Source organism: Mustela lutreola, chromosome 12 (genome assembly GCF_030435805.1).
Source record: "Mustela lutreola isolate mMusLut2 chromosome 12, mMusLut2.pri, whole genome shotgun sequence".
Classification (NCBI taxonomy): Eukaryota; Metazoa; Chordata; class Mammalia; order Carnivora; family Mustelidae; genus Mustela; species Mustela lutreola.
The window spans coordinates 46,018,367-46,162,545 of record NC_081301.1 but is presented as its reverse complement, the minus strand read 5'-3'; the positions used below and the strand labels follow the sequence as shown (position 1 = coordinate 46,162,545).

General features: G+C 40.3%; 1 long non-coding RNA gene and 1 other non-coding gene across 2 annotated transcripts; both read right to left on the bottom strand.

Moving 5' to 3' along the window:
- Positions 1–34,303: 34,303 nt before the first annotated feature.
- On the bottom strand, positions 34,304–34,407 carry LOC131813291 (U6 spliceosomal RNA). The gene has a single exon (XR_009346716.1). It is a non-coding gene; the product is annotated as a U6 spliceosomal RNA (small nuclear RNA).
- Positions 34,408–44,105: 9,698 nt separating this feature from the next.
- LOC131813096 (uncharacterized) lies at positions 44,106–103,776 on the bottom strand. Its single transcript, XR_009346598.1, has 4 exons — positions 103,688–103,776; positions 91,968–92,231; positions 81,733–81,864; positions 44,106–44,737 (listed from the first exon to the last, which is right to left on the bottom strand). It is a non-coding gene; the product is annotated as an uncharacterized LOC131813096 (long non-coding RNA).
- Between the last annotated feature and the right edge of the window lie 40,403 nt (positions 103,777–144,179).

The window sequence follows — 144,179 nt, the reverse complement described above, 5'->3', positions numbered from 1 at the left end:
TTCGGCTCAGGTCATGATCCCAGGGTCCTGGGATCGAGTCCCACATCAGGCTCCTTGCTCGGCAGAGAGCCTGCTTCTCCCTCTGCCTCTGCCTCTGCCTGCCTCTCTGTCTGCCTGTGCTCGCTCGCTCTCTCTCCCTCTGTCTCTGACAAATAAATAAAATCTTTAAAAAAAAAAAAAAAAAAGAATAAAGGGTGACTTTTTGGAACTCCCTTCAAACAGTCAGAAATTTTGCCCAAAATCTTTGGCCTTGTCCCACTCTCAGTTAGATTCGAGCTTGAATCTTTTTAAAACCTATTTATTGTCTTTACAATTACTGAACAGTAATAGGACCTCCGGGAGGAAAGACAGTGTTGTTTCCATCTTTGACTCTGACAGAACTAATAGTGTCCTTGTGTATTATGTTCCATGCACATTTACTGACAAAATAAAACACATGATATATCTCATTACCACTTTTATGGTTGAGCAGTGCCATAGATATTTATGTTGCTAAGTGTAATGCAGACATTCTGATAAATACTATTAACTGGAAGAGAACACCAACAAAGACTAAACTAAACTCAATTATTTTTTCTTTACTATTTCAAATGTATTTTTGTCTGTGGGCATTTAGCATAACTTATTCAGTATGTATTATATCACTTAAGAGTTTATTAAATTACTTAGGCTTTCCTTATGTATTCATGGCATTTTAACCCAGAATGGGGTATTGTCAAAACATTCTTTTTCTTTGTACTAAAAATTGTCAGATTTAAATGACTTGATTGCCAAAATTACTTGCCTAAGTATTTTAAATTATTTGGAGACGTTAAATATAAATTAGTCAAGTAAATAAAATTAGCTATTACATTACAAAGGCAGTTTTTGCAAATCCCCAGGTGGAATATGTCTGACTTGTAGAAACTGATATTTATAAAATAACTCTCTGATCCACTGAAATATACATAATTGAATTAGATAGATTGAAGGGTCAGTTGTGAAAGCAGAGGAATTTCTCTAGGCATTTCAAAGAAGAAGGAATTTAATACAGGGAAATAATGCTTATAGAACTGATGGAAGGGCTGAGGGGAAAAGACTGCTGGGTTTTAGGAAATTAGGAAGCTGTGGACAATTAAGGGTATTGCCATGAATGAATTCAGCTGACAGTAGCAGTGAAGATGAGATTTGCCACCTGCCCACCATCGTCAGGTACTAAAAATGGCCTCTTTTCCAATTTCCAAATATCATGCACATGCTTCATTGTCAGAATCCAATCTAGAACCCTGTGACACAGGACTTACTATTTTTATTTTATTAAGATTTTATTTATCTATTTGACAGAGAGAGAGATCACAAGTAGGCAGAGAGGCAGGCAGAGAGAGAGGGGGAAGCAGGCTCCCCGCTGAGCAGAGAGCCCGATGTGGGCTCAATCCCAGGACCCTGGGACCATGACCTGAGCCGAAGGCAGAGGCTTTAACCCACTGAGCCATCCGGGCACCCCAAGACTTACTATTATTCATGGCAAAAGCACCAGAAACAAATGCATAACTTGTCCTCTGAGCAAGTCTGAGATAGCGTTGACTAAAAAAATACCTTTTTTGTTGTTGTTGTGTTTGCTCTTTAATGTACAGGCACAGCTGGGGTGTTTTTGTTTTTGTTTTATGGCTACAAATTCTTTGATACTTCTCTCATCAAGAGATGTGGTCTGCCTCCCCTAGATTCTGATAGCACTTAAAGCTGCTCAGAAGACAGAATATAAAAGAAGTAAATATATGTGACTTGTGTGGCTGGGTAGTAAAGCCAGGAGCTTCTGCATGGTTCTCTCGGAATGCTGGGCCTCAAGGCTCTCCCTCTAAGAACTCAGCCACAGCGCTGAGAGAAGTGATAAAGACAGTCCCGGCCAGGCGCAGCTTTGAGTCACCCCTGCCTAAATATCAGGTAACAACAAGTAACAAACCCTCTAGATGCCTGTCCCCATGGTTCCAATAAACCCCGGTGAACATGAAGACTGACATACTGCACAGCAGAGATGGGCCATCCTGTGTTATCTTGTCTGAATTTCTGGCCCACAGAATCTGTAAGCTTTATAAAATAGCTGCTTTACACTACTAAGTTTGGGGTAATTTATTGCTCAGCAGTAGTTACTTGAACAACTTGTGAAAACATGAGAAGAAAGGAAAGCTAATGAAGTGGATGGAGACTTAGAGACAGTGGTATGCAACTTGAGTATGCTAATCTGAAAAGTTGCCCCAGTAGACTACCAGGTGAGATCTATCCACAAAGCCATGCAATTTGGCTTGCAATCATCTGCTATAAACCTGGAGGCTTTTTCTTCTTCCATTTTATTCCTTCTCAGTTATGTGATCTTAAGTCTGGAGTCTGAAACTTCAGAGGGAAAACATCTGGTAGGCTTGGGTCCTCTTTACCATCCCCATACCGTCATGCAAATCACACAGATGAAGTGCAATGGGTCTTTCAGAAGTTGAAATTTTCAAAGACACTGTGCAATTTTACCACATTCATTAACTTTCATCCACACACTCCCAGAGGAAAAGAAGGAACAAAAATTCCAATTACCAAATCCATTTGCTAAGGAAACTAAGATTCCTGTAAGTGGAGCCTATCATATTTTTCTAAACCTTTCCCTTGAGTTTGGCAATCCACAGTTACAGAACATTCTTATGGCTAAGTTTCTCTTCTGTTGCTCCCTCTCACTTTTTATCCAGATGTTCTCTTTGATTTTTATCTTTTTGTTCATTTTGCTCTGCTATCAGGAGTGATAGTTGTTGTAAGCTCTTCTGTGGCACTGTATGTTATCAAGCACCTCGGGGATTAGATCTATTCATTATTCTGTTCTGAACTCATTATCACCACTTTCTCTATATTTTTGAGTGTGCAGTGTGTATATAACCATAGCTCAGTCCTAGGGCAAGTGAAAAAAGTACTGAAAGATATAGCTCCTTGTTGGAAAGAACTTATTTTCTGATGAAGACAGGAATGGTGCACATAAAACAGAATAGGTTTCTTAATGAAAAATAAGAAAGAAAACCAAATTTGCTGTTATTTGGAAATAATAAGAATAGTTTTATAACTTGGCCAGGCTCAGTTGCAGGCCTTGGTTAGAACTGAGATGTCAATGATTGGCCCAAGAAGGATTGTGCTTGGATTCCCCATGTCTTTTTTCGCCATCTTACTAAGCAACTAATGCATGCCAAGTAGTATGTTAATCCGTTTACAGTTTTATTAGAGATTAGATTTCCACTTATAATGTTGGGCATTGATTCAAAAGATCAAATTAAGACAATAAATTTGAGAATTTGTTCAAGACAAGAGAGGTTCAAAGCCGACCAAATGTGGAGTGGCAGTGCCAAAGTTATAGGCGATCAATCCACCAAAAGCAGAATCCTCGTCAAGTCTTTCATATACTGGCCATTTCCCATGTAATAGGAACTGTGCTAAACCTGGAGATAAAGATGGTTAAGCCCTCGTCTCTGCCTGCAACCATGTACGTATCACAGAAGTATACATAAGGCCAAGTGGCGGCACAGGGAAAAGTCTGGCCCCAGAGGGGACGTAAATAAGTAAGGCAGGCATAGAAGATATCCAAGGACCTGGGCAACTGGGTTACAGTTTAGGATGGACCTTTATTCCCCAAAAGTAAACTAGCCAATCTAAAAACAAAAGACATACTGACACAAACAACATAGATGAGTATCAAAACAGTATGTTTGACAAAATAAGAAAGACGTAAATGAGTACATGCTCTATGATTCCACCATAAGAAGTTTGAGAATAGGCAAATCTAATCTGTGGTGAAGGAAATCGTAACAGTAGTAGCTTCTTCAGGGTACTGACTGGAACAAAGCACAAGGGAATTTCCTGGGGTGATGAGATATTCTATATCCTGTTTGAGTGTTGGTTATAAGGTAGTATGCATTTGTCAAAACTTATTAAATTGCGAACCCAAGGTCTTCTCAGTATTTTAGTCTGTGTTATGCTGAGTTTCTCAGCTTCTCAGCCCCCAGTCCTGGGTACTTCTACCCCAGAAGATTCCTCAAGGGCAAGAAGGGCAGAGAACATCTGGTTCATCTCAGTACACTTCCCTGCTTTCCAGTAACTGGGACCCTTGCGTCCCAAGTTACATGTCCCAAGGACATGACAGCTCAGCGGTACCTGCAAACAATTCATTTTGTACAATTATCATTTTTATTTTATTGTTTCTACTTTGTCTTATCAATACACAAGCTAGTCCATTCTATCCAGAAGTCAGGGTCTACTGTAAATTTTTTAATAGTGTTTTGCCGACTGAGAAGCCATATGGAGTAAGAGAAAACTGAATCTGTTCCTCTTCACACTGCGCACCTGTAAGAATATCAAGTGGATCAGAACAAGAAACCACAAACATAGCAGGAAAAAACACAGCTGTGTTCTTTTATAAGCCACGTGTGGATAAAAATTCCTCTAATTCAAAATCTTGAAGCAGGTCAGAAACAACTTGACATTTTTTACTACATAAAAATTAAAGACAAAAAATTTTGCATCACAAAATACTATATACAAAGTAAAAAAAAAAAAAAAAAAAGAATCAATGAGCTTTCTCCTCATGCTGAATTCTGTAGACTTAATTTTAGTACTAACACTTCCACAAAACATGGTGGATCTTCTCAAAACTTGTTGGACCGTCTATAAAAGGATAGCAAGCACCAGCATCACAAAGTAACACAGGGCATGAAAGGCAAGAATTCTCTCCATGCCCGAGAAAAATGCCATGATGACAGGGAACAGAGTGGTTATTATGGTGGACAGACTAAGCCAGTTTTTTGGGAGGAAGCTGAAACTACAAAGAAGATGGTGTTGAGGCTTGAAGGTATTGAGCCCAAACACAGATGGAAGAGAAGCCATTAAAGGATGTTTAAACTGGGAGAAGTTAAGAGATCCAATTCTAAGCTTCATCTTCTATTTTATTATGAGGACAATAAAATCTTGAGGTTACATTCATTTCTAAAAATAAGCAAGTAAGTGACAAACTGAGGAAGATGTTTGCAACTTACAGCACAGGGTTTGGATATCCCTAGTATTTAAAACACTCCCCATAATTGAGAAGAAAATGATCAAATATCTAATACAAAAACTGGCAAAAGACAGGAAGAGAGAGCACAGAAAAATAAATAAATAAAGATGCATCTGAGGTGTGTGTTTGTAATGCTTTCTCATTCGTAATTAGGGAAGCAGAAATCTTAAACTATATTCTGTAGACTTAATTTTAGTAGTAACACTAGTATTTCTATTTTTAAACCATTACCAGTATATTGTAGGATAAAGTGAGCAAGTAATTCTGTTAATGTCAGCAGGAACAAGGATTTTTGGGCTTCAGGGGGAAAAAAAAAGTTCAAGAAGTAAAACAAACACACACACACAAACTTACATCTTAAAATTGCATTAGAAATATTAATGTAAAATTCTTTTATCTCCCTTGTTTAAAAATACATATTGACTATTTCTACCTACTGTGTGCCTGGAAGTGGTGGCAAGTCTGGAGCCCTGAGCACCCCTAGAACCCAGAATGCAATCTCTGATTCCCATTCCCTTTGAAAACGAAGGGGAGTTCTTAGGGAAAACAGCTGAACTCAAGTCCACCACAGATGATAACTTTTTTGACCTAGCCAGTGACTTGCAATTTTTCTGTCCTGAGTAATTATACTTCACAAATGCATGAAGAATGTTAGAATTAGAAATTCATCATTTTACAAGGTCTAATGAAAAAATTTTTTGAAGCTACTGTCACAAATGTACACGAACAGTATTGGGAAAAAAGCTGAAGCGGTCAGTGATCATTCAGCATTACCAAACGTGAGGAAAACAGACATTCTATGCCTCCAACTGAGACTCAAATACACATCTATGAAGTTTAGAGAAAAAAAAATTTACTGTGGTCTAGCAAGTCTTAGAGAGAGTCCCTTCTTCAGGAATGTAGAGCACGAGGGAATGAGGAAGATTATGCCACAAGAAGCAAGTCCAGCATATAGGAGATTCTACAGGACAACTGGGCTGATTTCTCCAAGTCAATAGCACATGAGAAAGAAAAGAAAGGAAGGAAGGACTATTCCAGACTAAATATTTAAGAAGATGCTTAAGAGACACAGTAACCATAGGCAATGAGTGGACCTTATATAGTAAGAGCAACTCTAAATACACATTTTTTATACCACTGAGGAAATTTTAACATGAAGTGAATATTATATTAGAGAATTATCATTAACTTTGTTAGGTATATTAATGGTATTGTGGCTCTGTGAGAGAACAGATTTTATTTTATTTTATTTGAAGATTTTATTTATTTATTTGACAGAACGAGATCACAAGTAGGCAGAGAGGCAGGCAGAGAAAGAGGAGGAAGCAGGTTCCCCGCCGAGCAGAGCGCCTGATGCGGAGCTCGATCCCAGGACCCTGAGATCATGACCTGAGCTGAAGGCAGAGGCTCAACCCACTGAGCCGCCCAGGTGCCCCGAGAGAACAGATTTTAAAAAATAAAGATATACAGAAATGGATTAAAACAATAGGTTCTAGTTATCGTCAGTGCTAAATATTGTCAGTCTCATCACATTGTTTTGAATGAATTAAAATTTTAAAATGTTTTAAATTATGTGCTAATGACTAATATAAATATAATTCTTTTATGATGTATTTATTTACACTGACTCAATTTCTAGCTAATCTTGAGGTGGGGTACTTTATAGTTCTGAATAATTAGTTTACAGGAGGCAGGAAACAGGTTTACAAGTAACTCTTGTTAGGATGTGATGCATGATCCTTTTTTGTATCATATTCCCATTAAATAATTCACCTCTAGTAACTCTTAAATTCATAAATCATTGTATAAGAATGAAAAACATTGCCCCTCTAAAAAAAAGGGGCTGTGGGGTATGCTCGTCTTTAAACCAAAGCACACCAAAACAAAACAACCAAAAAACCAACCAAAAAATCCTGACAGTTTCCAATGGATGGCATCAGAACCTTGGGATAAATGGAATAGTCCCCAAGAATGGTCAAACATGGTCTCTGCAGATGGCTGCACAGGATGGCACTTCATGAAACATCATTTCTCTGCTAAGCTGCCCAGCACCTCTGGTGCTTCAAACATATTGTCTATCTCATCAAGAGGAGCTGGTTCTAAAGGTAAGAACTGAACAAGGGTCATTGCTGAGGAAACAGAGCAGATGGCCCATCTAGGACAGTCTGTCTTCACTTGAGGAGAGACCGCTCCAATCCCAAGCAGACTGGTTGCTAATTAAAAGAGGTCCTGGCTAAGAGACACCTGTCCTTTCCCGCGACACAGAATCAGTGTGGCCTTTTTTCTCAGACTCTGCCCACTGCCCTGCTCCATCGTCACCCTCTCCAGAAAGGAAGAGGTCCCTCACGGCCAGTTCTGTGGGACAGTCCACAGATACTGTGAGGCCTGGATTTCTCCCAAACATTTCATCCCGGTTCCAGGCTACACTGTATTTTCAGACCCTTTCTAGCTTCATCACTGACAAAGAAATGTGTCCATGCTTTGTAAAGAACTTCAAAGACACGAGTTAAACATAAGAGAACTGTTTGGACTTCCTTCTTCTACAGAAATGGGCTTTATTAACTATTCTTTCTAAACACATTTTAGGTGAATATAATCCATTTAAGTTTTCACAAAAACAGATGTAACAGATACGATGAACAGGCATGTTTTAACTTTCAAGAAAGTTCAGGTTCCTGAGCCCTGGCGTTGTTTAAGGAAAGCAATAATAGGAGTCTGAAGACAACCGTCAAGATCAAATGTCTAGAAATCTCGGGGGAATCAAAGTTTTCTCTTGTAAAGGAAGTTAAAATATTCTGATCCTCTGTATAAAAAATTTTTAACTTGGTATTAAGAATTAGGTCTTTAACTTCTTTTCCCCATACTTCGTGACAGCTTTCAACATGATCTCCGTGCCTCCAGCCTTGATTCCCTGCATCTCAAATTCCACACACCTCCAGCATATCCTTGCTAAAACTCAGATCTGATTAGGTCACTGACTCTTCTGTTCCAGAATCCCTTCGTGGCTTGGGACTCATGCCTTCCAGTGGAATTCAAACACTGTTCCTTCATCTGCATCTCCTTTACCCCCATATCCCATCTGTGTACCATCATCCTGCCATTCTGCAGGGTTCCCCAGTCCCGAACCCTTGCATACCTTTGCTCTTACTCTTTCTTCAGTTGTATACACTCCTTTCTTCCTTTCCATCCTGGCAGGATCCAACTCCTGTCAAAATCTAGTTTAAATGCCACCTTATCTGTGAAGCTTTTCTTGACTCATCCAGATAGAATTAAATCACACTTTCTGGGTTCTTATACCTTAATGTAGAGTGAACAGATGGAAGGGAAAGCTTTAGAGCCAGAAAGATCTCATTTCCATTCCTGGTTCCTCTGCCCGCTGTGACCTTGGGCAAAACACTGAAGATCTCTGAGCCTCATATTTCTCATCTATGAAGTGGGTATAATAGTATTAACATATCAGGGTCCCTATAAAAACGAACTGTGATTACATGTACAAAATGCTGTGCATAGGTCTTGGCTCCATTATAGTAAAAACTCGAAGGAAGGTATTTACTTTTATCATCACTTGCTCATTTACCACAATCTGACTGATATTATAGGTCATGGAATGCCTGCCTAACCCATGAGGTTTTCAGTCCCTAAAGGCAGCCAAGTGAGCTTCACATCGCTGTCCATGGTGCTGAGCACAAAACCTGACTCACCAACGCTGCCCGTGTACTGCTCATTGAGTAGAAGTCCACCGGCATCTGATGCAATGATTTCCTGAGCTTTGCTGAGAATGTCCACTGTATCACAACTGTTGACTCAAAGACACCAAAACATGAGTTACTTTAACCATATAAATATATATGGTGCTATAAATTGTTCTTTTTAGAACTTTGCACATAATAATCCTTGAAAGAAGGTAGCAGGACAGGGACTATCTCTTGTCGCCTTCCTTACATCCATAAGTGTAAAATTAAAATGACTTTGTAAGGCTTATAGAAAATAATATATCAATTCACCTCTAACCTGTATTTCCACCAACATAGCTGCTGTAGGTAGTCTGGGCTGAAATTGCACTAAAACTCCTGAATGATTCAGTTCACTCAGTTCAATTACTATTTCAGCATGTGCTATGCCCCAGTTCATTGGGAAGGCAGCATGCAACAAGACAACACGAAAGGCTTTCTTTCTAGTTCAATTAAAGTAAACAATGACATGTGCCCTCTTGAAATCACAACTGAACAATAGCATTAAATCCACTCCAGATACCCAAATGGGAAAAGAATGCGTAATACAATTGTCCTAGCCTGACCAGATCGTGTCTGTCCCTGGCCTTCAGTCCCCAGGAAAGGAACGCCTATGCTGCCACCAGAGTGAGCCTTCGGCCGTGTCACTGCCCAGCTAAAATTCTTCCACAGTTGCCCATTTCTGGCCTGCAGCAAATAGTCCAAACCTTGAACCTGGCACAAAAGACTTTGGAAAGTGAGACCAGACCTATTTCCCCAGTCTCGCTTCCTTTCCCCCCTTCATACTTCCTATGTGCGAGGGACAGGAAAATTATCTCCTTGGACTTCCAATTTCAACCCCTAACAGAGTGAAGAGTCTTAAAGTCACCATTCTAGTCCTTATAACAAGTAAAACCTGAAAAAAACTGAAAATTATTTTTCTTGGAATCATCAGAGAACTGAGGTACTACTCAGGGCAAGCTATAATGTGGAAAGGTGGAGAAACAGAAAAACATGACCAAGATCTTACCTGGAACAGAAGCCCACTGGAGCCATAAACCAGTAGGAATACTTAAATGGCAAGAGTTAAATGGTAATTTTGATGAGCTGCTAGAGAGTGGGCTAGCTGGAGAGGGAGAAATTCCTGAAGGCTGTAGTCTTAGGAGTTAGGGGACACACTTTCATGGGTTTTACCACTAAGAAACTCACCAGGTTCTCACGGTGAAGATCTAAGAAAGATCCCCTCAAGGGCCCTGGTTGGGGGAGGGAAAGAGTAATTATCATGAAATATGAGCAGAGACCTTCATAAAAAAGGTCTGCACTCCAGGGGAAAAGGGTTTTTCAGAACTTTTCCCTACTGGGAAAGGGCATTCTCCCACTACAGCTTCCTCTAGCCTTCTGGTCTCATCTAAGAAGATGAAAACATAGTGAACAGGGGTCCAGATCTCAAGGAAATAGACTGGGAACACTGCAGCCAGGCAAAGAAGTAGAAGGTGGAGGCCTGGGGGAAAGCTATACTACTGGAAAGACACCAAAGTTACACCCCCAAGACTCAGGCTGTATAAAACAGAGATTTAATCAAAGAATTATATAGAGTGTTCCTCCTCCCCATAACGTATCACCAGACCAAGACTCCAGGATAGTAACAATGGACTGCAGCTGAAAGAGCAGGAACTCCACAGGGAAAAGTACTTAGGGAAGTCCAAGGTCAAATAAGAAGACAAAAACACAGATACTAGAGAGATTTGAAATCTCTAGCACCTATAGCTAAAGCAAATATTAAACCCAACCAAATTCCTAGCCAGCTTACATAAATACCTATATACTATTTCTGATAAAATACATTTGGCTTTCAACAACAACACAACAGCAGCAAAAAATTAAGGCATCCAAGAGAAAAAAACAGTCTGAAGAAATTAAAAAAAAATCATTGGTTTTAATATGATATGCCTAGGGATGTTTATGCGTGCATGCACACACGCACATATAGGGGGATGTGGTTTGCAATTATTTTGCTTTGTGTTTTTTGAACTTCCTGGACCTGTATATGTAAACTCTAGGGCAATAAACTATTATTTATTTAGATTTTATGCATTTATTTGACAGAAAGAGAGAGAGAGTGAGAGAGCGAACACAAGCATGGGGAGCTGGAGATGGAGAAGCAGACTGCCTGCAGAGCAGATAGCCTAATGTGGGGCTAGATCCCAGGATGTTGGGATCATGACCTGAATCAAAGGCAGATGCTTCAGGACTGAGCCACCCAGGAATCCCTAGGGCAAAAAACAATTTAAAAACAAGAAGAGGGATGCCTAGGTGGCTCAGTTGGTTAAGCGTCTAACTTAGGCTCAGGTCATGATCCCAGGGTCCTGGGATCAAGTCTTGCATCTGGCTCCTTGCTCAACGGGGAGTCTGCTTCTCCTTCTGCCTTTCTGTGCTCTTTCTCTCTGACAAATAAATAAATAAAATCTTTAAAAAACAAAAAAGAAGGGTAATTGTAATGCTGAGAGAAGATAGAATGGAATCATTAAAATTGCTCAGTTAAGACCAGAGAAAAAAGGGAACAAAGGGAAAAAATGGTAAGGGTAATGAAGAGAAGACCAAAATAAACACAGTAGATATTAATATGACTATATCAATGATCAACTTAAATGTGAATGATCTAAATACACCAATTAAAAACCAAGATTGTCAAAGTGAATAAACAACACAAAACCCAACTTTATGTTGCCTAAAGAAACCCACATAAAATATAAAGACAGAGAGGGGCGCCTGGGTGGCTCAGTGAGTTGAGCCTCTGCCTTCAGCTCAGGTCGTGATCTCAGGGTCCTGGGATTGAGCCCGGCATCAGGTTCTCTGCTCAGCAGAGAGCCTGCTTCCTCTTCTCTCTCTGCCTGCCTCTCTGCCTATTTGTGATTGCTCTCTCTGTGTCAAATAAATAAATAAAATCTTTAGAAATATATATATATAAAGACAGAGATGAGTTACAAGTAAAAATGATTGAGAAAGACATACCATGCTAACACTAATTGAAAAAGTTGGAGTAGGTATAGTAACAATCTGACAAATCTAAATTCAGAAAAAAAGATTATCAGGGATAAAGAAAATGCATTATGTAATGATAGAGTCATCAGTTCTCTAAGAAGATACAACAATCTTAACCATGTATGCATCTAACAAGAAAGCATCAAAATGTACGAGGCAAAAATCAATAGAATTGCAATGAGAAATAGATAAATCCACTATTATAGTCAGAGACTTCAACACACTTTTGTAGGCAATAGATAGATCAAGCTGCCAGAATATCAGTAAGCATATAGTTGACCTTAACATCACTATCATTTGACTTGCTCTAATTGACATTTATAGAATATTCCATCCAACAACAAGAGAATACACACTCTTCTCCACTCATACCTGTAAGTACAGACCACACTCTGGGCCATAAAACACTCCACAAAAAGAGTACAGAAACCATACAAAATATAATCTCAGACCACAACGGAATTAAACTAGAAATTAATAATAGAAAGATAGCAGGAAAATACCTCAAATATTTGGAAATTAAACAACAGAACTCTAGATAATACATGACTCAAAAAATTCTTGAGAGAAATTTTTAAATATTTGAACTAGATGAAAATAAAAATAAAATTTATCAAAATATGTGGGATGTAGCAAAAGCAGTGCTTAAAAAGAAATTTATAACATTGAATATTAGAATAGAATAAAGGTACAAAACCAATAATATAATCTTCCTTTTTAGGAAATCAGAGTAATTTAAGCATAAAGCAAGCTGAAAAAAAAATTAGAGCAGAAATCAATGAAATTTAAAACAGGCAAACAATATAGAAAAGCTGTTTTTTAAAGACAAAGAAAAAAAAGAAGACACAAATTAACAAAATAAGAAAGGAGTTTTCTTTACTCTTGATCTCAAAGACATAAAAGAATAATGAAAGAATATCATGAACAACTTTGTGTCCACAAATGGGATAATTTCGATGAAATGGACCAATTTCTTGGAAGATACAAACTACTAAAACTCTGGTGTAGAAATAAATAACTTGAAAAAATTCTATTAAAGATATTGTCTCAATTAATAAACTTCCCCAAAAGGAAAGTACCAAGCCCAAATGGTTTTACTGGTGAATTCTACAAAACATTTGAGGAAGAAATAATACTGATTCCTCATAATCAGGTTCAGAAAATAAAAGCAGAGGGAAGACTTCCTAACTCATCCTATAAAGACTGTCCTATTAACAAAATTGTCCTATTAACAAAATCAGGTAAAAGCATTACCAAAAAAATAATAATAACAACTACAGAGAATAATTCACATAAGAATAGATATAAAATCCTCAATTAAAATATTATTGGATTCTGTTTGCTACTGTTTAAAAACAATTAAATGCTACAACCAATGAAATTCATTCTAAGTATGCAAGAAAGACTCAACATTCAAAAATCAGTTAATGTAATCCATCATGTCAACAGGTTAAAGAAAAATTATATGGTATTATCAATCAACACCCAAACAGCATTTGACAAAATCTAACATACATTTATGATTAAAAAAAAAAAAAACCCACCAGGAATAGAAGAGAACTTTCTCAATTCGACAATGAACAACTAACAAAAACCTACATTCTACATCATTTTTAATGGAGAGAAGCTGAATGTTTCTTCCCTAAGATCAGTAAGAAATCAAGGATGTCTTCTCTCATCATTCCTATTCAATACCTAATGGAAGCCCTAGCTAGTACCACATAACCTGAATATAAAAGCTATACATGGTGAAAAGGAAGAAATGCAACGATTACTTGACATAACTACCATGTCTAAAATCCCAAAGAATCTGCAAGGGAAGAAATCTAGAATGATTCATGGTATAATGGCACTGAAGTTGGCCATCTGAGTACAAAGTCATGTTTAGCTCAATATTGATACAAGTTGTTATATATGCATCTATACTGTCTAGTTTATACATACATATTTCCTTTCTCCATCAAGCCTGCAAGCAATGACACTGCAGCAGAAACAAGTACACCTAGCCTCCAGATCTTGATTTCTAATACCATTCTCCAAAACAAGGAACCAGGAATCTTTGGAGAAAGGACAGATTCTGGGACAAAATAAAAAAGACAAAATATACAGGATGGGGGCACCTGGGTGGCTCAGTGGGTTAAAGACTCTGCCTTCGGCTCAGGTCATGATCCCAGGGTCCTGGGCTCTCTGCTCAGTGGGGAGCCTGCTTCCCCCCACCCTGCCTGTCTCTCTGTCTGCTTGTAATCTCTGTCAAATAAACAAATTTTTAAAAATATTAAAACAAACAAACAAACAAACAAACAAACAAAAAACCAGGATGAACCTGAAGCATTCAGTGTGCGAGAAAGTAAGGGGGAGGGGAAATAATAATGAAAGGAGTAAGTCAAAGGGACAGACGAATCAACCGAAGAAGCTTTCAGTGGCCAAGGCTGGAATAATTTAAGCAACAGAACAAAGGAGTACTGGGTTATAATACGAAGTATAAAATAAAGATCCATGGGTCCATACCGATATATATATAAATAATTGAATAAAAAATGGTGACAATAAACAAATTGCTCATGCAGGAGAATTGCACTTATTTATGTAGCTACCTTATGCTCAAGGAGTTGGAGTATAACTCCCTACTCTTTGACGAGGTCTGTGAATGGCCACTTTCTTACAAAAACATCCAAAACAGGATGAAAAGAAGGGGAAAAACAGTAGCAGTATAGTAGAGAAATCTGACAAACATTGTCTAAGCCAGGTGATAAAGGTTAACATCAAAAGTGATAGATATATCATCAAACATCTATTGAAGAAAACAGACCAACTCTACACAAGGGACATTCTACAGATTACCTGACAAGTATGCTTCAAAACTTTTAAGGTCATCCAAAACAAAGAAAAACACTGTCACAGCCAAAAGGAACCTAAGGAGGCATTATGACTGAATGCAAAGTAGTAACCTGTATTGGTTCCCAGACCAGAAAAGACATAAGGTAAAAATTATGGAAACTGGAATAAAGGGTTGACTTCAGTTAATAAGGTGTCAATACTGCTTCATTAACTGCAGTGTTTTTATCATACTAATGTAAGATAATAATCTGAGGAATCTGGGAATCTGGGTATGGAGTCCATGTGGAATCTCTGTACTATTTTTTTTTTTAAGTGGTTGACATATTTATTGCTTTGAAGGTGGGGAGGGCAGGCAGGAGCTCCAGAGCCTTTGGTGGGGCTGGGCCTCACTTCACTTCACAGGCTTCTGGCTGCACGGATGGCACTGGCTCTGTAAACTGCAGCCACGCACAGGTCTGGGCTGTAATTGTTCTTGTAGATCACGTGTCCGATGTTGCTGAGGGTGGCCCGAGCAGTCTTGTTAATGGCGGTTTGCATGTAGGAGGTGGCAGGATTTCCCTGGAGGGATCTGCACTACAAGATCACCACTACACATTTCCCTCTGCCCACCAGGCTCCATACCCACAGTCTTGCAGTGAATCAGCCCCTTAGAGAAGAAGGAGATGTGAGACTTCGGGTTACTGGGCTCAGTATGTCTGTCGGCTTCTCTCGGTCAGGAAGCTAGAGCAGTTCCTCAAAACCATCCATTGCTGGGCAGACATGGCCCCAGCGCCTCTCACTGCACTAGCGTGAGACAGGCTTTCTATATTATTTTCACAATTCTTCTCTAAGTCTAAAATAAAAAACCTGTTTAAAAATATACTTTAGTTGAATCATTATGTGGTACACCTGAAACTAATATAACACTGTCTGTTAACTATACTTCAATGCAATATATATATATACATATATATATGCATCACTCTTATGCTAACATTATGTTGCTTTTATCTCTCCTTCTCGTTATGATGTTTTCTTGGCCAGACATAAGCCTACTTCTCCATCTGTCAAAACGCTAAGATTTCCTCTATAAAGTCATCTTCAACCTCTCCAGACAGTGTTCTAGTTTCTGCGCTTGATGCCAGGGCAATTACCACAATGCAATCATGTGCTTACTTACCTCTTCCCAGCCGAAGCGGAGTTCTCCGTGGCCTGCACCACATCTCATCATTCTAAAGCTGCGCTAGCAAGTGCTGACCACAATGGAGGCACTCAACTCACGTGGATTGCCTAAATCAAAGATCATGTTACTAATGCTTCTGCATTTTTAAACAAGTTCACATACATTATTCTGTATGTGCCTCCAACCACTGTATGGATTTAGAGGCCACTATTTTTTCCACTTAAAATGAGTAAACTGAGACTCAGAGTCAAAAAGGTTTGTCCTAGCTTACACTGCTCAGAAGTGCTGGAAAAGGTATTCATCTCCTTTTTATGCCTCCACGTTGACTTTCCCCTCCCACTGTAGAGATAAGCTGAGGCTCTCCACCTGATTTAAGTGCTGGCTCTGTCCACTGCTCTCCTCTCTGACCTTGGGCAAGTCACAAAATCTAGGTGCACTTCAAAACCCTTGCACATTTTAATGGAAACGAATGCTAATTTTTACCTCAGAGTTTTGTGAAGATTCATGATACAATGCTTATAAATTTAGTGACTGACACTTGGTAAGAGCTCTATAAATTGCAACTGCTTTTACTATTTTTTCTCTAATATTACTAATAGTATAACCATTTTAGAATCAACCCATCAGCTTTGCTGAAATGCAAAAAAAGAAGATTCTATTTGTTCTTTTTGAGCCAACACACAGGTCCTTTTTTTTTTTTTAAGTTATACTCCCATTTAAAAAACAAGCCCAATGGCAAAGAACCAAGTCGTCTATTTGAGATAAGCATTTGTACTGTATGACCTCCAAGTTCCTTTCTGCACATACCCTTCCATAGTCTTTATTTCCTTTGCAGTCCCCCAAGTACTGTAGCCTATAATATCAGAGGTTCAATAAAGGTTGGCTGACTGAGGCTTTCCAACTCCCAACACAATCACTTTCATGATGCCAACTTTGATTCAATTTGTGATTTATGGGCATATGGAGTGTTTCGCATCCCAGAGTTTCCTCTTTTGAGTCATGATTTGCAAATGGATATAATAACCCATAAACTGATATCAGCATCCAAACAGAGCTATCCAACTCCAGTAATGAATGGCCTTTGGAGTGAAAAGACACCAGCCCATTAGGAAGGGCTCAAACGGCAAGCGAGTGTGAACAGCCGCCTTCATAAAGTCAGAGTTTCTCAGTTCATTCCCCACATTCTGTCCATTCGAAGACATTGTGTGTGATGAGTGCCTGATGCAATCGGACTCTCACTCTCCTTTGGCAAGCAGGCCCGCAACAATAGACTAAACCTCGGCCCTGCCAACCCCAAACAGGCATGCCAGTCTGTCTCGTTCCAGATTTGTGGCTTGTCTCCACAAAGTCATAGTGATTCTCTTGTCTATACCAATTGCAGGCTGCAGATGGGTAGCCTAATGTTGTAATGTCGGACTAAATTCTACACAGATGAACTGGAAAATTTCCTCACTCATTCAGAAATCTGCCAGCCAGCTGTCAGGTCTCCAGGACTCCCTCACTTGCCCAGATCACCAGTGAACAGACGGTGTTCACCACAATGATTAGGCTGTGTTTTTAGTTCAAGCTCTTTGCCCCTACCGCATGATTTAATTCATTCTTCTTTCTTTAAAGACTCTAGGAAATGGTCAGTGGTATTTTCTTAAGCAGGGAGATTCTTCAAGAAGACAACTGAGAAAACAGCCAAAACCACCTTAGAGTAATCAAGCTCTTCATTGGCCATCACCCCACTCCATGGCTGATCACTATTCCAAGGTGCCCCATGGAAGACACCATTGTGTGCCAACAGAGATGGGGAACTGGGAAGCAGGTGCCAGTTCCTATGTACTGGACTGTCACCATCAATAAAGGACACAACATAATTTTAGGGGAACTCCAAAAGCCAAGACACGACACTTAAAAAGAAAAAGAAACAAGTGACAAGTGGACTACAAAGAAGTAAGAAAGGAGGGAAGAATCTATTTCATTTGCATTTCTAAAATATGAGAACACTGCACAGTCCAAAAAAATGTCCTTTTTGCCTTCACATATTTAAATAAATAAAGAGACCTTAAATGGATCTTCTGTGTATGGACTTTTTGAAGGGTTTTTAGTTTTTGTTTTGTTTTGTTTTTTATATAGAGTTTGTTCTTCCTTTAGCATTTGATCTGGGTGCAGCCAGTTCCAAAACATCTAAGAGTGTCCATTTATGGGGTCCTTCTCTAGGGAGTGGGAATTGTGAAAAATCCCAAAGTTCTTTCTGAACAGTTTTCTCTCAGGGCACTTCCTTGTCAATTATTAGTCTAAGTGACTCACTCACATATAACTTCCCAATGAGCAGGAGCTTTGTGGTTAAGTAAGCTTAGGTTCAAAAGCTGTCTCTGTTGTTTACAAAACGACATTTAGAGACCTATTTTATTTTTCATAGCCTCCATTTCCTCATCTTTCAGTTACTGTGAGGTCTCTATGCATTTTGTCAAGCCACCTGTCAACAACTCCCCAAACACTCCCCCCTCTAAACTATACAGAGTCGACCAATCCTGCTAAATCTGGTCCCTGCCTTCCTCTTTAGTTCTATCTCAAGCTACTCTCTTCCGTTAACACACCATGCTCAGGGACTCTGACCTAATTTCTGTTCCCTAAATATACCAAGGACTGTCTCCTCTCAAGGTCTTCCCACGTCTTGTCTTTTCCACCTGAATCACCTTGCTCCCTGCTCTTTCCATAGCTGATTTTTTCCACATTCTTCAGATTTCATCTGGACTGTTACTTCCTCAAGGAGGTCTTCACAGACCCCTTTATCAAATAGGTCCTCTAGTCAAGGGTCCGTTGGTTCTTTATAGCTCTTTTCAGTTTGTACTTAGGTATTTATGTGTCTTGTTACCTCTTTCCTTCACGGAGGTGGAGGATATGCCTACCTGGACACACAACTCCACTGCTCCCTTACCCCCTCACAACTCCATTATTTTGACTAATTAGCATTCATCCTTTTTGTAGTGACACCATCCAGAATTCATAGATGAGGCTAAATTCCCTCTGTATGTATTTTCTTAGCACCCTGTACTTTTCTTCCAAAACTCTCTAATTATAATTACTTGGCCATTGTCTCTCTTTCTTAATATCCTCATGAGGAGGACAGGGTCCAAGTCTGTTTTCTCCTAAGTCCATACAGCTCAGTATAGTGCCTGACATCTAGAAGATGCTCAATACATGTTAATTCTTGTGTGTCTCCATGTTACTAGTCATTCTAAACCCCACAAACACCTTAATTTTCCCCAAGTCTTCATGTTGATGCCCTCTTTACATGTGGATTCAACACATTTCTCTTCAGTTTCTCTTTCTTCACGCCATAAGTCTCTTCTACTTCAAAACTATGTGTGAAAACCTAGAATTACTTATTTAGACAAATTTCCAGGGGATTCAATTCAAAGAAAGTGTAAAATCGGAACAAAGCATAATGTATACAAAGAGGGGTGAAAACACTCACTTAATTTGCTTTGGGGGTTTAGGGTGAGTGAACAATTATACACATAAGCAATTACTTAACAAATAAGACCCAAATAGTTTGTGGTAGCTTCTGATTATCTCTTTCCTGATTTTACAGAAATGTCTCATCTTTTGCATTTCGACTTTTCTTCTTTCTTCTGCCTCTCCATGGCAAGCTAGTTTTCACCTTCTGTATCTCCTAGCAGTGAGTATTTTTCTCCCACACTGAAGCCAAGATGGCTACATGGGTTTGCACTTCTCTGTGGAATCCTCTGCTCTCAAAATTCCTAATTGGTAAAACTCATACCTCAGGGGATAGTTGTCATATGGCCAAATCCAAAACAAGCTGTCAAATAAATAAGACCGTCAAGTGTTCTGGATATGCCAAAAGTAAATACAGAGACATCCATCGACTACTAATAAAGGTTTTGATCCCTGTTCTGGAGGGCTTCTCATACTCAAAGTCACCCTCATTGTAAAACTCTGAGCTTTGCAATTAAATAATAAAGTTATATTCTTTTTCCTCATTTTATTATAGTAATTAATAAGAATATTGCACTACATCCACATCTAGAGTTTTCTCAAAAACATTTTCTCCTATTTAGTCCCAAGCAAAATTAAATCAACCTAAAGTTTGGGAGACCGTATGACAATAAATCACAGAAATGCTATCCAGAGAACAGTAGCAGTCTTATCGTGGCAGGAATTAATTATCTAAACATTTGCAGAATTTTAAGAAGTCAGGAAAATAGGCCAAATTTATTAAAATGCAGCTGAGCCATGAAATGTTTAAGATGTCTCAGAAACATAAAAAAAAAAAAAAAAATCTAGGTCTTAGCAACCTTTTAATACACTATCTCTTTAAGAATTAACAATGTACAAATGGGGAAATAACAACATTCTTAGCTACACTGGGAAGCATCTAAGAGGTTGGCAGTAGGAAAATATGCAGACCCCACTGATGTGGGACAGTATAGTTTTCATTGCCAACTATAGCAATGAACAAGTATAGTTCTTTGAAATATAGGTATTATTTAGATTACAAAGAATTAGATGATAATGCAAAGTTAACTTAATATTTGAAATCTAAAAGACCTATTTGCCCTCCCTTTGCTTTCTGTCCTTTACATCTATCACTTCCATATGGCAAACCGTGCCCTTTGGGTCAGAGGCTCAATTTTAATCCTGACAATGTAACATTGTGCAAGAGACTTAAAACTCTCTGAACTTGAACTCCTCCTCATCACAATAGGGTTAATAGCTGTCTCATAAGGTTTGGGGATTCAGCAAGGGAAAGTATGTAGAATTCTTGGCATAAAGGCTGGCAGACATTCAGTGCTCAATATCTATACTCACACATCCACCTTTCACTTGAGGAAAATAGAAAATAAGCATCTCTTGTTCTTATGACTTGAAATGTGCCCTCTGGGTCAATCTTCACAGGACTCAGTTGCATAGATCCCAAATTCCATTATACCAACTCCAAAATGTTTTACAGCAGTGGTTCTCAAAACCAAGAAATACTCCTCCACCATTTAAAAGAGGGGGGTGGGGAAAACCATTGGTGAACTGAAATACATCAGTGGCCACCTGAGCACTTAAGTTAAAAAAACAACAACACAGTACTAAAAGTAGAACGCTGTCTCTTTAGGCAATCACAATAGACATTGCAAAGACAATTGCAAATCGGGTCACAGATCAAGTGGAAGGTGAAAAAAAAAGAGCCATCAAATAAGCCAGGATATATTTTACTAATTTTTAAAATGATTTTGAAAATGTAATTATAAAACTTTCAGTCCTCAAAGCCTTGGTGTACTCCTGGGAAAGAAGTCTCCCTAGGGTCACTTAGGTGGTTCAGTCATTAAGCGTCTGCATTTGGGCTCAGGTCATGATCCCGAGATGCTAGGATGGAGCCCCACATTGGGCTCCCTGCTCAGCAGGAAGCCTGCTTCTCCCTCTCCGAATCCCCTGCTTGTATTCCCTTTCTCGTTGTCTCTCATTCTCTCTGTCAAATAAATTAATAAAAATCTTAAACAACAACAACAAAAAAAAAAAAAAAAAACAACAAAAAAAGAATTCACCCTACATGCCAGTTTGAAAAACAAAGTTTCATAATAATAGAATGGTGTGTTTTTCTAAAAAGCAGATTTCAGGCTTCAGAGGCTAGGAGTGAAACTGAGGTGTGTCACAGTTTGCAATGTGTCTTCCTCCCTATTTAAAATGCACTTTAATCCAAGTAAACCTCAGTGCTTTAACAAAGCGGGGAAAGGGGAATTATGAAAACACAACTTCATACTTCTTCCTATTTTTGAATCTGTTTTGCTGTCTTTTCTCAATCATTGTCTGGGAATTTGGGTATCCCAGGGTCATACTCAAATCTATGCAGCTGGGGTGCCTGGGTGGCTCAGTGCATTGAATATCTGCTTGGGTCATGATCCTGCGGTCCTGGGATCAAGTCCCAGGTGGGGCTCCCTGCTCAGTGGGGAGCCTGCTTCTCCCTCCTCTTCTCCCCCTATGGCTCCCCCATTTGTGCTGTCTCACTCTCTCTCTCAAATAAATAAATAAAATTCTTAAAACAAAACAAAACAAAACCTAGGCAGCTAAGCCAGGACTATGATGGAACACAGCCAGCCGAATGTAAGGAGATATAGGGAATACTCCCTCTCTCTGATCCCTGGTCGAGGCTCCTTGTGGGAACTCCCCTAGTACTTTGTGCTTACCATTCAGGGTATTTATATTAAGAACAAGAGCTAACCTTTGTTTCAGAATCCTGGCACAGGGCTTAAAGGGTCAATAAGTATTCAAAAAATGAAAGAACAATAAGTGGCTTATTTATATTTAATAAAAAGCAGCTATCAATTCAGTTTATCTTTTCTAATGCCTTATCATTTATCTTCTAACAAAGAGTGATGAAAAAAGCAGAAACAGACCCATAAATAAAGAGAACAAACTGACGGTTGCCAGAGAGGGGGTGGTGGTGGCGAGACGGGCAAAATGGATGAAGGGGAGTGGGAGGTACAAGCTTCCAGGTATGGACTGACCGAGTCAGGGGGATGAAAGGCACAGCATAGAGAATGCAGTCGATGATATTGTAACAGTGTTGTATTGTAACAGTGTTGTATAGTCACAGATGGGAGCTACCCTCACGATGAGCACAGCATAATGTATAGACTTGTCCAATCACTAAGTTTTATGCCTGAAACTAATGTAACATTGTGCGTCCACTAAACTCAAATAAAAAACAGAATATTTACTCCCCCCACCCACCACACACTGCTGATATACCCTGTCTCTTCACCTTGTCGGGACAAACAAAACCAAACTGGCTCAGAGAACTTCTGTCTCACCACATAGGTTGAAAAATTTAAGATTCTGAGTTCCATTGCCCTATCACAGCAGCATCAACATATATGATCACAGTAGTACCATCTAGCTATTTATTTTGACCAAGGGTTATCTACTCTAAATTGGATGAGGGTTAGGATTAATTACAGACATCTTATAGTTGAGTGGCTCAGTGATCACTGCCTGGAATGATCCTTATGTCTTGATGTCTATCAATATATGCAAACCAACCATCAAGTCACTAATTGGCATGATCTGCAGAAGTCTCCGGAGAAAAGCTAAGAAACTGAGCACTTTCTAGCTTCAGTATACTCTTGAAGCATGCTTTCCCTGGAGATCAGAGCTGTCAACGGGCACTTTGATCATGGGAGACCATTAAGGCTCCTCCTCGCTTTCGAGATGTCAAGATTTTAACAGAAACATAATATTGCACTAAATCCAATGTCATCTTCTTGATACTTATAAGGAAGCAAAATAAAATGGGCAATTAAAAATCTATGAAGGTCGATTGATTTTTCTCTACTAGCAATTATGCCTTATAATTGTTTGCTAAAAGAGGAATTGGCATTTTACAAAGCCAATGATTGGCTGGAGTTTTGTGCTTACTGAACCTTTGTGGGCTTAGAGTTTGGGTTTGGATAAAAACCTAGGGTTGAGCAGCATTTGAGAAGCTTTCTCCCATGCCTTTCATCTAGAGGCTGGCTGGTGAGCTCACGAGGTTTCTGACATTTCCCCCATTCCAACCAGGCTGGAACCCCACTGTAATCAAAATTCACAATGTTCCAGAACCCAGACTTTGGTCCTCATTAAAAACCCAACAGACAAAAAAGTCCAGGAGGCCCGCTAGCCAAACCTTTTCACACAGCAGGGAAGGTTTGCATTCGGTTTTATTTTTAAGTTAGCAGACTAGGTCAGGACTCATTTTGAAGGCTGATGAAAGACCTAGAGCCCGTGTTTCATCTTCTGATTAATCCAAAATTAAACAATTCAGAGATTTTGATCACTCAGTCTCTTTTTTTAAACATATGTGACAGATAATAAATAGCCATCTCTAGTACACATAGCAGGACACATTGTGTCTGCCTGCAGGCTCTTGATGGACCATTCTTAGGCTTATTCCAAGATCAGATAGTAAATCACAATTTCCTTTTAAAGTACTGTTACAATTTTCACCTCTTATTGAAACCGAAATATGTGTATTCTGCTACTTAGACATGACTTACCTGCTGCTCATATTCCCAGTCATAATCTATCTTACTTTTTAGAAATACTTTTGATGAAGCCGGCATGTGATTTATGTAACCGTATAGTACATGAAAGGGGGAAGGGTAGTACATGAAAGGGGGAAGGAATTAGACACATATTGTGAGGCTCATTAGTTATATTTGAGTTAAACATAAATCTTTGGAGAATAACAAAGTATTTTGCATTTTCTAAGTTTTTTTTTTTTTTCCCCTAAATCAAGGCGTGAAAATTAACAGACTTTAAAAATAATAAATAATCCATCCCACAGGACATGAATGGGAACTCCCAACATATCAAGCAAGATCATGGATGTTTCAGAGAGATAAATAACCAGCCCTCCATGTTGGGTGCCTGTTGCCATTCTAGTGGGAGATTTTTAACAACCCCACCTTTTGTGAGCACCTCGGCCCTTGTGCTTCTGGTCTCTCTGACCAGTTTCTGTCCCCTTCTCTGAGCTCAGTAAGGAACACAGCAGGTCTCCAGAGGACTTTGCCTACATCTTCTTTATAACTCAGCACAATGCACTGCGATTATTTGCTTCCTTGAATGTCTTCCTCACAGATAGAGATCTCCTCAAGGACTGAGCCTTAATTGTCTTTTCTTCCCAGCATAAAGTAGAGGATGTAGCATATTTATTTGCAGATGCATTTTTTTTAAAATTTACAGTTTGACTCTTTGCTAAAAAATATTTTGAGGTGCTTTATAGAACAGAGGGGTTTATCTCAGAGGAATAAAAGATAAATCCCTAAATAAAATAGGGCACAATAAAAATAAGAGGTGATTAGCTGGTACCCAGCAGTTGCTAGAGTCTATCAGTCAGGGTCTCAGCAGGAATCTGTGGCACATTCAAATGGAATCCATTAAGGAGAGTTTAATAAAGGGACTATTTGTAAAAGTGCTGGAAGGATTTAAGAGAAGAAAAAGGTGGGAAAGTGGAGTGCCTCTGGGAAAATAACCAAAAAACCTCTGCCAGGAATTTTTTTACTAATCTAGACCTGAAGGGCAAGGTGAGGGAGTGGTTACCAGTACCCAGAGAAAGAGCTCTGCAGGGAGGGGATGCTCCACAGGACTGTGGACCTACAAAAGGAAGGAGCCAACCCGCGGTGCTGGGCTGCAGAGAGCTCAGGGAATAAGTACCGAGCTTCATTCTCTCCTTGCCTTTAGATCTCCTTCTGACACTTCTCATGGCCCAAATCCAATGGAAGCCTGAGGGCAGAGAATCCCCTTGATACAGTCCATATGGATCAGGTTCCAGAGCCCTGAGCCACGTGCAGAAAGTAGGGGTAAGAAGACATTCAACACAGAGCATCAGCTTGTATATTCCACTATAGACACATTAGCCACCAGCCAGAACAAACTTAGAAACATAATTAGTTCCAAACCTCAGAGCATTTATCATTAATAGTGTTATCAGGGGTTTCTGAAAAGGCACAGAGGCTTGAGATAAAAATCTCTCACAGTAATGGCAGAGAGTGACTTTCAGGGACTTCCTTCTGGTGACATGCCTGGAGGTGCACCCAGGGCTCAGGACACAGAGCTGTGGAGAACAATTCTACAAGGCCACAAGTAATGGGGTCTACCTACCAGTCTCCCAGCCTGACGATCTAGGGGTCAATTTTAAGGAACTTGAAGGAAATGTCAAACGGGTTATCTTTTATGTAATTCTCCAAGAATATCAGTCACTTCTTTTTCACAAAGGTTTTGAGAAAAGTTCAGCAGCAGACAATTAATATTCCCTGGCAAAAATAAGGATTACAAGTGAACGAGGAAGCTGCAGACTTCATTAATCAAATGAATGGAAGAGAGGGCCAGTCCCTTTTGTGAAATTTAAGGGGCCTACCCAATTCACACCTGAATAGATGCCCAACAAATACAGGCACAGAGTCAAGCTGATTCTAGACTCTCTCAGAAAGACCCAATAAACATTTGCTTTAAAAAGCAAAAGTGGGGAAAAAAAAAAGAAGAAAAAAAAAAAAGCTGATGTGGAGGGGTGTCTAGGTATATATAAAATATATATATATAATATATATATATGTATATATATATATATATATATATACACACAATCTTCTAGTTCTGTTTCTCTGGAGAATACTAATTCAAGTGAGTTACTTAAGTGCTCTGTGACTCAGTTTCCTTACCTATTAAATGTAGATGGTGACAGTTATGCAAAATTAAAAGAGTTAATGTGTATAAAGTATTTAGAAGTCTAACACTTAGGAGCAATTTAAAACCATTAATGATGATGGTTAGAATATCAGAAGAGCCATTAGCTCTTCTTACTGTAACGAGGAATGAAATAACTAGTTTCTTGGCCCTTTTTTGCATTTTTGTTCCATTTGGGCCCTTAATCAATTGAATGGTGCCTGCCCACATTGGTGAGAGCAAACCTTCCTCAGTCAGTCTCCTGATTCAAATGCTAATTTCTACTGGAAGCACCCAAAATAATGTTCTACCAGCTATCAGGGCATCCCTTAGCTCAGTCAAGTGGGCACATAAAATTAAGGATCACATTGCTCAAGTTCACCCAGTATGCTAGAGGTTTTAAACTTTAGATGTCTAGCTTCAGACATCTCTCTCTTAATCACCACAAAATTCTAGCACTCTAGTCTAATATTAGATGAGGAAAGTAGATAAAAATCCATCCCCTGTGAAATGAGAAACTGGGCAGGATCATGAATTGTCACCCAAATAATACTTCTAGTGTAACATTTCCCAAACTGGGATTCCATAGGACATCCTGTCATATTAGATGCACCAGAAAAAAAGAAGGGTTCCAAGGACCATGAAGTCTAAAAACTTACATACGAATATTGCACTTTGTGAAAGTCATGATACATCATATATTACAGGCTCTGAGAATGTACTCATTAAAGAAAACTTTCTCTTTTTCATTATCCAGATTCTACTAAATTTATTCCATCAGTGAATTCATTCATTGCTTCACCCTTGCTAAGGTCAGCAGTGACCTCTGGGTCACTAAATCCCAAGGATTTCTTAGCAGTTCTAGACAGGATAGACTTTGCCCTCCTTTTGAAACATGCTCTTCGAGGGGCTTCTGCATTATAAAGCTTTTCGTCGCCCTCCTTCTGTGTGTTTCTCATTACTCTTTACCAGTTAATCAACCATCTGCCAGTCCACAACTCTCGGGACTTGTTAGGACTCGTTCCCTAGCTCCTTCTTCATCTTCCTTGAGAGTTTCTACCTAGGTGATTGCATTTACATCCACTGCTTCACTATCCACCTATTTGCTGACGATGCCTAGATTTAGGTCAATTTCCCAGACTTCATCTCTAAGTTCCAGAACTGTTTTTCCAACTTCCTATTTGAAATCCTATCTACAGGGTTCCAAAGTCTTCTTAAGTTCAACATGTCCAAAGAAAAGCTTGCTATCTTCCTCCCAAACGTCATCATTTTCATAGAGTCTGCTTCCAGAAGATGGTAGAAAGAAACCATACATTTGCTTACCAATACCAGGACCTCATTTTGTGACTCCCTCTTCCTTAGCACCCATAACCAATCATCATCAGATCCTGCTGACTTTGGAGCTAAATGCCTCTCATACCCATGCATTTTTTTTCTCTATTTAAACTACAAGCTTAGTTCCACGTCACCAAAGTCTTTCTCTTAGACTCTTGGCAGCAACATAGAACTTGGTTTTATGAACTTCTCCTCTCCATCAGCGATGCTCATCTCATCTCTTCTCCCCCTTAGAAACAACATGTCCAGATGAGTGGTATTTTATAAATGCCAACAGAATCACGTCCCCTTTCCACTTAAAACATATCAGTGGTTTCTCATTAAACTTGTGATAGAGAAAACCCTCTTAAGGTTGTTTCCAATGTTTTCCATGCATCATCCTGATCTACTTCTCTGGCTTCATGTAGCAATTCTTTTTGTCCTCAATGTCTTCACTTGGAAGATGTGAACATTTTGCAATTCACCCACTTGCGGGGTTCATATCTTGGACACTGGCACAAGCCATTTGCTCTGACTGGAATGTGTTTCTCTCCCTTTCTCTTCTACTGAGTAGCCACTCATCCCTAAGATTGTATCCAAGTATTATTCCTTCAGAGAGATCTATTTTAGACCACCATGAAATGATATATCTATCTTCTATAGTATGCCTTACTTGTAATTTTATATTTTCTACATAATTATTGGCTCAGTATCTATCCTCCCTACTAGAGTGTAAGCTACATGAGGGGGAGCTCAATATCTATCCTCCCTACTAGACTGTAAGCTACATGAGGGGGAGCAATGTTCTTTCTGTTCCCTACTCCATCTTTTGCAGCTAACACAGCACCTTGAATCATGTGGGTGCCCCTGGACAGGGAGCCCTTTTACCAGCGGTGTGCTAGGTACTGTTGATAGAACCTTAAAGAAGATGGATAGTGTCTCTTTGCTGATAGAGCTTCTAGCCTAGTGTAAGAGAAAGGCAATCCATCAGTAGGTACAAAGAAATGTGCAGTCGGGGTGAAAACAGGAGACGTTCCAGGGAAAACCAATCTGTGGAGGGTTAAAGGCTTCCCAGAACAAAAGGCCTAAATAATAGTGATAGCTATGTAGGCACTTTACGTATTAGTGTTTGTGTTAGTGTATCATGTTACGCATTAATGTATTATGTATTAACTCATACTGATCTCCACCTAAGAGGAAGTAAAGAAGGAAGCTGAGGAGCAAAGAACATATGTGACTTGCCAAGTGTGCTCGGCTAGTTAGAAGGGGAGCTGGATTCAAACCTAGACAGTCTGGCTCCTACTTCCGTGTTCTTAACTCACACTGTACTGTTTCTGAGTTGCTTCAGCAAAAGAGACTCAAGAGACAGGCAGAATTCCGGACAAAAGGTAGAGCAAAAACAAAGACTGAGCAGAAAAGAACTCTAGACTTTTCAGAAACTAATAGATCAGATTGCATTTTTAGAAAGAAGGAAAGGAAAATACCACTCTCTGTAAGATGGAGACGGGATTTGGAACAAGGCAAGGCTGAAAGCACATTACCCTTTCCACACATCCACCATTACAATCCTCTGGGACACAAGCTCCTTGGAAGACCATAAGCCAATACCGCTCTCTACAAACCTGAGACGGAATGAAGGTTTGCTCCCTGTGTGGGTCACCACTGCTTTTCAAGACAGCAAACAGAGAAGTACATTGAATTAAGCATTTTACAAATATACACGCTTTGGCCCAACAAGGGAAGCTGACAGGGTTCAGAACAAATTCATTTCCAGAAAGTTCAGACAATCTCAATGCTTCAGAACTTGAAAAAACTTTTATCTGATCAAGTCTATGTGTGACAATGAGGAAAATAAAAGGACAATTACTACTAACCACTTCCCTGGGGGAAAAAAAATTCAAAAGGGATATAGCTTAAAAAAACAGTAAGCTGGTTTTTCATCCTCACATCTTTGAAGGGGTGTATAGGGAAAGAGGGTGGCAATGCTAGATCAGGCATTTTTGCACATATTATCCACAGGGAAATCTAAATCTATAACCATCATCATAAAATGAAACAAGAAGCAAATCAGAAAGGAATGAATGAAGGGCAAGTGATAGCCAAGGGGTTTACAATAATCAATTATTAAAATGCCTTAAAAGAGCAAAGAAAATGCTTATCAGATCAGCAAAGCACCTTTAAATAAATAATATGATTTGGGTTTAATTAATGGCCTAATTACAGTTTTACCCAATAGGCTTAAATGCTCCAAAGGAACAGTTTGAGTCTCTTTGGTAGATAATCTGTGTTTTAAAAAATGTTCTAATTACATATTTGCTTGAGTAAATAATGTGAATTTTACAAAACTGCCTAATGATATATTTATGTGACTATATTTACCCAAATGGCCTCTCATTCTGTGCTAATGGAGCGGGGATTACCGCTCCGGGGAGACATGGGAAAGTGGGAGGGCTCAGCCTTCACCCGAACACCCCTGTTCTTCTCACCCTGTTCTCACTCTCTCTCACCCCAAAACACACCGCCACAAGTGTATGACCCACTTAGTCATCATCAGTTTAAATAGGGAAAAAAAATGTCTTCCTCAGCCTTTTGCGTAAACACATTTTACAGAAAGGATACAGACTCAAAAAATGAGTATTAATACTGTATAATGCTCCATGAAAAGTAGATAATGAGACTGTAACCAAGACAGGTCACTCAAGGTTTAAAAAGCTGCATAATTTATTCTGTTCTTTATAGAATGTCTTACAATGCCTTATGAAAATCCAACTCTATGTGTTGGAATCAGAGTGCTATGACATAAGGCCACATAAGGGTGTATGTTATGGAACAGAGAAGTCCTACGAAAACTGAGTTCGAATCTCCCAGTTTTGCAGTGACCGGTGTCCGTTCATGAGCTGTAAATCATTTTCACATGTTTAAAGACATACATCTAGAAAAACAAGCACATACCTACTCACGAAATTAGATGAAGAAAAAAAGTCCCATCTCAGAGTTTACTCATAAAATCTTACTTTTAGCAGATATTTACTGTTTAAAACTAGGTGATACTCCATTCCCTATGTAATTAATCATGACCCAGGAAAGGGAAAACAGCATTTCTATTTCCAATCATTCTCCAAACAAGAGAAACATCAAACCAAAATACATACAAAAAAAAAAAAAAAAAAGATAAAAGAAATGGTTTGGGGAATAAGTACAAATAGCTAAAAGAATAAACTCAAGGATTAGGATTAGCATCCCATCTCAAGCATGCAATAATAGCTCAGAGTCCATAAGCTTCCAAGAGGCCAAAGCAAAGCAAGAAACATGACGATTTACACAAGTTAATTAAGTCAGATAATCAGCAAGATCTAAAACAATTTCTCCTATAATCCTCATAACCAGGGTTCCTTGTAACACAGGAGGATTCCTTCAACCATACCTCGACAGAAGGGTTTCACTGGATTGTGAGTTACCATTTAGGTTGGGGACAGAACCCTATGCTTTAAAAAATGGAATGCATAATAAAAGTCACACTAACTGTGCTGATTAACAGTGGCATCCCTCTTGGAAGGTTCAGAAGGCATTCCAATAATTGCAGGGACTCAGGGCCCTCATTATAGGCACTAATTGTATTTTACTATAATTGGGCAAAATTGCTACTTAATTGAGAGTTCAGTGGATAGAGTGCCAGATTAACTAATTTTCACCTTAATAAATGTGTAATTATTCATTAAAATTTTGAATTCCACTGTTGACGCCCTTAAACATTACTTCTGGGCGCTTGCTCTCACAGAGCTCAGCTAGATGCTCCCATTGCCCAGACCGTAAGACTTTCGATTCTGAACTGTGGAGGAAGAGATGTCTACAGCATGGAGCCCGAAGCCCAGTCCGTGCCTGTCTTTGTCCAGCGGCCTCTGGGGCCTCTTGCCTGCCTGAATGAGGTGGTACCATCTGTTTACCCTGGCCCCGTCTGCTTGGATCAAGTAGGAAATTGAAGGCACTAATCTGAATTTTTCAGAAACTTTATCGTAATTGAAAAGAGAAGGTGATAAAGAGGCGGGGGGAGCTGTTTGGCAACTTAATTATACTGGTCACTCCGTGGGCTGAATAATAAAGCAAAGGCGTATTTTTGAAATAGGACCAAGCTAAGAGCAAAACCATAACTCCAAGCACTTTGTAGAGGAGCCCATCCACTCAAGTAGGCATTTATAATTAGGATGTGAAACTCAGCCCTGCAGTTATTTATTATTGAAATTGCCTTAAGGTGATCTCCAAAACAACTTCCTCTCTTGATTTACCTCCTCCTCCTCCCCTTTCTAAAAGCAGCAAATGGAATACAAGGGATTAGCCTCTTAGGAGCAAATAGGCAGAGATGAAATGCAGCCAGGAGCGAATGCTTGGCAGGACCCAGAAGGGAGGTGCCAAGAGGACATGGGTAGATCATTGGAGAATTGATTGGAAAGATCTTCTGTTCCCAGAAGAGAGCAGGCTTCAATGGTTTCTCTCAAGTTTTATTGCACATTAGCAGAACCATATGGTCTGCTCGTGTGGGCAGCACCTGGGGGGGGGGGGGCGACGGGTGAATACAACAGCTTCAGACTAAAATGCAGATTTGGGAAGTTTCTGCTTAGAAAATGAGATCTAGAATGACTGCAGAAGCTGCACCTGTCCTCGGCCTCCACAGAATATATTTCTTCATGTGAAGTCTATTCAAGTTGGGTTTTTTCCATTCCATGTCCACCAACAGGAGAAGAAGAAGAAGAAAAAAAAAAAAATACAACTTTCTATTACTCTGAAACACACAGGAGAAAAGATTCTATCTTTTTAAGAGGATGGCAGGTAGTTGGAGGGAGGGGAGAAAGGCAAGAAGAAAATGTTCTTTTCAAGACTTGAAATCAATGTCTTATCAAACCCAAATCAAATTGTATACGCCAAAGTCATTAGACCCAGAGTCTACTTGTTAGGAATAAATATTTTGCCCTAGGATTAAATCCCATTATGTCGCAGAGGCTGAGTTTCTTCAGCCAACCAGAAAAACCGAGACAGGTAAAACTTGATAGCATCTCTGTACACTGGGAGATGCAGGAACATAGAATCTGCAAGTTTAAGTGAGAAACCCTGCAGTTTTTGGTGTCCTCAGAACTACGCCATTTGCAGTGGCCCCGGATGGTAGAACTCCATTTGGGATATAAGCCCTATTTGTCCCTAGTGTTCATCCTGGCCCCCGCTCTTCACGCGGTGCCTCCCCACTGCTTCCCTTGCGATGTCTCAACGCTGCTCCCAGATCACCCGCTCTGTAGCCCATCCTCTCAAACTGCTTTTCCTGGCATTATCCCACACTCCTTGTCTTTCCTGGCTCCTTTCTCACCAAACCTTGCTGTTTCGTTGGCTACTTTCTCAGGAAATCGGTGATAAATGAGAGAGCTTTACTCAATACTGAGATAAAATGTGAATGTGTTACACCCTCCAAAAAGCAGAATTATAGTTAACAGAGACCTCAATGGTTTTACTCACAGAAGAACCTGTTGGTAGAATTTTAGGAAAAACGGCTGTATGGGAAGAAAATGAGCTGTAAAGTCATGTCTTTCAGGCTAACTCCAACAAACCACACTTTATCAGAGAGGGTGGGTTTGACTACCAGTAATTTAATCTCTGATTTGAATGGTCAAGACAATAGGCGTATTTATTATCTCACATAAGAAGTCTCAAGCACTAAGTAGGCACAAGGCTGTCCTGTCTCTACATGTCCAACTCAGCCTGTCCCCCAACTTGTTCCAGCTAACCTTTCTTATGTTGCCAAGATGCCAACCCTAGTTAGAGGCATCCCACGAAGACACAACTATGTCCAGAAGAAAAGCAAATATTGTGTCCCAGATAGACAGATCTATATATATGTGTGTCCTATATTTATATATATAGCAAATATATATACAGCAAATATTGTGTCATATATATGTCATAATGTATGTATTATATATAATCAGAGACAAAACATTCGATAATTTTTGCCAGCAATCTTCTCAACTGTCACTGGCCAGAATAAGTTCATACACTCCTTCCTAACCCAGTAATTGTCAAAGGCAATTGTGTAAATGATGCCTGGCTTAGACAACAGACACTATCTTTTAGTCACTTAGGAGAAGGCAGGACCTCCCAAACAAAAATGAAGATTTTCTTATAGTTTGAACCCAATAAAACTTAAATGTCAGTCTGACCTTGTATCCTTAATGTACTTTGGTTCAAATTCAGTCATGGTGTCCTTCTTTCTGCAAAAGATTTTGCCGCTTTGAGCTGCAAGGATCTCAATATAAGAAAAAGAAGAGAGGGAAAAGGGGAATTAGAAAGACAAGGTAAACAGAGGCATCTGAATTTTGTTGGGTCTAAAAGGTTTTATCATATGACTGCCAGTTTCCCATACATCGGCCTTCATGGTAACTGAAAACTCAGAAGCAATTGAGTGTGTCAGACCACAAAAATGAAACTAGGAACAGGGGAGGACAAACTTGGGAGAGGTTGCCATGGTCTACTGGGTGGGTGATGTAGGCACTAGAAATGATATTTTATAGTGCTGACAAGTCAAAAGCACCAATCACAAGTAAGACAATATTTTTCTGGAAGTTGAGAAAACTAGAAAAATATGCCGTAGGCCTTTGTTTTATTGACCCAAAGTGAGGAAAATCAGTTATGTTCATTGCTCCAAATGTCATGTCTATCTCTAAGAGAATCCCAGAGATTAAAAAGTGAACTAAGACCTAAAGTTTTCACTGAAAAGTAAGTTCAACAGGCCAACAGGCGAGAGGCAGGGTAGGTCTCTGTCCCACCTCTCTTCATCTGCTAACAAACCTCCTAGGAGCATGACCTCTATGATGTGGCTTTTCACAGACTGGCCTGTACTATGAAGAATAGGGTCTAAACTTATTTTATTTTATTGATTAACATATAATGTATTATTTGTTTCAGGGGTATAAGTCTGTGACTCATAAATCTTACACAATTCACAAAAATAGGGAACGCTTCATGAATTTGCGTGTCATCCTTGCACGGGGGCCATGCTAATCTCTGTATCATTCCAATTTGAGTCTATGTGCTGCTGAAGAGAGCACAGTCAAAACAGATCTTAAAAAAGGATAAGATCTCCTTATTGTCCCAGCATTCCCTAGGGCTTGGAATAGTGCTAATAGGTATAAATTTTGATTTATTGAAAAACAATTGCTTGGTTTGAAAAACGGTCGAATACACTCAAATTATTTATCGTGTGCTCTACTGAACAATATAGAGAAGAAAGAAAGAAAGAAAGAAAAAAGTTTCTTTGAAATATGTTAAAGCAGAAGTTTTAACTCCTTAATGTTTCATCCTTTGCCCACTGAAAAACCAGGACTGCCAGAGTAAAGGTTGTGAAATAGTCATGTATTTATTACAGTGAAAAATCAAGACACATTAGCATTGTAGCAATTCTGGCAGAAAGGGTCACTTCCAGAAATCAAGTTTCGTATATGAGTGTACTGAGACCTACCTGTGTAAGTCAAGCAGGGTCTCCCTCAAGAGCCAACACTGGAGCTCTGGCTTGACAGCTCTTTACTCTCACAATGGCCAAGAGCCCAAAGAACAAATCAGAACTCCTATGCTATCCCCACAGCATCACTGCTTGTCCTGGTAACACCAAATGACATAAAGAAAAAGCTGTGGTAGAAGAGCACAGTGTTTTACTCCGTGAATTTCTGAACAATTACATCCTAGTGGTTGGGGAAGTATTCATCTTTCCCTACTCATTTTGACAGACAATTTTGTCTCCTACAACCTACAGATAGAAGATGGATGTTTAAGGATATTGCTGAGTGAGGATCACCAAACCAACCTAAAACTTGACTTTAACTTTCCTTGAGGAACTGCCTTACTTAACTAATGGCTGCCCTTCCTGCTAGCCACGTTTGGCATTCAACTATATTAAATAACGTGAGGTAAAAAATGTCTCCTTTTGCTTCAGCCTGCCATAGTACCTGAACTTCTAGCCATTAATATGACTCAAATTATTCAAGTAAAAAACTATGAGCAACTCACTATATAAGGAAAATACATTGATTAATTGAGAAAGTAAGAAAGAAAAATAGACACAATCTCTATTTTATAGGGCATATAACCCACTGTGGGAAAGGATACATATGGAAATTACTCTAATTCAGTATGTGCCCACAGAAGAGAGCAAGCAATATACTAGGGAGGATCAAAGCTGAAAAAGATATAACCCAAATGGGAAAATCAATTGGAAAAGCAACTGGGAAAAATCTTAGACAAAAGTATATGTGCAAAGAATATTACAAGATAGATTTTTAACGGAGGAAATAGTGACAGAGCATACAAATCAGACAGACACAGACATGCAAGTAGAGACCTCTCCTTTGTTTATACATTTCTTTCAAAACGGGCAGTCCAAAATGGATTCAACTTCACCTAACAACAGTGCTGCAAACAGCCGCCAGACAACAGGATTCAGAGGAAATCAGGTAATTGACAGGGAGGTTTCAATGGTCAGGAGAAGCCTTTAAATGATCCAGAACATGTGGTAACAGCAAGCAGATCCTGGAGCTTCTAGGGGCAGCATGAGATCACTGGTCAGTGAGGTGGAAGGTGTCCCCCAAACTGAGTTTTGTCTGTTTACCGTTTATTCTTGGGCAGCCTCTAACCTCAATGTGCATTAATCCGCCTTGACAAAGCAAAAAGAAAATAAATCTAATGCTGCACTTTGCTGGAGAACGTAGAATCTATATTGAGGCCAACCTCAGGGAAACAGGAAATCAGAGTGAAGGTTACAGCTCTGACAGTGACCTGGGTTGGCTGAGCTTTCATTCCTTTCTAGGTCACACTGACATGAAGCCCAGAGACAGCTTTGAAATCTGCCAAAAAAGTCAGCACATGCCAGGATGGAATGGAATTCCACACCCCTTTGCTTCTAGTAGCAAAAAACTCTCGTCCGAAATAGTCTAGTGCTTTAAACAAAGCATTGCTTAGCTTAGTCATTCTAAAAAGCCTCTCGATAGCCACAAATGGGCAAGGAAACAATAAAAGGACAACAGAACAAACATGCTCAGGATGGAAATATACTAAATTCAAAGGAAAAAAGTAAAACTAGACATGTTCTACTCACTAATAATCAAGGACAAATTAAAAAACTGGATACCATTTTTCAGTTATCAAATCAGCCATTTTAAAGTTAGAATATTCTATGTGATAAAGGTATACGAAAGCCTATTCTCACAGAGCAGAAGCATAAAGTATTAGCAGGAGGCTTTGGCTCGGTAATTCAACCTTTGGGAATTTATTCTAAGAAAATATATTCTATCTATTTATAGATCATCTTTTCACATCATAATTTTTTTTTTAAGATTTTATTTATTTATTTGACAGAAAGAGATCACAAGCAGGCAGAGAGGAAGGCAGAGAGAGAGGAGGAAGCAGGCTCCCCGCTGAGCAGAGAGCCCGATGCGGGCCTCGATCCCAGGACCCTGAGATCATGACCTGAGCCGAAGGCAGCGGCTTAACCCAGGCGCCCATAATTATTTTTAATAATGCAAAATTACACACAACTTTATTGCAAACCAGAGAATCATCGGATGCTCTGTTTTATAACCCTATGAAACAGTGACACGAAAACGACATGGGACTCAGAAAATGCTTATGAAATAAATCAAGGTACAAAACTAGCTGCATATCAGGACCACAAGAAAGTATAAAGTAACAGTGCTTATTCTCTCTAGATACTGAAATTCCAAATTACTTTTCTGTTTCTCTTATCCTTACATATTCTCCAGTAATAATATATCGCTCCAATAATTTGAAGAACCTATGCATTTTTTTAAGCTCTCACACTCGTTCATGAATTTCTAACTGCCGTTTGATTTCAATAAAACTATTTCATCACAATATAACTTTGTTATTTGGTCATATTCAGTGTTGCCCAATAAAGAAGCTGTCGCATAAGAAATAGCACTGGGGAAGGAATCCTAGTTCCTGAGCCTCATGGAGAAGGATTCAGAAGTTATCATGCCTATTCCACTCTTAATCACACACCTTCAGATCCCAGACACTGCTCCTTGTGATCATATTCACCCATCTGCTCTACAAATAAGATTTGCAAATCTTAGGCTTTATAGAACATCTATTCTTAACTTAAAACAAAACAAAACAAAAACCACAGGATTCTGTGGCATCTCAATTCTGCAACTCATCCACTTAATTAACTCACTTAATTCCTGGTCCGTCATCTACAAGAAAAATGTAAAAGATTGCTTCATGTTAAGTAACATGTGTAATGTGATCAAAACTGTATTACAGTAATACCAGGCATTAGAATCCTTCTTTGCTTTATAAAAAGTACTTCATTGTGGTAGAAAAGGAGACCTTAACAGTATTAGAGGTAAAGTGCTCTCTGTAAGAAAAGTCGAGTTTTCATTCTTGTTTCTGTGCATGTGAGTTACAAGGCAAGGGAAGAAAGGAAGGGAAGAGGAGGAACAGGCAATCAGCACGGCGGCAAGAGGCTCCGGGATTAACGGAGAGGAAAAGCAGTGCCCAGGAGAGATCGCCGGTGATGCTGCAGTGGCCAGGCATAGTTGTGGGTAGCTATGTGGGATATGATGGACAGAGAGGCAAAGGATATGCAATCTGCACCAGCCTTGCGTCTGTGACCGCTGTGAGGGGCCCTCATTTAGTTGGGCATAAAAGATTGAGCAAAGAAAACACACATTCAGCGGCAGCAGAAAATTGGGGCGAAGGTGACCAAAGTATTGGCTCCTAGGGAAATGAAGGAAATCTTGGGAAGGGCTCCAGGACTCCAGCCTTCTGCAATTCTGCAGTTCTTGGAACAAGGCTTCAGTCAATCTGAAAATTCTATGGACTCCCAGCTGACTTCCACGGGAAACAGCTAATGTCAGAGAAAAACCCCAAATCCCATGCTTTAGACCCTAGGTCAGTTTTTGCACCACGATTTCATGCTACCTCTCAATTCTATTTCCTATTTATATCCATTCTAACAGGCTATATAAAACATAACTGTCAAAGAACAAAAGAGATGGATAGGATAGGGAAAAGAGGAAGGAACGCCCTTTAAACTGAAACTTGCTTTTAAAGTACCTAAGACACCTTCAAACACCTGTTATAGAATAGACTATTGCATAGCAATTGAAATGGCAAAGATAAATGATAAATAAGCTTTTTCTGTTACTTTTGTTCTTTCTTCCTTCCTTTTCCCTTTCCTCACTTTCCTCCTCTCTTTCTTGTCAGTAAACATTCACTGCTCCATGGGAGATGCTCAGTTTCCCAAGCCCCCAAGACCATTATCGGGAGACCATGGGAAATCTTAGCTGTGCCACTACTTCCTGATCCATAAGGAAACAGCCAGCACATATCAGTAAGCATTTGGGAGAGTCAGAAGCTGTGCGATTCTCTGGGCCATCTCTCGCATCCATTTTTCTTTGGGGTTCCACTCTAGCCCCGAGACTGTTAAGATTCCCCAGTCTCTCTCATATTCTGAATGGGGAAGAAAAACTTCGGGAGAAGGGAGGCCATCATCTCATCTCTTCCGCCTCTAACTCACCAGAGTCTTGTGTTGAGGAAAAGCTTTGACAAAAGACTACATCTCCGGTAACAACCACAATGAAAGGAAAATTTAAATGTCCTTCTTCTCACAGACCCAGCTAACTCAGTGAACCTGCATTGAGGAATGAACCCAGCGTGCCACAGGCAGTTACTGCTGATGGGAGATATGACAGACAAATCTTCATTTTATTTCTATTCTGTTCTTCTTCCACGGTGTCATCAATCTCCCCTTCACCTGTAAGCCAGCCTGTCTTAAGGAGCAGCACCAAGCATGACAAGCTTCCGACATTCACTCCCACAGCAACTTTCCCTCCACCTACGGTTCGGCACTGGTGGCTGTCTGGGTATAGTTTGTACCCTATTTCCCCTCTCACGGTGGAGATTCACGTCGGCGTTGAAGTGTGGGCCAAGGGCCAGCAGTGTTGCCATCACCTGGAAACTTGTTAAAAATGTGGAAAAGCAGTCCTCACACTGACTCAAAAGCTGCATTTTAATAAGAACCCCAAGTGAGTTTGATGTACATTAAAGTTTGAGAAGTGCTCTAGGGAAATCTGGAAAAGGGTTGGGAATGTCACCTGGGAATGTCATTACTTAGAGAGGCATCATAAAGCATGGGCTTCGGCCAGCTGCTCCTGGGCTCACCACCCAGCAGCTGTGTGTCACTGGGCAAATTATATAACATCTCTGGCTCTCATTTCCTCCCAGGTTTAATAAAATAATAATAAAACCTTTATCACAAAACTTTGAGGACTAACTGAGACAATGGATCTAAAACATGTAACCTAAAACTGGGCCGCAGTAGGTAGGTATTTGAAGTCATAGATTCAAAGTGTGAGAAGAGGCTTTGAAAGCTCCTTTTTTTGTCAAATGCCCACCGAGCTCAGCTTTAGCCAATACCTGAAGCTGATGAAGGCAACTTTGTGTCACGTACAGTCTTTAACTTAAGAGCTGGCTTTCCTTTAGATGAAGGACCAACTACCTCAAAATGTTTCTCCTATCAGACTTTATGGAATTTGAGGTTCACTCCTTAGGGTTTTGCTATTTTGTTTTGTTTTGCTCTGCTTGCTTTGCTCTTTTTTTAGGCAAGAATTCTCAAGAACAAAATCTCTGTAACACTGGAATGGGGATGTCCCAAACGAACAAACCGTTCAGTGGTGGTGTATAGTCAAGACCCTACAAAAGTTAAACCATATCATTTTAATAACCCTTCAGCAGAGAAGAAATTCTTAATCAGAAAGCATGTGCTGAACACTGATTTTTGGCTGAGTGTTGTAGGAAAGGAGATAATATAAAAAATAAGAGTCTACGCCCCTGAAAAACTTTGTCTTTAAAAAGGTCATGCAATAAATGCTATGGAAAAAAAGAAAAAAAAGATAACATTTCAGGAGTTTATAGGGGGGGCATCTAGACTGTAATTTTAGGGCTGGGGAGGAGGTATTCTTTGAAGACCTCCCAGGTAAAGTCTCATTTAATGTGTGAAATTACAAGCAAATTGTTTACAAGTCTATCAGCCCACGAAGTCTCATTTAATGTGTGAAATTATAAGCAAATTGTTTACAAGTCTATCAGCTCACTCAGGAATAAACAACTGACTGGGTTCAAATCCTAACTCAGAGGTTGAGTAAATTATTAACCTTTCAAAGCCTCCCTTTACATAAAAGCATAACAGAAAAAACATTAGTACATCTATCATAAATTCATGGCAAGAATGAAAAAAAATGTATCTATAGCTGGTGCTCAGGAAATACTTACTAGTTTAGTTCTTTCCTTTCGCATACATTGGTGTGAGAATAGCTATCTTATCTCTTACCAGAATTTCTGGTCATAATAGATTGCTAGTAGTAGTAGGTGTGTTTGGTGTACACACACATCTACCTTTGTACATACACATATTTATGTATACATACACACATACATATATTTACTTACATGGAAAATGGTTATAGTAAATTAAGAGTAAGGCATGTTTACGTAGGTAGGTAGTGAGCAAAAGCCTCGGGGACAGACCCCAAAGATGTCTCAGAGTCAGCCCCTCCAATATCAAATTACAAGCTCACCAAAACTACTTCTTCCAGCATTGTTCATCTCCATGAGTGATAACACCCTCTAGCTATTGTCAAGTCAGAAACACAGGAGTCATCTTTGAGATATTTCTCCCTCGTGTGTCCAAATCACACCCACTACTAAATCTTGAGGACTTTGTCCCCTAAATCTCCCAAACAATTCCCACTCTGAAATTCCTTCACAATGTACCTCAAGTCACATGGCTCTCAGTGCTCGACACAATACTTGGCATCTGGTACATTCACAATGAACACTCGTTGTATTATTGAGTGCATAATGGAACAGGAGATGCAAGAGGGCAGAGCCAAAAGAAAAGGAACGTTTTTAAATGCATCCAGGCAGTACCAAATTGCAATGCACTGCATTTCTGTGCAAATGTCTTAGCTTGGCAGTAGGAAAAAAAACAAATAAGTGGTTGGTACTATCTCTAAGAGCAAAGAAGACTAAAGTAAAACATCAAAACTTCAAATTTAGAGGTAGAAATAATAAAAGAGATGCAGAGAGGTTTTTGGAGCAAGCTGAGGCCAGTGTGCCAAATCTGGTTTTGATTTTACTAGAACACGGCACACTCATTCTTTGACTATTGGCCCTGCCTGCCCTACGCTCTGGGGCAGAGAAGAAGAGTTGCAATGGAAACCGGAGGGCGCACCAGCCTTGAAGGCTTGCAGAAAGAGCTTACCTACCCCACTTTAGAAAAATAAAATACGGCACCTGGGTGGCTCAGTCGTTAAGCATCTGCCTTAGGCTCAGGTCATGATCCTATGGTCCTTGAATTGAGCCGTGCGTCAGGCTCTCTCCTTCGTGGGAAGCCTGCTTTCCCTCTCCCACTCCCCCTGATTGTGTTCCCTCTTTCCCTGTGTCTCTCTCTGTCAAGTAAATAAATAAAATCTTAAAAAAAAAAAAAAAGAAAAAGCCTATGTAAGTTTTAAAAGGTACATATTTATGTAAATAAGGTGAATTGCGATAGACTATAATGTACTACATGTTTTTAAAACTTGTGAAGAGATGAGAAGACAGCACTGAAGTAGAGGCTGGCAGTGGGCTGAGTAACAGCCCCCAGAGAATAAGGCCCTCATCCCAGGGACCTGTAAATGCTACCTCGTCTGGAAAAAGGGTGTCTGAAGACGTGATTAAATTGAGGGCTTTGTGACATAAGCAGATGATCCTAAAAGATCTGGGTGGGCCCTAAATGCAGTCACAAGTATCTATAAGAGGTAGGTAGGGGGAGATTACACACACACACACACACACATACACACACACGAGATAGAGGCAGAGTTTGGAGTTTGGACTGTGTCACAAACCGGTGAACAGCACAGGTTGCCAGCAGCCACGAGAAGCTGAAGAGGCCAAGTTACAGATTCTCCCCCACAGCCTCCAGACTGCCCCCCAGTCCTGATGACACCTGGGGTGCAGAATACTGACTTCTGAACCTTTGAGAGGATAAATTATCATTGTTTTATGCAATCGAAGCTGATGTAATTTTTTACAGAAACCACAAGAAAAAGCAGGTCCATCTGTGCACAAAGCAGACAGGAGTGTGAAGTGATTTTATCACAATATGTAACATACCTGAAAATTTGTATTTGGTCCCATTCAATTTTGCCAAATGAGAAGTGTTGCATAAAAGAAATAGCACTTAGGGGCACCTGGGTGTCTCAGTCAGTTAAGCATTTGCCTTCAGCTCCTGTCATGATCCGGGAGTCCTACATCAGGCTCATTGCTCAGCGGGGATCTGCTTCTCCCTCTGCCTGCTGCTCCCCTTACTTGTGCATGCGCTCCCCACCCCCCACCTCTCTCTTTCTCTCATAAATAAAATCCTTTAAAAAAAAAAAAAAGAAGAAGATAGCACTTAGAAGTGAGTCCCATGTCCCAACATGCAGTATCTAGTAATTAAAGTCTCCATGTCTCTTTCCATCCCAGCAGCACACCTTCAGACTGCCAACATTTCCTGTCTTAATTTTAGAATAACCTGACTGTGCCCCACAAAGGAGACTTACAGATCTTCAACGTTGTAGATAACCTATTCTAATAAAGAAAGAACATGAATGGAAAAAGGACTTTTATCATCTCAACTCTGCTACTAAATGATTTTATGAACTTAGTTAAGACTCTTAATTTCTGAGTCATCACTTAACCCCTCACCAAACACGCGCACGCACACACACACAAGAAAAGAAGAGATTACTTAGGTGACAGATGTAATAAGATTATAAAAACTTTGTGACAATGAATAATATGATAATGCCTGGCACCAGAATTCTTTTTTTGTGAGGAAACTATCTTTGCTTAAGAAAAATACCAACTTCCAAAGAAGTAGGGCTTCAGAGGTATTCAAGAGAATTAATGTGCTTAAGATGAGACAATTAGAAAGGTTTGCGTTTTTTGTGATTTTGTTGTTGTTGTTGTTTTTGTTTTTTTACCTGGTGAGTGAAAAGAAAGAAAGAAGACAGAAGAAGGGAAAGGAGTGTGGGGGGTGGAGATGTAAACAGGTTGAAGGGAAAGGTCCAGAGAGCAACGAACATCTAGCCTCAAATTGGCCTTGTCCAGGTCCCCTTCCTAAAACACAGGGCACCCCTAGGCTCACCCTTCTAACCCTTCTCCCAAGACACCACACAGACACTATCAGGAGTGCTTCCAGGTTCACCTATGGAGCAGCTATTGTGACTTGAGGGTCCAAACTTAAAAGATAAGATGTATTTGTTGATAAAATGCAGAACAGTTGGGCTCTAAGACCCTCCTTTCCTGCTAGTGATGCCTAAAGTTTCTCAAAAAGGAAAGAGCACACGTTTTATATTAATTCAAGTAGTAAAGGCTGAAAATTCCAATGAATTTCGAGACACAATCCTTCAATAAGTGCTGTTGTTTGGTATGAAAGGAAGTGCAAGGGGCCGTGGAGTGCTAAGAAGAGAGGCAGGGTCTCTGCACAGGGTCTCTGATACGCAGTATCAGGGAGGAGTCTGGTCATAGAAGTGACTGGTGATTCCACAATGTGTTGAAATTTGTCCCTCCCTACACCCAGGCAAGGCAGAAAGCAGCCACCAGACAAATAAAACAAATAGGTAAATATTTAGAATGTTGGGTGGTGATAGGTGTGAAGGAGTTAAGGAGGCTGATTTCTATATATTTTTTAAAGATTTTATTTATTTGAGAGAGAGTGAGCATGAGTAGGGAGAGAGGGATAAGCAGGCTTCCTGCCTGACAAGGAGCCTGATGCGACACTTGATCTCAGGACCCAGGGATCATGACCTCAGCTCAAGGCAGATGCTTAACCAACTGAGCCACCCAGGTGCCCCTGATTTCTATTCTTTTAAAGAACTGTATGAGATACTGTCATAAAAGGGCTTAGAAAAGTACAAGGCAAAGGCTGAAAACTCTATACCATTTAAAGAGTTGCATTTTTCTGATGTTTTTGATTTTACTCAAAGCAAGTTTTGCTGTGTCATATGCCTCTCACAAACTACCTGTGTAAGTGACTCACACTGCAAATCCATAGACAGCGTTGTCCTTCCTCTGGGCAGATGGTGCATGCTCACCAGCGAGAGGCAGCAAATGGGACCTCACGTGCACTCAATGACCCCCATCCTCTCCAGTGATCCCCTGACGGTGGCAAAGTATAGAGGAAGCGTGGCAGAATGGCTGACTTCCACCAATGTTTCAGCCACTCCTGTGGCATTTCACGCTCTTAGTAAGCAGTGCAGTTCCAAAAAGCTTTACCCCTGCGAAAGCATCATTTAGTTGCAGAATCCGTGCCAATTGATTTCATCTTCTTTAGGCTCCCTGGAAAGAAATGATAAATGCTATCAGCAGAAAATCAGTTGTGGGAGCACTGGGCTTATCATGTATACCTTCCAACCCACTCAAACCTCTTCCCAAGTTATTTGCTGGCTCAAGTCCATCCCCTTACTTCAGAATTCACCAAGATTCCTGTTCAATGACTTTCTTTGGCCAATCGAAGTGAACAAAAGTGACACGTATCATTTCCCAGGGAATGCATCTAAGAGCTGTATTTACTTGTTCTCTTCCCTGCTGTTGCAAACCCCAAATGTCATGGGGAGATGGAGGCATCCTAATGCTGAAGTCTCTTTCAGCTTGAGCTTCTAAATAACTACACTGATACTATTTATCTTTAGACATGGAGTATAAGCAAAAAATGTTTTCAGAAACTAGATTTTAGGGCTGCTTGTTACCATAGCACGATGTATTTTATCTGGAGTAAAGCCACAATAAATCCCATTTTCAGCACCTAGTAGTTTCCCTCCCCTGCCCCACCCCGGCCTGGAAAAATAGTACGAGGGCATCTGTTGTGTCTAATGAGAAATTAAGACATTTTTAAACGATGAAGGGATTTACGCTGATATGAAAGAGCTGAAGTGCACGGTAACTACCCCAGGACCCCGATTACTAAAGAAGATCCCTTCGAAGTGCTACACATAATGCCTCCACATAAACTTGAATTTATTTCAAGTTTCTCCAAAAAGTGGGACACTAACCTAACAGTTCAATTAAAAAAAAAAAAATAGTCATAACACTAGAGGCCCTCTGAGTAGGGGAGAAGAAAAGGAGAGCAGAACAGTATTACTGCTGCATCCTGTGTGACTTCGGCAGTTCCTAAAGTGACTGTGGAAGCAACAGCGGAGACCGGGGCACACAGAAGGTCTGATACCCACAGCAAGACGAAGAGCAGTGGTTCTCACGTGCACAGAAGTGACATCTTTATGAAATGAGCAGCAGGAAGGTGTCAGCTGTTAACACCTTCTACGGCCAGAGTAGAGATTAACCCCAGAGCCCACAGAAGAATTTTATTTCCCCAGGAAGACCTGATGGAACTGTGCCAGGTCTGCACATGGGATACTGCATGGGAGGAAGGAGAAAGGGGCCTCACGTCCCTGACACTCCAGCAGGGAGGCTCAGGCCCAAGATGGGATTTTATCGTCCTGCGATTGCTACCCACATTCTTGACAGTCCTCCCCTAGACTGGTCTGAGAAATTACGAATTCATGCAAAAATGGATAAATGTTTATAGAACCATCCAGAAGGATCTGGAATCTGTTGCAGTAACCAGGCACAAACGTTGAAATAAAACAACGTATTCACTGGATCTTGATGAAACAATGGATACACTGGGTCTCTAAACCTTAACCTTTTATGAGAACTATTTGGAAGCCAAACCCATTTTACCCCAAATGGGAGAGATTGACAGCCATAAAATAGCATAAAGATTGAAGCCACGAGATGCTACACCAAAAACACATACTTTTAAGGACATCTTTATTTATATTTTCACAGTATTTTCTCTGAAGTTTATATAATAGCACATGGAGATTTTCATCCAAATACCAACCACACACTACCGACAGCTTTAGACTTCTCAACCCCCTCAGCCTGTAAGTTGCTCCAGGGTGGAAATGGGTGCAATGTCTAGAACAGTCATTCCAGGAATTGTCTCTGAGCTATGGCTCCCATCACAGCTCACAGGCAGCAGCCTGAATCTGCTTCACTTTCATCAGAAAAGATAGATGGAATGGAGCCCACTTAGTTCATGGCTGCCAGCCCTCTTCGTCTCCCTCCCACAGACACGCATACAGGAAACCTGGCAGCTTCCTTCTCCCTTCCTGTCATTCTCACTAGGCTAAGGAGCAGGCAGATGCAGGAGGGAGGGGGAAAGCAGAGGCGGCTAGAGCACTTGCCACATTCAGACTTGCCACTACAGGGCCCCCCAGTGCCTGGCGTTCCTCGGGATCTCTTGGCGGGTTCAAGACCGAGAAATAGGGCTAAGTACCCAAGCAAAATGTCCCAGCGGAAAGGAAGGCCCCCAAAACCCAGGGCTTTATTTGAAGCAAGAAATAAATGAGAGGACTTTGCCCTGATTAAATTCTATTACCTTTGAAAAAAGAGAATTGGGAGGTAGGCAACATTTTCTACCAGCCACAGAAAATCTGCCAGAAGGAGTTCTGAGATGATCAAGGAAGAGTTAGACAAAGAGGGATAAAAGCAAAGGAAACAATAAGTTTAACACTGATGGGCTTTCCCAGTGTCCCCGGTGGGAGGAATCCCATGGTGGGGACATGACACATGCCCAGGCAGGCAGTTTTAATTGGCAAGACAACAGACAAACTTGGGATCATGGTCTACTTCCCTTGCTAATAAATGTCCCAAGTGCTCCCAGCACAAACTGTCAGAACAAATCTAGCTTTCCTCTGACTTTTGCAGATAGGAGGTAACACTCAACTCAACCAAACAAATTGTAAGGCTGCTGTATCAACGTAACCTCTCCTTGCCCAACGATAAAAAATGTCAGGAAAAATCTAGAGCAGGATCCTCAGCCACTAACGCACACTCTAAACAGAGTGAGGGACACAGTCCTTTGGTGAAGTGACAGAAGGCAGGCTAGATGAGCAGTTCAAAGTTCTCACCTAGAGCTACAGAGCTGCCTTCTTTAATTTATTCACTCACATGTTTCTTACATGGGTGTGCTATGTTTGATATAATGGCTAACAAGACAAATATGCTTCGTACATGCAGAGTGTACAGAATGGCAGGGGAAAGAGACAATATAATAGTAATACATCATCATTATAAAATAATGTGACACATACTAGGAAACACACCATCACCCAGTGCAGCCTAAACCCATGAAGATATAGCAGCCTGATTCAAAACAGACAAAAAGTGGAAACAACTCAAGTATCCATCAACTGATGAATCAAGGAAAAAAAGTGTGGTATATCCATACAAGGGAATATTATTTAGTCATGAAAAGGAATGGAATGTGGATATAGTCTACCACATGGATGAACTTTGAAAACATTATGCTAAATAAAAGAAGTCAAACACAAAAAGCCACTCAATCTAGATAAATGCCCATAATAGGCAAATCCCATAGAGACAGAAAGCAAATCAAGGACAGCCAGGGGCTGGAGGATGGGGGGGTGGCTGGGTTGTAGAATGAACGGCTCGTGGGTCCCAGATTTCTTTTTGGGGACAATAAAAATGTTCTCAAATTAGGTAACAGTATTAACTGCACAACCTTACAAAGATAATAAAAACCACCAAATTAGACACTTTAACAGGGTAAATTTTATGGTATGTGAACTATATTCAATTTTTTAAATAGTTAAAGGAGAAAAATCCTTTAGTGGAGAAAGATGAGCCTGACCTGCATAGAATTAGTGTTCCTTGTGAGAGTGCAAAGACATAGGAGGAACAGCATTGGTTTCAACATAAAACATGCTATCACTTAGCCTTACATGCCCACTGTTACCTAACATGAAAATCTGGATTCCTTCAATGACATGAAGTTTAGAAATAACACATAAATCATCTATTGTAGATCCTCAAAAAAACTGCTGAAGAATATTACAGAATTTACACTAGAGAGGTTCCCAGCGAGGATGAGATTTCCCTAATCCTCGAGGCCAGCAAATCACCTCCCTGGTGTCCAGGGGCATAATGACCATCAAGGCAAAATGAAAAGAACTGTGGTAGCAGAAGAAAGTGCATGGAACTTGTCAGTCAAGGTACTGCTTCTTCCCTATCACATGGCAGTACGGAAAGTTCATTCCCCCCCTAATTTATGACTATCTATCTCTGGGACTCCTAACTTGAATACCACTGTGATTTAAGGTCTTCCATCTTTCCTTCGGCATTTTGGAGAATCTATGCTTTGGCCAATTCATTAAAAAGCAGAACTACAAGAACTCAATACAAGACACTGATGAGTTTCAATAAAGCCCTCAGATGTATTTTAATTGATTCATCAATAGATTTTGCTTAAAAGTATAAAGCATGTAATTAGGAAAAGGATGTTTTATACTTTACCAGTTAGAGTTTCCTAAATTTTGTATTACAGGTGAAAAACCAAGCTCAGGTAATAATTTCATCTAGAAAGCAGACATATTCATCACAGAGCAGAGTGCAATTCTAGACATACAGTGGGAGCACAGTAAATGTTTGTTGCAATGGGAAAGCATTACCTAACAGACTAGCACCTGATCAAGAGACTGAAATACATGTATATGAACAATTCTTCTCCTCTAAGGAAGAGATGGCTGAAGTCCCTTACAATCTGACCTTTGCCTCTCTCTAACACCATCTCCTCCATCCCTCCATCATACACTAGTCTGCAATCACACTAAACATGCCCTACACACATGAGTGTATAGTCACAATAATATCTGGAGTTCTCTAAATATATCATGCCCTTTCCTGCTTCTATGCTTCTGATGCTATTATTCCCTTGCTTGCATCTCACCTTTCTCTGTGTCTCTACCTCATCAAATATGACATGTTACTTGGTACCAGTATAATCTAATTCAGTAAGTCTCCCTGACTGCTCCCTAGTCTTGCCCCTCAGTGTGGATAAGGGGCCCCTCATATATCCTTATCTGAAAATCTGTCACATCATGTTAAAGACAATTGTCTGCTCACTTGTCTGCCATCCTAAATGGTGAATTCCTAGATGGTGGAGCCACGGCTTTCATTCTCCTAATACAGTATTAGTCATTGGATAAAATGTTAACTGAATGCATGAATAAGTGAATGGATGAATAAATGAATTCATACTTTAGTCATAATTGTATTCAGCATGCAACAATTTTATTACCAACTTCAGAAATTTCCTTAAAATTTTAAAACTTAAAGTCAAATAATTACATTGATGAGAAACACCATTAACTTCATTTAAATAAAACTCAGCACCATTATCACATGTAATTTATAACAAAGCTAATCCAACTCATACTTAATGAGATGAATAATTATTACAGTGTTGTAAGTTCATTGGGCATAAAAGTCAGACAGTTAACATAAACAAATGTAAGTAATACTACTTTTATTTAAGCCAAGCAAACCATTCTTCAGACCCACTGAGGGAAAAGAGAAAAGGCTGAGCAAAGAAGGAAGGTACTCTGCCTGACTCCTTAATCAAGAGCTGAAGTTTTTCAGAGGCGAGTACATCTAATATCCTGCACTCTCAGGAGCAGGAGAGTGTGACAGGAGCAGTGTCACAAAATGTCCCCCTTATCCATTTGCTGGTTCACTCATTAACCCTATCACTTGCCCCAAAAAATAATGGGAAGAAGTTGGTCATTGTTTTAACTGTCTCTCACCAATCAATCTCTGCAATGGACTTCCTTTTGGAAGCCCAAATCTGGGTGCCAAATGCCCACACCTGGGTGGCATTCAATGGTTGAAGAAAGGACAGGCAAGTCCATTGCAGCATCAAGAATTGGAAAGGTACCTGGATACGTTAACTTTCCCAGAGGTAGATTAAACTCTTGGTTAGAGAATTCTAGAGGAACTAAGCCTTGAAATCCTGCACTAAAAGAAAACCTTATCTAACTGCCCAAGTAAGACACCTAGGAATCATGAGAGAAACCAACACATCATTTTGCTCTGTCCTGGTTCTCTCCTCTTTCCCTTCCAGATAAAGATTGCAATTGTATGGTGGCTTCAGTTCTATGCATCCCCAAAGTCAGTTTTTGCCATGGAGAATCTGTAGAACAGCATCCATGCCGATATGATCAATTTTACACTCCGAGTACCAGCTCCCTTGGGAGGAGTAAAAAGTCATACTGGATGACAGCACCCATGGATCAAATAAGAGAAGAGGGTGGAAGTCAGAGCAAAAGAATGGCTCATAGAGCTCCTAGAAGGCACCAGAGAGCTTTAAAGGTTGGGAGAGAAGCAGATTAGGGAGAGAGAAAATAAAAAGAAAACTGGACATTCTCTTTCTGCATTTAAATTTAATAAATAGAAGGTGCCAACCCACAATTTTGTAGATAGATGGTCCCTACAGAATTCTATGTGTACATACATACTACTTGGGGGAAAAAAAGTACTTCAAAAGCATACTGGTCATCAAAATGAACAAAACCAACACTTTATTCTCTGTTTAGTAATACTTATACTACATATATTTCAAAGCAGATACAGAGAACTCATTTTTTTCATACTTCAAGTTGATTTTAATTTCAAGGTTCCTTGTTGAAATACAAGTTTAATAATTATGGTGTGAGGTGAATAAAATTTTTTTCAGTACCTTCATTGTAATTTTTTGCATTCTTTGTATTAGCATGAGACAATCGTTCTATTTCATTAATTTAAATTATTTTTAAATTGGCTTTATGCAAACTTGGTATTTGGGATATAATTTGGACTCCCACACATCTTAATTCATTTGGGATCCAATTAAATTATTTTGATATTCCAAAATGCTTAGCTCCCACTCACTCACTTTTCCCACTCCAACAGAGTTAATCATTATATCTACTATGTAGGAGAGGAAGTCACATCAATTAAATAAGGTGCTGATAAGTGTAGTCAGATGAATCTGTTCTGTTCCCAACTGATATTCCACGTTGCATGACTTTGGACTCATGACATCAACCTGTGTGTGTGTTCTTAGCTGATAAATGACTCATATCTGTAGTTTTATTACTCCCTTGGGTCACAAGGAAGACACGTGATACAGATCTTATTAGACTGGAAACTCCTTGAAGATCACACTAATTCTTCAACACTGTGAACACCAGTGCATCCTCCCCTGTTCATTTCACCTAGTCCAATACTCTAGGGGGCAGAAGAGAGTTGATTAATTTTTTGGCTTAATTGGTTTGCTTTCTAAGGCAAGTTAAGTGTAAAGTGCTATAAAGAGAACGATTGATACAAGTCAGTCTAACCCAGTACATTTCTGAAGGAAACTGTGCCCAACCAGGCACATATAACCCTGACTATGAGAGCAGAAATGACAAGAAGTTCACTGAACAACAGAGTTCACTGACACATTGCTTACGAGGGGCTCCTGGAAGATAATATGCTAGATTCTACCTTCTCCTGTTGGAACTTCCCTATTCACACATGTATATTAAAAGTTCCAAGAAATCTTACATTAAAAAAAGTCATACTAACTTTCTCTTATGCGTTTTCCAAATTTAATGGACCAAAAAAACTTTCTACAAGGAATAATAAATGACATCTTAAGAAACAAACTTTGGGAACCCTTATTATAAAACATATAGTTAAAGACTGACTATTCTGGGGCACCTGGGTGGCTCATCAGTTAGGCGTTCCACTTTTCATTTTGGCTCAGGTCATGATATCAGGCTCTGAGCTCAGCAGGGAGTCTGCTTCAGGATTCTCTTTCTCTCTCTCTGCTCCTCCCCTGCTCCTCCTCTGTCTCCCTCTAAAATAAATAAATAAATAAATCTTAAAAAAAAAAAAAAAAAGACTGACTATACTACTAAAACTTTGGTTCTCTTCTGCTAGCTTGGGAGGAATAATGTAAATTTTACATGTTATTTCTCTCCCCAAAAAAGCATTTTACTCTGCAAAAGTATTAAAACCTCTTTAAACTGCAATGAGGGGGGAGCACCTGGATGGTTCAGTGGGTTAAGAGTCTGCCTTCGGCTCAGGTCAAGATCACAGGGTCCCGGGATTAAGCCCTGTATCAGGCTCTCTGCTCAGCGGGGAGCCTGCCTGTAGCTTTCCTTCTGCTCTCTCTCTCTCTCTCTGTCAAATAAATAAAATCTTAAAAAGATAATAAAAAAAAAAGTTAAAATAAATTGCAATAGGGGGAGGGGACTAAAAATCACTAAAACCCCACTTCATAGGAAAAGAATCACACTAAATAATAGTCTGTGAACACAGCCACATATGTTGTGTATGTAAATTTTTAATCTGACAAAGGACAGCAACTATCCATCAAAAATCTACAGCAAATATAGTATAAGGGTAAACCACTGAAGCATTTGTTTTAAAATCAGGGATAAGACATCCCCTGCTGTTATAGATACAGTTAGAAACTGTACTGTAAGGAAAGAAAAAGATATAAAAGAAAATTTAGTAGACAAGAGACAAAACTCATTGCTGAGAAATGATGACTGTCTTTATAAATATCAGTTAAACTGCTGATATATTTTAAAAATTAGATAACTAAGAAAAGAGACAGTATCAAAATCAGTATCCAAAAACCAAAGTAGGTACACACTGATTAAATAACAAAATATAGTAGGAAAGAAACCCATTCATATAAAAATAAAAATCATAAAATATTTGGGAATAAAAAATTAGAAATATTTACATAATAATGAAAAAGGTAAGATGTTATTAAATGACATAAACAAAAAAAACCTTGAGGAGTGCCTGGGTGGCTCATTCGGTTAAGCCTCTGCCTTCGTTCGGCCTGGGTCATGATCCCAGAGTTCTGGGATCAAGCCCTGCATTGGGCTCCCTGCTGAGGGAGGAAGCCTTCTTCTACCTCTCCCACTCCCCCTGCTTGTATTCCCTCTCTGTCTCCCTCTCATTGTCAAATAAATAAATAAAATCTTTTAAATAAGTAAAAAATAAAAATAAAATAAAACTTGAATATTGAAATATGTCACATTCCTGGATAGGAAGACTCAACAGTGTCTAGCTGTCAAATTTGTAAAAATTAATCTTTAAATTCATGCAAATTAAATCATATCTCAATAAGATCTTTCAGGGATAATTTCACATGTCTATTCTAAAATTCATATGGAAAATAAAATTTGTAAAAATAGTCAAAAAATTTAAAAAGAGAGAGGAGGAGCAAGATGGTGGAGGAGTAGGACACATAATTTCATCTGGTCCCAGGAATTCAGCTAGATAGTTATCAAACCATTCTAAACACCTACAAATGCCACAGGAGATAGAAGAACAGCAATTCTAGGAATAGAAAGTGACCACTTTCTAGAAAGTGGGACATGTGGAGAAGTGAATCTGAGGCAAAAAATGGGACGATAGACCTGGGGGGAGGAGCCGGCTCCTGGCAAGCAGTGGAGCAGCAGAGCACAAAATCAGAACTTTTAGAAGTTTGCGCCACTGAGGGACATCGCTCCACAGGCTAAACAGGGATGTAGCGCTTGTGGGGACAGGTCTCAGGGACTCTGGGGTCACAGAAAGACCGGTGCTGCCTGAGTGTGGCAGAGCGTCCAGGAATCAGAGCAGAGAAGCCAGCTGCAAAGACAGAGCTGAGGAGTTGGCTCTGGTTACCTTAAACTGTGATCCGTGGCACAGTTGGACTGCCACTCTTCAAGCATGGACCCAATGGCATATTCAGAGAGACACCCTCCTCCCTCCTCCAGGAAGAGCGGCGCTGAAGTGTGCTGAAGGAATCTGCTGGGTTTGGAAACGTCAAACACTGCTGTGCACCAGAGACAAAAACACTTGGTCACAGGCCGGGTGAGCTCGGAGTGTGGCTGAAGACCAGGGAGGTGGGAGGGACTGACTGCTTATCTCTGAGGGCCCATTGAAGAGGGGGCCCCTGAATCTCCGCTCCTATGGGCTGGAGATAGGGAAGCAGCCATCTTCATTTCCCTCCTCCAAAGCTACAGGGAAAGCCTTCAGGGAACAAAAGCTTCTGAAAGCAAAACCAAGCAGATTGCTCAGCAGGCCCCTGGCAAGGGTGGTGCAATTCTGCTTCAGGCAAAAACACTTAACAAACACTACAACAGGTCCCTCCCCCATAAGATCAAAAAGAACATCCAGCCAAGACCAAGTTTACCAGTCAATGAGAACTGTAAAAGGTAAGAGCCACAGGAATAGAGCACATAGAATTCATGGCTTTTTTCTCATGATTCTTAGTCTTTCAAAGTTGAATTTTTAAATTTTATTTTTTCTTATTCTATTTTTTAAATTTTTTCCTCTTTCTTATTTTATTTTTTTTTATTTTATTTATTTTTTTTAATTTTTTATTTTTTATAAACATATATTTTTATCCCCAGGGGTACAGGACTGTGAATCACTAGGTTTACACACTTCACAGCACTCACCATAGCACATACCCTCCCCAATGTCCATAATCCCACCCCCTTCTCCCAAAACCCCTCCCCCCAGCAACCCTCAGTTTGTTTTGTGAGATTAAGAGTCACTTATGGTTTGTCTCCCTCCCAATCCCATCTTGTTTCATTGATTCTTCTCCTACCCACTTAAGCCCCCATGTTGCATCACCACTTCCTCATATCAGGGAGATCATATGATAGTTGTCTTTCTCTGCTTGACTTATTTCGCTAAGCATGATACGCTCTAGTTCCATCCATGTTGTTGCAAATGGCAAGATTTCATTTCTTTTGATGGCTGCAGAGTATTCCATTGTGTATATATACCACATCTTCTTGATCCATTCCTCTGTTGATGGACATCTAGGTTCTTTCCATAGTTTGGCTATTGTGGACATTGCTGCTATAAACATTCGGGTGCACGTGCCCCTTTGGATCACTACGTTTGTATCTTTAGGGTAAATACCCAATAGTGCAATTGCTGGATCATAGGGCAGTTCTATTTTCAACATTTTGAGGAACCTCCATGCTGTTTTCCAGAGTGGCTGCACCAGCTTGCATTCCCACCAACAGTGTAGGAGGGTTCCCCTTTCTCCGCATCCTCGCCAGCATCTGTCATTTCCTGACTTGTTGATTTTAGCCATTCTGACTGGTGTGAGGTGATATCTCATTGTGGTTTTGATTTGTATTTCCCTGATGCCGAGTGATATGGAGCACTTTTTCATGTGTCTGTTGGCCATTTGGATGTCTTCTTTGCAGAAATGTCTGTTCATGTCCTCTGCCCATTTCTTGATTGGATTATTTGTTCTTTGGGTATTGAGTTTGCTAAGTTCTTTATAGATTCTGGACACTAGTCCTTTATCTGATATGTCGTTTGCAAATATCTTCTCCCATTCTGTCAGTTGTCTTTTGATTTTGTTAACTGTTCCCTTTGCTGTGCAAAAGCTTTTGATCTTGATGAAATCCCAAGTTCATTTTTGCCCTTGCTTCCCTTGCCTTTTGCGTTGTTCCTAGGAAGATGTTGCTGCGGCTGAGGTCGAAGAGGTTGCTGCCTGTGTTCTCCTCAAGGATTTTGATGGATTCCTTTCACACATTGAGGTCCTTCATCCATTTTGAGTCTATTTTTGTGTGTGGTGTACGGAAATGGTCCAATTTCATTTTTCTGCATGTGGCTGACCAATTCTCCCAGCACCATTTATTGAAGAGGCTTTTTTCCATTGGACATTCTTTCCTGCTTTGTTGCAGATTAGTTGACCATAGAGTTGAGGGTTTATTTCTGGGCTCTCTATTCTGTACCACTGATCTATGTGTCTGTTTTTGTGCCAGTACCATGCTGTCTTGATGATGACAGCTTTGTAATAGAGCTTGAAGTCCGGAATTGTGATGCCAACAACTTTGGCTTTCTTTTTCAATATCCCTTTGGGTATTCGAGGTCTTTTCTGGTTCCATATAAATTTTAGAATTATCTGTTCCATTTCTTTGAAAAAGATGGATGGTACTTTGATAGGAATTGCATTAAATGTGTAGATTGCTTTAGGTAGCATAGACATTTTCACAATATTTATTCTTCCAATCCAGGAGCATGGAACATTTTTCCATTTCTTTGTGTCTTCCTCAATTTCTTTCATGAGTACTTTATAGTTTTCTGAGTATAGATTCTGTGTCTCTTTGGTTAGGTTTATTCCTAGGTATCTTATGGTTTTAGGTGCAATTTTAAATGGGATTGACTCCTTAATTTCTCTTTCTTCTGTCTTGCTGTTGCTGTAGAGAAATGCAACTAATTTCTGTGCATTGATTTTATATCCTGACACTTTACTGAATTCCTGTATAAGTTCTAGCAGTTTTGGAGTGGAGTCTTTTGGGTTTTCCACATATAGTATCATATCATCTGCGAAGAGTGATAATTTGACTTCTTCTTTGCCGATTTGGATGCCTTTAATTTCCTTTTGTTGTCTGATTGCTGAGGCTAGGACCTCTAGTACGATGTTGAATAGCAGTGGTGATAATGGACATCCCTGCCGTGTTCCTGACCTTAGCGGAAAAGCTTTCAGTTTTTCTCCATTGAGAATAATATTTGCAGTGGGTTTTTCATAGATGGCTTTGATGATATTGAGGTATGTGCCCTCTATCCCTACACTTTGAAGAGTTTTGATCAGGAAGGGATGCTGTACTTTGTCAAATGCTTTTTCAGCATCTATTGAGAGTATCATATGGTTCTTGTTCTTTCTTTTATTGATGTGCTGTATCACATTGACTGATTTGCGGATGTTGAACCAACCTTGCAGCCCTGGAATAAATCCCACTTGGTCGTGGTGAATAATCCTTTTAATGTACTGCGAATCCTATTGGCTAGTATTTTGTTGAGTATTTTCGCATCTGTGTTCATCAAGGATATTGGTCTATAGCTCTCTTTTTTGGTGGGATCCTTGTCTGGTTTTGGGATCAAGGTGATGCTGGCCTCATAAAATGAGTTTGGAAGTTTTCCTTCCATTTCTATTTTTTGGAACAGTTTCAGGAGAATAGGAATTAGTTCTTCTTTAAATGTTTGGTAGAATTCCCCCGGGAAGCCGTCTGGCCCTGGGCTTTTGTTTGTTTGGAGATTTTTAATGACTGTTTCAATCTCCTTACTGGTTATGGGTCTGTTCAGGCTATTTCTTCCTGGTTCAGTTGTGGTAGTTTATATGTTTCTAGGAATGCATCCATTTCTTCCGGATTGTCAAATTTATTGGCGTAGAGTTGCTCATAGTATGTTCTTATAATAGTTTGTATTTCTTTGGTGTTAGTTGTGATCTCTCCTCTTTCATTCATGATTTTATTTATTTGGGTCCTTTCTCTTTTCTTTTTGATAAGTCGGGCCAGGGGCTTATCAATTTTATTAATTCTTTCAAAGAACCAGCTCCTAGTTTCGTTGATTTGTTCTATTGTTTTTTTGGTTTCTATTTCATTGATTTCTGCTCTGATCTTTATGATTTCTCTTCTCCTGCTGGGCTTAGGGTTTCTTTCTTGTTCTTTCTCCAGATCCTTTAGGTGTAGGGTTAGGTTGTGTACCTGAGACCTTTCTTGTTTCTTGAGAAAGGCTTGTATCGCTATATATTTTCCTCTCAGGACTGCCTTTGTTGTGTCCCACAGATTTTGAACCATTGATTTTCATTATCATTTGTTTCCATGATTTTTTTCAATTCTTCTTTAATTTCCCGGTTGACCCATTCATTCTTTAGAAGGATGCTGTTTAGTCTCCATGTATTTGGGTTCTTTTCAAACTTCCTTTTGTGGTTGAGTTCTAGCTTTAGAGCATTGTGGTCTGAAAATATGCAGGGAATGATCCCAATCTTTTGATACCGGTTGAGTCCTGATTTAGGACTGAGGATGTGATCTATTCTGGAGAATGTTCCATGTGCACTAGAGAAGAATGTGTATTCTGTTGCTTTGGGATGAAATGTTCTGAATATATCTGTGATGTCCATCTGGTCCAGTGTGTCGTTTAAGGCCTTTATTTCCTTGCTGATCTTTTGCTTGGATGATCTGTCCATTTCAGTGAGGGGAGTGTTAAAGTCCCCTACTATTATTGTATTATTGTTGATGTGTTTCTTTGATTTTGTTATTAATTGGTTTATATAGTTGGCTCCTCCCACGTTGGGGGCATAGATATTTAAAATTGTTAAATATTCTTGTTGGACAGACCCTTTGAGTATGATATAGTGTCCTTCCTCATCTCTTATTATAGTCTTTGGCTTAAAATCTAATTGATCTGATATAAGGATTGCCACTCCTGCTTTCTTCTGATGTCCATTAGCATGGTAAATTCTTTTCCAACCCCTCACTTTAAATCTGGAGGTGTCTTTGGGCTTAAAATGAGTTTCTTGGAGGCAACATATAGATGGGTTTTGTTTGTTTATCCATTCTGATACCCTGTGTCTTTTGACAGGGGCATTTAGCCCATTAACATTCAGGGTAACTATTGAGAGATATGAATTTAGGGCCATTGTATTGCCTGTAAGGTGACTGTTACTGTATATGGTCTCTGTTCCTTTCTGATCTACCACTTGTAGGCTCTCTCTTTGCTTAGAGGACCCCTTTCAATATTTCCTGTAGAGCTGGTATGGTGTTTGCAAATTCTTTCAGGTTTTTTTTTTTTTAAGATTTTATTATTTATTTATTTGACAGAGAGAAACCACAAGTACACTGAGAGGCAGGCAGAGAGAGAGAGAAGGAAGCAGGCTCCCTGCTGAGCAGAGAGCCCGATGCGGGACTCGATCCCAGGACCCTGAGATCATGACCTGAGCTGAAGGCAGCGGCTTAACCCACTGAGCCACCCAGGCGCCCCAAATTCTTTCAGTTTTTGTTTGTCCTGGAAGCTTTTAATCTCTCCTTCTATTTTCAATGATAGCCTAGCTGGATATAGTATTCTTGGCTGCATGTTTTTCTCGTTCAGTGCTCTGAAAATATCATGCCAGCTCTTTCTGGCCTGCCAGGTCTCTGTGGATAAGTCAGCTGCCAATCTAATATTTTTACCATTGTATGTTACAGATTTCTTTTCCCGGGCTGCTTTCAGGATTTTGTCTTTGTCACTGAGACTTGTAAATTTTACTATTAGGTGAAGGGGTGTGGGCCTATTCTTATTGATTTTGAGGGGCATTCTCTGAACCTCCTAAATTTTGATGCTCGTTCCCTTTGCCATATTGGGGAAATTCTCCCCAATAATTCTCTCCAGTATACCTTCTGGTCCCCTCTCTCTTTCTTCTTCTTCTGGAATCCCAATTATTCTAATGTTGTTTCGTCTTATGGTGTCACTTATCTCTCGAATTCTCCCCTCGTGGTCCAGTAGCTCTTTGTCCCTCTTTTGCTCAGCTTCTTTATTCTCTGTCATTTGGTCTTCTATATCACTAATTCTTTCTTCTGCCTCATTTATCCTAGCAGTGAGAGCCTCCATTTTTGATTGCACCTCATTAATAGCTTTTTTGATTTCAACTTGGTTAGATTTTAGTTCTTTTATTTCTCCAGAAAGGGCTTTTATATCTCTCAAGAGGGTTTCTCTAATATCTTCCATGCCTTTTTCGAGCCCGGCTAGAACCTTGAGAATTGTCATTCTGAACTCTAGATCTGACATATTACCAATGTCTGTATTGATTAGGTCCCTAGCCTTCGGTACTGCCTCTTGTTCTTTTTTTTTGTGATGAATTTTTCCGTCTTGTCATTTTGTCCAGATAAGAGTATATGAAGGGGCAAGTAAAATACTAAAAGGGTGGCAACAACCCCAGGAAAATATGCTTTAACCAAATTAGAAGAGATCCAAAATCGTGAGGGGGGAGAAAGGGGATAAAAAGAGGTTCAAAAAGGAAGAAAAAAAAAAAAGAAAAAAGAAAAAAAAAGAAAAGAATTTAAAAAAGAGAAAACACCTAAGAAAAATGTAAAAAAGAAAAAATATATATATTAGCTAAACTAGTAAAAAATCGTTAAAAAAGAAAAAGGTAACAGTTAAAAAAAATTTTTTTCCCGAAGGCGAGAAAAAAAAACAAAAAATGAAAAAGAAAAAAATTAAATTAACTGCAAGACTAAAAAAAATCACAGGGAAAAAGCCATGAGTTCCGTGCTTGGCTTTCTCCTCCTCTGGAATTCTGCTGCTCTCCTTGGTATTGAAACCGCACTCCTTGGTAGGTGAACTTGGGTCTTGGCTGGATTTCTTGTTGATCTTCTGGGGGAGGGGCCTGTTGTAGTGATTCTCAAGTGTCTGCCCCAGGCGGAATTACACCGCCCTTACCCGGGGCGGAGGTGAGTAATCCGCTCGGGTTTGCTTTCAGGAGCTTTTGTTCCCTGAGTGCTTTCCGTAGAGTTCCAGGGGATGGGAATACAAATGGTGGCCTCCTGGTCTCCGGCCCGGAGGAGCCGAGAGCCCAGGGCCGCCCTCCTCAGTGCGCCCTCAGGGAACAGCGCCCAGTTACTCCCGTCTGCCTGACCTCCGGCCGCGCTCCGAGCTCACTGAGCCTGCGACCGGTTTGGTTCAAGGTCACCCTGAGCTGCGAGCTTACTGTCGGCTCTGTCTCTGTAGCCAGCTTTCCCGTTCCAATACCCGCAAGCTCTGCGACACTCAGACACCCCCGATCCTTCTGTGACCCTGCGGGACCTGAGGTCACGCTGACCCCGTGTGGGCTTTGCCCCGGGTAGCCTCTGGAGTAATGTCCCTCAGCGGAACAGACTTTTAAAAGTCCTGATTTTGTGCACGGTTGCTCCGCCGCTTGCTGGGAGCCGGCCCCTCCCCCCGGGGTCTATCTTCCCGTCGCTTTGGATTCACTTCTTCGCTGGTCCTACCTTTCAGAAAGTGGTTGTTTTTCTGTTTCCAGAATTGCTGTTCTTCTTCTCTTAGATCTGCCGATGGATTTTCAGGTGTTTGCAATCTTTAGATAAGCTATCTAGCTGATCTCCAGCTAGCTGAAGTAGTCTCAGCCTGCTACTTCTCCGCCATCTTGACTCCTCCTCCCTCATCTTTCTTATTTTAATGTTTTTAAACTATTTTATCTTATTAATAGCTTTAAAAAATCTTTTAAAATTTTCACTTAAAATATATATATATACTTTTATATATATGTATTTTTCACCCTTTCTTTCCTCTCCCCCCAGTTTTGAGTCTCTTTAGATTTGGGTAGTATATGTTTTTCTGGGGTTGTTACTACTCTTTTAGTATTTTGTTCTCTCATTCATCTATTGTTATCTGGATAAAATGACAAGAAGGAAAAACTCACCACAAAAGAAGAACAAGAGGCAGTACTGATGGCTAGGGATCTAATCAATACAAACATTATTATAGATGTCAGAACTAGAGTTCATAATGATGATTATGAAGGCATTAGCTGGGCTTGAAAAAAAAGCATGGAGGATACAAAGAATCCCTTTCTAGAGCAATTGAAATCCCTTTCTGGAGAAATAAAAGAAATAAAATTTAACCAAGTTGAAATAAAAAAAGTTATTAAGGAGGTGCAATTAAAAAAAAAAAGGTTCTTACTGCTAAGAAAAATGAGGCAGAAGAGAGAATTAGTGATATACAAGACTAAATGATGGAGAATATAGAAGTCGGGCAAAAGAGACAATAACTACTGGACCATGAGGGAAGAATTGGAGACACAAGTGATACCATAAGACAAAAGAATATTAGAATAATTGGGATCCCAGAAGAAGAAAGAGATATACAGGCAGAAGGTATACTGTAGTAAATGATAGCAGAGAATTTCCCTAATTTGGTGAAGGGAACAAGCATCAACCCAGGAAGCACAGAGCACTCCCCTCAAAATCAATAAAAATAGGCCAACACCCCATCATCTAATAGTAAAACTTACAATTCTCAGTGACAAAGTGAAAATCTTGATGGCAGCTTGGGACAAGAGGTCTCAACATCACTGTAACATACAATGGTAGAAATAATAGATTGGCAGGAGACCTATCCATAGAGACCTGGCAGGCCAGAAAGGACTGCCATTATATATTCAGAGCACTAAGTGAGAAAAATATACAGCCAAGAATATGATATCCAGCTAGGTTGTCACTGAAGATAGGAGATATAAAGTTTCCAGGACCAAAAAAATAAAAAAAAAAACTAAAAAATTTGCAAACACCAAAGCAGCCCTGTAGGAAATATTGAAAGGAGTACTCTAGGCAAATAGAGAGCCTAAAAGTAACAGACCAGAAAGGAACAGAGAAAATATACAGTAACAGTCACCTTACAGGCAATACAATGGCACTAAATTAATATCTTTCAATGTTCTCCTGAATGTAAATGTGCTAAATGCCCCCAATCAAAAGATACAGGGTATCAGAAGGGATAAAAAGATAAGAACCATCCATATGCTGTCTGCAATAAACTCATTTCAGACACAAAGATACCTACAGATTTAAAGTGAGGGGTTGGAAAACAATTTACCATTCTAATGGACATCAAAAGAAAGCTGGGGTGGCAATCCTTGTACCACATAAATTAAATTTTATGTCAAAAACTATAATAAGAGATGAGGAAGGACACTCTATCATACTCAAAGAGTCTGTCCAACAAGAAGGTCTAACAATTTTAAATTATCTATGCCCCTAACATGGGAGCAGCCAACCACATAAACTAAATAATTACAAAATCTAAGAAACACATCAACAATAATACAATAATAGCAAGGGATTTTAATATCCCCCTCACTGAAATGGACAGATCATCCAAGCAAAAGATCAATAAGGAAATAAAAGCCTTAAATGACACACTGGATCAGATGGATATCACAGATATATTCAGAACATTCCATCCCAAAGCAACAGAATACACATACACATTCTTCTCTAGTGCACATGGAATATTCTCCAGAATAGATCACATCCTGGGTCATAAATTAGGTCTCAACCAGTACCAAAAGAACTGGATCATTCCCTGCATATTTTCAGCCCATAGTACTTTGAAACTAGAACACAATCATAAGTGGAAAGTTGGAAAGAACTCAAGTATATGGAGTGTAAGGAGCATCCTACTAAAGAATGAATGGGTCAACCACGAATTTAAAGAGGAATTAAAAAGAATTCATGGAAACAAATGAAAATGAAAACACAACTGCTCAAAATCTTTGGGACACAACAAAGACAGTCCTGAGAGGAAAGTATATAGCAATCCCTGCCTTTCTCAAGAAATAAGAAAGGTCTCAAATATGCAACCTAACCCTACACCTAAAGGAGGTGGAGAAAGAATGTCAAAGAAAGCCTAAACCCAGCAGGAGAAGAGAAATAATAAAGATCAGAGCAGAAATCAATGAAATAGAAACTAAAAGAACAGTAGAACAAATCAATGAAACTAGGAGCTGATTCTTTAAAAGAATTAATAAGATTGATAAATCCTGGCCAGATTTATCAATAAGAAAAGAGAAAGTCATGAATGAAAGAAGAGAAATCACAACCAACACCAAAGAAATACAAACAGTTATAAGACATATTATGAGCAACCATACACCAGCAAATCTGACAATCTGGAAGAAATAGATGCATTTCTAGAGATGTATAAGCTACCAAAACTGAACCAGGAATACATAGAAAACCTGAACAGACCCATAACCAGGAAGACTGAAACAGTCATCAAAAATCTCTCAACAAACAAGAGTCCAGGGCCAGACAGCATCCCAGGGAATTTACCAAACATTTAAAGAATTAATTCCTATTCTCCTGAAACTGTTCCAAAAAATAGAAACGGAAGGAAAACTTTCAAACTTATTTCATTAGGCCAGCGTTACCTTCATCCCAAAACCAGACAAAGACCCCATCAAAAAGAAGAATTACAGACCAATATCCTTGATGGACACGGATGCAAAAATTCTCACCAAAATAGTAGCCAAGAGGATCCAACAGTACATTAAAAGGATTATTCGCCACTACCCAGTGGAATTTATTCCTGGGCTGCAAGGTTGGTTCAACATCCGCAAATCAATCAATGTGATACAATGCATTAATAAAAGAAAGAACAAGAACCATATGATACTCTCAATAGATGCTGAAAAAGCATTTGACAAAGTACAGCATCCTTTCCTGATCAAAACTCCTCAAAGGGTAGGCATAGAGAGTGCATACCTCAATATCCTCAAAGTCACCTATGAAAAACCCACAGCGGATATCATTCTCAATGGAGAAAAACTGAGAGCTTTTCCCCTAAGGCCAGGAAAATGGCAGGGATGTCCACTATCACCACTGCTATTCAACATAGTACTAGAAGTCTTAGCCTCAGCAATCAGACAACAAAAAAACTAAAGGCATCAGAACTGGCAAAGAAGTCCAACTCTCACTCTTTGCAGATGATATGATACTTTATGTGAAAACACAAAAGACTCCACTCCAAAACGCTAGAACTCAGGAATTCAGGAATGTGGCAGGATATAAAATCAGTGCCCAGAAATCAGCTGCATTTCTATACACCAATAGCAAGACAGAAGAGAAATTAAGGAGTCCACCCCATTTACAACTGCACCCAAAACCATAAGATACCTATGAAATAAACCTAACCAAAGAGGCAAAGAATCTGTACTCAGAAAACTATAAAGTACTCATGAAAGAAATTGAGGAAAACACAAAGAAATGGAAAAACATTCCATGCTCGTGGATTGGAAAAACAAATATTGTAATATGTCTATGCTACCTAAAGCAATCTACACATTTAACGCAATCCCTATCAAAATATCATCAGTGTTTTTCAAAGAAATGGAGCAAATAATCCTAACATTTATATGGAACCAGAAAAGAGGCTGAATAGCCAGAGGAATGTTGAAAAAGAAAGCCAAAGTTGGTGGCATCAGACTTCAAGCTCTATTAAAAAGCTGTCATCATCAAGACAGTATGGTACTGGCACAAAAACAGACAAAACCATCAATGGAACAGGATAAAGAGCCCAGAAATAGACCCTTAACTCTACAGTCAACTAACCTTTGACAAAGCAGGAAAGAATGTTCAATGGAAAAAAGTCTCTTCAACAAATGGTGGGAAAACTGGATGGCTACAGGCAGAAGAATGAAACTAGACCATTTCCTTACACCCCACACAGAAACAGACTCAAAATGGATGAAAGACCACAATGTGAGACAGGAATCCAACAAAATCCTTGAGAAGAACACAAGTAGCAACCTCTTCGACCTCAGCCACAGCAACTTCTTCCTATAAACATCACAAAAGGTAAGGGAAGCAAGGGCAAAAATAAACTACTGGGACTTTATCAAGATCAAAAGCTTTTGCACAGCAAAGGAAATAGTCAACAAAACCAAAAGACAACCAAGAGAATGGGAGAAGATATTTGCAAATGGCCTATCAGATAAAGGGCTAGTCTCCAAAATTTATAAAGAACCTATCAAAAGTCAAAAACCCAAAGAACAAATAATCCAATCAAGAAATGGGCAGAAGACATGAACAGATATTTTTTGCAAAAAAGACATCCAGATGGCCAACAGGCACATGAAAAAGTGCTCAACATCATTCGGCATCAAGGAAATAGAAATCAAAATCACAGTGAGATACCACCTCACACCAGTCATAATGGCTAAAATTAAACAGTCAGGAAATGACAGATGTTGCTGAGGATGCAGAGAAAGAGGAACCCTCCTATGCTGCTGATGGGAATGCAAGTTGGTCCAGTCACTATGGTAAACAGTATGGAGGTTCCTCAAAAAATTGAAAATAGTGCTACCGTACGACCAAGCAATTGTACTACTTAGTGTTTCCCCTAAAGATACAAATGTCGTGATCTGAAGGGTCATGTACACCCGAATGTTTAAAGGAGCAATGTCAACAAGAGCCAACTATGGAAAGAACCTAGATGTCCGTGAACAGATGAATGATAAAGAAGATGTGGTATATACATACAATGGTATACCATGCAGCCATCCAAAAAACCCCTCAATATTGCCATTTACAACAATGTGGATGGAAATAGAGGGTATCATGTTAAGCGAAATAAGTCAAGCAGAGAAAGATAATAATCATACGATCTCTCTGATATGAGGAATTGGAGAAGTAGGGCATACACGGGATTGTGGGGGGTAGGGAAAGAAAAATCGGAACAAGATGGGACCGGGGGATGCGAAGACAAACCATAAGAGACTCATAATCTCACGAAGCAAACTGAGAATTGCTGGGAGAGGGGGGGAGTGATAGGGTGGCTGGCTTATGGACATTGGGGAGGGCACGTGCTATGGTAAGTGCTGTGAATTGTGTAAGACTGATGATTCAGACCTGTACCCCTGAAGCAAATTAATACATTATATGTTAATGAAAAAATTTAAAAATTGAAAAAAAATGTTTAAAAAGAAAAAAAATAATCAAAGGATGATGTTTTCCTTGCAAATTATCAAGACATAGTATAATACTATTGTAATTTGAATATTACCATTTTGGTTATTAATTAAAAATAAGTAAGTAAAGATCCAAAACCCAACCCATGGATATATGAGAATACATACTTAAAATATATTCAAACCCTTTTAGTACTGTAAGATTTAACACTTCAAATTGGTAAGAGAAAGATAAATATTCAATGTAATTATGAAAGTAATTGGCTATATAAGAGTAAAGCTAGATTTTCACTTTACAGAATTCACAAAAGCCAGTTTCAAATAAATTACATAAATAAAGAAAATTACAAAATATTTAAAGTAAATATTGAAGAATACTTAATCCTTTAGGATATGATAGGCCTTTAAAAGTCAAACACAAAGGAAAAACTCATGAAGGAAAAAGCTAACAAACCTGGCAACATCCAAACTAAAATCTACTGAAAAGTGAGAACACCACAAACAAATTAAAAATAAGTAATTCACCAGAAGAAATATTTGCATCTTGTGTAACAGAAAAAAGACTAGTAATCATATAAATAACATCTATAAAATAAAATAAACCAACAGACTTATAGTTTAAAGGAAAAAATAGGTAATTTACAGATAAGCAAATAGCCAATTTACCTATAAAACATATGCAATAGCAAAAGTAAACTTCTTTGATCAGATATAATATGGATCATAGTTACAATATTGAGAAGTAGAACCAAACTGCCCCCAAACATTTACTAAATAATAATATTAATAAAAACAAATACACTCCCAAATACATGTACATACAATTAACACGTATGTAAATGGATGCAAACATTTTGGTGTAATAGGGTTAGAAGAAGCAGGTGGACATGAAAAAGATTGGGGGCATAGAGAAAGATGGTATGTCTATAATATTTTTTTTTCCTTCAAGATAAATGTTATTACTTACATAATTTAAAAAATCAATGTCCAAATATAAAAAGAAGTCACCAGATGCGCCACTCAAAGGTAAAACCTTTCAATTTCAGACGCTAGACAAAGGGTAAACTAAACATAAAGCAACCAGAAAGAAAATATTTTTAAAATAGGGGATATAAGCTAATGAAGTGAAGAACAGTAAAACAGAGAAATCAGTCAAACCAGCAGTGTATACTTTGAAGAGATTAAAAAGATCAACAACTGACAAACCTATTGTTAAACTGATTAAAAGAGAAAAAACCTCAAACTACTAAAATTAAGAATGAAAGAAGAAATTTCCACTGATGTTACAGGAATAAAAAGGTTTATGTAACAGGGCACCTAGGCAGTTCAGTCTGTTAAGCATCTTACTCTGGGTTTCAGCTCAGCTCGTGATCTCAGGGTCCTGGGATCAAGCCCCACGCTGGGCTTCAAGCTCCGCAGGGAGTCTGTCTGAGGATTCTCTCCCTCTTCCTCTCCTCCTCTCTGCTCATGCAGACTCACTAATGTGCTCTCTCCTTCTCAAATAAATACATCTTTTAAAAAAAAGGTTTATGTAAGAATATTATAAGCAACTATATACCAAAATATTAAATACCTTAGATTAAATGGAAAGATTCATAGTCCAAAATTAGACAAAGATACCACAAGATAAGAAAACTATAGACCAGTATCTCTTATTAATTAAATGCAAAAATGTTTAAAATACTGAAAAGACTGAATCTAGCAATATGCATAAAGGAATATAAATCATGACCAAGTGACATTAAGCTCAGGAATGGGAGGTAGCATTAACATTCAAAAATCAGTGTAACATAACATATCAAGAGAATAAAGCACAGACCCACAAAATCATCTCAATAGACAAAAAAAAAGTATATGGCAAAATATAAAATCTTTTCATAATAAAAACATTCAACAAAGTACAAACGGAAGGGATCTTCCTTCTATTGATAAAAGAGCATCTACAAAAAAAACCTCACAATCTCCATACTTAATAATGAAAATTAAATTAAATTAAATTAAAAAACAATAATGAGTGACAAATGCTTTCTCCCTAAGATCAAGAAAAAGACAAGGGTGTCTGAGCTTACCACTTTCATTCAGCATTGTACTGGATGTCCTGACTAAGGCAATCAGGCAAGAATATCCAGACTGGAAAGAATAAGCAAAGCTATGACTATTTGTAGACAATAATCTTGTACGTAGGAAAATCCTCAGTCTCTAAGTCAGTAAAAATCTTCCAGAACTAATTAATTAGCAAGGTAACAAAAAAAAAAAATCAATATAGGAAAATCAGTCCTATTTCTATACCCTTACAATAAAGAATTTGAAAATGAACTTGAGAAAACAATTCCACTGACAATAGGATTAAAAATAATAAAATACTGGGGTGCCTGGGTAGCTCACTTGGTTGCTAGAAGGGTGGGAGGAGGGATAGGGTGGCTGGTTTTGTTAGCATCTAACTCTTGGTTTCAATTCAGGTCACAATCCGAGGAACATGAAATCAAGCCCCATATCGGGTTCTGAACTCAGGGCAGAGTCAGATTCTCTCCCTTCTTCTCCTTCGGCCCTTCCCTCCTCAAATCAACCCATCAATCTTAGGAATAATTTAATAAATCAAGGGCTAAAATTATGTTCTGCAAAACTACAAAATGTTGTTGGAAGAGATTAAAGGTCTATGTAAAGACATCCCAGTTTCATGGATCAGAAGACCTAATATTGTTCAGATGGCACATTCCTTAGATCTTTGATTTATAGAGTTAAACAGTATCAAAAGCTCTGCTGACTTCTTTGCAGAAATTGATAAGCTGATCCTAAGATTCACCTGGATGAATCAACATCAGTTGGATGCTGATGAACCAACAAAAGTTGGAAGACTCATATTCCTGATTTCAAAATGCACTACAAAACTACAGGCTTCAAGACAGTGTGGTACTGACATAAAAAATGGGCACACAGATCAATGGAATAGAATCAAGAGCCCACACATAAACTCATATACCTATGGTCAACTGGTTTTTGACAGGAGCGCCAGGACCATACAACAGGAAAATAACAGTCTTTTCAACAAATGGCACTGGGAAAACTGGATAGCCACATGAAAAAGAACAAGGCTGGACCCCAATCTCACACCATTTACAAATTAACTCAAAAATGAATCAAGGCCTAAATATGAGTTAACCTACAGACTCTTAAAAGAAACATAGGTGCTTATTTCCTCATGCCTTTGGATTTGGCACTGGTTTCTGAGATACATCCTAATGCACAAAGAACACTGGTAAATTGGACTTCACGAAAATTAAAAAGTTCTGTGGGTTAAAGAATATTATGAAGAAAATGGAAAGACAATCCATAACCCATAGAATGGGGAATTTGATATGTAAATCATACATATGATAAGAGATTTGTATCTAGAATATATAAAGGACTCTTAAAACTCAGTAGTAAGGAGACAATCAAACTTAAAAATGGGCAAAGGTAAGAATAGACATTTCTCAAACAGATATATAAATGACCAATAAGCCACTAAAAGGATGCTTACCTTCATTAGCCTTGATATTAATGCAAACCAAAACCACAATGAAATATCGTGCCATACCCACTAGGACAGCTATAATCATAGGGATAAATACAGGCATTGATGAGGATCTGAAAAAAGCGTAACCCTCATACTCTGCTGGAAGAAATTTAACATTGTACAGCCTTTTTGAAAAATAGTCTGGTGAAACAGAGTTTCCAAATGACCTAAGAATTGTACTCTTGGGTATAAATCCTAGAGAAATGGAAACACGTTCACATAAGAACTTATACATAAATGTTCACAGTAGCATTATTCATAATAGTCAAAAGGTGGAAACTCAGATGTCTCTCAACTGATGAATGGCTGAATTATGGTATATTCATACAATTAAAAGTTATTCATCCATAAAAATGAAGTTATGATTTATGTTATGACAAACAAGAACCTTGAAAACATTATGCTAAAGAATAGAAGCCCGACACAGAAAGCCATATATTGTATGATTCCATGTATATGAAATGTCCAGAAGGAGTAAATACATAGAAACACAAAGTGGATTAGTGTTTGCCTAGGGCTTTCACAGTTGGGAAGAAGTACGCAGTGACTATTACTGCATACTTATTACTTAACTTCATTAGCCTTGATATTAATGCAAACCAAAACCACAAAACCACATGGGATTTCTCTTAGAGATGATAAAATATTCTACAAGTGGTTATATTGACAGTTTCATAAAGCTATTATACCATAACCATTGGGTTGTACACTTTATTTTTTTTTTGGAGTGTCCACTTTAAATAAGCAAATTGTATTATATATGAATTATAGCTCAACAAACCTGTTTAAAAAGCGAGGATAGGGGCGCCTGGGTGGCTCAGTGGGTTAAAGCCTCTGCCTTCCGCTCAGGTCATGATCCCAGGGTCCTGGGATCGAGCCCCGTGTCAGACTCTCTGCTCAGCAGAGAGCCTGCTTCTTCCTCTCTTTCTCTCTGCCTGCCTCTCTGCCTACTTGTGATCTCTGTCTGTCAAATAAATAAAATAAAATCTTTAAAATAAATAAATAAATAAATATAAAATAAAATAAAAAGCGAGGATAATATGCACAATACCCCATACCTCCCACTATTTTTTTACAGTTAGATGCAACTAGCTTTACAGCAATTCTCTACCATACTTCCTTTGTGATTTGTCAAACATTTGTAACTTTTGTTTCTATATAAACATGCATAGTTCTCATGTACCTATTTCTTCATCAGATAATCTAAATTCTTTATATATTTAATTAGGAAAGAAAAAGAAAATTACAAAAATATATGGCGATTACTGGAAGCTCTGCTCTTCTGTTGCACAGAAATTATTCCAGGAAAAAAAAAAAAAAACTGGGCAAGAAACTGGAGAAATAGGCTAACATTGGAAGAGATTACTGCTTCCAAGGACAAAGAAGGAACCGTCTGTAACACACATCTTTATTTAGCAATAAAGATCTTGTTCCTAAGAGGAAAATACCTCTTGAGCTAAACCAAATAGGCCCCTCCACTAGGAGAGGGGATTCGGCCTCCCACTTGACTCCAAAGAAGTGGATTTCACGAGTCTACATGCAACCCAGAATTGAGCCACATTATCTACTCACAATAAAATTGTGGGCCTTAAGTACCCCATTTTTATTCCTTCATCTTGCCTGCCAGAGATTCTATTGATGAACCAAATAATAGAGGAAAATGTGGATGGCCTATGGCTGCTTCCTTGTCAAAAACAGAAGAAAGAAAGAAAGAAAAGGTCTCCAATTATACACATTAGCCTTAATTTTGGCCTTTGGATGATCAGATAATGTTTCTGCCCATGAAATGAATTCTTGTGGCAAGTCCGTGCTTTTCAGTGTCAAAAATAAAAGCTTCCAATTAACTGTCAAAAGCTTTTCCAGCATCTGGAGACAGGAGTAAATTGGAATCTTTTATATTGGTAGCATTTGACATTATATTAAACAATCTTCTAGGCTTGTCATAGTCCATTCTTCGTATATATCCCAACTGGATTGTGTTTATCAATTGTTTTATTAGGCAATCTAATCTTTTAGTTCAATTTCTACATTTCTTATATTCGAGGGCAGTCAAGGGACACTTTTGCTCCTGTGCAATAATCTTCATGTTGTTTTCATGAGGACAAGGCCGGGGATATTTTTTAGAGTACAAGAGGGGGGTTTTGGTGTGTTTTTTGCTGCTGTTGTTGTGTAGAGGTTTTTTGGCCTTTTCTTCCTTTAGAAAGTCACTCCTGCATAGGGTTACATGCTGCTGTCTCAGCACTGGCAACCAGAGTGTTATCTAGACAATGAATCGGATATTGGAGATTGCTGTAATCTTTTCCACAAGGAAAGGTAAATATCAGAGCCATTGATCCACACTTACATACTTCTTTCCGAGCCTGAGATTTTCTCTCGAAAATAGAAAATGCTGCATGGAAACATTTCCCATTTCCCAGTATCTTCTCTACTCTCAAGGATTTTCTTTGTTTTACATTTGAAAAGGTAATCAAGTCATACAAATGAGCTCAGGATTTTTCCTTCGCTCTTAACTCCAAAAAAACTTTTCAAGAAAAGTTGGAAGCGAAAAAGCCTCTTTTTTATTTCTTCATATGTTAATATCTGGGGCTATTTTCTCATTTGACTTCTGTTTTCTTTGTTCCTCTTTCGTAAGAATGTCTGCATTTACCACATTTAACTTGTGTTCCTTTTGGATTCATAAATGCATATATTTTTCTTTAATCAAACTCTGTGTTCCCTGGGAAGCTAAAAATTATTCCAGGCTGAGTGTATTATGTATTAACAAATATATATATAGTGAAATCATTTGTATTCATTTTTCAAAATACTTCTCAGCCCAGTTTAGGAAGTCTTTACTTTATTGGGTTTGTTCATTTGAAATTTTTTTGCCACTAAAGTAATTCAAATACACAGATGACCAACCATATAGATGTGAAAAGAATTGGAGCAACTGTTACGTGGGCAGGGGGAGGGGGGATCCGTTTGCAGCAAATGATTAAAGAAAAGCAGTGCTCTGGCATGAACTTCTTGATGCCCTTCCTCCCCTTCTCTGTTTTCTGTCTGAAACACAAGAACAGTTTCCACCTGTCCTGGTCCTTCCTGCAGGGCCAGAACAAGCCCTGGAGTGTTTCAACCAGTAACTCACCCAAAGTCACCAGGTCCCCTGGGGACCGGGGTGAATAAAGGCCTACGCGAACTGAGGAGGTGCCAATCCATAGCCAAAAGCAAAGCTCTGGGTCCAAGAGCAAAGAAAAGTCATTACTGAGCAGAATAATGTAGCTAAAAGCAGAGAATGGAAAGTGCTCAGACTCAAGAGAGCAAAACGGGTCAGAATCAGTAGATTACGGAAGAGGCCATGAAAAAGTTGAAGTGATAGCTGAATTTGTCCCTGCCTCTGGCTGTATAACCTCAGGGGAGATGTGAGGGTCTAAAGGCGCTAGGCAGGCTCAGCTACCACCCACCACTGGACTTCTCAGTCCCCACAGTCAAGGCAACCCCCCCACGGGCACCAGGACTCCAAAGGTGAAGCAGTGACAGGCATTGCGGCTTCCTCTCACTCTTTCTATCTTGCTCCAGCAAAGATTTCCCCTTCACACACTTTGGGAGCCAGGGTCCAAAGGCTCTAACTCCTACCTCCAACCGCCTTCCTCATCAGCGTTCTCATCATCAGTGCACCGAGGGCTCTGGGATTCTGCTCCTAAACCACCAGCAACTTCCGTTCCTTCTGGCCCTGGGAGTTTCCTTTCTATCAGCATTCTTAGACTACATGGTGGAAGGTCTCCTAGAAAACTCTCCCTGTCCTTTCATTATCCTCCAAGTCCCCAGCCACACAAGATTCAACCTCCTTTTTTCTCTAAAACAAAAGTGACAACGTTGGGGATGGGCAAAGTTGAAATGACTTAATATCTCAATAATGAGAGCTCCCCCTTGAGCCTTTGGCATGGATACATGCCGCATTTTTTCTGTTAACATTTTAGGTTATGTTTCAGAAGGCTAATTGGTTTCCTACCAGCTTGTATTCCTGAATTATTTGTAACCGTGAAGTGTGTGATAGGGAACTAGAACCCCATCTTTCTCTGTATTTTTTTTAATATAAGGCAGCTCTTTGGGGAAATCTTTATACTTACTAGTATTTTTCACTTATGCCAGAGTATATGACACATCTTTCCCCATGGGGTGGGGCTGTCGAAAATGAAGATGATGTCACAGCTCACATTTACGGGGTACTTACTATGTGGGTCAAATGCTGTGGTAAGTACGTAATGCATGGACTATCTCATTTAATCCCCACAACAATTATCCTCATTTTATACATGAGGAAACTAAGGCCCACAGAAATTCATTAACCTTGCCCAAGAGAGAGGGGTAGCCAAAATTCAGGGGGAAAAAAATGAAAAGGGAAAATGAAGAGAAACAATGCTTTTGAGGGGGAATTACTACTAATAACAGTAAGTTAAGGGATATACTCCAGGGCCTCATCTTAGCAAACTGGTGGCCTGGAAGCCTCTCCGCCCTGACGTAAGGGTACTCCCTTGATTTAGGGATGTCACAATATGGGTCAAGGTACTGGCAAGCTTCCTTCTGGATGGAGTCAATGAATGAGACCTGGAGTGCTTCTGGCAGCAGGAGAAACTTTAGAGAATAGAAATGTGCTTTTCTGCAAGACCCATTTCCACCCCTGAATGCTCCATGGCCTGGATGTGGACCATACACTCAAAGGAATTGTAGCTGCAGTCAGCGGCACTGGCCTGGTTTCATTCTTTAATACAAGAGTGGATGCCTTGCTGAAAAGAATTTGTGGGATCAGGCTGTCAATATTTGATCAATCAAGTGGAGAGTTCAAGTATGGCCTTCGGCACAGGGTATAACAGGGAAAACCCACAATATTTGTTCTAATGCCATCATGGTTATTATCATTAGGTAACAGTAGGTAAGCATTTGGACTCTGGAGTCAGACTGCCTAAGGTTTAAGTCTAGGAAGCACTACTTACTACAGTGTATTCTTAAGTAAATTATTTAACATTTCTCTGCCTCTGCTTGTCTGAAAAACAGAGGTAATAACAGCACCGATTTTATCAGATGTCTCTGAGGAGCCAACGTGAGTAAACTAATACTTTTCCTTGGCACTTGGTTGGCAATCCATAAATATTAATTAGTATCATTACTATCATCATCACTGTCAACAGCATCTGTGTCCCAGGATTTGGAGGTGACAGGAAGTGACTGGATGAGAACATGCTAAGCTTCAGCAGCAAAGATGGCCTGGATAGCCATGGAGGCTAAACTCTCACCAGCCAAACCCCCATGCTCAGAATATGACCCAAGGGGTTCAACCACTTCCCTTTGCCACCATCCCAGAGCAAAGCCTCATTATTTCCTACCTGTGTTATTGCAAAATACTCCAGACTGGTCTCCCTAACTCTGGTCTTCCTTCTCTATCAACACTGCTAGCAAACCAGTCTTTCTGCTTGAAGGCATGGTTCTTGTCTCATAGCCTACCTTCCTTAGCCTGGTACGGTACCTTGCGCTAGACCACACACTATGGAGATACCACGCCAAACTTTTTTGAGATCACTGCATGAGTTCCCTTCACAGGGTGGGAAATGGCATCAGTAAAAGAAGAAGAGGGACCCTGGCCATTGAAATGGCAGTGACTTGTTAGTAGTAGCAAATTCCACTCTCTTTCCAAAGCACTTTAGCATGCTCTCGAAGAGAGGAAAAGCAGGTAATAACTCTATTTTAAAGGGAAGGAAACTAAAGATGGCTTACAGACATGACTCAGCCAAGGTAGGGCTTCATTCTATAGCGCAAACTGGGTCCCAAAGCATCTCAGCTAGTTTCACTTTGTCTCTTTTCTGTAACTATTCAGAAAAGACCACATTACATCGCCCGATGAATTGTGTCCAGTGTGGCTAGAATGATAATGGTAACCAGTTACTGAGTAATTTCTAACTGTCAAGAACCATGCTAAGCATTCTGCATGGGTTATATAATTTGATTCTCTCAACAACCATAGTTGTCTATTTTTCAAAAGAATAAACATGAATATCAGCAGATATTAAATCACCAGCCCAGGATAACTCAACGATATCAAGTGAACAGAGAGGGTTGCCAGCACAGCGATCTCAGCAGCCCCTCTGGCCTTCTTGGCACTTGGAATCTCTGGGTTTCTGGCTGCACCTTGAACCAGTAACCAGAGATTGCCTTACAAAATAATTTGAGCTTTACCTACATAAGGTGTACTGATGCAAGAATTATGTAATAATTTAGAAATGCATCTAAATCATGTTTTATTTTTTAGAGTCTATCATCTCAAATTCTTCTTTTTTTATTACTCAGATTTTATTTGTATTTTTTCACCTGAGAGTTCCTTAAGTAAAAATAATAAATGCAATTTCACTCCAAAAAAACACTTTGTAATGAGTGTTTTTCGTTTGTTTTGCTCATGAAATGAATTCTTTCTTGTTCTAGGTTTGATATTGTGGTTCCAGGACATTCTTGCCTAGACCATAGTTTTTCTGCTTAGTACAAAAGCTACCAAGAGTATCCTCACACACTTGAATATCAATTGTATCTCTTCTTCTTCTTTTTTTTTTAATTTTTATTTATTTATTTGACAGACAGCACAAGCAGGCAGAGAGGCAGGCAGAGAGAGAAGGGAGAAGCAGGCTCCCCGCTGAGCAGAGAGCCGGATGCGGAGCTTGATCCCAGGACCCTGAGACAGAGGCTTAACCCACTGAGCCATCCAGGCGCCCCTGTATCTCTTCTTTAATTCATATATTTTTCCATTTGAATATATTTTACACATCAAGGACATTAACCCAGTCTCTTATTTGTGGCACCTTTTTAAAAATGGGTTTGTTGCTTGACACTGACAATGATGGGTTATATAGATGGTTTATATAGAAGTGTAATATATATAGAATTAAATGAATGGGTATTTTTTTCTTTTTTTTTTTTTTAAAGATTTCTAAATTTATTTGACAGAGAGAAAGAGAGAGCGCACAAGCAGGGGGAGTGGTAAGCAGAGGGAGAAGCAGCCTCACCGATGAACAGGGAGCCTAACACAGGACTTGATCCCAGGACCCTGAGATCATAAGCTGAATTGAAAGCAGACATTTAACCCACTGGGCCACCCAGGCATGCAGTGGATAGGTTTGTGCTTTTTCCCATTGCTTTTATGCTTAGAAAGTCCTTCCCTATCTCTCAGAGAAATAATCTGCCCACATTATCTTCAGTTATTTCTATGTTTTTGTTTTGTTTTGTTTTTTTAGGATTTTTGTTTATTTATTTGAGAGACAGACAGAGATAGGGAGCAAGAACATGAGTGGGAAGGAGAGGGAGAAGCAGGCTCCCCACCGAGCTGGGAGCTGATGCAGGGCTTGATCCCAGGACCCTGGGATCATGACATGAGAAGAAGGCAGACGCTTAACTGACTGAGCAACTGGGGCTCTCCATTTCTAAATTATTTCTAGGGACGCCTGGGTGGCTCAGTTGGTTAAGCAGCTGCCTTCGGCTCGGGTCATGATCCCAGCGTCCTGGGATCGAGTCCCGCATCGGGCTCCTTGCTCGGCAGGGAGCCTGCTTCTCCCTCTGCCTCTGCCTGCCATTCTGTCTGCCTGTGCTTGCTCTCGCCCTCTCTCTCTCTGATAAATAAATAAAATCTTAAAAAAAAAATAAAATAAAATAAATTATTTCTAGATATCCATTCTTTCCTGCGCCTTCCTCCAGTTACTTTCTCTGTTTATCCATCATTTATCTTTCTCACTCCCTCTCTCTTTTATTCTTTTATTACTTAAGTTTTATCTCATTTTGACATAAATCATGAGATAAGGATCAACACTTCTATTTTACAAAATAGTTTACCACTAGTAGTCACTATTCTTTGAATAACTCCATGCCCTCCTTCTGTTTACTTTTATCACTTTATTGTATACCAAATCCTTGTATATTTTCAGATTTGTTTTCAGGGTCACAATTCTGGGGTCACTCTTCTTTTTTCAGGCAACACTGTATTTCTTACATTCTTATAATCAATTCCATTTGGTCATAATTTATTATTCTATTATATATATCTGTATATGATTTGCTAGTGTTTTAGCTAGGTCTTTTGTTTTGTGTTTATTCATGAGTGAAAATATGTATAGTTCAGTGTGCTTATGTGGGAAGAGAGCACCTTTATCAAATTGAATTATTAGTGACAAAGAATAAGCAAACAGCAAAATTTTTCTATCTTCTAACATAGTACAAAAACATGGGAATTATATGGTCCTTAAAAGTTAGAATTTCTATTTGTTCATAAAACTGTGGCCAAATTTTTTTTTTCTCCTGTTTGTTAATGGCTTTTTAGGAACTTAAGTTTGCTACCTCTTCTATCATCATTTTGATAATTCATAATTTCTCTGAAAATAGTTGACATTATGCTTTTATGTGCTTACTTGATCTGAGTTTTGCATTCACTGTCTTTTTGTCTCATTTTTTTAACTGAAAATGCTATGTATGCATTAAACTGTTTAAAAGATGGATTTCTTCCCCAAAAGGATCAGATTTCAAAATCATTAATAAATTCTACTGTTTTGTATTCCCTGATTGCTGATTTTACCTCTTTTTTTTTTTTTTAAGATTTTATTTATTTGTCAGAGAGAGAGAGAGAAAGCACACAAGCAGGGAGAATGGCAGGCAGAGGGAGAGAGAGAAGAAGGCTCCCCACTGAGCAAGGAGCCCAATGCAGGACTTGATCCCAGGATTCTGGGATCATGACCTGAGCCAAAGGCGGACCCTCAACTGACTGAGCCACTCGGGCATCCTGCTGATTTTACTTTTATAATTATCTTATTTCACATGGACTTCTTTCTTGGCTTTTCTGATTTCTCCATTTAATGCTTATCCAGTTCCTTTGCTAACTGTGAGGGGCTGTTCTCAGCTATTGAATCCTTTACCTGGCATTCCTTGAAGCATGGTCCCCTTCCTCCGACTTGGAAGCCATCGATGGCTGGGTGGGCGTCCTTCTTGTGCCTCAAGTAACTCTGACCACCACATCTCTCCGACTCTTCTCCCTGCCACTTCTCTTTTTAAGGGCTCATGTGATTATGCCAAGCCCATGTGGATAACTCAGGATACTGTTCCATTTAGAAGTCAGTGGATTCAGAACTTTAATTCCACCATCAAAATATCCTCACAGCCTACACCAATGAGTGTTTAATTAAATACCAGGTAATTGGGATTTTGGAGGGACATGATTATAACTTTGCCTGCCAAACACGGTTTTAATTTTTGTTCTCCATTTCAACAGCTTTATTGACAGGCCCTCATAAAAGGCATCATAAATAATTCTTAGAAAGGAATACATTTTTATTCTTCTTTGTTTACTGGTTTGGACATAAATGTAAATGTTACTGTAGAAAATTTGGAAAATAGGGGCGCCTGGGTGGCTCAGTGGGTTAAGACTCTGCTTTCAGCTCAGGTCATGATCTCAGGGTCCTGGGATCGAGCCCTGTATCTGGCTCTCTGCTCAGCTGGGAGGCTGCATCCCCCCACTCCCCCCGCCGCCTGCCTCTCTGCCTACTTGTGATATCTGTCTGTCAAATATATAAATAAAATCTTTAAAAAAATTTTGGAAAATAAAAATGGAAAAAATCAATCATAATCAACCATAATCCCATCACTTATATACAGTCATTATTAGTATTCATATTTTTCTCTCATTTTTCTCTGCACATATTCATAAAAGTTGAAGTTCAAACTATATGTGCAGTATTATATTCTACTTCTCAAATTAATGTCAGGTTGGGAGCAATTTCTAGCATTTATGTTTACATTGTTTGTATAATTGCCACATAATATTATAGTGACTATATATACTGTATTTTAAAAAAGGCTATAGGGTATTGCAAATTTCTCACTATAAAATAACACTGAATTACATATTTTTACTTTGTTGGTATTTTGGATTTCTTTTTGGATTTCTTTCTGAAGTGTCAAATTGAGGTATTATGTCAGTCTTTTTTTAAGTATTCCTTATATTCTAAAATATTCTTGTAAATTAATAGGCTTTTAAAATATGAAGTCAGAAAAAAAATTAATTAAAAATTAAATATCTTCTCCCATTCCATGGGTTGCCTCTTTGTTTTCTTGGCTGTTTCCTTGGCTGTGCAGAAGCTTTTGATTTTGATGAAGTCCCAAAAGTTCATCTTCGCTTTTGTTTCCTTTGCCTTTGGAGACATATCTTGAAAGAAGTTGCTGTGGCTGATATCGAAGAGATTACTGCCTATGTTCTCCTCTAGGATTCTGATGGATTCCTGTCTCATGCTGAGGTCTTTTATCCATTTTGAGAATCAGAATAATCACATTTATAAATACAATTCCATTGCAAATACGCAAAAACCATACTTCTGCAGAGGCAGCTTTTCTCAGGGTATGGTTCCCATTTCTGAGTATACTTGTGGCCTACTATAATAAACCTGAATTTACAAATGTCAGGAAAAGATGGGGTAGTCACTGTTTCTGTTCACCAAATATTTGCTGTTCTCTTTACAGATATATCTTGAGATTTTCTTTCTCTGTGCCCTTGAGTTAGAATCTGGAGATGGTACAAGGTAGCAGAGCCCCTAGAAGAGACATAATATGAATGGGAACTAAACCTTCCTTCTTTAAGCCACCAAGATTTTAGGATTATTTATTGCATCGAGTAACCTCTCCCATAATCTCCATCATGAGTAGACTGGATATAGCTTCTTTTACTCTTTTTTTTTTTAAGATTATTTATTTATTTATTTGACAGAGAAAGATCACAAAGTAGGCAGAGAGGCAGGCAGAGAGAGAGAGAGAGGAGGAAGCAGGCTCCCTGCTGAGCAGAGAGCCTGATACGGGACTCGATCCCAGGACCCCGAGATCATGACCTGAGCCGAAGGCAGCGGCTTAACCCACTGAGCCACCCAGGCGCCCCTGGATATAGCGTCTAATCAACAGAAATTAATACAGAGAAATGAATTCCCACTATAACAAAAATATAGCATTAATTAGAAGCTGTAGTGAGAAAACGGCCCATGGAGCTGGAAGAATGGTGATCCATGTTATGTAGAATATTTGGTAAAATGTCATGTGCAGTGTTGTAGAAGGCATACTCCATACTGATAAAATTGGACAATTAGAGGAGTGAGCTGGAAAACAGAACGCTAGTAACATGTTGACCACTATCAGCTCTATATGACATGGTGAGATAAGCTTATGGTAAAGATAAGCTGAAAAATGAACTGGTTGGTTTACAAGCTAGAATAAAAAGGAAATAGAGAGTCCTCTAATTCAAGGGCTGGTAGTGTTATAAGAAATTACTACTCATCATACTTAAACTATAAAATACATAATTAAGAAAGAGTTTTGAACAACAAAGGCTGATTAAAACTCTGCCTTAAAGATAAAACTAAATTAAGGATATGGCAATAGTGTTAAAAGCTAGTGATAAAAGCTCGGAGTAGATTTATCATGTGTACTCATTTCCTGTTGCTTCTGTGACAAATTACTACAAACTCGATGGCTTAAAATAATACAGATTTACTTTTCTAGTTCTTAGTCTTAAAAGGCTCTTTCTAGGCTAGAATCAAAGTGTTGGCAGGACTGTGTTCCCTTCTAGAGGCCTGAGGGGATAATCCATTTTCTTACCTTTTCAGCTTCTAAGGCTGCCCATATTCCTTGGCTCCTGGACGCCTTCCACTTTCAAAGTTAGCCATAGCTGGTCAAGTCTTTCTCATATTGCATGAGTTTCCATCAAACTTCCAGAGCTTCCTGACTGACCTATTTTAGACAAAAAGTATAAGGAATAAATATGTTTGTTATGACTAGGGAGTTATTTGTTACTGTAGCATAAATCAGCCTATCCTGTCTGATACAGACTACAAAAACTATTTTTTTAAACACTTTGTAAAAGTTTTATCCTGATGTTTATTTAAATATCTCCTAAGATATATCAATAGGAATTCTTGCATAGGCTTTCTATTTATACATCCTTTTGGGAATACACCTATTGGAGAAAACAAGCTTATATCTTCCCTATTGCCTTCTTCATTTATATCAATTTTAATACATACTTAACAGAGATAAAGAGGTGGAGAATTTATAAGAAAATCAGATTCATTATGTCTGAAGTAGCCCTGTCCTTCACTGCATTAATCAGGATTTCTTGAACATGGATTACTGGCTGTATTTAATTATGAAACAGAAGTTTAAGGCTTGGGTCTGTCAAATGAGAACCTTTTGAAGGCTAAGGCAGGAGGAATGAAAACCCCATCAAACAGCTCCTGGATTGGGTCACAGGGCCAGGACCTAACAATGTTGTCTACAGAGGGAACTAAGGGAACTAAATGGTAAATCCCAAATTATCAAAAATCACAGAAACAAAATCTATTATAATGGTGAAATCAAAAACAGTGGGGGAAAGTTATAAAACATAGGTAATTGCACAATTGCAGCTAAGTAAAACTGCTGAACCAGTGTAACAACAAGATGAGAAGGTATAGGATTCTTGTCATAAATAGAACAGAGGCATGATGACGTGCTAGGCACCTGGTTTAGAGGCGGGCTGGTCCAGGTTTCAGACAGATGGTATCCAACCTCTAGATGTCAATGAAATAACTATGCTGCTCTCTAGTATAACGTTCTACAGTGATTGCTTCAGAATTTCAATTAATATCCTGGCACTTCTGTGATTTCACTGGAAAAGGCTGGTCTTCATCTCAAATGAAAAATGGATCAGAGAAACCAAAAGAAGGACTGTCACAAAGAAGAAAGGAGGAGGAGGAGTTAGAAGAGGTAAAGCAAAAGGAAGGGGAGATGGATTAGGAAATGAAATGAGTGTTTAAAAAAAACTGAAAGGAAAGAAATGCTTCATAGTTCTGGAAGTCTAAAGAGCAAATTAGGGACACTGCCGAGAAAGCCAAAGGAAGGGACCCAAAAAGAGGCCAAAGCACCTGGAAATGAAGAGTGTGCAGGTTTTTTGGCGACGCAGGCAGTAAGATCTGGCCTGGGAATAGGAAGACTGTAGGTAGTCGCATCAGGGTATCCAGAGCAGAGACAGCTCAGTAAGGAATATCTGCCACCTAAGCCAGGGCCCAGTTTGTCATTCGGCTCCTGTTTTTTCACAGCCAAGAGAATCTCTGCGTCACCCTGAGCGGTCAGTCATGTGCCCCTTCCCATACATGGGAAGAGCTTCATTACATTCCAACACAACAAAGTAGCCAAAGTTCTGAAGAAAACATAAGAACATTTAGTCCTTTCCAAAGGTGCCCAATCGATCTCTCCTTGAGAAAGGGAAGATTTTTAAAAATAAGAACAATTCATCTTGTGCTTATTCTGAGTAGGAATTTAAAATGTCTTGGTTTCCACTCAATAGTCGGCCTCATCACTAAAGACTACAGCCGCCTTAGAACTATACCTGAGGATTTATTCCAAAGCTGGCATAAAACACCTCATTCCAAAACAATCCCATTTGAACTAAAACTCATTCGAGTCCATAAACTGAAGAGATGCAAACGCAAAGTTGGCCCTCCTTGAACATTTTCAAAGACAACAGCAGAACACAGTGACTGATGACTTTAACCCAAACAAACGTGTCACAATGTTGGTGACACTGCTTTCAGGGGCTTTCTGACGGTATCTCTCATTTGAGATATTTTATTTTTCTCAGTTGATTTTTTTCTGTTTTATAAAATATTTTAGCATGAAAAGCCCTCAAGGCATGAAGATATATTCTTGGGGCCTTAAAGCTTAGAATCGGCCCCTCCCAATGACTTGATAAATCTTTAAACAGCTGCCATGTTTTGTCTTGAGGGCATCATCACTGCCCCCTGTTCATTTTTTACTTGATTTGGTTGGTGCAGCATGAGGAGAATGGGAGTCAAAAGATGTTCCAGGTATGCTGTCTGGGAGCTAGACTCATCACAATGAGCCTCAGTTCTTCACCTGCAAAAAAGGTATAATAACACCAATTCTACCCCCTTCCCTGAGTTTTTAGGGAACACAACGACTATCACAAATTAAGTGCTCTGAAAAGAGGGAAAAAAAATCATGGAAATATTAACCCATGTGTTATTATTGGTATTATCATTTTTCTCTTTAATTATACTTTACAGGACCAAAGCTCTAATGCAAGGGCTCATAAAAGGTCTGGTGCACATTCAGGTGAGTTCTTGTGTACCTGGAAGCCTCACAGGCATCACAGAGGACTTACCACTATCCAGAGAACTAAGACCTTTAAGACACTAAGAAACTCAGTTATTCATGAGCACTGAGGCAGGAGAGAGTGGTTGGAGAGGGGAAAGCTAATTTAGTGGCAATAACAGGGAGAAAGTAGGAAGCTAATCTAATCATCAAGGAATGCTTCTCAGACTTGAACGTACTCCACACATACCTAAGATCACATTAAAATATGGATTCTAATTCAGCAAGATTGAATCTTCATTTCTAACAAGTTTTCAGAGGATGCCTACACTACTGAGCCATGAACCATATGCTGAGAAAAACAGAGAAGAATGCATGAAGAGTTTGGGTGACCAAGAAATCGCAACAGTAAGCCACAAGTTATCAACATACATAATTTTCAGAGCCTGTTACATACACCTTCCCAAAGAGATATTCAGTCTTAAAGAACCATGCTATCCCTACATTCCTTCATAAACTGTACCTTATATCCAAATGATTTGCTATTATGATGACTCAATACACCAAACTGCTAAATCAGTGAAAAAGATGTGGAGTTATATCTGTACACAGGAGATTATGCATAAATCACAAACTACCACATTTATATGTGTACTGTGGCCTGAGGGCAAATGTTATGAATGGGTATGCCCTATACCAGAGCATTACTTACTTCTTCAACCAATGTTTATTGACTTCTGTGTATCCAACATTGTGCTAGGGGCTGGCATTGCAGGAGTGGAAAGAAGATATATACCCGCCATCACAAAGATTACAAAACAGCAGGCTTTGGGGGTATGTGGAGAAGAAGGTAAGTCATAATGAAACATTAGCAATACTATTATGGGGGAAAAACAAGGAGCTGAGCCGGTGGCAGGGGGTACCCACTTTAAACAGGGTGGTCAGAAAAGTTCTTTCTGAGGAGATAATAGTGCCAGAGGACAAAATTTGTTTACTACTTTCCATTCAAGTGAAGGTTTCACACCTTGGCGTTGTTTTAAGAGAGAAAATGACTCCCATTTTCCCATTCTCCCCTTGAGCCTTTGGAGAAAGGAGGTCGGAACAGTGAAGCTTCCTCCACCAGGAAATCTGATACTAAATGACCTCTCTCTGATACAAAGGTGAAATTGTTTGATAAAGATACTAACAATAAAAAGTCTCCTCAAAATAGATTTGCCCAAAATGATTCTCTTTGATTTTCTAGCAGGAATCGTAAATTGTGTGCCAAGTAGTGTCGAATAATCTTTAATTGTATTGGGAGGAAATGACTGAATTGACTGGTGATGGAAAGAATTTCCTTGGCACCCATTCATCCAGGCAACAAATATTTATTGAGCATCTACTATGTGTGAGAGAGTATGCCAGGTATGTAGAATATGCAGGAAAAAAGTGATGAGCCCTTCTCCCAAGAGGCATGCACCCTAGTGGGAAAAATTGGTCTACTCATTAATTATTTCATCAATTCAACAAATATTTAGTAAGCACCTGTTACACACCAGACTTGATTCTAGACCATAAAATACAGCAGTGACTGAGACTGTCCAAGCCCCTGTGTCATGGTATTTACTTGTTAATCAAGGTCTACACATATAGGAAAGAAATAAATGAACTAGAAATTCAGATTCAGAAAATATAAGAAAAGTGCCATGATGAAAATTAAAAAAAGAATGATGTGATGGTGAATGCAGATGGAATTGCCACTTTAGACCAAGTGCGAAAGGAAGATATCCCTGAATAGGGAGCAACTGAGCTGACACCCAATGAAGAATGAAGTCAATCCCACATCCTAGGGTGGTACACTCTAGATATCAGGTGGATAGGACAAATGAAAGAAGGAAGGTATCAAGTGGGAAAAACAGTGTATGCAACGACACGAACATATAAAACAATAAGAGATGTTCTGGGAACTATCAACTGGAATTGAGAGCCAACTATGGAATAGTGAGCCTTGCCTATCAGGCAAAGAAGTTATATGGTTGGTGCTGTGAAGCTCCTGACCCAAGAGTTTCACAGTGGCCCTCTTTCTTGCATTGTCAATCTGTCCGCTGGTTTTCTGACATGGATCTAGGTAGGCTGATTAATTCCTCATGCTAATCTTCCCTATTATCATGTATGCTTTCTTCCTTACTATCATGTCACATATATATCTTCAAATTAGTACTTCTGCACTAAGTGCGACTATCTGGCTTATACAGGTATTTTCTCCATTAGATTGTGAGTTCCTTGAGGTTAGGGACAATACCCATTTAATTCTGCATTCCCAATACCTGAAACAACATTTGGTACATAATATGAGCCCAGCAAATTTTAATGGGAGGTGGACAGATAAATAAATGGGTGGTTGAAAATTCATAAAATTTTTAAATATTTCCAGGACCAAAATCAAGATGTTAGCACTGTAGCATGAACAAATAGCATCTAGATAAGGTGCATAGCAGTTGTTTCTCTGGTATTTTCCTGGGAGTTTCTGGTATTTTTTTAATTCCACAGGTTTAGGATGAATTGCTCAGCTCCACCGAGCCTTGTGATGCTGCCGACATTTAGAGCTTTCTCACTAGTTTTTGACCAATCGCACAGTTGCTTTTCTCTAGCCTGACCACCAGCTCCCCCTAGAGGAAAGCCAGGAATTGTATTTAGCTTTAATCATCATGCCTATTTTGATCTTTTACAGAAGCTGATCAGAGCATGTCTGGCAACAACGTAATGATGGGTTTGATTGCATGTGCCATTCTTCAGGAGGGATCATTTTGCAGTCTGTGATACATCAGTGTGGTACATACAGATTACCATTCATCTCTCAGAGTGCCCCTCTCCTGCAGATTATTCAGATACGCAGGAGAGGGAGAGGTAGAGAGGGAGGAGAAAAGCAGAGACAAGGATGGAGGAAGAAAGAGATGGATAGAGGGAAGAGCACAGGACAAAAGAGATTGTATTTCCTTGTCCAGAAGCCATATTTATGTTCACATGTTCATATTTAGAAATGACTGTCCATGGCAGTGTTCTATAACCTATATATGGCAAGGTTTCCAGATCACAGGTCTGAGGAATAAACCCACAACAAATGTAGATATGCCATGTTGGCTACATCTGGAGACACCAGCAAAGATGGCACAGTGAACTTCAGAGAGGTGGCAGCACTTGAAGAAGTGGACAATAGTTCCTAAAGTTCAGATTCCAAATTAGTCTTGAGAAATGGCTATCTTTCCCTCTGATAGGAACTGGATGGAAGAAGTCAAGATAGGAAAGAAATACACTCTCAGGAGAGAGATAATTAGGTACCAAACTATTTGTGGAATATCAGTTGGAGGTTGAAAGTAAGGAAAGATTTGGTGTGCGACCCTGAGCAGTATTTAACAAAACTGTCTTCGTGTTTCCGCCCAGCCTCCAGGAACTGACGATGGGTTCCCAGGTATGTAAGAGGCTGAATAACATGGAAAAATGGTATAATACATGCAACTTAGAAAGATGAGAGGTCAAAGCCATTCTGCTTGTAGCTTAATAGCTTGGTTTAACATGGGAGAAAAGGAGTATCTGCTTCATCGGGTAAAAAACAATGTGAAGTTAAGAGAGACATGTAGGCAATGGTCAATAAAAGTTCATTTTCTTCTTCCCTCCTTCCCTGCCTCATCACCATCTAGAGGCAGGAGTAAACCCAACCCCCCCCCCCCATACACACACCCCACCTCAGGAACAAGACCCTGAAATGAGCAACTACTGCATCTTTGGCCTTACAGACACAAACCTGACCAGTGAGGTTCTCTTCTTAATTGCTTTTCTGAAATACAATTTATTTTGGCCAACTGATTATATGAATGAAAGAAATAATGAAAACATGAATTTGTGAATTTCTGTCTGTTCAAATCTGTACTTGATACTCTAAGACATCTTATTCATTTCATCCTCAGCATATCTCCAGAGAGGAATTCTTATCTCCTTTTATAGACGAGGAAACTGATGCTTGTAGAAGTAAGTAGCTTGCTTAGGATCATAACCTGGGAACTACAGAGTTGAGATTTAAACCCAGATGATACGATTTTAAGTCCATTTTCTTTTCCGATACAATAAAGCCTCAAGTTACAGCTTATTTCCCTCAGTCCCAGCATCAATCCTACTCGTTAAAATAGAAAGTAGTTTGCAAGAGATGTAAGGCACTATTGGATAGGTAAACTGAGACCCATTCCCAAAAGACCAACCTACTCACTGTCTCAGATTCTTAGAAGCCAGGAAGGGCCAGATGCCTGAGTTTTAGCCAAATAATTTGGGTAAGCTGAAGTTTGCTAGATAGAGTATCTGGAAAGTTTTGCTGTAGGATAAAAGAAGCATACATCTCTAGCACTACACTTGCCCTTCTACTTTCTACATGAATATAGGCTTGATGTCTGGAGCAGCAGCAACCATCTTGTGATGATCAGGAAAAGGTAAAGAAAATCACAGAGATGCTGCCCCTGACATCAAGCTGCATGAACAAGAGTAGCCAACTACATTCTGACTCCTTGATGGGTGAGAAAAACAAAGTATTTTTTTTAAACACTATTAGACCTTATTCTTGTAATTACAGGTAAAAAACAAAAAACAACGACAAAAAAAACAACCAATGGATGCAGAAGAATATTTAAAACACTGTCTCTAAAGTATCCAGATTAGTGAGATAAGAGAAAAACAACTTTAATTTTATGATAATAAATATCTATCTTTAAATGAAAAGCACATTTTCAAGGTTATAATTTCCTGCTCTGGGGTAAAAAAAAGAAATAAAACATCATCCATGTTTAAGTGATCCTAAACTCTGAATGGTATGAAGGACAAAAGAAAATGTTATGAAAATGGAATTGAGACAATAAAGACAGTTACTCGGATTTTTCTGAACAGCATCTAACACATAGTTGATGCTCAATTCGGCTGAGTGCTTAAAATTATGTATCTTATTAGCAACCCATCTCAGTACTATCATTTGGGAAAGTTCTTTCTCTCACAAATCAATATTATGAAGAATCGGGCAGCAGGTGGAGGATGTAAAAATGAATCATTTTTCAATAACTTCTTTCAGTATGGAAGGCTTCAAATGTCTAGACATATTTTGCTATTGAATCCCACACTGATATTTAAGGGGTTGTTTCTCCCCATCGCATACAAAATTACCCTAATTAGAGCAAAGCATTTTGGTCACACACTGTCTCTCCTGAGCAGAGAGTGAAGTCCGTCTGGGCTCCTTCCTATAGCTCCTGCCAGGACAGCCAACACCCGCCCAGTCATCAGGGATGGGCTGAGCAATAAGATGCTTTCTCTCCAGTTTGATGACAGACATAGTAAGTTCTTTTATTCTTGGCACTGAGTGGAAAGTTGTCAATTTCTCACATGGCATTTCATTAAAAGTTTAATCTATTACTTAGTAATAAAAATGCAGATACTAACAGGTAACAAAGCTTTGACTTAAAAATTAATATTTAGGGGAGACAAGAATTTGAAAGCACTTTCATGTTCTCCTGGTTTCCTGATCACTCGCAGATTATCAGGTGTCCCTGATTTGCAGACTTACATTCATGTCTTGTGCGAGAAATTTTCAGAAAGATAAACCCAGCAGGAGAAGAAAGCTCAGATGCATAATCATAACAGGGACACACCCGGATCTGAGAGGAGAAAAGGGAACAAAGAAAGAACAAAGGGCACCAGAAGACCAAGTGGCCTGAATGGGGACAATCACCTGGGTAGGACCAATAATACTGGCTCAGGATCAAATGAGTTCTGAAAATTATTTTAAAGTGTTTGATAGAGTTCATGAGAATATTGCCCAATATGCAAGCTCATTATTCTGTTATGTGCCAGAAGATAATATTCACCAACAAAAAGGGAGGAATTTGACCTTAAAATTTCTAACAGATCATAACATCGCTATTTGAACATCTGTTCCTGGTATCACGACGCTGCTCTCCAACTTACTTCATTTAACTTCCTTTTGGTCCATACTTGCAATTACTTCAAATAACGATAGAACATTACTCTGGGTTGTTTGTAGGTGAACGGGCAGTCTTACCTTTCCCATGTTACCTCATGGAATTAGGCAATTAGATACTCTGATTTGCCCAAACAGTAATCCACGGCTCACCTACTCCTTCCCCAACCAAATCACTGCTTACTCTCTTTGGAGACAGTATTATTTTAAGGACTCTGTTGGCCAGCATGGTGGCATCTTCTTGTGCAACTGCATTTCAATCTGTGTTAGTCCATACTGGAATAATAGGAAGTGTTCAGGACTCAGTATCAGTATCACGGATCTAAATCCTAGCTCTGAAATTACCAGGTGTTTGAGTACTGGCAAAGTACTTCATCTCCTGGAACTTCAGACTCCCTTTTAAAACTGAGGTCTTGAGGGGCGCCTGGGTAGCTCAGTGGGTTAAAGCCTCTGCCTTCAGCTCAGGTCTTGGGATGGAGCCCCACATTGGGCTCTCTGCTCGGCAGGGAGCCTGTTTCCTCCTCTCTCTCTGCCTGCCTTTCTGCCTACTTGTGATCTCTGTCTGTCAAATAAATAAATAACATCTTTAAAACTAAGGTCTTGATACCTAACTCACAGAACTGCTGAAAGGCTGAATGGGATGGTTGGTGGGAAAGCGTCTGGCTGATAGTGGGGTCCAAAATAACCTTTCTCTGGATCTGAACTGTTTACGGAAAGCAAAAAACAGGAACCCAGTAACTTCCTAGCACCCAGGGACTTAAGTGTGCCATGTATGAGAATATAGATTATTTTATGTTTATATATGCATTGCTACCAAAAAAATATATATATATCCACCTCACATATTGCACACATCCACCTAATAGCACTGGAATGACTGACAGATAGCAGTGACCTTCTCCCAGGAAATCACAGATTTTCAAAACAAGCACTTTTTAAAATTACATAAGTATGCAGTATGAATCAGAAAAGCATGAGGCTATGTTTGCTTGTTTGATCAACATTTCATTTCCTGTAGTTTCCATCTTTTTACTGCTGGCCTGCTATCTCCCTCAATAGGAGAAGGCTACTGGGATGTTTGTTATAATCGTCTGCTTAAGGTTCTTTGGCAGATCACATGTTTTACTTAATTAAATAATGCCCCAATTAATTGATTTGTTTGTAGACATTCTTAATTTAGTAAACGCTGAGCAGAATGCTAAAAATACCATTATATTTCTGACAGAGGCACCACTAAAGTCTGATAATTGATAGCTTTGCTGTTTTTTCTGATGGCCTGAAAAGCTTTTAAAGCTAAATTCTGTAATCATGTTCATCTTTGGAAATTAGTTTTGTGAAACCACACATTTAGTTCTTGCTGAGAAATCTCATTTTAGTCATTTTAACATAATTTATAATGCATAAACTAAATTAGCTTTTGTAGCTAAGCCAGCACATTTTTCTTTAATTTTTATCTCATCCTAATATATTTTTGACCTTGAAAACTGTAATGTCTGTTGGATATTGAAGCCTCTGAACAAAGAAAATCATTTCCATTCCATCACTATGGTTACACTTTCTTCGCTCTCCAGCACTGAACAGCGCTGAAAGTGTTGAATCTGGATTCCTCAGGAGGGCAAGGGGAACTTCACGTAATATCATTTAGTCCTGATTAAATAAACACATATACATAATGGAACCCAGGAAAGTAGCAAATTGCTTCACTCTGTTTACACTGCATACCATATGACTAATGGTAAGGGCAATATATCACCTGGTGTTAGTCTTTAGTCGCTTCAGGCTCTGTTGTGTGTGGTTTCTCCCCAGGCAGTCGTACATACATATTCGTCTCAGAAAACACAGTCAAAATGCCAAGCAGCTCCTAACACCTTCAGTCCTCCTGAAGTCAAAGTGGTTTCACCCCTTCCGAACAACAGAGAACTTCGAGTGTGACTCATAATGTTTCCTGTCCACCAGAGACGCATTTCCAATGTGCTGGCGGCATGTCTCTCACCATCCTAAAATGGCTTTGGCTGCCCTACAAAAGCAAGAGAAGGAAATGGTCATTCAAACAAATGCTTTCTTGCTGCCTGTGACAGAAAGAAAAAAAAAAAAATACTCTTTTTATGGAGGGCACCATTTGGTAAAACGTTGCTTGAATTTCTTTTATTACAAGGCTGGTTCATCATGTTAACAATAGGTTTTCTGTTTTTTCTTCTTAGGAGTTGATGGATCAAAGGCGTCTTGCAGAGAACTGTTGGCAATAGTCAGTATCTTCAAGTGGCCATAAGGGCTCAAAGAGTATATCCAATCATTTTTGTGGCAAATTAAATCCATATAAGCTGAAACAGAATATCTCCTTCCTAAAATTCATATGTGAACAGATTTCCGGCTACCTTGATTGGGTAGTGCAAAGGCAATGCAGAGCTGTTCATTTCAGCAGCAAAATGATTTTTTTAGAAGTGGGGTAAGGGACACTTGGAGATATGCTGGAGCTCAGGTAGAAATGGAATCTGCATCTGTAATAGCTTCTGGGTACAGGAACCACTGTAATCACCTGTGGCCCAGCACAGGGCTTGCCCATACTGAACATGCAATAGAATTTAGAAGCATGGAAGGATGGGTAGATGGATGACTGGTTCACTGTTTTATAAGGTCTAAAGATTCTTTGATGACAGGACATAGCACCCGGACCCTTACATGCACTAACTATAAGCATAATTACTAAATAATTTTTTGGATTAGCAGGATTATCAAGTTTTCATAACTTAGTTTTGGTGTGTAAAGACCCAAAAAGTTTAAAAAGGAGGCTCACAAACACTTTGCCTATTTTAATAGCCTCAAATGTTTTCCTATAAGGTGCCAGGGTCGATTCTGTACATGGGCTGGAACATGTATATTTTTAAAGCAAATGTAGCGGGGACTGTCCAAGTTCAGGAGGGACTGCCATCATATAGCATGCTGTGTCAGAGGCAGAAATCACAAGCCAGCCCTGGCAAGCAGAATAATAATCCTCCAGAGATGTCCCCACCCTAATTCCCAGTATGTTATGTTACATCACAAGGGAAATTAAGGTCGCAGCTGGAATGAAGATTGCTCATCAAACTGACTTGAAAATAGATGATCCAGGTGGGCCCAATGTAATCACAAGGATTCTTAAAAGCAGTCAAAGGAAGAAGGGGAAGTTAGAGATGGGAGGTGAGAAGGGGTCCACCTACCATTGCCCACTTGGAAGAAGGAGGCAGAAGGGGCCAAGACCTAAGGAGTGTGAGCAGTCTGTAGATGCTGAAAAGGCAAGGGAATGAGTTCTTCCCTCCAGCCTTCAGAAAGGAGCGGTGCCCTGCAGACGCCTTGATTTTAGCCCTGTGAGGCTCATGCTAGACTTCCGACCTATAGAACTACAAGATAAGACGCTGGTGGGTTTTGAAGCCACTACATCTGTGATAGGCTTTTTGTTTTGTTTTGTTTTAATAGCAGCAAATGTGAAACGAATAACCAAATTCCCAAAGCATAAAATAATTGCCTCTTTTCTTCCAGATTTTCTTCACCCAAAGTTTTGTTTATAGATCAACCAAACCCTCAATGATTTGTCCAGGTTCAGGTGATTTTTGCTTGTTGAAATATTTGCATGTTTCATATATGATTCAGGACACCCTCATTCTGAACGCATTTTGTTCATGTACCATCCTTCATTCAAAGCTATCAACTCTCTTTGAATGTTATATTTAAAAATAAAATCTAAACCGATTTTGATTTTGTAGAAGGGGACAGTGGAAGAGAGGCAGCTTGCCCCTCAGACCACAGTAAATATTTTGAGGCCTTCAAATGCCAGATAATATCCAAGGAAGAGGGCCACACATTCTGCTATCAAAGTAGTCATTATTTTACTTTCCTCCTTCCTATTCATTCTTGTATACGCGAAAGAATACACCTCACACTGATCCTCTCAGATGTGGAAGACACCAGAATTTACACCATGTTTTTTTTTTTTTTTTTTTAAGATTTTATTGATTTATTTGACAGAGATCACAAGTAAGCAGAGAGGCAGGCAGAGAGGAGGAGGAAGCAGGCTCCCCGCTGAGCAGAGAGCCCAATGCGGGGCTCGATCCCAGGACTCTGGGATCATGACCTGAGCCGAAGGCAGAGGCTTTAACCCACTGAGCCACCCAGGTGCCCCTACAGCACGTTTTGAAGGGAACGCACTCAACAGTGAAGCCATGTGGTCTCAAGGTCAGTGTTAAAGAGTTTGACGGGACATGACTGTAGCTAGAAAAATGCAAGATGGCTGAGTTGTAGCATGGATCCTTCACAGGCAGGTATTATTCTAAGCTGCTTATCACAGTTTATGGGTAAATATCAAGAGGTGCATAATCTAGACAGCAGATCATTAAGTGGACGGTGAGATCAAAGCAAATGTCAATCCCAGCTTCGCTGCCCAGTACCAGTGGCCCGTTTTCAGGTAACCTCCCTCTGTTTTTTACGACCTCTCCCTGTTTTCTTGCAACCTTCCTCTGTTTCAACAGCTCAATCAAAACGCTTCTGTATCTTGCAGGGACACTCTATTCCCTTTACTTCCCATTTGTTTCCCTTAATGGAGTTTTGATTTTTTGATCTATCTCTTCTGCTTTTTTCCTTTCTAAGTTCAGAAAGCTTGGGTATCTGATTTCCCTCTCCTTTTTCTCTCTTATCTTTTCAATCTGGTTTTTAAATGTCACTTTTAGTCAAGGGTTTTTTCCATTTTTATACTGGGCTTGTTTTATGTCCCCTTCTCTTGAGAGTAAAGTTCTTTAAAAATTCACTTTGTAACTGTTGTTTACATTTGTTGTTGTTGTTTTTAATAACAAAACTTTGTATCTCAGCAGAAGTAGTGATAATAAAACCTCCAGAGGCAAATTTGCTCCCTCTTTCAGCATCTTTTCATCGAATGCTACCTCACTTTATGATAAACTTCAGGGAGGAAAGATAAGATGATGAATAAGGCCATTATTATCCTCAAGAAATTCACCCACCAGTAAAGAAGAAAACAACTCTATTACAGAAAATAACTCAAGGAATGTGATGACTGACTCCCGAAGGACGTGACATGCAGCACTGTAGGATGCCCCTCCTTTCTTACCATCATTCCTGAACACTCACAATAGTGCATCTAAACCCCAACCCCCTCAACCCAAGCAAGAGAAAGCTAACTAAGCAGGCATCCATCCCACTAAGCTTCAAATACTTCCTTTAAACTGTTAAGGACAGTTTCCTTTGATGGCTACGATACAGTTTTTGCATTGTCTTATTGGTGCCCATTTGGATTCCTTCAGTTCGGGGCATTAATAGAGCAGCAATGAATATGTGTATAAAAGTCTTTTGTGGACATATGTTTTCATTTGTCTTGATTAAATACTTAGAAGTAGAATTATTTGGTTATAAGGTCAAAGCAGGTTTCAATTTAAAAGAAACGGCCAGTTTCCAAATCGGTTGTACCATTTCATACTCCTGCCAGCAACAGAAGAGAATTCTAATTGCGTAACATCGTAGCCAACATTTAGTGTTGTCAGGCTTTTTAAATTTAAGCCATTTCAGAAGTATAATGATATTTTCATATAAATTTGCATTCCCCTGATGACTAATAATGTGTAATTTTTCATGTGTTTATTGGCCATTTATGTATTTTCTTCATGTTAAAAATCACACTGATTTTATAACTTTTGTCTATTTCTAAACTCTCTATTCTGTTTCATAAACCTTAAAGATCCAGGGGGTGCCTGGGTAGCTCAGCCCTTGGGCCTCTGCCTTTGGCTCAGGTCATGATCCCCAGACAATGGGGTCAAGTCCCACACAGGGCTCCCTGCTCAGTGGGAAGCCTGTTTGACCCTCTCCCACTCCCCCTGCTTGTGTTCCCTCTCTTGCTGTGTATCTCTGTCAAATAAATAAAAAAAAAAAAATCTTTAAAAAAAAAGCAATAAAAATATATATAAACATTAAAGATCTATTGTTAGCCACCATCACACTTTCTTCATTCGTTTAACTTCATGATGGGTTCTGAAATCAGGTAGTATATACCTTTTAACTTGTTTCTCCTCTTTAAGATCCCTCCTTCCCCTCCACCCTCCCTCCCTTCCTTTCTTTCTTTCCTTTTCTAGGTCCTTTGTATTTCCAAATAATCTTAGAATCAGCTTGCCAATTTTTAGAAGAAAAAAAGCGTTGGGATTATGAGATTACACTGAAAATCTCTAGGAAGAATTTAGGGAATTTTACATCTTATATTAAATTTACATTAACATACTTAATCTTCCAATCCATGAATATAGTTTATTTATTCCCTTATGTAGATCTTCAGTTTTGCTCAGTAACTTTTTTAGTTTTCAGGGAGAAGTTCTTGCACATACTTACATCTAGTAACTTAATATTTTGATGCTGTTGCCAGCAGTGGGTTTTTAAATTCAATCTTCATATCATGTATTGCTATTACATATAATGCAACTAATTTCTCTATATCAATCCTCTATTCTGTGGCCATGCTAAAGTCAAATGTCGGTTCTAGGATCTTTTTTGATAAATCCCCCCAAATTTTCTATGTATACATTTATATTGTCATTTTTCCTTTTATATGTTTTTTAACTTTTGCTTTATTACACTAGCCATTACTTTGAGCACAAGGTTTAACAGAAGTAACAGGAGTAACCTTTTTTGTCTTGATCCAAAATCAAAGGGAAAACAATCAGTCCTTCACCATTAAATGTTAGACTGAGAGACCCTCTACTATTCCTACTTTGCTGAAAGTTTTTGTCACAAATGGGTGTTGAATTTTGCTTTTTCCTGAATTTTAGATAATCACATAATATTTCTTCTTTAATCTGTTAATATATTGCTTTGATTCATTAATTTTATTAAATTGATTTAAATCACTGATTTAAAAATGTTTAAACAACCTTGCATTCTTTGTGAGATAAATCCACTTTGTCATATATGCTATCCAACTATATATATCCAGATTTGATTTCTACTGTTTTGTCAAAATTTCTGCATACACACACACACACACACACACATACATACATATATTAATGAATGATACTGGACTGTGACATTAAAGCTATGTGTACCTTATAAAGTTGAGTAGCATTTCTAATTCCTTTTTCTGAACAAGTTTTTGTAAAACTGGAAATATTTCTTTTTTAAATGCAAGTTAAAGTTTTCCCGTTAAATAACTTGCATCTGGAATACAGGAAGGTTTTAAATTATATATTTAACTTACTTAAATTCAACACAGTTGAACTGTTATTATTTTCTCATTTCATGGCATAAATACAGTATTTCCTTACTAATTTTTAATGTCCACAGCATCTGTAGTGATGGCCCCTTCTACATTTCTGATATTGGTAATTTTCAATTTCTATTTTCTTTTAAAATTTTTATCAGTGCAGGAGTGGTTCAGTCGGTTAAGCATCCAACTGTTGATTTCAGCTCAGGTCATGATCTCAGGGTCAAAGGATAGAGCCTGGTTTCAGGTTCCACACTCAGTAGGGAATTCACTTGAAATTTTGTCCCTTCCCTCTCCCTCTGCCCCTCCCACAGCTCTCTCTCTTTAAAATAAGAAAATAAACATTCTAAAACAAATGAACAAAAAAAATGAATACAATTTTTATTACTAGCCAGGAGGCAACTGTTCTCAACTAGGATTCCACAAAAGAAACAAACCCTAGGGGCGCCTGGGTGGCTCAGTGGGTTAAGCCGCTGCCTTCGGCTCAGGTCATGATCTCAGAGTCCTGGGATCGAGTCCCGCATCGGGCTCTCTGCTCAGCAGGGAGCCTGCTTTCCTCTCTCTCTCTGCCTGCCTCTCCATCTACTTGTGATTTCTGTCAAATAAATAAATAAAATCTTTAAAAAAAAAAAAAAAAAGAAACAAACCCTAATGCTCTAAAGCAACTGTTATATAAAAATAAATACTTTTTTCTATTTATCTAAAATAGAATTGGCTATGCAACTTACTTAGAAAAAAACAGAAAACGGTCCAATAATATTCTTTAAGTCTAATTCTCTTGCAGAATCCCAGATGAGAAAAATAAATTCTCAATTTTAGTCTTTTCTGATAATCAATTTTTTGTTTCACTGATTTTTCTATTATTTGCTCAACTTCTGTTTCATTAATATTATTTTCTTTCTTCTGTGCATTTTGGGTATAGTTTCCTTTGATTTTTTCTAACTAAGGTGCAAATACACATGGTTGATTTAAAAGCATTTTTCTGGGGCACCTGGATGGCCAGTCAGTTAAGCATCTGCCTTCGGTTTGGGTCATGATCCCCAGGATCACTGCTCAGCAGGGAGTCTGCTTTTCCCTCTCCCTCTTCTGCTTCCCCTGCTTGTGCTCTGTCTCTAATAAATAAAATCTTAGAAAACAAAAACAAAAACAAAGACAAACCACTTTTCCCTTTAATATAAGATCTGCCATCATAACTTTCCACCTGAACGTTTTACCTGCACGTCACAAACTTTAATACTTTGTTTTTATTACCATTTAGTGAAGTATTTCTTAATTATCTTTGTAATTCTTTTTATTTGGTCAATATATTATTTAGAAGTGTTTCTTATTCCAAATATTTAAGAACTGTGTATTTTGTTACTGATGTCTAGCTTAATTCTTTATGGGCAGAAAATACACTCTATAAGATTTCAATAATGTTAAATTTATAAACACACTTAGATTGTCCAGCAAATAGTCTCCTTTGATAAATATTCCATGTACCCTTGAAAAGAAAGTGTCCTACAATTGTTGAACAGTGTGCTATAATTATCTATTAGGTCAAGTTGGCTGATAGCAGTGTTTAAATCTTTATCTTTATAGCTTTCAGTCTATTTGTCAAATCAATTACTGAGAGCAGAAGTGTTAAAATGTCCAACTCTGATAATGGATATGTCTATTTTTGCCTTCAGTCCTATCACTTTTTGATTTATATGTTTTGAGGCTCTGTTATAGATGCACCCACATTTAAGACTGTTTTGTCTTCTTAATGAATAATAATTCATTATTTATATCCTTATTAAATCTTCTTCTTTATCTCTGGTAATACTCTTTTCCTTGAACTCTAAGTTGCCTATCCTTGACACAATTACTGCATCTTTACTATGGTCAATGATTTTTTTTCCCCCTCTTTTAACCCATCTATGCCTTCATGTTTAAAATGCATCTCACATAATTTATTAGAATGGCTAAAATAACAAAAATAGTGACAACATTAAATGCTGGCAAAGATGCAGAAAAACTGGATCACTCATACATTGTTAGTGAGATTATACAATGATAAAGCTACCCTGGAAAAGAATTTGACTGTTTCTTATAAAACTAAACATGAAACTCCCATAGAACCCAGCAGTTGTACTGTTGGGCATTTTTCCCAGAGAAATGAAAACTTATGTCCATACAAAAAACCCTGTACACAAATGTTCACAGAAGACTTATTTGTAATAGCCAAAATGGAGAGATAATCCAGAGGTCCTTCAGCAGATGAACAGTGAAATAAACAATGACACATATACATCATGGAATACTACTCAGTAAAAGGAACAAACGGTCAATACATGCAACAGCTTGAATGATTCTCCAGGGAATTAGGTGAATTGAGTGAGAAAAGCCAATCCCCAAAGACTGACGATTGCATAATTTCACTTATTACATTCTTGCAATGACAAATCATAGCGATTAGATTAGTGGTTGCTATGGGTCAGGGACTAGAGTCTGAGAGGTGGGTGTGGCCAAGAAAAAGAGCAACAAGTCTGTTAATTTCAAGCTCTGTGTTATTTCTGGCTTTGTTGCTATTGACTCACTTTTCTCCTGGTTAAGTGCCACATTTTCCTACTCCCTCACATGTCTTCAAACACATTATATATACTCAATTGTGGATTCAATGCTGTTATAGAAGTCTCAATTTTAAGACTAATTAATTTTGTTTTGCTCTGGCAGGCACTTAATTTATTGAGAGATCAGCTTTATCTTATCAAGGCTTGGTTTTAAGCTTTTTTATAATGATTCTAGAGTAGCCCTTTTTCTAGAGCTAGGGTAACCTTACTCTTAAGATATTCATTTTCTGAGATCTCAATCGAATGTTCATGAGGCCCCTCCATGGTGGACAGCTGTAACTCCATCTTCCTCTCCTAAGCATCCTCAATTTTGTTCAGTTCATTATCCAATAGCTGTTTTTGGCCTAATCTTCCTGAATCTTGATCTATGAGTTCTGTGACACAGCTTTCTAGTCACCCAAACCCTCCAAGGGACCCTGATGCAGCTTTCTGAAGCCATCTTATGTGTCTCTGTCTGCTCCTCAGTAACCTGACCTGTAAACTTCCTGCAACATCAGCATCCAAACTCTATTCTCTCCTGACTCCACCCAGTGAAACCACTACCTGAAAAAGAAACACACTTGAGAAAAAAAGAGAATTAGGCTCAATGTGTTTTCAATTGGGCTTCACTTACTTGTGCTGAAGTTTGAATGGTGGTCTCAGGCAGAAAGCTGTAGTGAAATATGGTATCTTCCTGATCTCAAGTATCACAGCCCCATGCTCTCTGTTGCCCAACATGAGAAAACAGTTTATTCATACACTTTTTCCAGCTTTCTAGTTCTTCATAGCAGAAAGGTTCAGTCCCATAACCATTTTCCACCATGGTTGCTACTGCATCTACACTTAAAGATGATGTTTTGTTTCATCCTCATAATAACTCCATGAAATAAATACTCTTAAACCATTTCCTGGCTAAGAAGGAGGAGCAAACTTAGATAAGTTAAACACTTTCTGTTACTCTTTAAGCCCTTGAAGGGTAAAAGCAAATTTTATTCACTCTGTTCTTCATCACACTTTACTCAGTCCTTTGTACACAACAGATGCTCGATAAATAAACTAAGGTTTTGGTGGGTGCTATTTCCAACATTACACACATGAAAAACCTGTATCTCAAATTGGGAAAAGAGGAAGAAACAAAGCTTGGATTTGCAAACTACGCATCACAAGGCCCAAGTGACCCACATGTCTTTTTTAAATAAAGTTTTATTGGAACATGGCCATACTCATTCTTCTACATATTCTCTCTGGCTGCTTTCATGCTATGATGACTAACTTGAGTAGTTAGGCCTGCAAAGCCTAAAATATTTACTATCTGGTCTTGGGCATAAGTTTGCCAGCCCCTGATTTAGTGTATCTTACATGCCAGGCAATCTGCTCAGCACTGTTACATACTTTTCACCTCATTAAATTTCCCAGCCATGTTGTTGAAATAATAAATACTGCCATTATCCAGATGTGGACTCTGAGACCCAGAAAGGTAACTTGTCCCAGTTTTTATAGCTCGTGAGTGGCAGAGCACACATCTGAATTCTGATTTGTCAGATTCTGACACCTATACCTTTTTCTTTTTTTAACTTCTAACATTCTAACAGTCAGAGAACCTTGACAAGAAAACGGAAGATGCTAAACGGGAGGGCCCTTTTTGTGATTTGCATATCATCACATATGGGCAAGTGGGACTAAAGCTAAAGTAAGCTGAAGAGCTGGCTTTATATCCTATAATAAAAATAGTTAATATCATTACTATAAGAAGTGTTTCATGTTAACCCCTGTACTGATTACAAATTATGTGCATGTGGAGCGTGCAATACACAGGTTGTGTGTGTGTATATATATGTATCTGTATCACACAAATATATAGGTATATATATGTAAAAGATAAATGTGTGTGCATATATATAATTTGGTTTTCATATTCTATGAGGATGTCATTTTAGGAACAGAAAGAAATGCTGAGTAGGTTTATATTACAACATGGTAACTAGTAAATCAAGTGTTCAGCTTGGTTTTCCTAACTCACTAGTGCTCTGTGTATACCTGCTTTCCATTCTTTCTCAACTCTCCCCTAGCTTTTCTGACCTCAAACACCATCCCAGGGAATGAGGAAGGAGAATGTCTCACAGGTCCTCTCTGGTCACACAAAGTACCAACGGCCCACTGGTCAACAGCTCTTCTGGGCTTCCTCAGCAATCTTCCAGACCTCATTCCCAGCCTTGTCAAGATGTGATGCAGTGCCCCCCCCTTCTCTTTTAAGTGCTTTAAGCTGTGAGCTATCATCATTTAATTTTAGATTATCTTCTGATTTCCTATGTGGGCCGAGAATGAGAGTAGTCTGGGGGAAAATGGTAGTGACAATAAATGAGAAGGGAAGCATTTGTGAAAATCTTTTTCTTCTTTTCAAGAAGAGCTGTAATAGTGTTTTGTATCAACATGACTCCTGCCTTCAGCTGTAACAAAGTTAGAGAAAATGTTGGTGCTATAAATTGAGAGTTCAGGAGGTAACTCTATTGACCCAGTCTTTTCAATGGGATTGGTATTATAGGTTTCCCGCATAGAAACCAGTGCAGAAATATTTCTAAAGTAATTTCATCTTTGCCAGTAGCCCTTTCCTCCCTCCTTATGCCTCTTCTCTTTCCCAAGGTGTTCCTAAGTTCTTCGATCTCCTGGTGTCTTCTGTTCATGCTCACATTCCAAACCTCCACAACTTCCTGTGGTGCCTGACATCAAATCACTCACAGGGCAGAGGTAGGGACATAACTTACCATTTGCCAAATTGGGTTTTCTTATAACTGGTTCAAAAGAGAGCTCTCTCATAATAGACCAATAAATGTTATACAGACACAGAGAATGTCAAACTTCAGGACAACTAAAAGTCTGATGAAATAGAAGATGCCATGTCGACAGACCATTTTCTTGGAGGAGTTTTGTTCATGGAAAGATAAAGGGAAACAGGTCACAATTACTCTCATGGGTGCTCTCAGTAGGTTGTTATTTTTAGAGATGTTCCAAAGGTAAGAAATGGTAGGCAGCAAACATGTAAAAAAACCTGAATGCAAATGTGACATCTTCTACAACCAGCCAGAAAACTTGGGGTGCTTTAGGATTGTGCAGCCATTTCTCCAGTAATAGACACCACACTACATTCTATCCCAAAGGGATTAGGATTAGGACTGACAGCCGAAGGGAGACCAAGGAGTCGAAAAATCACAGCAAGGAGAAGCAAACCACTAAGTGGGACATCAATCCCACAGGGGCTAGGAAGCTGGCCACCATTTTAACTCCATCTTCACCAGAAGTTTTTAATTAAGTCTATTGAGAATTTTCTTTTTTTCATTGTGGGGATACATCCTTGATTTTCTAATAGCAGTTAACACGAGCAGTTGGGTTCATTTTAGAACAGCTGGAACACACCAGTTCCATAAAGGGAGAGAAAACTCTCCTTCTAATTTAAGTCACCATGTAGAACCACGCCCTTTGGATTATGCCTATCCTGATTACCCTTGGATTATGCCTATCTTTACTTTCTTCCAGCTTGACCATCTCCATAAATGTCATCTTTCCTGTCATCCAAACCTTAATTTTGCTTCCCCTTTGTCCTTCCTTTCCTGAAATCCAGCCCATTGGTGGATGCTGGCCTTACTGACAGCATCGGTAGCTGATCAGATTTACCTAGAGAAGCAGCAGCTGTCAAAGATGATTCCAACATCATCAGTTAATGGTCACTTGGCCACCACTTCTCTGCTTCCTGCCTGAAATGCCTGTGAAAGAGGCAGGGGAAAAGATTAAATGAGTTCACCATGCACTTCTTCGCTGCAGGTTACCTGGCTTAGGATGTTGGGTCTGAGCTGGACAAAAGGAAAGAAATGAGATCGGAATCTGAGACTTACATGTGCTGGGCTTTGTCCTGACTAAAAAGGCCTAAAATGGAATGCAATGGAATCCTCTTAAAATGTTAACAGAGGACAAGAATGGAGCAAATTGGCAGAGTGTATTTAAGGTGGTGACTGAAAAAAAAAGAATGCCTTCCCAGGCTTCTACTCCACTGAATTCAGACTTATAAACAGATTACACTGTTTTTGTAATTTAATGTACATAGCCAAGACCCAGGCCGAGGCTAGTGAGGAAAACGTATCTTTTGGAATCACATATGTCCAGTTCCAAATCTGTCACTTAATACCTGGATGAAGTGGATTACCACACAACTCTCTCTCTCTCTTTTTAAAAGATTTTATTTATGTTTAAATAAAGAGAGAGAGAGAAAACAAGCAGGAGGGGAGAAGCTGGGAGAGGGAGAAGCAGGCTCCGTGCTGAGCAAGGAGTTGGATGTGGGGCTCCATCTCAGACTCAGGGATTATGACCTGAGCCCAAGGCAGCTGCTTATGAACCGAGCCACCCAGGTGCCCCAGATTACTGCACATTTCTTGAGTATGCTTTTGCATCTATAAAATCACTATACCATCCACCTTCTGCACAATCAGCCTGAGGATGACCTGGGATAACATATAGCCAGTGATTAGCATAATACTGGACACAATAAGCCCTCAACAAATCATTCTATTGTTATCTCAGTTGATTACTTATAATGTCTGTTTCTTTCATTTCCATCAATTCAAATGCTATGGCTCTTCTTCAGACTCCATCTCTTTATGAATCCGTCCCTAAATATATTCGAGAGCTTCATTCAAGTATTTGAAAGTGACTGTCAGGAGGAAAATTAAAAAAAAAAAAAAGTGGACATTCTGGATAGCTCTTACAGGGCAATTTTATACAGAAATAAAAAGAAACAGATTTTAGTTCAGTATCTGAAATAGGTTTCCAACAATTTAAGCTAATCAATAACAGATTAGAAACAGAGAACGCAATCTCCCCAAATAGGGATACTGCTGAATGCTGCCACCTAACAGCATGTATAAGCTTTGGTAGCTGATCGATCAATGGAGGTTTAAATCCCAAGTTCATCATTTCCTGGCAGCAAGACCCTGGCCAAGTTGTGCAATGTCTGAGTCTGTTCCTTCAGTGTGAAAACCGGTCTTAGTAATACCCATGGTGTTGGGGTTGTTCCAAAGATTAAGTGTTCTAAGAATCTCTACTATAAAAATAAAACACTGTTGTGGCCTCCCTGGGGACGGAGGTAACAAAGATAAGGACTGAGAGCTGTTGGACTCATAAAGCCTCAGGAAGGTGGGGAGGCATCACAGTGCCTGCCAGGACCACAGAAGATGGCAAGACAATGGTCAAAGCCCAGACCAGAAAAGGTATTTTTACACAACCTTTTAAAGACAAAAATCTCTTCTCACACTTGCCAAGATTTCATGATATCCTCAAATAGCAGCCCCCACTGCAGTAATATCCCACCTCCAATACAGGATATGCAATAATATCCCACCTTCAATAATATCCCTGGGGAACAGGGGTGCTTTTCAGAAAGAAAGCAATGACATTATGCAAATGGGAGTGTGCTTCCTTTCCAGATGTTCTAGATGTTATGAAAAGTTCCACTTGATTCGGGAGCTATGAACCAGTTATTTGGAATAACAGTGCTCTCTGCAACTTCTCTTATCAATATGTCAAAGTAATAACCAATTTTATCAAAATCCTACATCTTTTTCCACCTTTACTGAGATATAATTGACATCCAGCATTGTGTAAGTGTGTGGTGTATGATGTGTTGATTTGATATGCTTCTATATTGCAAAATAATTACCACCATAGCATTCACTAACACCTGCATCATGTCACCTAATTATCATTTCTTTTTTGCAGTAAGAATATTTAAGATCTACTATTTTAGCAACTTTCAAGTAAATAATACAGTATTATTGCCTATAATCACTATGCTGTACTTTAGATTCCAGAACGTACTCATCATATAACTGGAAGTTTGTAATTTTTTGACCAACATCTCCCCTTCCCCTTTTCCCCCACCCCAGTCTCTGGTAATGCAATTCTAGTGTCTGTTTCTATAAGTTCAGCTTTTTTTAGCTTCCACATAGAAGTGCTATCACACAGTATTTGTCTTTACCTCTCCGATTTATTTCATTTATCCTAATGCCTTCAAGGTCCATCCACATGCTCACAAATGGCAGAAGGTACTTCTTTCTCATGGCTACATAATATTTTCATATATTGGGCTGTTTCCCTATTTATTTTAGCTATAATGAATAATGCTGCAGACAACTTGGGAGTGCAGGTATTTCTTCTAAATCCTGTTTTCATTTCCGTTGGATGTATACCCAGAAGTAGAATTACCGGATCACGTGGTATGTCTCATTTTAATTTCTTGAGAAATGTCTCTACTGTTTTCCACAGTGGCCACATCCTTGCCAACAGTGCCAACAGTGCACAAGGCCTTGTTTGTCTCCACATTCTCCCAGTATTTATTTCTTCTCTAACTGGTCACAGCCATTTTAACACGTATTACATTCCATGGTGTTTTGTGATAGCAGCCTAAGCGGGTGAAGCCAGTCCTCCTGGGACTCTTCAGTAAGATGTCTTACATTTCTGATGTGGACTCCTATGATGGCGTGACCGTCTCAGCGTAAGGGAGTCCCTTACCTTGGTAATGGCCCAGTAACTGGCTGACGGAAAAAGCAAGCTCAAATTTTCTTTCTATGGTTGTGCTTTTATGAATTATTTAACTGGGCTTTGTCCCTCCCTTTATTTAATTGCACTCTGAGAGAAGTGCAGACTGTTGGCATTAAGAACCCTCTAGAAGACAAAGCAGTTGATAATTCTTATCATCAAAGTAGGCTCTCACATTGGTATGATAAGAAGCACTGCACAGGAATAGCTTGTTGGCAGAATTACACTCTCAAAGGCGAATATCTTCAAGCCATCCTTGACTCTCGAAAGGCAACCATGTACAATGCCCAGGAGTGAGGAAAATGTTGAACTGAAGGCAGAAGGATCTCATGTGAAATGGTGAGTAGCCTTCAATGACACCTGTCAAAGATTCACAGTGATTTTCTTTCCTTTCCAATGATGGGACTACTCTCCCCAGGAAAGCCCTGTCCTCTTCCTGGCTTGAGTATTAACTGATAGCCCTAATGAACACCATCTCTTTACCTACTTGCCTTTGCAAGCAGAGTTTCTCTGTCAGGAAGGCCTCCTACCCAAGTTGGCCTCCACCCCACCCCATTCTGGGTAATTCCTCTGTGGCCTTCCCTAACATACGGTAGAGGGTGGGGTAGTGGGAGGAGCTGCTTCAGATCCAAGCAATAAGGAGTTGCCCGGTTGATAGAGATTTTAAAAACAATGATAAAGCCAAAAAACGAGTCTGCTTTTTCTGACTACCATATGTTGGCAATTCCAAACAATGTCAGTAATAAAACACTCCTATCCGCTAGGGCGGACTTTCCCCGCTGAGCTCCCTTTCCTCCTTGGTACATGCTGTCTGTGCCCAGCACCTTCCTAAGCATTTATATATATCAACTCTCGTAACTGAACCCCATTAGACAGCTGAGAGAACTGAAACACAGAGAGATTATGGGACCAACCTGAAGTCATCTAGCTTGGTCGTACTGCCTTACAGTTAGATGGTAGGCCCAAGGTTTCAGTTCCAAAATTGTAATTCCAAAGTATTATACCAATTCACCCCCCTCACCACCAAACATGTGCCTCTCGGAATATCTAATCTGCACACGGATACACCCCTAGGATGACACCCGATCCACCTAGGATCTTGCAGCTCCCTACATGTGTTCCTCAGCGTCTGTTTTATCTTGCATTACAGTACTCACTGGGCTGCAGGGCGAAAGCCACCAGACCCCCAAGCCTAGCACAAGGGCTGGCTCATAATAGATGTCACATGAATGAATGGATGAAAGCAGTCTTTGGTCCCAGAGCTAGAAGAATTTATGCATATTATGTTTATATATGACGGACTGGTGGAAAGCTCTGGGTTTTGATTTGGAATTCAAGAACAGCCTTCAATTCTAACTCTTTTATGAATTCTCTCTGAGACCTAGAATCAGGTATTTAATAGATCTAGATATTGGTTTCTTAGCCTGTAACATAAGGGATGGACCATCCTACCGGCGATATTCAATAGATGCTCAACTTGCTTTCTTCACACTAAACTCAAATGGGTTTCTTTTTCTTTCCCATTGGTAACAACCATTTTTGTAGGAAAAGCTTTTTATTTAAGTTTAACACACCAAAGAAAGCATACAACTTAGAAGTATACGGCTTAATGAATTAGCACAAGGACACACACCCAAGGGAAACCACCTCGATCAAATACAGAACATTACCAGCCCTCGGTACTCTCTCGCCTGAGTCAAAAGTGAAGCTTCCCTGACTTCTAACATCACAGCTTAACTTTCTAAATGAAAAGAAATTTGTATAAATTCTTTTGTGTAAGTCTTCTTCCCTCAACATTCTTTTTTTTTTTTTTTTTTTAGATTTTTAGATTTCATTCATTTATTTGAGAGAGAAAGTGAGAGAGCGCATGAGAGGGGATAAGGTCAGAGGGAAAAGCAGACTCCCCACAGAGCGGGACTCTATCCTGGGACTCTGGGACCATGACCTGAGCCTAAGGCAGTGGCCCAACCCACTAAGCCATGCAGGCGCCTTCCCTCAACATTCCCTTTGTGAGCTTCACCCATGCTGTTGTGTATACACACAATGTATACACATTATACTACATTGTGTATAACTACAATGGGTTCATTTTCCTTGTTGTATAGTATCCCACTGTGTAAACACCGTGTACAACTTTCCATTCTGCTGATTCATAAATGTTTTGGATAAATACAAAGAAACCCATACCTAGTGAATCATAAAACTGCTGAGGAGATCAAAGCTACCTATTAAAATTTATTCACTTATGGCGCCCGGGTGGCTCTGCCTTCAGCTCAGGTCGTGATCCTGGGCTCCTGAGATGGAGTTCCCCATTGGTCCCCTGCTCAGAGGAGAGCCTGCTTCGCCCTCTGTCTCTGCCTTTCACTCTTTCATAAATGAATAAATAAAATCTTTAAAAAATAATAAAAATTATCCATGTATTTATTTTTCCAAGAATTCTCTTCCCCCTTTCTGAGAACTGTTCCTTTTTCCTGACTCGAGTTCATGAATACCAAGATGTAATTTCTGAGGAATGCTGAAGGTGGTTAAGTTCAGTCAGCATGAAATAAGAACAACTATCAGACTCGACTCGAGAACAGTGCTTTCTGAATGGCATGGCTCTCTGGCTGCCTGTTTGGCCTGTTCTTCATGTGGTCCTCTCCTGCACTCTAAAACTCCTCTCCCTCCACTCTGTATCTCTGAGCCTTGGTCCCAGAGAACTGCTAATGAGAGAGGTAAACCTGAACTCTGGCTTCAAGTACATGTGCCTGGCACACAGAAGGAACTGAACAAATATTTTGTGATTGCTACTCAAATTCAGCATTCACCACTTAGAACTTAGCTCTAAGTTCTTTCCTCATTTTGGGGATGATAACTTCACATGTCTACCAACAGCTACTTCAAAATCTCTTTATTCTTCTGAGATCTGCATTCTTACTTGATAAATAACACCCCATTTCATTTTTAGTGAGCAACTCCAAAGATTTCCTTCTTTATCATAACATCTCCATTTATTTACTTTTTAAGGATTTATTTATTTGATGGGGGAGGGGCAGAAGGAGAGAGAAACTCTCAAGCAGACTTCCCACAGTATGGAGCCCAATGTGGGGTTTGATTCCATGACCCTGAGATCATGACCTGAGCTGAAATCAAGCATTAAGGCACTTCAACTACTGAGCCTCCCAGGTGCCCCCACGAACACTGTCATTTAAAAAAATTTATTTCAACCCTCATTTTTACTAACCCTTTGTCCTTTCCAGCTCAAAGGAATCTGTGTCCTCCTTTTTTCTCTAAAGCTAGATCCCATATGAGAGATACAGTCGTTATATATATTTCCTCTCCCTGGCATCTTCAAACTTTCCCTCCCCATAGACTTCAACCCAACCTGTGTGTTTCTCCTTCACCTTGAAAGAAAATCTCAGTATGATTTTGGTGTCAGTTCTAGCTACCATCTTTTTTTTTTTTTGTATAGCAAAAAGAAATTTAAAAATGAATTCTTGATTCCCCGTAACATTACAATCTTTTTTTTTTAATTTTTTATTTTTTATAAACATATATTTTTATCCCCAGGGGTACAGGTCTGTGAATCACCAGGTTTACACACTTCACAGCACTCACCAAAGCACATACCCTCCCCAATGTCCATAATCCCACCCCCTTCTCCCAAACCCCCTCCCCCCAGCAACCCTCAGTTTGTTTTGTAATCTTATTGCTCCTCCTTTAAAACATATTTCTTAAAAAGATGCTCAAGAATATATTGCTCACTTGTCTTGAAACCTTGACATGGCCTCTACCCACTTCCAAGATAAGCTATTCTACCCCCTTGCTTGATCTCTGCCTTCACTTCTTCTTCCTGTCCCCTAACTCTGAACGCTGAGCATTTCTGAAATTTCAACCTGGGTGTGGAGTTCTTTCTTGTGCTACAAATGGTCTGTCTGCTTCTTGGATAAAGTCCATACAAATGACACCCCAATCTCTACCTTCCACCTTGTTCTCTCAATCCAGCCCCTGCTGTGTTGTCTTTGATTCCTGCTGAACGCTCCTGCTTGGCTGTTCCATTTTCTTCCCTCAAATGAACACTTGCCAAACTGAGCTTGTCCTTTTCCTTCCATCCACACTGGGCTCAGCATGCTAAATTCCTCTCCTTCATCAATAACACCAACATTTTCCCCACTTAGGCAGGCTTGGAAACTCCATCATCAGTGACATTCCTATCTTTCATTACACATAGTAATCAGTCAATATGACTCAGGGAGATTGTTCTTTGAAAAGATTCAAGCAGCCATGCCTTTTTCCTATTTCCACACTCATCCGTGATTTATATTAGCTGATGCCATTAGAAAGCTCAAGAAAAACGTGGCATTTTCCTTTTCTCGCATTTTCCCTTCTTGATGGGCCTATAAATTTTTCTCTCTCTGAAAGATATTTTTAGCTGTCAGCTATTTTCAGAACCAATATTACTGATCAACATGAATTCTAGTAATGGGCAAGTCTTCCATGGCTAACTCTCCTAGATCTGCTCAAGCCCCTTAGGCTCTTAATAAGCCTGACTCAGGAGATTCTCCCAAAGGCGGGGAATATTCTAAAATCGAAGCTTTACAAAGTCATTACAAAACACTTTCAACCACTTGACAATGGCCAGAACTATTCTCACCTGGAAAAGCAGAGATGATTCCCATACATTCTTATCTTGGTGGTCAGAAAAGCAGACCCCTTACTTCTCTCCATAACAAAAGGAGGGCAGAAGCTGTGTTTGCCACTCCATAAATGTTGCCATGTCTAGCTCTAAACACACACATTTCTTATGGTTCTAGAGATGTGAGGTCCTCTTGCATGCAATGTTTCCTTGCGGGGTCCTCAAAGGAAGAGAGGCAGATCTGGCATCCTCTTCCTTGGAGGGGTACAATCACATCACGAGGGCTCTACACTCGTGGCCTCATCTACACTCGATTCCCTCCCCAAAGCCCCCACTTCTAAGTACCATCACATGGGGATTAGGGCTTCAGCATATGAATTTTGGAGAGACACAAACATTTAGACCACAGCAAGGTTGCCCAAACCCAACTCATTATTTCCTCAGCTCTCTCTCACCCTGTCTGCATGTCCCAGGTTCCTCCTTCCATTCCTCCAATCTCCTGTACCTCAGGTAACAGTGGACCATCCACCAGGGCCCAAGCCACATACCCATGAGTCCAGGTACATCAACCTCTTGTCTGAGCCCAGCCATCACTAGGACTCTGAAACCATCAATCTGTCATTTCCATCAACTGCTCTCAAGTACGCTGCTATTGCCCTGCGTTCAGCTGACATTGATTCTCAATAGCTTTGCTTCACATCCCTCTGTCTCCACACTTGCCCATCATGCTCTACAAAACCTCCAGAAGAACCTTCCAAACCCAAAAAAGCCAGTCATGACACTTCCCCAGTAAAACCTACCTTTCTTATGGCACCTAAGTGGCTCAGTCGGTTAAGTGTCTGCCTTTGCCTCAGGTCATGATCCCAGGGTCCTGGAATCAAGTACCACAGGGGCCTCCCTGCTCAGCAGGGAGCTTCTTCTACCTCTCCTTCTCATTCTCCCTCTGTGCTTTCCCTCTCTTTCTCAAATAAAAATCTTAAAAAAAACAAAAACAAAACAAAACAACAACAACAAAAAAACTACCTTTCTTTCAAGCCATTTCTTTTTCCTCTTTACTCTCAATTCCTCAACTATTTAATTGTGTAATCAACTGATGAAGCAGAGACATGGGGGCCCCGGAGATATTATGATGGTTGGCTACATAAAGATGTCTGTGTTCAGCAAAACCAGAGTGGATAAATCCTGATGTTCCTGTGGCAGCTGAAATAGGTTTCTCTGCAGGAAGCAAAGGATGGTAAATACTGAAATGAGTTAATAAGGAAGGTTATAGAATCTCCTTCAAGGGAAGGATTTCTTCCCACAATGGAGGATAGAGTCTCATCTGTATGAGATGGTTTAAATATAATCCTTTGTGAAGGTCAATAAATTGGGCTCACAGAGTCCTTTTCAGGCTCCTTATGATACTCAGACACACCACCGGCTTACTGTGGCTCAGCACGTGGCTTGAGAACAGGAGGGTGCTGATCTCCCAGCCAGAAACAATCTCTCTCCCTCAGCTCTCCGACTCCGCCTTCTTTGGGACGTATGCAGTGACATTTTGTATGTCATTCTGCTTCTTTCAAGAGAAAAATGCATCAAAAGCATGAAACATGAGTGGTTCATTTTGGTATCTTCAAACATTTAAGACTTTTGGTTAAATGGAATTTCTTTCCTCTTCTGAAAGAACCCTGTAGTATCAACTAAAAAGAAGTCCCTGATTTTTGTCTGAAATCTGTATAAAAACTCGGCAACTCACATTATGAGAACAAAGTTTTCTTTTTTTTTTTAAAGATTTTTATTTATTTATCAGAGAGAGAGACAGGGAGAGAGCGAGCACAGGCAGACAGAATGGCAGGCAGAGGCAGAGGGAGAAGCAGGCTCCCCGCTGAGCAAGGAGCCCGATGTGGGACTCGATCCCAGGACGCTGGGATCATGACCTGAGCCGAAGGCAGCTGCCTAACCAACTGAGCCACCCAGGCGTCCCAGAACAAAGTTTTCTTAAGTGTGCTTTTTTCCAATCATTATCAGATATAAGATAATTGTTTCTCTTTCCCTCAGCATCATTTTAAAATATGGCCATTTGGATATTAATTCCCTCCAGGTAAAAAGTCTGGAAGATGAGCTAGCATTTCGGTCAATAAGAAGGACATCTAATTAGATCATGAATAGAAAATAACACAGCCAGGGTAGCCTGGGTAGCTCAGTTGTTAAACGTCTGCCTTTAGCTCAAGTCGTGCTCCCTGGGTCCTGGGATCATGCCCCCACATCAGGCTCCCTGCTTAGCAGAAAACCCACTTTCCCCTCCTCCACCACCCCCCAGTTGTGTTCCCTTTCTCACTGCATCTCTCTCTCTCTCTGTATGTCAAATAAATAAATAAATAAATAAATCTTGGGGGGAGGGGGAGGAAAGAAAATAACACATCCACACATCCAAGCAAGTGTTCAGCAATTCCTGGTTAGTTTCTACCACCTCAAAATAATGCAAATAGAAAAGGTTTTTTCCCTATAATTGTCCCTCCGCAGAAGCATGATTTCTCACAAAAATAATGAATAAGCGAATAAAACATTGCTCTAGACCCTTATGCTCAACAAAAATAACAATAACAACTACTTGTATGGAACATTAAAATTAAAAAAAAAAATTTACCAAATACTCTAGCTCATTTGAACCATGTAACAGTTCTTACCATTTATGTCACTACTTTAGAAGATATTTACAGGAAACTTGGATCGGAGAGATGAAGCAAATTGCTGTGAGTCACAAAGCCAGGAATAGCAGAGTCTAGACTAGAACCCAGGCGTTTTCCTGATTCCAAATCTCATGATCTCTCTACTGCATCTTTCTGTCCACATGGCCAATCCTAAAAAAAAAAAAACAAAAAAAAAAACATTTCTAACTCAGCAGTATAGAAAATCAAGAGCCAAAGAAAAATGGCCAGTTTGTGAAAAGAAACACATTTTCTTAACTTTGATAATTAAGCTCAAACATTAATTCCTCACACTTATAAAAAATACCAATACTTACATTTCTTGAGCATTCACATCTTGCTGCTATACTAAGTGCTTTATATAGATTAATTCATCTCATTCTTACAAGGAGTCTAGAATTTCGCCCTCTTCTGATTTTACTAATGTAGAAACTAAAGTTTAAGCTATAAAACCTTATCTTTCCCAAGGTCACATGGTTGGGAAAGTTAAGTGGCAGAACTATGGCCTGAACTCGTATCAGCTGAATCTAGGACCTAGGCTCATAATCACCATGCTAATCTGCTATGCTAGTGGTTCTCAAAGCTTGGTCCTGGACAGGCAGCATGGGCAGCCCTGGGAACTTGTTAGAAAAACAAAATCTCGGGCGCCTGGGTGGCTCAGTGGGTTAAGCCGCTGCCTTCGGCTCAGGTCATGATCTCAGGGTCCTGGGATCGAGTCCCGCATCGGGCTCTCTGTTCAGCAGGGAGCCTGTTTCCTCCTCTCTCTCTCTGCCTGCCTCTCTGCCTACTTGTGATCTCTCTCTGTCAAATAAATAAATAAAAAATCTTTAAAAAAAAAAAAAAAAAAAAAAAAAAAAGAAAAACAAAATCTCTGGCCGTACCAGACCTACTCTGGGAAAGGAATCCAGCAATCTGTGTTTTAACAAGCCGTCCAGGTGCTCCTAAGGCACATGAAAATCTAAGAACCACTATGCTAGACTGGAACAAGAGTAAATGGTAACCATTTGCTAGGAGTCAGTGTATGTTCTGTGCTAATAGGGAATACAAGAAGGAAGTGAGAGAAGTTGAAGACAATTAATAAGGCTGTTGACAATGAAAGTCTTCAGGGAATAGTAAAGCCAAAAAGGGAAGAAATAACTTTAACTAGTATACACAGAAGCTGAAAACACCAATGATGAGCAATTAATCAGGCAATATGTTACACTGTAATCAAGGATCAGAAAATTCCGGAAGGACTAAATGATACAGAGTTTATTACTGCATGGTAAATGATCATTAATAAACTGTGGCTGTTAAAAGAACTAAAGAGATGAATAATCACATATGTCAACTGTAGGAGAAATAACTTGTAGTCTTAATCACTTGGAAAAATTACAGGTATGGACACATACAGAATCAAAAGAATGAGATTAGCAGTGCTATTAGAACCTAGCACAGGGGCGCCTGGGTGGCTCAGTGGGTTAAAACCTTTGCCTTCAGCTCAGGTCCTGGTCTGGGGTCCTGGGATCAAGCCCCACTTTGGGCTCACTGCTCAGTGGGGGGCCTGCTTCCTTTCCTCTCTCTGCCTGCCTCTCTGCCTACTTGTGATCTCGGTCTGTCAGATAAATAAATAAATCTTTTTTTAAAAAAAAAAAAGAACCTAGCACAAACTTGATAGATCTTTTTATAGAAAATCAAGATAGTTACAAAGGCACCAGGCACTTTGACCTGGAGAACATTTCAACTGCCAAAATAATGAATTTATGTAATTATATTAGCACATTGCACTAATCCCTACCTGTAGTAACAAGAATTTACTTTGTCAGAATTGCTAAAATGCAGAGATGACTTAACTTGGAAGTGATCTGGTTATACTTAGGATTTTATCCAGCTGATGACCTCTGATTATATATAACTTTTCTGAAGGATTAACTCTGCACATGAGTGCTTCCAAAGAGAGGACCAAGAGTAGCTTCCCAGGGCTTGTCATTCCAGTATCCTTCATTATATCTCGAGAGGACTACTATTTCAAAGTGCCATATAGAGGAAATGAAAAATGATATCAAGAACAAAAATACCCACAAGTGAGTGTAAAAATAAAAAGGGTTCCAACAAAGACACCAAAAGTCATTAGACAACAAAACTGTGGGTTATTCCTTTCACTTGATGGCTACTGATTTGAGGTCTCTCTCTCTTTTTTAATCTCAATCAGTTGTTTAAAAGGAAGCAGCAGATCAAAGAGAATGCATTAACTGAAGTTGTCAAAGGAAATATTAAAATCGTCTAACTGGACCTTATGAGAATAGGTCATAATCCCCATGGAGGAAAGGTATGTTTTGTTGCAATTCTCCATTCTCCTATCAAGAAAAATCAGCTAAAGTAACTAAAACGTATTCACTTCTTACTATGTGCTGGTAATTACTCTAAACTTGACACATACATTTTCTCTTATAATTTTCATAGCAACTCTCTGATGTATGTTTTCTTATGCCCATTTGACACTCTACACATAAAGATGAAAGCTGAGAATTAAAGTTATTCTCCAAAGATGGCCCCAAATAATTCAGCTTCTCCCTCTACATATAAGCTACAACTCCTATAAAGTAGTAGAGTTTCTATTCTCTACCCCCTTGACTCTATGCTGGGTCTAAGACTGATTTGCCCAATAAAATGCAAAGAAGGAAATATTATGAGCCTTTCAAGCCACGGACTAAGTAGGACTGGCAGCTTCTACCTCTTGAAATTCAGCTACCATGTTGTAAGGAAGCTGAAGTAACCACATGGAGAATAATCAAGACCTCTGGTTAGCAGTTTCGGTTGAGCTCCCTGCAAACAGTCAGCATTCACTTGCTAGTTATGAGTCTGCACCATCTTGGAAGTATATTCTCCAGAGTAAGTCAAAACACTCCAGCCAATGGCACATGGAACAGAGATGAGCTGTCTTCATTAAGCCCTACTCAAATTGCAAAACTGTTGTTGTTTTAAGCTACTAAGCTTATTACACTGCAATTATTACACAGCAACAGATAACTTAAGAATTGAACTACCCAAGGTTACACAGTGGGACAATTTAGCATCTCGTAGGCCATACTTTTCACTCTCAAATACATTAAGAAGCTGCAAATTAGGAGGTGCAAAGAAAGGTTTCCTTAGAGGGAGAGGAGTGAATGGATGATATGCTTACATGGGCACTGTATTCAACAACTAGTCACTGAGAACCTGTGAAGTCTCAGCTACTGAGACCAGGTGCTACAGATACAAAGATAAATAGTCAAGAGTTCTGAGCTAAAGCTCCCTGCATCACTAAGATAAATTACAATACCAGACAACACGATCAAACAGATGTAAAATAATGGGTAGATACTTGGGATTACTTGGTGACACAAGTAAATACCCTTGACTTTCACATCCAACCGAAGGCACGGAATCACAGGGCAAGATTTAGAATGACCTTGGAGTTGCGGCAAAAGTGCAGGTAAACTTGCATGATAGATTGATTAACAACAACGCAAAATGTGTGTGTGTGTGTGTGTGTGTGTGTGTGTGTGTGTATGAAAGGAAGGCAAAATATAATGAGTATTGGAAGAAGGGAAATTTCAGTCATTCAAATTTGCATTTGTACGCGCTGCCCCCACCCCACATACACACAGGACTCCTTTGGCAAGGTCATGCAAATATTGTGACCAAACTGAATGTCATAGAGTTCTTTAAAAATGGTTCCAGGAACTCTAGTTCTAAGATGGAGTAGCCCCAGTTCTCCATTTTACACAAGCAGAGGTCCTCTCTTTCGCAGGTAAGAATTCATGAACCTAACACCACAAACAAGCTGAAAGACTCTGAAAGGTGGGAGGAAGACAGCCTGCCTGGGAATCTCAGGCCTTGAGGAACCACATGGCACCACCCCTCCCCCATATATCCCAGACATGGTGCTGTAGAAGCCTAACTAGGAACCACCAACCATCAACATGCACAGACCAAACACGAAACAAAATAAAACAAAAACTATCCACACACACACACACACCCCAAAAAACTCTAAGAAAAGCCTATTTTTCCCTAGCCAAAAGAGTAGGAAAATAGTAGCCTATCAGCAGAAAACCTTTTTGGCAATACTGCCTCCCTCTGGGAAACTGGAAAAGAAAAACTGCGTTTCTCCCACCCCCGTGGTTTTAGGAGGGCTAAGTAGGGAGCTGATCTGCCACCTCCACCCCACTCTCCCCACATCGGTAACTGGGCGCGCACAGATTCTCCAGTGAGGTTCAGTGACATGCAAAGGCCCCCACCCCTGCTGGGTAGTGAATTTAGTACCGCACCACCCCTGTGTCTGTGGACCCCGGTGGAGAGCTGAACATCTATGCCCACGTGTCATCCATGAGGCAGTGAGACGAAGTGTGGGGTGGAGGGAGGTTGGAAGAGGTTAGTTAGCACTCACCACTTATCCCCCCTTCCCTTCCCTTGAAGTCAAGGATGCCCAGTGTCTGCCCCACTTGGCAGCAAAAAGCAGGTGAGTCAGCCAGCTGCCCACCACAACCCCCCTACCTCCCGGTGACAGCAGGGTACAATGTTACCATACCACACAGAGGCAAAAGAGGTAGCACACACTGATGCCCTGCTTTCTCCAGGAAGGTGTCAGTAGGACTAAATGGGGAGCTGAACTCCCACCCTATGCTCCTGCAAGGAAGCAGTGTGAGTCATCCTTCTACTTCTGCTACTGGCAGAGCCCATCAGGAAGCTAGACATATACACCCATCCAGCCCTCAAGCTACATCTCGACAGGGAGACTACCTACCAGAAAAAGAAAAAGAGATTAAATAGGATCCAAAGTCTCATAAAATAATATACAAAATGGCCAGAGTACATTTAAAAAAACATCATACCAAGAACCAGGAAAATCACAACTTAAATGAGTAGACAATCGTCAGCCACCGACACTGAGAGTAATCGGATATTAGAATTATCTGACAAGAATTTTAAAGCAGGCTTCATAAAAATGCTTCTACAAGCAATTACAAAGTCTCTTGAGCCAAATGAAAAACGAAAACAATTATTAACAACGTTATCTCTTACATTATTAACTTTATATAACTGGCAATTATGGTTATGTCACCTTTCCCTCCTCAAGGTACACAAGTTGTTTGCTCCGTAAGGACCATGGTATTACATCCACTTGAGAGTATTTATAGGACTGGCCCTCATTTTCCAAAGAATCTAAGAAATGTTATACAACCAAATCTTCTAAGGGATCCACAGCCAACATGATGTTGTTGGAAGAGGTCTTTGAAAGGACATGACTGCTGGTTGACCTCGGAACTGGACCCCAACAACTGGAGATTCCTCACCCCCCTCCTCTGTACTTAGAATGTGCGATCCACCCACCACTCCCCCACTAGAAGCTGTTCCAAGGACACAGCCTTAGAGAGAGTAAGGTATTGTTGAGACCCTAAGAACTGACCACAGTTAAGGTCTCTATATAAATTCTATATTAAGATTATAGAGGGCAGGTGTAGAGATCTACTGATCTGTGGCTGCTGAAGACAAGACTTGCATGTAAGTTCCCTTGCTTATTAAAACTGCCACCTACCAATTTGGAGTGGCCTCCTTTTTCTTTAGTATCTCCATGCCCTCTGTGGATCAGGGCCAGTTACAGATTTCACCCAGGAAATTCTTGAGTTTGTGAACCAACAGATGCACAACAAACATATGACCAGTAGCTAATGTCAGTGTTTCATATTCGTTGCTTATGAAATTTCCCATAAATTTTATTGCATATATTTAGGTGGTTAACATCTATTTCAGAACTTTAAATCCTCTAATAAAGAGGCTCTATAACGTGGTAAGTGGAAGAAATACTGAGTATTTTTGGCTTGACATTGATTTTTGTTTAACCTTGACACCAACAAAAATGTATTTTGTTCTTTCCAAAGATAGACATTTCTCAGACGTTTATTGTGGGATAAGACCTTAGGGAGGGAATGCCTCCGATGACCTTCTGTCATTAAAGTTTTAGGCTTCGCTGGTATGAAGCAAGAGGTGACTCCCTCCCACCCCCACCCCCCACCCAGTTTGTCTCTGCCTAATTTCTGCCATGAAGTCTGAAATTCCATGACCGAACCGGAGTCTTTACATGAAGCACTTTTCAATCTTCTCAGGCTTCTTCTCTAGAAGTGAAAATATTCTCTGAGGAAATACACCTCAGTGATGAATGCCCTGTTGGGTCTCAGAAGACCTAAGTTTGATGTGACTCCACTGATGAGTAGCTTATGTGACTCTGGGCAAGTCTTTTAAAACACTTCTCCAACCCTGTTTTTATAATGGTAGTAAAATGTGGATAACCCCCATTTTTGGTCCACCTGGCAGAGTGAACAAGAAAAATAAAATAATGCATTTGTGGATACTTTATACAGTGGAATGAGCTTAAGATGCAGGTGATTATTCTTAGCAGGTAAGTTTTTATAGAATTTTATAAAATATAGTTTTCATGTCAGTAAAAACTCTTCAGTAACAAAACATACCAACAGGATTTCAGAGGCTACCAGGGGGCTAGTAGGTTTATCAAAAGGAGTAAGAGGACCAGGAAAGAAAAAGAGGGTGGCCACCAGAGACATCTCGCTACATCTCCACCTGCCCCTTCATTGGTCCTTGCAACATGCCCAGTGTAGCAGATGCTCAGGGTTGAGCGAGGGCCTGGAGCTAAATACACTGTTTATGCACATGATATACATATCTGGGGATATGGGCAATCTCTAAAAGGGCTCAAAAATTAGATACCCTCTTCAGTTAACACATTCCTGGAGTGTGTTAACCACTTTCCCCAACAATCTGTTTTTCTTAAAAAGTTGCTCTGTTGTTCTCTGTGCTACAACCCCAAACCTGAGAAGCTGTTGAGGAGTCAAGAAAAAGGTCTGGAAAGAATATCCAAAGGGTGAATTCCAATTTCATTACTGACCTGTTGTGTGACCAACCCTGAGCAACCTCTTTAGAACCCTAAACTAATATTATACGTATTTACTATCTGTGGTTGAGAGACTTTTTTTTTTTTGGATTCACTCTTTTGCTGGCATCTGCTATTATACAAAAAATAAAAAATAAAAATACTGGTCTTAGGAACCATCTCCTGATGCAGTTTCATTTTCTTGCAGCCAAACTACATGTAACACCACTCAGAGTAGTGACTCGCACCATAGTTTCACAAGTGTGTATATGTGTGGATTCTGATAATTTTGTACTCTGTAGGGGAGGAAGAGAAACACAACTCAAGTTGAGAAAAAAAATACATTCTCAAAAATGTTTCTTTATAACTGTTTTTAGAGACCTTTGTTAAGGGTAAAGTTTGAGATGGCGCTAAGGTGGAAATGTGTGCCAGAAAACAATGGTGAAATCTCAGGCTTAGCAGTCAGAAGACCCCACTGGAATCCTTGGTTCTGCTACCCACTGGCTAGATTACTTTTTTTACAATTGTAAATTGGGATAATTTACTTAGCTTGCAGATTGCATTTTTTACAGTGATTAAAAATAATGTTAATAAAGTCCTTGCATGTAGAAGGAAGGCAATAAATGGTGCCTTTATTCTGATTATAGCTGTGATTACTGGGTCAGAGTACAGGCATAGGAGATCACCTTTTGCTACTATAGCCACAAAGCCATTCTTAGCTCCATAGAGCCTTCCAGAAGGGACTGGAAGCCTGGCATTCATTTTGAGAATTCCAATCCATGCCCTCTGGCTTCCTGGCAATAAACCATAGCATATCCGCTAAGATGCCAGATTGTCCTGAGTAAGCTTCTCTTGAATGCTGTTTCCCCATTAGGAGTAAAAAAAGGTCCACCTTCCAGTTTCTATGACCTAAGGTAATGATCACAGCAGCTATCATCATCTTCATCATCATCATCAACACCATCATCATCACTTATTCACTTATTGGGTCCTCTCTATATAGGCCAAACACTCTGCTAAGTCCTTTACACATATTATCTTATTCAATCTTTTTTTTTTTCTTATTCAATCTTTTCACCAGTTTCGTGCAGTAGGTGTTATTACTCCATTAAAAGACAAGAATCTCAAGGCTCAAAGAGGTTAATAACCGAAAGAGACAAGATTCAAACCCACTTGCTTATTCACTACTCTATTCTGCCTTACGTGAGGCACTAAAATACTTAGCCTTGTTAATACTTAACCCAGACTCCCCAGCTGCTAGGAATTTATGATAATTGTATAATTAGAATTTCAAATTTAGGGCAGTGACTGAGAATTATTATACTTCATTATGTGACCTTACAAAAGTATTTACTATAATAAATTTGTCTGCACTATCTTTTGGAGAAGTCTACAGTCTTCTTAAGCAGACTCACACATACTTAAACAGAAAAGAAATATGAATGAGACTGTATCCTTGACAAGTAAGAAGGTGCTCAAATTAAATAATTGCAAATATTATCATTGCAAATATATGTAAACACTAGGCCACAGACACAATGTAAGCATTTCCCATACATTATTTAGTCTTCAAAACAATTCCACAAAGTTGGTATTATTAAAATCCCCATTTTACAGATGAGGAAACAAAAACAAAAGTGTCAATGACTAATTCTGAAAGAGTTGATTAAGCATTCAGGATAGGAAAAAATCTTTCATGGGTTAAGAACATGGAACAAATACAAACCCAAGAATCGTTCTTGGTTTTTAATTGAAAACAGTGACAACAATAAGACCAACATAGGACTCCTGCCTTGATTGAGTGATGCTCATGGTTGATTTACAAATAAATTGAGTTTGCATATCCCAGATATTTTGAACTTCACACCGTTGAGCCAAGTCAGTGACTCCTTTCATTTCACTAATACCTAGTCCTCAGAGGTCCAAGGTGATACAGAGACTGCAACCGCATGCATGTATCAACATTTGACCTTAGACTTAGCCCATGTGTTTCTGTACTCAGGGAGTTGTCCTATAAAGACCCGATACTTAGGTTTTGTAATACATTTAATTAGTCCTTGGTTCTTATTTTTCTCATAAAACTCAACAAATGGGTTGTGATGCATTCATTTACGGAATGGATTATCTTCCTCAAAGAATTAGTGAGACACATCAAGTTAACTGACTATTCCATAGTTAACTTTCTTCTTTTTTAAAAAAATCAGTATCTGCTGATGCTGCTTTTAATGGGATCAAATGTATAGAAACCTGGCCTTCCTTTACAATAGGAAGTCAGTAGTTTCAAATATCCCAAAAGTGATCTTGAGTCTGTGAGATACACTGTCTGCCTTTTAGAATTTTTTTTTTCCTTTTATAATTCTTAACTGGAACACTTTATCCCAATAATATGAGACACAGCCCAAGTGGTGCTCAAGATTGCTATTTGAAAATGAAATTAAACAGATTTTTTAAAACTAGCTAATTGCCCTTCTCTGTTTTCCTAAAAACTGAGCTAGCTTTAACATACCTGTTTCACAAATATAAATACCAAATGCTTACTAAAAGCCAGGCTTTGTGCTGTACATTGGGGATACAAAGATGATTAAGACATACCCACTGAACTGAACAAGACAGGGCACCAAAGCCACTCAGCTGACTGCCATCTAGAAATTCTGGAGCCTGTGTCATAACTTATCACTCACATTCTGTCTTTGCCTTTCTAATAGCCGGCAAGAATCTCCCTTTCCTGAGCCCTGACCTCTCCTCTCCTATTCTATTCTTCCACTGCTGAACTGGAACAAAGGTCACTTGGAATTGAAGCAAAACTCGGCTGTAACTAAAGGCGCAAAAGATCAAAGTTGGCAGCCACACTGAAGTTCAGGATTAAGAGACTTCCTCTTTAAGATCAAAATTCCAGATGATCCAAATATAGGCAAATGAGCCCCAGCAGAACACTCCGCTTTCTGTGCTGAATCCAGGAAAGAAGCAGAAATCACCATAGAAGCAACTCAGTTTCACTCTTTCCAACCCCGTGGGCTCGATGCTAATTGCCTACCCCAACAGTGAGATCGCATTTCAAAATATGGTCAAACACAAAACAGCCAAGTCAATCAAGCATTAAGTATTCAAGCACAATTATCCCAACACATGCCCAAGTACCAGCAGTGAAGCAGCTTAATTTGGGAGCAGCTCCGTAATCATCTCTCTGGGCAGCTGAGATTTTAACCTCTCCCCTCAGGCCTCCCATTCTGGGCGCTAGGCTGGCTCCCTCGGTGTGAGAGATCACAATGGGAGTGACTCCCCCACCCCCAGTTGCAGGGCCTCATTTAAATGCATGCTGCAGGTGGGGGAGGGGTGGGGGCAGAAGGTCTGCAGAAGTCCCCATTGTTGGGGGGAGACATGTGGGAGCAGATGGTGAGGCTGGTCACTCAGTCTGGCTGTCAGATGCGCTCTGTCAAGTTCCCTGGGGACCGCAGGCCTTTCTTTCCACCCTCAGCTCAGGTCCTGTGTGCTTTCCCAGCGTGACTGAGGGGTCTCTTTCTTTACCGCCCCTCAGACTTCCAGGAGGCTGAGTTGTCTCATCTACCCCCACTCCTTCTTCTGCTTTCTCTGCTTTTTCTGGACCAGCTACTTCTGAGCCTCCAAGGGCCCACTTGATGCAGAGAAAAGTGAGCGATTTCCTTTGTCTCTAACCTCTAACTGATGCTGCACGCTCATCCAGCAGCTTCTGACTGGCATGCTCACTCAGTTATTTAACAAATTACTCCACAGTCCTCATTAGAACTATTGACATTTACAGCTAACCGACCCCTACAGTTAGGGGCGAGGTGATAACCGACTTTCATGGTCCTTGTTCCTCTCTTCCCATATTTCATCCTGCAATGGGGTAAGCAGACAGACCTTTGGTACTCTGGACTAGCCTGATGCTCACCTTTTTATAATAGGTCAGGATCGGAACAAAATAAATTTAAAAAGCATGGATTACAGATGTGCCTCTTATTTGCATCCATAAGGGACAATCACAGAGTCAGCTTTTCTGCATATAACTCTGTCTCTAAAGCATTAGCTGTTGAACATAAATCTTGGCCTCAAAACCTGCTCCCTTTTAAGATTCCACAGCTTATGCCAAGGCAGCTATTCCTTGCAGTTTTCAGTGAAGATTTCCTCCAGCTCAGGATGTTGTTAAATTTGTTTTAGCTTTTAAACCATACTGGCAGTCCAGTGCTTGCTAATGATGCCTCTGTGAGCTGGGTGAAGTCAACACCAGCCCAGAGAGACTGGTGTCCAGGGCTGGGTGGCAAAGTTAAAGTCATTTATTCCCCCTCATCTGCCTGAGATTAATCTTTTCCTCCCTAGGGCTATGCTCTAGACATAAATGCTTTCATGTTTCATTTTTCACTCATCGATAGAATTTCAGGTTCACGTTTATCTCCCACTCTCTGCAAAATTGTGAAAGCCTTCTGAAGGCAAAGATTTTAGTATTCATATTTATCAGTTCAAGACTCAATATTATTCTCTGGGACATCAGAGCAGCTCAATAAATGTTGAATACATGAATGAATAAAAAATTAACAAATGGTACAAATTAACAAAAGGGAATATAATGAAATCTGAAAGAAGACTGTCTGATCTAAATGTCAAACCTTTCCTCCACACCCCAGCTAGTCCAGATACTCTAGCATGCTATGTAAAACCCATATTTTACTTGAAAGTGAAATGGCTGTGAGGAATTAGAAAGAAAACCTGAAATCACAAAATATTTATAATCTAAAACATCAAAGAACTCTAACTGTGCTAATGTCCCTTGGAGACAGACCCATCAACTGAAAATTTGCACAAACAGTTTTGCAAGAAATATGGTGGGCACACCCAAAAGACAGAAGCCTAGCCTGGCATCTAGACCTCACCCAGTCCCCTGGGTGATCAGTCTCCCGTATGATAGGGTCAGCATGCAGAAGCAGAAGTTTTGGGTTAAGTTCAGTGTTGCCTTAATGCCCAGGATACAAAATATGACACAGACAGAAGGTGGGGCCGTCTCCCTGCTGAGGAGCATTTCCACCGGTCCTGGAAGACCTACACTTTTGGAGCATCAGGAGATGACATCCTTGCTACCAACATCCAACTTCTCCCATGAGTGCCTACAGCAGCAAGATACCATTAATCGGCTTCCCAGCACATCAGCTTACAAAAGGAAATGAAGAAATTAATGCATCCCATTGTGGGAGAGAACACCATGTAAACACCCCCAAGGAAAGTTTAAAAAAAAAAAAAAAGACTGAAAATTTTACACATATATATACCCTACTTAAGCAGATAGAGGTAAAACTAGGGCATACTGATTATGTACATTTAAACACATATTTTTCTTTCCATTGCCTGTTGACATAAGCACCAGAAAACCCATCTTGCACATACGACAATACACCCTCTAATCTGGAATCATAAAATATTTCACTTAGGAATGGCAATCTCTTTAGTTTGTAATCTATCATTTTCTTAAGAAAAGCTCCTCCAATTCATTCAGTCTGCCATTTTGTACCTTAAAAAAAAAAGTTTCCGTCTGAACAAGAATCAAAGGGACTATAAAATAGGGTGGGAAACTGCATTATAGGTACACTGTGTTTATCCCTTCCTGTACCCATTACAGATACTTTCATCTATCACAGCCTTAATTGTAGCCTTAGAATCCGAAGAGAGCAAAATAAATGGGCAGCCTCTACCAAGCAACCTGTGCTGGCCTTTGAGGCTACTCTTAGTAACCTGGACTTTAAAGATAAAGAATCATATATTCTACACATGCAAGTAGAGGAAATGAGCTTTATTGTTCAAGAGGCACTCAGAAGACCACATGATGAAACCTTCACTATTAAAAGGGCAGCACTTCCCCCTGCTGAGTTCCAGAAACAGTCACAGAAGACAGCCTGTGGGAATGGGGAAGGGCTTCGTGACTGGAGGGAGAGCTTGCACAGGGGGAAACTTGGTCAACTCACACCTGCCTTACTGGGTGTCTCCATGGAACTGGCAAGGATTCAGCCGCACTTGGGAAACTGAGGAAGCCTAAGACAATTTCCAAGGAAGCGGTGTCCCAGGCCACAGAATAGGAATAAAAAAATCCATTCTCCGTGGCCATTTCTTCCTCGAAGTGGTAAAGGAAATCACTGGATCTCATTTCCTTTCTCCTGGGACATGACCTTCATAAAACATGAAGGCCCTCAGTCAGTATGGTAATGCATTAAAAAAAAAAAAAAAAAAAGGCCATCACCAAAACTAACAGAAAAATATCACAATATAAAAATGCCATTGGCCAGTAACACCTGCTCAGCCACATCTTCACACTGCCTAGGATATGAAATTTGAAGAGCAATCTGCTTATTCCGTGGTTTTGGTTTTAGCTATCAATCTGGCATAATGTATTTTGCATATATGTTTGCCTCATTTGCTTCTCACAAATACCCTAAAAATTGTCCCCATTTTGAAACAAATGCACTAAGACCCAAGGAGATTCAAGTGTCCACAGTCACGGTGCCGGAAGCGGCCAACACAGGATGCAGCTCAAGTCTACCACAATAAAGACTCAGAGCAGTGACGACCCACGAGGAAGAAAGCTTTTCGACATTACTATCTTTCACAAAGATGGTGCTGTCAAAGGGGGTTATTAGGCTGGTCCAAGGATGGATCTGACCCCTCTGATGATATCCGGTGGGATCGTGGAGGTCAGCAGCAGTCGAAATGGCTGACAGGACATACCCCACACTCCAGTTTCTAAACTGCCAACCTCTGAGGGTTCCAAATAGGAAGGGTTTGAATACGGGTATTCAGAAGCTTGCACAATTATTGCAATGGCTGCCAAAGAACCGATAAGCATTGCTGAAGATCTCTGCCTACAGCGGTGAAAACAGGTGGCTCCCAAGTAGCTACTGCAAAAGTCAAGAACCTCCAGGAAGCCCCCGCTGCCTTGATCAGCTGGCGACACTCAATCAAGAACTCAGAAATAGTCACACTATCTCCACTGGCTAGAGCACAAAGCAGGTAACTCACAGGAGCTTGCCAGAAGCTTCTGTAAGGCTTGAGTCTGCCACCTGTCCATGCATCTGTCTAAACTGCCTACCTGGTCTCTTTTTCTCTGAATCTCCTAAATCTCACTTGGGTAGTTCTCACTGGCAGACTCCAACTTGGAACCACATAGGGAAGGGGATCCTGAGACGTACAGTTCCTAGTTTCTCCTCCAGAAGACCTCAGGAGTGCATGGAGGAGATTTCAAGCTGACAACAGACAAATCAGCACAACACAGGGGAGGCCTCGTTTGCTGAATACATGAGTAGATGAACATGCACTTCAACCTCTGGACACGGTGAAGCAGCCACACCTCCACATAGCCTTGTACAAACTGGCAAAATCACTCTAAAGTTCTGATGGCTGAGAGGCAGAATCTGATTTGGGGACTTCCTAAGAGACCTCAGCTGATCCCTTAAACAGAATGGTTCTCAAAGTTATGAAAGAGGAGAACCCGGAATAAAGAATGCTCTTTGCAAAACGCCCTGCTCTGCCAACCACCTTAAAATATCACCGTAGTGAGAGCTCCATCAGTTGAAACACGCACAATTCTACTAGGAGAAAAATTCTATATGTGGAACTGGGAGCCCACATGTCCACAAAGAAACAAGCTGTCAAACCAGGCATGATCAACTGTTTCAGAATTTTCCCATTAATATTCATTTGCTGTTTGTTCATTTCTTTGGTCATCTGCTAGTGCTTCCCACCAGACAAGTGGTCGCAGGCATCAGAGTTTAAGAATGAATTTTGGGAGATGATTTTAAGGAAACTATTTTCTCTAAAATGTTTCTTTTCCCCCTGTAGATTCTGAAAGAGGTGCCACTGTTCTGGATGAATGCCAGGCCACCTCAGCCCCATGTTCCACTGGGCAGTTGGCTGTAAAGCAATGGGTCCGGATGACCCACCAGGAAGAGCAGGAACGTAGAGGCCTAGCAAGATTGTAAGAAGGAAGCACAATGGTAATAGCTTGCTACCCAGTTACACCAATAACCTGCTCCTACTTGAAACAGCATTTAAAGGTGGAAATCTTTAAGAATGTCTCCAAACCTGAGAGTCCATGGACTGCACATCTCTAGAATTCCTGTGCCAGCAAGTTCTTGTCAGTGGCTTGAAATCATGGAAATCCGCTGAACCAGTAGATAAATATATGCAATCCTAAACCAGAAACCCAATGCAGGAAGCAAAAAGGGTCTTTTGCCAGAAAAGCAGGAGACATACAGACATTTAGAGCTGAGAGAGCCAGAGAGAGCCAAAAAGACTAGGGACATTTTATAGGAGCAGGAACTAACATTTTTAGCAGTTCAAGGGCACGGTCTGCTGTATAGACACTGAAGTATCACTCTTTCCTTAGCTATTGGTATTAAGGAGAGAATGAGGATTAGGCCCTCAACTCTTTCCAGGTGAATGTCAACAATACTTATTTAAAAACTCGATGATGGATTGTCTTCTTGTCACCAAAAGCAGATGATGGAAAAGGACATCATATACCCTCAGAAAGGAAATTCTCCAGAGGGTGGGGCTCTTCATTATGTGACCAAATCCAATTGCCATGGCAAGTTCAGTGGACTTGAAGGCAAAGTATCTGCTGTGCATCCTGGAGTGGGAACTACCTCTGACCTGCCAACCAAGTTCCAGGGATGACTTCTCATGACAAAGTCTAACCTCCTTACCACGGTCTTCAAGATCCTAAATGACTGGACCTCCAGCCCCCAACCTAGGCGCCTAGTGCCCTCCTTCCCATGCACTAAGCTCCAGCCACACTGGCTCGGGGCTCCTCAAATACACTAAACCTATTCCTACTCAGCAGCTTTACACCCATTCCCTCACCCTGTAAGAGAATTTCCATCATTCCAACTCAGCCACGCCTTCCTATTTCTCTGCTTTATTTCTTTAAAGCACTTACCGACATTCGAAATTAAAGAATGTACAGGTTTTTAAAAAAAGATTTACTTATTTCATTGGGGGTAGGGGGATTGCAGAGGGAGAGGGAGAATTTTAAGCAGACTCCACGCTGAGTGTGGAGCCCCATGTGGGGCTCGATCTCATAGTCCTGAGATCATGACCTGAGCCGAAATCAAGAGTCAAACGTTTAACCAGACTGTGCCCTCCACGTGCTCCAAGAATGTAGTGCCTCTACCATCAGAATATAATCTCCATGAAAATGGGACTCTTTTCTTTCTCAGTTACGATAGGAAAGAGGTGAAAAGAGCATATCACCAAGAAAGACAAGCCTTGGAGCCATACATGCACCCTATTTGCTCGTTTACACTTTCATTCATTTGAAAAACATGAATTATTCACCTGCCCTGGGCCAGGTACTGTTCCAGGTGCTGAGCAATGAACAATATCCCGGAACCCCTGGAGGTCACATTCTAGCAAGCAGAGATAGCCAATAACCGAACAAAACAATGCCAGGTATACCAGGATGAAAATAAAGGCATGGATGAAGAAAAGATACTTAGGTTGGTATTTCATATGGGGTCTTCAGCAAAGGTTTCTCTAAGGAAGTGCCATGTAAACAGAGACCTAAGAGAAATGAAGGTACTGCTATGTGATACTGGACAAGAGTAGCCATCTGCCCTCTGTGCAGAATACACAGGAAGTCCCAAGGCCCTGAGGTGGGAGTATGCTTGCACGGTCAAGGAAAAGCAAGGAGGCCAGGGTGGCTGAAGGAGAGTGTGTGAAGGGGTCAGAGGTTGGAAATGATGTGGGATGGTTAATAGGGCCACGTCCACAGAGGGAAGCTGTGGAGGGGTATGCTTAGGTCTCCAGGGACTCAAGCAAGGCCCTGGGAAAGCAGGAGCCTTTGGCCTAGTACTTCCAGGGCTCCAGCATGAATCTCATTACTTGCTGAGATGTTCACATTGATGGCAGGCAGCCTTGAGGGCCACATCAGAGTTTCAATTCTCCCGGAAGGAGGCAACAAATAAGGAGGAAAACTCCTTCCCACAAGTGTTGCAAGCCTGGGGGATCCTGGGAAAATCTGGGGAACAGACGGAGGTAAGATCTTTTGGGACTCAGTAAATAAAGAGACGAGTGCCATATTGAGACCTTGTTTAGGTAACCTCACATTAGCGAGAACAGGATATTTGTGAAACGGCTGTATAAAGAGGTCTGTATGTGTGCATGTATGAACATGCTCTACTAAGCCTCACACATATTTTCTGACATCTCCATGGGGTCAAATGAGGAAAACACTCCAAAGCGTTCATTTTACATGGAGGAAAGTAAGGCGCAGAGAACTGAAGTCACTTGCCCAAGCATACATGGCCGCTGAGGTCTCGCTCTGCCTTTGTCTTCCCCTGTCTGAGCTCCTTTAGCACCAGCTCCTGATAAGACACACAATCCACAGTTTAGGCAAATGACATCCCCATCCAAGGAAGAGACCATTAATTCAGCATAAAGAAGAACTCTAATCTGAGCGGCTGCCTTGGTGCCAGTGAGCCAAAGAGGAGGGCTCTGTGGTCAACGTGGTTGACACCTTGTCCTGATGCCCAACATCACACCCTCCCTTCCTACCTTCCATAAACTGAGGCCAGTTCGGAGCTAGGCAAAGTAGGATGGAATATCTGCTTGAATTTTTCTCTCCCAAATTTATCCTCCAAAGCAGAGTTCAGGGGCACCTAGGTGGCTCAGCTGGCTAAGCATCTGACTCATGGTTTTGGCTCAGGTCATGATCTTGGGTTTATGGGATTGAGCCCTGCACTGGGCTCTGTGCTCAGCAGGGAGTCTGCTGGTCCCTCTCCCTCTGCTCCTCCCCTTGCTCCCACATGTGGGCTCTCTTGCTCTCTTTCTCTCACTCGCTCTAAAATAAATAAATAAAATTTAAAAAAAAAAAAAAAAAAAAAAGCAGAGTTCAACTAGTGTAGCCCAACTCAGCTGACTGTGTGGCAGAGAGGTGCACTGTGCACACAGGCCTATCAGCAACTGATTTGTCACTAAGCATCAGCCCACTTTCTTTGATGATTTTCGTAAGACCAAGCCTGGAGGAGATGACTGGCCTAAACAAAATGATCATGTTCCTCTTCCTCTTCTTACACATTTACGTCAAGTTCAATCTGGCGGTCTGCAACAATATGCTTGAAACAGGAGTGATGCTACTCAGGAGTCACTAACATCTCTCCTCTTCTTCACACCCTCTAAACAGCATTACGTTTCAGTGTTCTTTTCTCTTCACCATTTGCTCTCCCCATCTTATCTGCTCTCGTGGTGTATTAGTCAGGGTTCTCCAGAGAAACAGAACCAACAGGATACATACAGATATAGATAAGAGAAGATTTTTTTTTATAGGAAGTGCCTCATGTGATGACAGAGGCTGAGAAGCCTCACGTTCTGCCGTCTGCAAGCCGGAGATCCAGGAAAGCCGGTGGTGTAATGCCGTCAGAGTATGAGGGTCTGATAATGGGGCTGCTAATATGTTACTCCCAGTCTGAGGCTACCTATGAGCCTAAGAACCTGGATAGGGGGACAGTGTGGGGTGGGGTACAAGCAGCTGGTGTTAAGTCCTGGAATCTGAAGGTCAGAAAACCAGGGGCTCCAATGCCCGTGGCAGGAGAAGATGGAAGCCCCAGGTCAGCAAGAAACAGGGAGGGAGAGAGGAAGAGAGGGAGGATTCACCCTTTCCCCACCTTCTTATTCCATTCAGCCCCTCAACAGATTAGACGATGCCCACCCACATTGCTGAGCATCTAAGTCTACTGATTCAAATGCTAATCTCAACAGGAAACACCTTCACAAAGGAACCCAGAAATAATGCTTTACCAGCAATCTGGGCATCCCTTTGCCCAGTCTGGCTGACAGAACACTATGCAACACACATACTTCCTCTGATCGCTTACTGACCAACTGCAAACCCTAAGAGCAGCTCTGAACTGCCTCCTGACTTCTGAGCCTACAGCAGCATGCCTGTAGTCTTAAATGGAGCACATTCTGCCTGAGCCCTTTCCAACCCAACCCCGCATGCCCTCAAGGAAACCATTCCTCTTCCTCCTATATTCAGTGAGGAAGCTGCTCTACTGTCAACACCACTTAAACGCTCCTCCCCTCCCCTCTCTTATTACAGTGCTCACTGCACCTTTTTCCTTCTCCCTCATGTGTGCCCTTGCCTCTACACCACCACTGCCCTTGACCTTAGCTCATATCCCGGCCAAAATTTCACAACAGAATCCTAATCACTCTCTTGACCACTTGTGACCACTTGCCAAACCCACCTGCAAGATGCTGTAACCATTACTGACTCTTCAGAATAAGGAAGAACGTTCCTGGACAGGAACCCAACAAGGTCTGAATGTGAACACCAGTCACAGAGTAGCACCTGTCAGAGTTTCTGCACTGTGGATGAGAGTCAAGTCCTTGAGTGCTGGTATATGTGCCCAAAAAGGAAATCAACCCCATCCCTTTTACAGGCACTCACTCCAAAAAAGGTCAGTACACTCCACATTTGAAGACCTCTTTTGGGGGAACTCTCAGATGACTTTTTAGCCACGCGACCTCTCTGAGCTTTGACCGTCCCAGTGTAAATTCAGATATCCATTCCGCCCACTTGGCAGCACTGTTGTCTTAAGTGTGCTAGTGTGCACGGTGCACCTCTCCCTCTGCCTAACTCTGAGTAAGGGACACAGGATTCCATTTCTTTTCCTTGGCACTGCCCACTTCTCCCTTACCCATACTCGTGCTCCTCCTCAGCCACGCCTGACCAGAGCGGGAGATGCTGGACAATCTTGCCAACACGCTCAACACGAGGGCGTTTTAACGTAAGCAGCCTTTTCTTCGGAGTCCCGAGCCTGAGTGTCGGGCACGTGCCCCCACCGGCTGGCTGACATATGTGGCCTGCTGCAGACTAATTTCTTCTGACATGTTGCCTTGAATGCACAGTCACGGAGCATGTGCTGAAGTGTTAAACACCCCCAAATGGTGCACTTGCCAATCTGTGAATGTTTTTGGTGTTTGTTCTCCCCCGCCCCCACCTCTCAACCTGAGGCATTCTAATGGAGAAGCACATGGACACTTCATTGAGGCAATCTGTCATCTTGCAAACACTTAATCGCAGCAGCGGTACCTCTGTGTCCCACTCAGTGAGCTAGACGTGACCAACAGCTGCTCTTCTGATCAAGGGGTGCCTGCATTCACGAGCTTTCGGACAAAGAACTGACTGTGTGGCATGTGGGGCGGGCTCCACACACCCAGGCTGTAGGTACAGCTCAACCACACTTGAAAATCACAGCACTTCATTTGCAGAAACTGGCTTGGGGCCCAAATGAGCTAAGATGATGCTTGCAACTTCACCTTTCGCGCAAGTGGGCCCGTCCCGCAGCCATCCTTAATGATCACAAGAGCCCAACTAGAGGATACCTGGAACCATGGAGTTTAGAGAGTGTTTTCACACTTGGAACCTTAGTAGGACCCAGTAAAGGTATTATTTCACAGATGACAAGACTGTCACCTGAAAAGATTCAACAACAACCACCAAGTTCATGTGGCCAATAAAAGGCAGGATGGCACTGAGATCCACCTCCGTGTAATTCCTGGTGTCATGGCGCTTGAGGAATTATCACCAAACGTACTCCCAGCTCCTCCATTTACACTGAGATGTCACAGCAACAGCAAAGGAGGAAGCCTAAGGGGGAAGGAGCTTCCCCATGAAGATTTTAAGTCCCTTATCTGCCAGGAAGTAAAGGGAAAATGCTAGGGGATCAGACTTTCAAAAATATCTTAGCATCATACCTTAAAGGAGGTCATTCCTGGGACTTGTCTGTGATGACGCTGTAGGAATGCTGAGTAATGTCACCAATACCCTATGCAAATAAAACAGGAGAGTAACCACCAAAATAACAAAGACTAGGGAACAGATGCAGAGATCAACCCCCAAATACTACTTCCTCTTCTATTACTATTAAGACAGTAATACAAACGAAACAGAAATTGCAAAATAATAAAACCGGTAGGCAGCATTTCCTGAGCCTCTGCCACATGATAACACCTGGGTGTTTGCATTTATTACTGACTTCTTTTAACTACCCACCATACAGGTACAGGTACAAGCACTCCTCCATCCAGATGAAGATGCTAAGGTCCCAGAGAGGTAAGTGACATGCTAGAGGTCACAGAGCTTGGACACGGCAGCCTCTTGATTCCTAAGCTACCATTTCCACCTGTCTGTATTCACTGCCTCCATAGGAGAGAGGTGATCTCCAGACTCAGTGAGGAGTGTCCAGGAGGTTAGGCCATGCCCATGACCCAGTCTGGCCAAGCTTGATCAAAACTAAAGAGGTGCCCGCTGTTCCTTCTGGCCACCCAGTAGTAACCATTATTCCTCGACATCTAGAGAATGGGTTTTAACCACCTGCTTTTCACTTTCCAATTGCCAGAAATAATGGACAAAAGGACAGGTTCTCAAAACAAACAAACAAACAAACAAACCTTGGCCTCAGGTGTGAGTTCAATCGAACCCTCTGACAGTTGTTTTAAAATATGTGTGTATGTGCGCACACAACCACATCTGTGTCACACGGATGGAGGATGTGAGCAGAGAACTGATTACGTGTCCTTTTCTGCCTCCTGACAGCTATGAAACCACAAGTGGGTAGATTATAGTTGAAGACAAAAATAGGCATTATGCTGCTGCCTTCCCTTCCCAGCTTTTTAGTTGCTCCAGCTTGAAAGCATATTGTAGCATTTTATTGTAGTCTGGGCTCTTGTGGCTTCTCTTGATTGTGATTCCTTTTTGGAAAACTAGAAACGTTCCCTCTCCATGGAGAAATGAAGTCAAGTGTGAGTGAGAGAAAGGCAACAGTGTGTGTGTGCGCGCGTGTGTGGACATGTGTGTGAGTGTGTGTGTGTGCGCGCGCCTGTGTCCCCCCCCCCAGAGCTTCTGAGAGAAGAGAGGAGGCAGAGTGTGAATCTGAATAGAGCGGAAATTGGAAATTGACACAGCTGTTTTTGTTTAACTGTAACCGTTTTTAGAATTTCAGGATGCACTGCTTCCAAACCAGGCAGCCCACTCAACCTTGGGATTCAACATTAGGGGGGCGGATAGGATTTAAAGCATTGGCCGTATTATCTCAAGGTCTAGAAGATATCCCTTATCCCAGCCAGCACCGCCGGTCACTTGGTACCACACATTCATCACCATCCAAGTCTGGCAATTAAACCAGATTCCGCCAAGTACTTACACATCAGGTCTCATTCCAAACCCTTCCACTCATCATCTCCATTATTTCTCATCAGTTTTTATCTTAGGGTCACTTCAAACACAGCCAAGTACAGTGTTCAGTGTATCTCAATTCAGGCTCCCTGAGCCACAGCACCCCCAAATCACTGTGAATGTGTTTTATAATACACATTCTGTGTCTCCCCTCTTCACAGGTCTACTGGATTTCAATCTATCATGCATATGAATTTTAACAAGATCTCTGGTTTATTTCAACAAACACTAAACTTACCAAATTCCTGGTAAAGTGGCAAAGAACAAAAGACTTTGGTGTTACACTAGCCTGGTCTTACTACAGGATTCTCGACTCTGTACTTAGGAAGAAAGAAGAGACTCAGATGCTGTGTGTTCCCAACCGACTCATTCTAGCTGTGTGACCTTGGTCAACTCACATTCTGTAGGTTCTGAACATTTATCCGAAAAACAAGGAGGAAATAGTACCTGATGTATAGGGTTGTTTTAAGAATTGAGAAAACACACATATTAACGTAGGACAGTGGGTCTCAACCTGGTGAATGGGATGATTTTGCCCACCAACTTCCCGCAAATGGCAATGTCTAGGGACCGTTTTGGTTGTTACTTCTGAGGTCGGGGGGATGGGGTACTACTGTTACCCAGACTACAAGCCAGGGATCCTGCTAGACACCTTACAAGGCACAGAGCAGATAAAGAATTGCCTTATCAAAATGTCAATAGCTGACATTTCAAGAAACACAGGCAAAGAGCCCAGCACTCCTGCCTGGCTTTGAATTCTGGGTGCCGCCAGTCTAGCCTAGATCTTGGACAGGTTACTCAGTCATAGGAAGCTTTCATTTCTTCATTTGTAAAATACAGATACAAATACCTCTCTCACAAGGATTCAGTGAAGGAACTGATGAGCGCGTCGGGTACACTTTCTCTTATTTCCTCACCTTCGCCTGACTTCAAAGGGACCGCTTTCCCGTTCACAAGGAGCTAGGAAGCCCGAGGCTTCCTCACCTTTAATTTGTCAAGAGCAGTACTTTATGAGTTGGCACAAGGCAGGGCCCAGATGGCCCGTCCTCTGAGCACGCATGCATGGCCAGGCCCTGTTACTGAGGTTAGGAATCACAGGGTCCCCTCCCGGGCCAAGGCTCCAGGACTGTCCAAGGGACAGCCACAGGCTCAAACACATACCCTGAAAGCACTATTAACCCCGCAGTGTCTTTTTTTTTTTTTTTTTTAAGATTTTATTTATTTACTTGACAGAGAGAGAGAGAGATCACAAGTAGGCAGAGGCAGGCAGAGAGAGAGGGGAAGCAGGCTCCCCACTGAGCAGAGAGCCTGATGTGGGGCTCGATCCCAGGACCCTGAGATCATGACCTGAGCTGAAGGCAGAGGCTTAACCCACTGAGCCACCCAGGTGCCCCACCACAGTGTCATTTAAAAATAACGGAGAACCAGCTTCTTGGGAAAGAATGGTACCAAATCTAAAAATAAATCCAGCTAACAAGGGGAGGTTTCCAATCTGGAGAGAACAAAAACACTGCACCCTTTAACATTCAGGCAACTGGATCTAGAAGCACCCCCCCACCAAACAGACATCAATTACTTAACTGCTTACAGAAATGAAGAAAGCAGATTTGAACTGTACATGTGACCCCAGAATGCAGAATGTCAAGGATATGCAAGCAAGACTTTGGCAGATGCTTCTGAAGGTGCTGGTGTTCCTGGGTGCCCACCTCACATCAAGCTTGGCTCTACTATCAATGAGGTGGGAGAGGCCTGAGATTTCACCCCTCTGGGAGTGACTTTAACATATAATGTGGTCCCACACATAGGACAACAGCCAGATCTTTCTCTTAACTTACATTAGGAGAAGTGAAACACACATAGACCAACCATGCCCCTGCATTCCTCCCTCGGTCTCAAGACCCCTCAGGTAACCCTCAATCCTCTCCCTTCCTAGCTCAGTCAATTCTAACTGCTCTCAAGCAACCAAATGCACTTTTTTCTGGTCCACCTAATGGGCTCAAAGAGCAAAATGACCACAGACACATTTCAGGCCCTCAGGGGGGTAAAGGCGAAGAAAAAAAGACACCCCCACTCACACTCCCCAAAATTAAGGGCTGTTGTTCCTTAAGAAAAGCTACAACTCAGAATCAGGTTTCTTATTCTTTGTTATTTGAACCCAGTCATGCACGCCGCTCCTGGGAAGCGGTGGAAGGGAGCAGGTGAAGGGCTCTGCTATGGGATCTGTGCTCCAGAAAGAGATGGAAACAAGCAAACACCACACGACCGCTGCCACAGCATGGAGCCCGCAATGAAGTCAGCAGGCAGGTGCCGCCTCGCTCACTCTCCTTCATCCTTATCACGCACAGCTGCCTCAGCTTTTACTTTTCATTCCAGTCAAACAAACTGTAAATTCATCTTGCTCATCAGGAAGTCTTCCGTTAAGGAAACGAGACTCTGACTGATCCCAGCAGAGTGCCAAGGCCAGAAAAGCCGCCGACCCCCAGCCGGCGCTCTGCTCAGAAGCCTCGGCCACACCGACAGAAGGCTGCTTCCGTCTTTCTCAGGCGAACACAGTGCCGTGGCCGTGGCTGTGGCTGTGGCCGTGGCCGCCGGGGACCCTACAGATCAAGGGCCCCCACCTACAGTTCTTCAGTCGCTGTCACCTTTGACCAAAGGACTGAGACTCCCCATCTGCTCTGAGCGGGGATGAAATGCAATCTTTACAATGGCTCTTGAGGTATGTGAGGAGTATCTTCATTTTAGTGAAGTTAGTGGAACAAACTGAGTCTCAGAGAACAGAGAAGGGCCTCTTTCCCCAAGGAGGCCTCATCAACCATAAAATTCACTTTACACTGAAATATGTGCAGGTGGTTAAGAAAGAATCTGATCTTGTTACTTCCTTGCTTAAAACCTTCCAAAAGCTTTCCCATTGCCTGAGGCAATACCTCTCAACCCTGGCTGCACACTGGAATTACCTGGGGAAATGTGAGAAATGCCAGTGTCCTTGCCCCAGCCCAGACCAATTAAGCCAGAATGTATGGGGGTGGAATTCAGGCTCCACACTGGAGGTTTCTGAAAGCTGTTGAGCAATTCTCAAGTGCAGCTGAGATTAAGAACCACTGCCCTAAGGGATTAGTGTCAGGCTCCTTAACATCTCTTGCCAGGCCCTCAGCAGCCAGGCCCTGGCTTATCTCCTTAGCCTCACCTCCTACTGCCTCCCCCATGGTACCCTCAGTGCCTCATCCACTGTGAGCCAGCTTGGGTTTCTCCATCAGATCACACACTTGTGCCTCTGCTTCTGTGTTCTGCCTTCTACCTAGAACACCCCACCCTCTCTTTTCCTGACTCTTTCTATTTTTTTCTTTCAGACCGAGTCAGCACTGCCTCTTCTAGGAAATATCCCAGACACTGGCCGGCGATCCTCCTAGGTGTGCAGCGTGAGCATCCCTTACCACTCCAATAGATCCCAACTGATCTTTACTTGACTCATCCTACTAACGAATGAGGGCCTTGCCCAGGTCAGGTCCTATGCACTCCTCGCTCTCGGGACATGACCATAGAGCGCTAACATATTTTGTTGTCTCAGAAGAAATGAAAGCAGAATCTCATGCGGGTAACTTTGTACTGATGTTCAGAGTGGTGTTATTCACAAGAGCCAAATAGGCAGCAGGGGAGGGACCCAAGTCTCCATCATGAGAAGAATGGATAAACAGAACATGACACAGCCCTACAAGGGAGTATTATTCAGCCTTGAAGAGGAAGGAATTTCTGACACATCCTACAACATGGATGAACCTTGAAACACTAATGTTAAGTGAAATAAGCCAGACACAAAGGACAAATACTATGCAATTCTACCTATATGAGGAGCTGAGAATAGGCAAATTCGTATAGACTGAAAGTAGGAGAGATGTTACCAGGGGTTAAAAGGGAACAGGTAAGAGGCAATTATTGTTTAATGGGTACAATTTCTGGTTCGGATGATGAAAAAGTTCCGGAAATGAACAGTGATGATGGCTCGCATAGTACTGTTGATGCACTTAACGCTTATATTAAATCATACACTTAAAATGGTTCAAAATGGTAAACTTTATGTTGTATATATTTTACTGTAATTAAAGAAAAAAGTTGGTTGAATAAATAAATCACATTACACTTAGAAGAGATTTAAAGCTGTCCATGGCCTCTTAGACCCAATGTAATCTGGTCCCAGCTTTCCCGTCTGATTTTACCTCCTGCTTTTCCCATAATCATTCTTCTCTGACCATATTAATCTCCTTTTTGTTCTGCAACTACACCATACTTGTTCCCTCCTTAAGTTCACTGCAATTGCTTTCCAGTGCTTAAAATGATCTTCCCTACATCTTCTTGTGGCCCCTCCTTCCCTTAATTGTCATGCCTACAGAACTACTTTCCATGATCACTCCATTTTAAACTGCTAACCCCATCCCACCACTTGAATTACTCTATTAGTTAAGATGATGCATCAGCTAGCATCATCTTAACTAAACCCCAGGAGCTCCATGGTTTAGAATAGTTCTAAACTTTGGCATGCATCAGACTCCTTCAGAGGACTTGTTAAAACACAGATAGGTCCAAGTTTCTGATTCAATATGTCTGGGGTATGACCCGAGAATTTACATTTATACCAACATCTCAGGTGATGCTGATACTACTGCTTAAGGGAATCACTGGTTTAACAAAATTCAAGTTGATTTCTCACTCATGTAACAACAAATACAGGAGGAGTTCCAGCAGGGAAGCTCTCCTCCATGCAGTGATTCAGGTATTCCATTCCTATGGCTCCACTGTTTTTAACAAAGGATGCCTAGGGTTGCCTAAGGTGCTGTCTTTTTCTAAGCCAGCCAAAATGGGACGAGCACAGAGGACCACAAGTGAGAGGGTTTTTTGGGTCAGGTCCAGAACGGGCACACATCACTTCTTCCCAGATTTCAATGGTTAGAACCAGATAGTCACAGCTGGAGTGCAAGGGAGGTTGGAAAATACAGTCTACCTTTGTGCTCATGAGGAAGAGTAAATGGGGGAGTGATCCACCATATCCAGGGGCCCCTTATGCCAGTACATTGTTCTTCATAGGCTTATCTGATCTCCACCTGAAAATACATCATATTTATTTGCTTGCCTTTTCATTATCTTTTTACACTAGAGGGTAAGCTTCACGAAAGCAGGGACTATGGCTTGTTCACCACTGTACCTTTAGTACCTGGAGAGTGCATGGCACATGGAAGGCACCAGTAATTATTTCTTAAATTACTAAATGCATTTTTCATGGAGTCTTCTGTCTGACCACCTTCTATTGCCTGTTCTTTCAGATGATCCTGAAGCCATCTTCCTTTCCTCGCTTATGTCACTGGGTCCCTGCCATTACACCAGACTAGTGTTTATGCTAACAGATAGGATCAGTTTTTCCAATAGCATTAGGGAAGCTGTGTTGCCTTCTCAACTACTCCATCTGGGCGAGCCAGTCATGCTATCAGCCATCCCCAAATCCCCTTCTAGTATACCCCGGTGGCCTTCATTGTCAGGGAGAGAAAAGACCCAAAGGATGTTCTTTCCCAGCCACACTGAGGACCCATGAGTTAGTTGGTCTAGCACAAAACACATTCTGCATGGGGTTATGGTGACTATGACGAACACAAAGCTGCCCTGAGGGATAGGGACTCAAGGAGTTTAGAAAGTCACCAGGGAGAAATACAAGAGCAAGTCTACAGAGAGAGGCAGACACACCACGACAGTGAAGTTGCAAACTTCAGGAAAGAGAGAAGAACTATCTTGGATCCCCACAGCCTTCCTGTTCCGTTTGAAGAATATCCTTAAAATAAACTAACTGTTTAAGAGGGTCTCTCAGTGAGTCACTGCTCCTCACGTGGTCAGGAGCCTGAATAACCCAAGTGTGCACCTGTTGGCAAAATGGCAAAGAGCTCAGTGAGGCACCCCACTGAGTAGCTGTCATGGTCCTAGGCCACTTAAAGAGTGAACCACTCTACCCAGAGATGGCATCTGGGATGACAACTCCACACGAGTTCAGACCTGTAATCTCCCACCAAGAATAGCGCCGCAGTTTCTCTACTCCCTTCCTCGCTTCTTCTGCACCCATCATCAGATTCATCTTTTACAAAGCACAGCGTTCATTATGTCACTGCCCTGTCCCAAGCCCCCCACTGCTCTCCACGGATGATGGAACTGACGCTGAATCTGCACCTGTGGGACAGGAATCCTCCTATATGTACACTGTCCTGCTTAATCAATCCTCAGAACAACAATAAAGTAGGACTTACCATCTTTATTTTGGGTCATAAAAAGATAATAAATTGCCCACAAAGCTGAAGTTATGAACTAAAAGAGTTGGAGAAATCCAGGTGCTCCTGTTTCTAAAGGCTCTCCTATTTACACCATTCATTCACTCACTTATTCATTCATGCAGTAATTCAGATATTGGTCGAGTGTCAACCATGTGCCAGGAATTGTGCTAGATGCCAGGATTAAAGTGGATCATTTCCGAGAAGATAACTGTAAGAGTGCTACAATGCAATGTAGCATGATTGGTGCTGGGCAGGGAACATTCCTGCTAAGGAGGCAGACTGCAGGGGTCTCACTCACCTCGTCTCACTGGTTAAGGAAGCCTTCCTCAAGGCAGGGTCATTTGAGTTCAGATTTAAAGTTGGGGAAGTTATTGAGGAAGTTAACCTAGTGGCCAGGGGGCTGCCCAGAGCCTCATCTCTTCCTCTGAATGTCCTAGAGTGGTGGATGGACTGTCAGGGAAGAAGAGGGTGGGAGGGTAGAGGGAATAAAGGAAGAAACTGAAAAAACACCCATTAATTGTGAACAATATTACCAGAATACATTTTGTGTTCTATACTATCCTTGGGGCTTACAGCAGTTCCTGTGTAATTTGAAACTAAGATGTATTTCCTTAACCAGAAGCATCTCTTCTATCTTACACACAAACACACACACACACACGTGCATGTGCACAGGCTCATGGCTCGTCTGCTGGCAGCTAATTATGTTCTCCATAACACATTCTTGATTACATAGAATTAAATAAGGCAGGTGTGGAGGTGACAGAATAGAAGAGAATATGCCTTATAGGACAGAATGATCCATTTGGTGGGGGACAGGGTGAAAACAGTAAATGTTATATATGGAGATTAGAATAAAAAGCACAACAGAGTCACACTTCTATAAAGATAAATAAAATCAAACTGAAGATCATTTTTGCAGTTTCTTCTATTATAAATGTAGTCGAAGCACACTGTCTTATGGTTTCTCAGTCTTTCATCAGCATCTGATTTACCGTCTAAGATGGCATTAAAATTAATAGAGAAAACTATTTTGATAGAATATTCAATTTTGCCTTTACAACTTGCAGGCTGATTCACAATCACCACTTCTCCATTAGAGGAAAAGGAGAAGGTATAAATAGTTTTACTCTGTAAGAGCTTTACCAAGTAGGGACAAGAATGAAAAATAAATTCCAGATAAAAAAGCAGAAATAGAAAATCTGGGCACATATGCTAGACTATCAGCCCAAATGGAATTAGCTCAATTTCATAAATTATTAAATAGCTGTGAGCATGGGCTATCCCCAAACCAGAAAGCCTGACTTGTAACTCTGGAGATGCCTCCCTTAGAAGCAAAAGATTTCATAACTACAATCCTATTCCTGTGCACTGTAACTGGATGTTCACCAAACCACATCTCATTTTTTTCTGGGGGCCACCTTCCCTCTCCACGTTCCCAGCCTCCGTGAGATCAGGTTTGGTGTTGAGACTGAGTTTCGGCCAACGAAACATGAATCGAATTCCTAGGGAAGCCTGGGACCATGAACAACTGCCTGGGCCACAGACACCCCACTCCTCCACTTGCCTCTGCCCAGGTCTGCTTTAGATTAACATGGGAGGGAGCAAGTGCATTAAGGGACTGAGCATTGCGTGTGGTTTTTAAGGCAGTTGATCAAACCTAAGTGATAAATACCCAAGGCAGAAAGGAAACCAAGTCCTTCAGAGTAGGCTACAAGGCTGCAGGTGCCCGAAATGATTCCACTCTACATACTGAGTTGAGAAACTTCATGTTCGAATATGGTCAAGTTTTTTAATAACCTTCCAGAGGCCAGGGAGTTTAAAAGGATC